Source organism: Gossypium hirsutum, chromosome D11 (assembly GCF_007990345.1).
Source record: "Gossypium hirsutum isolate 1008001.06 chromosome D11, Gossypium_hirsutum_v2.1, whole genome shotgun sequence".
NCBI classification, from domain to species: Eukaryota; Viridiplantae; Streptophyta; class Magnoliopsida; order Malvales; family Malvaceae; genus Gossypium; species Gossypium hirsutum.
The window spans coordinates 14,571,781-14,695,489 of NC_053447.1; the positions used below are offsets into that span (position 1 = coordinate 14,571,781).

Below are 123,709 nucleotides of genomic sequence, written 5' to 3' on the forward strand. Positions count from 1 at the left end.
GTTGTTCCGGCATGAAACCTCAGGGATTAAAATCCCGAAAACACGATTTTGTTGGTAACAGTTATCGAATCACGAGGTTTGAATGGGGTATGCAGTTCGTACCGTGGGGGCTCCGCCCCCGCACCCCTGGTCCATACCGCGAGGGCCCGCTCCCTCCACCGCCTCAGCCTCCATCTTCTTAAAGTATGTTTTTTTTTAATAAATAAAACTTGATGGGCCATAAAAGTTGAAAGGATATGTTTTAATACACCTTAACAAAAGTGTTTATTTATGTATGCTATTTTTTATATGCACGGTGTTCGAAATGCATAGTTATAGCCCGACAGCCCATTTGATAAAAGGTTGTAATTTTATAAATACGGCCTGCGTGTCGTGCCTTGCTACTATTCTCTTGTATTTCTCTTCTCATCTTACTCACTCGTATGTAAAACGAGTTTCTACATATTGTAATCTGCAAGAGTTGCTGTGGGCTAGCCGAGAAGGAAGATGGGACAACAAGTGTGGACTGATAGCTTGAAAACTGGCTTACACCTTTAGGTTTCCTTTTGGTTCACCCATTGGCTTGGGTTGTGCCACCTTAGTTTATGGGCTATAACTATGGCATTTATTTATTGCTTTATTCATGTATGAGATGCTATGGATGTCAAAAGTATGCCAAATTTTAAGCATGTTAAAATTTGATAATATTGAACCACATTAATTGATGAGATCAATTAAATGGCTAAATGGACTAAAGTAAACCATAATTGGAAAGATGGAATGATCTTAATAAAATCTCTCTATTAAAATATTAAGTCAACATAGCCTTCCAATTTTGTCCTCGTTAAGGCCTCGATCAATACTGTGTAGGTTCTGCTAAAGCGAAGTACTAGTATTTATCTTGGTTAAACGCGAAGAATAAACAAGTGATATTTGCTGGTTAAAATTGGTTAATGACTTAACTAGGTTATTCTAATAGGATTAGAAACCTAGAGGCGAGTAATTTGGATAAATCATAAAATGATTAGAACAAGAGTTGTTTACCAAATTTTAGGAATTACATATGATGTAATTAGCAAAGTGTTGCTTACCTAAATAACCGTAATCTTGAGAGTAAAGCCAAAGCTGACTTAAGAGGAGGTGAAATATGGATCCTTAACCCACTTGAAATACTTTTCGAGAAAGTCTTTCCGAAACTAATCTATGAGGGTATTAGTTTTGTAATAAAATAGTGGGAACATCATTTAATTAAGTCCTTTTAATGATTGATATAAATTTGATAATTTTTACACGCATAATTTCATTGTTGTAGATATATTATGGCTGCAAACACAAATACACTATCATTACGATCGGTCCTTGAGAAGGACAAGTTGAATGGTTTAAATTTTCTTGACTGGTTCCGTAACTTGAGGATTGTCCTCAAACAAGAACGAAAATTATATGTCATTGAACAACCAGTTCCTAAAGAACCACCCACTAATTCCTCGAGGGCTGATAGAGATGCTTACAGGAAGCATCTCGATGACATGGTAGACGTTGGATGTCTTATGCTTGCCACTATGAATCCTGAACTTCAGAAGCAACATGAGGACATGGTTGCTTATGAAATGATTGAGCACCTGAAAGAACTTTATCAGGGGCAAGCACGATAAGAGAGGTTCGATATCTCTAAGGCCCTATTCCAATGTAAGCTGGCTGAAGGAAGCCCAGTATGACCTCATGTCCTTAAGATGATTGGCTATATTGAAAGCCTGTCTAAGCTTGGGTTTCTATTGAGCCAAGAGTTGGCCACTGATGTTATTCTGCAATCGTTGCCGGATAGCTATAGCCAGTTTGTCCTCAATTTCAATATGAATGAAATTGATAAGACTCTGCCACTGTTGCTCAGTATGTTACGAACTGCTGAAGGCAACATGAAAAAGGTTGGACCCAAGCCTATACTGATGGTTCGTAATAATAAGGGCAAGGGAAAGGCCAAAGTTCAGACAAAGCCCAAGCGAAAAGGTAGGCCCAAGCCTGGAAAAGTTAAGGCTGCATTGAAACCTAAAGGAGGGGTGGCTAAGGAAGGAAACTGTTTTCATTGTGGTGTGACTGGACATTGGAAGCGGAACTGCCCTATCTATCTTGAGGAAGTCAAGAAGGCCAAAATAAGCGGAACGTCTGCTTCAGGTATTTATGTTATTGATATTAATTTATCAACTACTACTTCATGGGTATTAGATACTGGTTGTGGTTCTCACATTTGTACTTCTGTACAGGGACTGCAAAGGAGTAAGAATTTGGCTAGAGGAGATGTGGACCTACGAGTTGGAAATGGAGCAAAAGTTTATCTTTGCCTAGTGGACTTGGTTTATGTTTAGAGGATTGTTATTATATGCCCAGTTTGACTAAAAATATTATTTCAATTTCTTATTTAGACAAAATTGGTTTTAAGATAATTATTAAGAATAATTGTTGTTCCTTTTATCTCAATAATGTTTACTATGGTTCGGCACAATTGATTAATGGCCTCTATTTATCATTAGATGGTTTTAATAACATACTTGATTTATCATGTTTATTAATATAAGGCGTTACCATTATTATTTCAGTTTCTTTTCTGTGTGTATAAATAAACTGTTTTCTAATAATGTCCTAAGAATAATATGATTATTCTTAAAAGATCCTTAGTCAAGTATTATTGTTGGATAGGACAACAATAATGCATTAGGACTAACATGTAGTTGATTGATGATAAAGAGTTATCATTGATATGGAATATCAGAATCGATGTATGAATATGTGTGTTAGAGAACAACATATTGGACTGACCCATTATGAGTATGTTTCTCGGATTATTATGTAATTGTCACGACATTACTCATAGTGATTAATATGTATATGATCCTCAGACTTGAGATCATCATAATCACAACATCGTGAGTAGTATATTTTGATACAGTCAAACGTACACCGTAACTGGTTGTTCTATAAAGGCTAGTGTTGGATATACCACAATCGATGTAGAGGGATATGGTTGGTCGATATAGAATAAGTCCCTCCTACATAATGGGAGTAATATCTTAGGCCACTTGATTAAGTGAGACTAGAAATGCATGGCCATGCTCAAATAAGTTGATATGAGATGTCATACGTATTTGTATATCGTAGTCTGCTTAAAATATTAAGGAACATGGAATGGACTATACAAGTGTGACTATTCCATGACTTGTGTCCAATCCAAAGATAAAGGACTTAAGGATTATTGCATAAAAGGTTAATCATAAAAGGGTATGTCGAATCATGATCTCTTGTGACTTAGGTAGCAATGATGCATTGCTAGATGCCACTCATTGTTTGTAACATTGGAATCGTTCTAGTATTACTACTAACGTTACAAGAACCTACAGGGTCACACCCTATAGTTAAAATGAACGGAATAAACCATAGTTGGTATTGTTTTTAGGTGTCACTTGAATTAAATTAATTATAGAATTAATTTAATTCGATTTCCAACACATTATGTACAAGGTTGTTGTACACATAATGAGGTTAGCATATGAATTCAAATAAATATATGGTTTACCGAAATTATATTATAATTAATGTAATTATAATTTCGGTTTAAAATATTATTATATTTATTTTAATTCATAAATAAAAACCCTAAAAAATAAATAATAAGGATATAAGTATCCCGTTTTTCTTTGTTTTGGTCTAGCAGCCGTCAAAGAAAATTCACTCTCAAAATTGTTTTGGGGATTTCTTCCGTTCGTAGTCAACTAGGTGGATCACGTAAAGGTCGGAGTCTCGATAGATTGCGGCTTAGTTCGACTGTAGATCAGACTACACGTTGTTGAGAAGTTGCTGTCTACTCAGAACAGCATTAGGTAATTTCGTAACCCTTTTCACCCCGATTCGTTCCTCACACATGGATCCGTGGTTAGGGTCGCCGATTATTAAATTTTTCCGCTGCGCCGTAGGGGTGCCGGCGATCCAACATTTTATACACAAAAAAAGACATATTTTTTGCATTTTCATTCACCTAGTGAAAACTTTTAACAGAGGAAGGAGAATAACAAATAATTTCAATCTGAATAGGGTCAAAAATAAAAAGTCCGGAAATCCAGCCTTGGATAACAAATATCATCAGCAAATAAGTTATACAGGTTTCTTCTCACTGCAGTATGGTAGAAACAAACTTTTATTACCTACAAAGGATGGAAGATGCTAACTCAAGCCTTAAAATAGTTCATACATCAGAAGCTGCATGCGAGCCAATGGCACCTCAAGAGGCATGAAACTTTACACAGTTAGAATCTTCACATTTACCCCTAAAGTTCAGACTTCAAACAACAGAAAATGGTAGATGAACTAGCTTTTTATAGTGTCAAACATGCTGCATTGCAACAAAGTATTTCAATCAATATAATGTGATTCATTAATAAGATCATTTTGCTACAAAGATTTCGATCAATCCAAGTCTGAATTTTCCTTTTTCAAATGAACCAGCAAGCTACCTTCTAATCAAATCCTGGGGTATCAATGATGGTGAGGTTAGGACAGTGTGCAAATTCAGCTCTCATTACAATTGGCTTAGGAGAAACTGAAGTTTTAGTCTTCTTCAGAAGTGCTTCGGTTCTTGATTTTATGACATCCGCAATTGTTGATGCTGAAACAACTGGACTTCTATATTCTTTAGAATCTTCTTCCTGTTTTCAATTGTCAATTTTAAGTATCAACGAAAAAGAAGACAATGCAAACAAAGGAAGCTGCTCAAATGGAGCATTTACTCAATGAACACCCAGATGTTACAGAAAAAAACTTTTTTCTAGCAAACATTAACCCTATAGTTTAAGATTATTCAGATCTAAAACAAAATAAATCCTTGGTAAATAGATACATTACCAATATTTAACAAAATTGATCCATCTAATTTATTATAAAGAAAAAGCCTTAAATTTTTCGATCATAGATTCTAAATATTTCTTTTGATTATACAATTTGAAATTCTTCCATCCAAAATCTAGTTATTACTTCATATAAATTAAATAAACACAGATAAAAGCCCGATTCAGCATATAAAAAAATCAATAAAAAAACTTTAAATAGAAACATAAAAACAAACCCCCTAAAAATAAAGTTATTAAACCAAAAGCACCCAACTCTAAAAACAAAAACCTCCTGAAAGCGACAACGAGGCTCAAGTGTAGAACGGTAATGAACCATCTGCAGAATGAGAGGTTGACGAGTACCCATTTCAATTTCATGCACATTGAAACGCAATCCAAGCAAAGCTTCAATGAGAGAGCTTTTTCCATCAGATTGACTGTCGAGGGCTACAATTTTTGGGAATCGATAACTTCTCTCCGAAGGCCACTGCCATGGCTTGGAGGCGATTGTAGGCTTCGAAACAGGAAAGGGAAGAGGTGGGGGAAAGGGGTAGGGGAAAGGGAAAGAGAAGGGGAAAGGGGAGAAGAATGGGTCATTTTCCGGAAAATGTCTTACCGAATTCAAAACTGTAAGACATTTTCCTAAAACAAGAACTCCTTTTCTCGTGTTTTGTGAAATATTTTACAATAGAAAATCATTTACCGCCAATCAAATACTGGAAAACTTGAAATTGATTTTCCAGAAAATCAATTTCGCCAATCAAACAAACCCTTCTTTTCTAATAAAATACCAACAAGCGGACGTAGAAGGAAGGAACCTGCTCCTCCGCTTAGACTCCGACCATTATTTAGGACTTCTTGCACTGAATGCATGAAGGAGTTTTACTATCCTGTGGATTGGAAGAAAGCTGTTGTTCCATGCATTTACTGCAATGCCTACTTTTTGGCATCAGAGAAAGGATCAGATCCACAAATTTCACAACAGATACATTATCCACCTTTATTCAGCAATTCTCCGTGGCCAATTTCCTGAATGGGAGAATAGTTTAAAATGTGCAAAAACATTCCATTTATCTATTCCTCAACATCAACAACTTGCAATAAAAGATTGATGTTACTTTTATTTCATTCTGAAATTTCTATCTGCTTTCAGAAAACAACCTTTCTGATAAGCCATTGCTACTTGTTCTTTCATCCTTTTCGTTATTATTTTTACTATGTTCTTGAATTAATCAACTATTTAATATATCATGAACCCACTTTAAAGGGAGCCTAATTCAAGTTGACCACTACTAGATACCTCTTCATATGAAAGTTCCTTTTGATACCTTCTAGACGATCCTCAAGACTTTCCCCCTGCTGGTTTGTGCCAATATCCTTTTCTTTTGTTAATGTGGCACAAAAGTTGGTTCCCAAGTCTAACCCTATGGCTCCGATAATTATTCTCTCAGATGACCTGAGCCCGCAGGCTGGCTTAGACTTGGATTTTATAAGTCATCTGAATAGTTCATCTTCAGGACCATTTCCAATGTCGGGTGATAAGAGAACAACCATCAAAACATGGCCATACATCATTTTCAGATCTAAATCTAGTATCGGTCAATGATAAAATAATTTTAATCGATGATGGTCAGTTAAAAAATTTCTCTTCATCTTCTATTAAATGAAACTGTTATATCAAATATTTAATATATTATCTGAACGGGAGGCTGATTCAAGTCCACTTCCCACACCACATCTGAAACAAGGGTTTGTAGGAGGACAACCATCAGAAGGCCATACATCACTTTTAGATCAAAATTCATCCATTGCCAATGGACAAATAATTCCAATGGACAACGGTGAGTTGAGAAATCTCTCTTCCTCTGGTGTCTCTATTGTTTTTAGACATTTCTAAATCATAATTATTTCATTTATATGAACATCAATTATATAATGTTACATGTTTTACTATCTATGTTGATAAAAGTTGCCATTGATAACCTTTACGAAAATGAGGCGATACTAGTGGAAAGAAGAGAGTCAAAGGGAAGCATAGATGGGAGCAAAGAGAAAGGAGGCTCAATAAGGCAAAGAGTTTGAGATTACTTACAACTTGCAGTCAATAATAGAACAACAAGAAAAAGCATGTAGTTCTTAACTATTGAAAATGGCCAACCATGCTGCTGTTATTGTTAAGAAATGGCTTTCAGGCAACCCGTTTTGTCGAGTCATACATGTTGCAGCAGAACAAAATGTTGCTTATGTTTGCATTTTGTATTTTTCCACTTAGTTCCATTTTGTTGAAGTTGGCCTGCATGCAGCACAAGGAGCAAACCAAGCTGCCGAACCATGCAGTTGCAGATGAAACCAATGCTGCTGATTTTGTTACTTCAAGTTAATGTTTTGTTTCATAGTTAGTTTTGAACTAAGTTGGTAATATGTTTGATGTAATTAGGTGCTGATAGATTGATAGATCAGCTTACCTATGTGTGCAAGTTATGTTTAACTATTTTCAAGACTACTTAGTGGTAGTAGGTAGTTGTTTAGGTGACTTTGTTTTCTTTTCACCAGCTTATTGACTGGTATATGTAATGGCTTTATGCCTCAATTCATTTTGTAATGAAAAATCCATCAAACTTGTCATTCATTTTCTAGTTCTACTCAAGTAATTTGTTCAAAGTTTCTTGGCTGATTTTCTTGTTTGTTCATCAAGCCATCGAGGCTTCAAGCACAAGCTTCTGTCCTTTTTCATTCATCTTTGTTCTTAGTTCCAACACATTTGAACTAAGTTGATAATGTATTTGCTTTCATTAGGTGTTGATTGGGTTGATAAATCAGCTTAACTATGTGTACAAGTTATGTTTTATAAGTTTCAGGACAACTTAGTGGTGTTAGGTGTCTTTAGGTGATAGCCTTGAGCTTTAGTCAAGTTGTTTACTTGTTTAAATGGTTGTAAAAAAATTCAATTATGATTGATGAACATTTTCAACATTTCTTTCTCTTTATTTTTTATTCAGATTAAGTAATTCTTTTTAACTAAACAGCCTAAAATTTTGTTATTTTTTGTTGCAAGTCATTGAAGCTTGTTGCTCAAGACTTAGCTTTGTCTTTTAATTCTGTTCTTAACACCAACAATTAGTATCAAGAGCCAACATCTTAGAGGGCCTTTTCTCTTTTCTATTCTCAAAACCACATGTTTTCATCCAGTTTCTCTCCAGCTCCACCACCTATGTTTAATGGTGAAACCTACCGTATTTGGGTAGTAAAAATGAAGACTTACTTGCAACCATTTGACTTATAAGAGATTGTCAATGCTGATTTTTAACCACCACCCTTAACAGCTAACACCACGGTAGCTTAAATCAAGCAACACTTTGATGATAGAGCCAAGAGGTACAAGGCAATGTCCTGTCTTCAAAACAGTGTGTCAGACTTGATTTTCACAATGATTATAGCCTGTGAGACTCCAAAGCAGGCTTGGGACAAGCTTAAAGAAGAGTTTCAAAGCATTGAAAAAACAAGACAGCAACAACTCATCAATTTAAGAAGGGATTTTGAAAACTTGAAAATGAAGGAGACAGAGACAATTAAGTAATACTCAGATAGGATTATGGTTGTTGTGAACAATATAAGACTGAGTAGGAATCAATTCAGTGAAAGCAGAATAGTGGAAAAGGTTATTACAACTTTACCTGAAAGATATGAAGCCAAGATCTCTTCCCTAGAAGACTCAAGAGAATTGTCAACAATCTCTTTGACTGGGCTAACCAATGCTCTTTATGCTCAAGAACAAAGAAAAGCTGGCAGACAGGAGGAGCATCATGAAAGTGCATTTCAAGCCAAGAGCAGACCAACCTCGAGCTCTTTCAGTTACAAAGGGAAGAAGAACTGGTCAGACAAGTCCAAAAGAGGTGGAAGAAAGAGAAAATATCCACCATGCTCTCATTGTAAAAGGACTAGTCATCATGAAACATATTGATGGTACAGACCTGATATGCAATGAAAGGTTTGTAAGCAGTTAGGCCATGTTGAAAAATTTTTCGAGAATAGGGGCCAACAAAAACAACAACAATCACAGTAGTCTAACACTCAAGCTCAAGTAGCTGAAGAAAGCCATGCTTAGGAGGAGCAAATGTTTGATGTTTCTTGTTCAGCAATCAAGAGAAAAAACACAAAAGGATGATTGATTGACAGTGGCTGCACCAACCATATGACCCCTGATTCTACTATCTTCAAGTGCATAGACAGAAACTTTAACTCAAAAGTGAAGGTTGGTAATGGACAGTACATCAAAGCAGAAGGAAATGGAGATGTGTTAATTGACACTCCTTTAAGTACCAAAATTGTTTCAAATGTCCTTTTAGTACCTAAAATTGATAGAAATCTACTAAGTATTGCACAATTGCTTGAAGGGTATTTTTTTGTGTTCAAAGGCAAATAATGCATGATTAGTGATCCAAGTGGATCCAAACTTATCTCAGTAGCCATGACTGATAGAAGCTTTGTTTTTGACTGGAACAAAGAGTCTATTAGTGCCTATACAGCTGCCTTATATGAGTCAGAGCTATGGCATGGAAGAATGGGTCATGTCAACTATAAATCACTACTTCAGTTATCTAAGGGAGATTTAGTTGAAAATTTTACAAAAGTGGTTGAACAACAATGTGTTTGTGAAGTGTGTCAATTAGGAAAGCAAGCTAGGCACCTATTTCCAGCAAACAAATCTTGGAGAGCCTCTAAAAAATTACAACTGGTTCATACTAATATGTGTGGTCCTATGAAGTCTCAATCTTTGAATGGCAATAGGTACTTCATCCTTTTCATTGATGATTATTCTAGGTTCGGATGGGTATACTTTCTCAAGCTAACACAGAAGTTGCCTTGGTATTTTGGAAGTTCAAAGGAACAGTTGAGACTCAATCAGGTTGCAAGCTCGGAACAATAAGGTCAGAAAATAGGATAGAGTACACCTCTGATTTGTTTAAAAGGTTTTTTTTAAAAAATCAGGGATTGAACACCAGCTCACCAACACCTACACACCTCAGCAAAATGGTGTATGTAATACCCCTAACCCATATCCGTCACTAGAACATGGTTATGGCCAAACTATGGATTATGTCCGCCAATAGCCGGCTTAGAGAGAATGAGGCATTGGCCTCGCCAACTAAGTTGTGAATCCTCTTACGAAATCTAAGAAGTTTAATTTTGGGCCTAAAATCTCATTTTCTTAATATTTAAGCAATCTTCCATGAATTTTATGTATAGATCTCACTAAGTTCTTTTGAATTTATAAAATTATTGCTTGAGTGCAGGGTAGATGAAGATTTAAAAATCAAGAGGAGGGACAAAGCCAAGCTCCACCAGTGTTAGTGGTGGGCACGATAGTTGTTTCATGTATATAGAAGGGTTTCCTTGGAGGCCACGCCTTAGGGTTTAAGTGATTATGTCAGTAACTGGATTTTATTTTGAAACTTTTAAATAGATATGGGAATCAAAGTTGTAAGAATTATTGTCATTTCTATACGAATCTTAATAGTTTGGTTTTAAATGTTAAGTTGTTCAAGTATGCAATGAATGTAGAATTATAAATAATGTTAAGTTATTTGGGTCATTGTATCATCATGTACCCAAACTCGGCGATTGGATCAGGTATAAGGTGTTACACATAGCCCGAGACATGGGTAAATTATATCCTCTCAATAGCATTACATGATTGATGAAAAGTAAATGTGGTCATGAGTCATTCGTCTTTTGTGATGAATTATTTGATTACTATTTAATAGTAATTGAATTTTCATGAAGGAAGATGTAATGGTTACTATGAGATAAAATTGGATCATATTAGGAGAATGGATTTATCCCAAAAAGATTAAGGTATCCTATGAGGGTAACACGCTTATAATAAAGTCATTGGACAAGTACTGATCGAGTTACTTTCGTAATGGTATATTGTTGGGGAGAGCTCAGTCGCAATACTATAGTGGAATGACTTCGTGACTAAATGAGTTTATAATTAATAGGCGAAAAGCTGAAACTTAATTATAAACCATTTGAGCCCTAATCACATATGTCCAATCGGTCCCTCCACTAGCTCATTGAAACCAGAAATGAATTGCATGTTAAATTAAATGAACAAAAATGGATAGAAATTGTGAAAATGGATAAATGAAAAACATTTAAAAATGAATGTGATTTTCTCCAAAATAAAAATGAAAATGGAGAAATGGAATCATTTGAAAATGAATGTAATTTTCTCCAAAATGAAAATGAAAATGACCTGGAAATGAATTTATGTTTTCGAATTAAATAAAGTTCGAAAATAAAATAATTCATTTGATCATAGTAAATTCATTGAATGTAGAAATACTAAATACATTTTCTCATAGATTCTTTCACGATAAAATTGTCATGATTTTAACGAAATTAGAATTGAATTGAGAAAATTATTTAATTGGAAGATGTTTATTTTGGGAAATAGAAAAACAAATATCAAGTTAAATCAAATTAAAAAGTACTGAGCTAAAAGTTCAAGAATTACTTGTAATTGGACCCGATATTTAAGAAGCCCAAAACCCCTCATGTTTAAAAGAGTGACGACAAACCCTAATATGTTTAACCAGGGTTGTTACCCCCTATACTTCTAGTTAGACTAGGAGTTTGTTTTTCTATTTGAAATAGACTTCTACAATTCAACAAAGTTTTACTTCTCCCTATAAATAGATGGAAAAATACAAAACTTTAATATATTGTTACTCTTCCCGAAAATAATGAGAATTTATTCTTTTTAAGTATTAAATATATTTTTTGAAATAACAATTATGTCGATTTTTAGAAAAGGAAATTATTTCTAGTTTTATGTTTGATTCGAATCATTCGAGCACACATTCGAAACAATTTGTAGTACAAGAATAGTAGAGAAAGGCATTCGGTTGAAAGCCAGGAACGATAAAAGATCCATCTAACCGAAAACACGAGTAAAATTTCAATAAATAGTTTATTGCTATAAATATCACAAATCGACTCAATTTTCAAAATTTTTATTTTCAGCTGTGCAAAAAATTCGTTTTCAAATCTTTTTTTTTTCTAATAAAAAGTTGATCCCCAAGTCTAACCCCATAGCACCGGTATTTAACTCTCACAGACGAGTAAACTTCATATCCGAGCTCGGATTGGGATCCAAGAGAAAGGAGAGTTCAGCCTTTGCAACAAATGATAGACGTCCCGATATCTTTTCCACAGGCATCCATGGGAGCACCCCAAACATTGGTATGGCCAAACAATATATAGATGTGGAAACCAACTCGTTAGGAATTTCTAAATCACAATTATTACTTTTGTTTTACATTAATCATAGAATGTTGAATTTCACTATGTATGTCTTTTACTATGACAAAAATTGCTTCTGGCCACCTTTATGAAGATCCATCTCATAATCAGCCAACGATAGCAGGATCAACCGAAAGCAGGATGGCAACAATGAGAAAGTGGCTCCATCAAGTAATATCATCAGCATCAGGGATGAACAGCAGCCAAGTAGTTCCTCTCCGAGTTCGAAAAGCAAAAGGCAGAGTTAGCAAAGCAGAGTGAGATTACAACCTTCACCGATGAAGAGTAACAATCAAGAATAGTACATAAAGTTGAAAGAGTATAGATATTAACCAACTGTTTCCATACTGCATTCAACGGTTTGCCATAGGAGGGAACTTCAAAGTTGAAAGGGTTTCTTTTTTCTAACAAAAGGAAGGTCATGGAGTTGGGATAAAAAAAAAAAGAGTTACGACGTTGGGATGTTGAGATTTGAATTGAAGGATGTCACCTCCGGTTCAATGAATGTTTAATTTTCTTAACAATAACAGCACCCATAGAGCTATTAAATTACAAAGTTGAATTAAATGATGAAAACTTATACAGAAGTGGTGATCTGTATTTCATTTTACTCATGGTGCTGATGTACATTTACAACATAAGGGGGAAAAAATGAAAATATACATTAGATCTCAGGAATATGACCTGTAATATTCTGGTTGTCGGAAATCAGGCTTTGGCATCCCCAAAGATGACCCTGCCGCTGACTCAACAAGATTGCGAAGCTCCTTTGCATGGCTAGTCATACCACTGATAGAGTAAGCCTTAATCATGGTTCTATATGTGATCTTATCAGGTTTATATCCTTTTTGCTTCATCATTTCAAGCACCCCCTTCATCTCTGCAAAGCATCCCATCCTACCGTAAGCATCCACTAGACAGTTGAAGAACACAATGTCCAATGTTACATCCGAATTCTCAATGATCCGCAAAACACCAGCGATTTTTTCAGCTTTCCCAGCTTGACCATAAGCCCTTACTAGAGAGCAAAGTGTGACACAACTAGGCTTGATTCTTTCTGACCGCATTAGCCTAAACAAATACTCCATCTGTTTCAAACCACCAGCCCTTCCAAAGGCATCTATCACTACATTGTAGGTAACAATCGTCCACGAGTAATGGTATTTTTGCATATATTCCATTACAGCACTCATCTTCTCGTAGTTTCCAGTTTTTCCATAAGAATCTAGCAGAATGTTGAAGGTCTTAATATTGGGCTGGATACCAGCACTCTGAAACTTCTCGTAACACTTCTCCATGGTTTCAATTTGCCGACTGCTGCCAAAGGCTCTAATTGTGGAGTTCATGGTCCAAACATCTGGTTCGCAATCCTTCCCTCTAAGCATCTCCACGAGTGTCATTTCCATCTCTTGAAACCTTTCAGTAAACCAAAAGAATGAGTTACTTTCAAGTAAGTGGACTTGAAATTTTGTCATAGACTATAGTGCATATAATTTGGCAGCCAGACAGAGCATATTCCTGAAATCATAGAGAAGGATTAACAAGATACATTTTTGCTTTGCCATAGGCATCGATAAGGGTGTTGTATGTAACTGTGTTGGGCCTGATTCCCCAACTTGCCATGTCGGAAAGCAAGGCGCGTACTTTATCAAAGGCAAAAACCTGCAGGCATGATTTGATGAGGATGGAGTAGGTCTGCACATCAGGGTGACAAATAGGAGTGTCTTTCATCTCCTCTAAAAGGGAAAATGCTTTATCAAAGAGACCGCTCCGACTGTAGGCAGACAAGAGAGCAGTGTAGGCTTCATGGTTCATAACACAACCTTCATCGCTCATAGCCTGAAAGAGCTCATAGGCTTTATCAGGCTGCTTGCATTTCCCAAGCAAAACAATAAGCTTGATGTATATAGCAGCGTTGGGTCTATACCAAAGCTGCTCCCGTAGTAACTCAAAAACCTGAAAAAAGAAATGTGATGACCTTGGTATTATCATTAGAATATGTGCGTGATATAGGAAGCTAAACTTGTTTCTCAAGGCAACAATGAAAAGAAATAGAGAGCACTGTTTGATTTTTAAGATAAAAATTTCAGCTTCTCTTCCACTGTAACTTGTTTACAGAAGTGGTTAAGCAAAATTTGAAAAGCAAAAGGAAAACTCAAGATTTCAACCAGACCTTAAGAGCAGATTCCCAACGCAAAGCAGTGATTCTCTCGTGAAGGGATTCGAGAACAGTCCTCGGAAGCAACTTCTTGGAATTGTTGGGTCCTCTCTTTTTTTCGATAAAAGCCTTGGTGGCCTCTCTTCGCAGGATGACGGAAATAGCCTTCCTTGAAGCTATCTTCCTGCTCACTTCTTCTCTCCTCCCTCTCGTCTCTCTCTGCTTCAATTCCTCGGCAATTACAAGTCTTCCCTTTTCCCTTCCGCTCTCACTCACCGTTAAGCTCCTCGTTTCCTCTTCTTCGTCTTTGTTTGGAGCAGATGTTTCGGATTTGGAAGCGGATACGGGCGGAACCCGGAGGGGCTTAAGGCTAGGCGACGGTGGCCGATTGACAGCGGGTAGAAATGTGTGGGGGTGACTGCAGAGAGAGGCCATTTAGATTTGCAGAGAAATTGAGCACCAGAAATTGAAGTGGAGTTGGTAAGGTAAATTTTCAGATATTTTCACTGTTGGGCTTTGGTTATTGTATTCGATTTTGGATTTTTTGGGTTTCCCCTAATATTAACAGCGTGTTTGGTTCGCTGTAATAGGTATACCATTACTCCCCGATTACGCGCCTATTACATTACCGACCTATTCCGGCGTTTGGTTCGCTGTTTTCTCATTCCGCGCCGAATCAGTTACTCCCCCATTACATTGACTGCGAGTAATAGGCATTACGCTCCCTCAGCGCCGATTACCCATTCCGCGTCTTTCCCTTTTTTCTCTTCCGTTTTCTGCCCTCGTCCTCAACGCTCCGATTCTCCCACGCTTCCTTGCACAGGTAATTTCTTTTCCCTCATCCTCTTCCGACGTTTCTCAATTTTTTCCTTTCCAGATTTCTACTTCTTCTTCTGGTACGGTACGCTTCTTTTCTTCTCACATTTCTTTTCTTTTCTCCATTTTCTTTCTCCATATTTCTGCTTCTTCTTCCAAATTTTTCCCTGTTTTTCTTTTCTTTTCTTTTCTGTAGAATCGATTTTGATTTTGATTTTATTTATCTTTGTCGAATTTCGAAACACTTCTAATCGGGAATATCATATAAGTTGGATGCTTTTCATTCGTGTCTAGACACTCATCGTCTTCTCTGAGAATCGATTTCATTTGTCAGGTAAAATTCCCATATTTTGCCTATTATTTTTTCCCCTTTATTTGCATTCTTGCCTATTGATTTCTCTGTTCTATTTTTCTTTCTTTATAATTTTTTCTAATTCGAGTCTCTTTTTACTAGATCTATGTTTTTTCTGCTGTTATTTATAATCTCTTTGCATGCAAACTATTGTTTGGGGGGTGATTTTGGGTTCAAGTTATTGGGTTTGAAAATGTTGTTTTCTTTTTTCTTGGTCAATTTTAGAAGACCATTTATATGTATGCGGTTCAAATTTTCTGTTTTGATTTGATTTTTTTTCCTGTGATAGAATCTTTGAAATATTGTTTTCTTTTTCCTCATTATATGTTACATTAAGGATAGTTGATTAGAAGCGGGATTTTTGTTTGTTGTAGAATATAAATTTGTAGGTCGAAGTTGTAATTAGTGGGTTACATTGTGAATTTGTGTAGTTGAAATGCTAAGTTGTAGGAGGTGTTGAGTATTTGTGTAGTTGAAATGCTAAGTTGTAGGAGGTGTTGAGTATTTGTAGTAGGTCGAAGTTGTAATTAGTAGGTTACATTGTAATTAGTAGGTTACATTGTGAATTTGTGTAGTTGAAATGCTAAGTTGCGAGGAGTTTAGCAACTTAAAAAGCTAATTGTAAGCTATTGTGATTGGGGAGGTAGTAGTAGGGGCATCAGGTATGATTTTAATCCTTCTGTTTTTTTCCACTTGTTAACTTTTATATAAACCTCTTGAGTATTATCTTCTAAACTTTCTGGCTTATATTTTTTTTGGTATATTTGCTTGACACCTCTGGAGTAAAGTACTTTTTCGAAATCTCAATGTTTGTTTCATTTCTCCTTTCAATTCCAACATTGCAATGTGTTTTTCTCGTCTTTGTTTGCCTAATAAAGCAGGTACTTTTTTGTTAAATTTCTTGATCTGTTGGCCAAGAGTTTGTGCTAAGATTTGCATTTCAACTTTAGGTATTATTCTTGTTTATGCTGTGGAGACTCGTATCTATATAGAAACTAAACTATTGAACCACTTCTGAGTAATTTGCAAATAATGAATGAACCAGCTTCTCAAGCTAGTATTAAGCTGTGTCACTTTCATCTGCGCATAATGTGATGGTTTGATAGTTGAAATTATGGATGATCTGAATCTAGCTATAGGTGATTAAATATATGATCACCAAAGTAGTGGCATCCATCTAAAGTAGTTTTCTACCTTCCTGGGCTAAGTTCAGTTAAGTCTATATCATCATCCTCCCCTTGGCATATTGCATTCATTTTAGCTATAGAGTTATTTGCACAATTGGTGATTATCGTTTGACATTTCTCAATCTTCTATACTGGCCTAGTAGTCATTCTTCTCTCCTAACCTTTCTCATATGTGATCAACTGTACTGTTTTATTGCAAGCGCAGTCTCCTAACTACAATGCTACCCTGAAACAAATTTTCCCCAATATTCAGCAAATCGATTCTGAGGTATTGGCTTAGAAATTTTGGTAGGTTCTGGACTTTTGTAGTTGAATGTTCATAAATTTGCAATCACGCGTGTAGTATGCTAACGGTAACATCTCCAGTCCCTTGTTGTCTGGAGCTTGTGAGTTTGCAAATGTTGCTAGGGGAAAACGGGGTTCTGGAAGTGATCCCTAATACATGACAACCAGCAGGAAGCATGTGAGTGCTTGGTGGGATGATATTAGCAGCAGACCGTCCTAGCAGAAGGTTCTCCAGCTCTATGCTCCTCATTTCTAAGAATTGAAAATGATGCAATCTGGGGATGGGGTCTTTTTAATGATGTCTGCTTTGTTGTTTAGCAGTTTGGTTTGGTTTGGGGTCTGGTCTTTGACTGTTTTAAGAGGCCAACTAGTTATCCTGTGTTAGTTATACTTACAATAAAATGTTGGTAGGGGTAGGGGGTTACAATTATCGTTTTGTTTGCCTATGTTTGATATTATGAATAAAGATGAAGAAATCATGGAGATATCAAAGAGAACCAAGTGCACAATTGAATGTGCTTCAAAGGCAAATTTTTTCTTTTATTTTCTATGGTTTTATTACTTATTGATTTTCTTTTTGTTGGTTTAAATCTTCGAAATAATTGTCCAAAAGGTTTTGGTAGTGTTGGCATTGGCATCAATAAAAGTTTGAGCTTACTATGAGTATAATTTGAACCCAAATGTGGTAGTGTTGGCATTGGCATTATTTTAAATTGTATAAATTCATATAAGAAAATTTATTATCAAGAATTTTATGAAATTTTATATTATTATTAAATTATATGTAATAATTATTATTTTAAATTATACAAATTCATAAAATATAATTTATTAGTTATAATTATTTTAAATTTTATTAAATCATATATTTAAATTAAAATATATTTAATATTAATTATTTAAAATTTTATTTTATAGTATCATATATTATGATTTGAGTAAATTCATATAAGAATATTAATTATTAAGAATTTTATTAAATTATATATTTTAATTATATTATATTTAATAATAATTATGTTATTTTATATTTTACAGTATCATATATTATGGTTTGAGTAAATTCATATAAGAATATTAATTATTAAGAATTTTATTAAATTATATATTTTAATTAAAATATATTTAATAATAATTATGTTTAAATATGATTAAATTATTTATTATTAATATTAATAATCTTATTAAAATTTAAATAAAATAATTTACCAAAACAAATTTCTGCTAATTATTAAAAATTTTATTAAATTATATATTTTAATTAAAATATATTAAATAATAATTATGTTTAAATATGATTAAATTATTTATTTTTGATAATAAATAATCTTATTAAAATTTAAATAACAATAACAATAATCATTTACCAAAACAAATTTATGCTAAGGGTATTCTGGTCATTTTAGTTTTTTCCATTATGCTATTACACCTCTATTACATTCAACCAAACACATTTTTACTATTACGCCTCTATTCCATTACATTCAACCAAACAGTTGATTTGCTATTACACCTCTATTCCATTACACCTATAATCCAATACACCTCTAATCCAATACACCTCTAATCCAATACAGCGAACCAAACGTGCTCTAAGTGTTGTTGAAAGCCCCGCTTTAAAAGTAGTGTTAAAGACCCTTTAAATCCGTATTCAAACTATTTAATTATATATACCTATATCTTTACTACAGTTGTACATGGATCCAATCGTGCTTGGGTTGGGCCTTAACAAAATTTTAAACTCGATTAATAGATTTGGACTCATCTCAAAAAATAGGTTTAATTTTTGTCCAAGCCCAACCCAAATTATATATGTTAAACTTGATTTCAAATCGATCCGACCTGTATTAAAGCCTATATAATATTAATACTTGCTACGAGGTATCGATACATTGGGGAGGATATTGATACTCAGGAAATATTTTTTAAATTTTTAAAACATTGAATCTTAAAACAGTATTGATACTTTTGTAAAAGGTATCGATACTTTGTTAGGTATCTGGGCTGGGCTCGGGCTAATAAAAATTTATTCGAGGCCTTATCCATTTTCTAAATGTGTCTTCTTTTTTTGTTTAAACTTTTTTTTAGCCTATATTTTTCTCAAACTATCTCATTTTTTGGGCGAGTACTGACCTGGCTCATGAAGGATTTGGCAGTATTAATCTTACCAGCTTGTCCACTGTTGTTTGCAAAATTGTGACAAAATTTCCGCCTTACATCAAAAGCATGTTAGTTTAGTTTCAGGCTGCATTATTACTAAAAATATTGTTGTAGCGCAAGAAATTATTCATTTTATGTATAAAAAATTGATTTAAGAAAGGCTCACCACAAGTTAAATTAACATTGTGGAAACCATTTTTTTCAAAAATCAAAAATTTAGTTATCGAGTTATTAAAAATGAAAATTTGAGAGTCGTCACCGATCTTTTATTAAGGTGTGACCGGTTCACCATTAAAATGATTTTTGGTCTGCGAATTTTGAGAAAATCAGATTCGGGAGTCGGTTACGCACGAGGAAGGGTTAGCACCCTCGTAACGCCCAAAATTGGTACCGAATCGATTGTTTAATGTCTTAATGTCGAAATTTTGAATACAATCTTTTTGTTTTGAATAAAATGAATTAGACGATGAGATTTACTTATTTTAAAGGAATAAATCGTCACACTCAGTAAGTTAGAGTGCAACATTTTAAATCCTCAAAATTAAGTTCATCTTTTGATTTTTAAAACCTATGCATTTTGAGAAGTATATCTGATTATTTGGGTCAAGCGGCAAATTAAAACCCAATAAGTTAGGGTTCAATTTCTCGAAATTTCCAAACATCAGACATTGCCTTTATTTTAAAATCGAGATAACAAAATGTTGTATCCAGTAAGTTAGGATCCGACATCTTGAAATCTTAAAAATTTTATTTTGAAATTGTATGGTTTTAACAAAATAAGTACTCGGCCATCTAAATTCATGGAAAAGGATTGAAACCCAGTACGTTAGGGCATAATCCAATCGAAAACGATGAACACCAAGCCTTTCTTTTGAAGATTATGAAATAACATGATTGTAGTGCTTTAATAAAATACAATTTTTTACAAATGAATCCCGATTGAATAGCAAATACTTAATGTAAAAGATACAATTCATAACCTAGATACATATTGAGGCAAAAATAAACAAAGAATAAATTCGAACAAAAATGGCTACATCAATTTTTATCATATTATACAAATATCAATCCTAAGTGTCAAATATCAAATGAATTAAATACAACAACATTCATTAATAACATTATTAAGTTGAAATATTTACACATGAACTTAAAATAGACTTAAAACAAAAGAATAACATTATGGAATAATAATACGTAAAATAAATTTGAAACAAGCAATACATTTATTAATTACCTCAAATAACACATATAAAATAACTATGTAAAAGTTTAAATTTGAAAGAAGTAAATTATATAACTAAAATTGACCTAAAGTACATATCTAGATATAAAAATACTTGAAATTTATAATCATAATAATATCAAACATCAAATTAATAATATGTTTTTTTAATAATTTAATAGCACATATAGTAGCATTCAAACATTATATCAAAAGAAAATAAAGTTATATCAAAATGAGTTACTAAAATATGTTCAAAGTATGTCAAATTATTATAAAAAAAAACATTTTTTACATATAGATAATGAAACATATAAAGATATAAAGTTTAAAAATAAAAGGATAAATTTTAAAACAATGTTAATATTTAAAGCTTATTAAAAATAAACATATAAAAAATACTAAATTAATTTTTCATTATGTTGTATATAAAAACTAAATTTGAATGAAATTTTCTTTAATATATTCACTATAAGCCAATAATATTTATGAAAATTAACGAAACTTTATGATTAGTGAGAAATAAAAATAAAATAAAAAAGATTAAATAAAAAACAACACTTAGAAGACTAAATCTGCAATCAATCGAAAACATAAGGACTAATACCGCAATTAAACGCAAAAATTCCAGAATTCAAATTCAAGTAATGAAAACGTCGCCGTTTAACAATGAACCAAATTGAAACCGGAGTAAACTATACAGTATGAATCGAAAAATTGCAGAAAATCAAACTAGAACAATACAAAACAAAGGAGGACTAATTGCGCAAAAAGACCAACGAGCGAAAGGGCGCGGATCCTCCCCGGGTCGGGTCACCGCGTGGGTTGCTGGGGTTAGTCGGCCAATACGACACCATTTAAGGGCCACTGAAACAGGCCCTAAACGGTGCTGTTTTATGCGCTATAAAAGGCCCCTGTTGAAACCCTAAAAAAACAGTCTGTTGAAACAGACCCTAGCCTCTTCCCTCTGCGCCGCTTCAGGCCTCAATCCCCCATCCGACTTCGACTGCGACGGAGTAGATGGAGGATCGGCCACCAGGTAAGTTGGTTTCTTAACATCTTTCTGTTACTTTTTCATACGGTGAATAATAAAAACAAGAACAAAGAGAGAATCAAAAGAAAATAAAGAAGCGAAAAAAATGAATCACCTTCCAAAAAAAACTTTGTTCTTTGAATCTTTTTTATCAATATTTCCAGAATATTTTTTTTGTATACAATATCCCCTTTTTTTTAATACAAAATTAATGGCTTTTTATATAGCCGGATCCAAAAGAAAAATAAATCAAAAATCCCTTTTTTTACGTTTTTTTCTTATTTCTGCCAGTTCTTTTTTTTGATTTGCTGTCGATTTCTGCCCTCTTTTGTTGCGTTCTTTCTGCCTCTGTTTGTTGCAGGTACAGTGCTGGTGCTGCGATGTGCGTGGCAGATGTAGAGGGCACGGGAGCGATGGCAGTGCCGCGGCTCGGTGTAGCGCATGAGGCCGGCGTGGAACGGCTCGGAGGTGTGGCTCGTGGGGCCGAGGGAAAGCCCTGGCTGCGGCGCTGGAACTACATGGGAAGGCTGGTGGCGTGCTTGTGGGGAAACGGCGCTAGGGGCTTCTAGGGTTCCTTGCTCTGATTTTTGTTTTGGGCTGCATGGTGATTGGTGATTGGGCTGGAATCGGGTTTAGGTTTGGGCTAGGGTCTGGGAAAATTGGGTTGATTGGGTTGGGGCTAGGCTTAATGGGTTTAGGTTTGGGCATTAGGAAATTCGGGTTTGGGCTATTTTGTAGTTGAGTTTTGGGTTTAGTTGGGTCTGTAATCCGGGCTCAGTGTTTGTAAAAAAACTGGACTGTTTAATAATGGCATTTTAATTTCATTTGTTTTTATATTTGGTTTATTTATTTTTGTTTGTGCTTTTGGTCCCGGGCAAATTGGGCCTATTACCATCATTTTATTTGTAGGCATTGGCATTCTTGTGAAGCTGTGGGCGTCACTTTTGTATCTAAGCAACTCAATTAAAAGGGTAGCCTTTTCGAAAGCTTCAAATTGAAAAGAGGAATCCCCATGGTGATCCCTTTCATCACCCTATTTGTTCATTCTTTGTATAGAGTGTTCCCAGGCTTTTTCTTTTGAGGTAGACTTGTTATCTTTCGTGGATGATATGGTTCTTTTTACAAAAATTTCTATTAATTAAATGAGAGTATTGAACTGAGGTGTTGATCATTTTAATCAAAGCTCTGACCGGCAAAAGACTCAATGTACTAAAATATTTATTTAAGTATTTTTTTTCCTTTTTCTTTAAATTTTTAAAATTATAACTAAATTGAAAAAAGAATTAAAATTTTAGAGCTAAATTTATTGAATTTTTTTAGAATTAGAATTAAAATGACAAATTTTGTAAACATAGAGGGTTAAAATTATTATTAGGCCAATAAAAAAACGTATATCAGTTTTTCATCACTCATCTAATGACAACAAATAAGAAAGTGACTAAAATATTTAATTTCGAAAAGTTGAGTGATTAAATCGAAAAAAATAATTGTTTGGTGACCAGAATAGAACTAAAGGCACAGTTTAGTGATTTTTTATTTATTTACCCTGATAATAAATATAGATAAACTTAACAAGAAAAAATTTTAGGAAAAAAATACTTTCTAAACCGACTTCGCTTACAACATAAAAATTTTACCGATACCTTGTATCTCAAGCAAGATTATTTTATAAACTTACCTTCAATTAGGGCAACAATTGTTTTATATATCCCAAAGCCTCCGCTAAGAGAAGAAATCTTGCCAAACTCCATCAAGAGATAATACTTTGTAAAGTATTATACCACTTTAATAAGACTACCATCACATCACATTAAACCTACTTGATCATATGACAACATAAATTATAAATGTTCCTTTAAATATCCCCTAAACCTCGTAATAAAAGAAGAATCGATCGACTACCATTCAAATTCTTCATAATTTTTTCTCTTCCAACTCAATGACTTACCTTCTCTCTCTAATCACATTTTTCATAACAATATTACTTTATTATTATTTGTCCTCTAATTCTTGATTCCATCAACTGATTTAAAAAAGGAAAAGGAAAAATGGAAGCGAAAAAGCAAAAGAGAAAGATGATTTGGTTGGACAAACGACCTACTTTCAAGCGATTGTCCCCTCTTATCTTATTTTATCACTTTATTTAATAAATATTTTATTTTGGGATGAAAGAAAGGCAAAGCTGAGAAAAATAAGATTGCTGTCTCACATCAAGAAATATTTACTATTTTGTTTCCTTAAAATTTACAGTGTCAACAATTTAATTGTAATGGAAAAGCAGTAAAAGAAAATATTTTCACCACACTTGTTTCCGTTTTTGTGCTCTGAAGGAATCCGATGTTGATTTATTTTATTTGTAAAATAATGAGGATTTCTTCCTTTAATCACAGTTTTTTATTCAGATCTCCTATTCTTCGCGTTTTAAACCAAACAAACTCTCCCAATTTTCTCATTCGTCTTTCATTTCCAACATTTCTTTCTCCTAAAATTCTATTTTATTATATACTCTTTTTGTTTTATGTTACTCTAATCTAATGCCATGGAGAGTAGTAACCGGAGACTTACGCTTTTCGAGCAGATGTCAGCGGTCGACAACGGCCGCACCAGTCTGGCCGCTGCTTTCACTCTCGATGCCCTTTTGGGAAACACTAAGCCGCCTCAACAACCGCCGTCTCACAACCGTACGCTTCTGGAGATTATATTAGACGATGGGTCCAACAAAGACAAGAAGAGTTGGAAGGCGTTTCGGGACAAGATCCGGCTCAAGAGACCGGGCTCTGCCTTGACCTCCTCGGTTCATGTTCCGGTTTCCGATGTCAATGTTCAGACTGATAGATCTCAGTTACCGAGGCGCGGTCCGTTTCTTTCCGACCCGGATGACTCGGTTCGGGTTGAGGATGGTGGTGAACGTGCCCCGGTTTCTGACCCGCCGGTTCTGAATTCTCTGCTGCGATTGGAACGGACGGACTCGGACTCGGATCGGTTCGGGCACGATCCGATGCAGCCCTTTAACGATGATTCAGCTGATGTCAGCATGCCTAGTAACGCTCCGCCGTTGAGAAGAGTCAGGCCACAAACAGACCGCAATGATTCGAATCGTTTACCTTCCTCGAACACTGCCGTAAACAACATTGACAGCAGCGAGGACGATGACTCTCCTCTGGCGCGTCATGTAACGCGCCAACTGGGAGCGGTATTGGCAGAGGAGAGGGCGTTGTCTGCAAGAGAAGCAGCGGAAGCAGCCGCTGCGGCGGTGGAACAAGCTGCAGTGACAGTGAACAATGCTCCACCAGCGTCCGAGGAACCGGTGAGGATGTCATTAATGGAATTATTAGAAGAAACAAGCCAACAAATGGGGCTGATGGGATCCAGTTACATCATAAGCGACGCCGGTGAAGAGTATGAGAAAGAGGAAGTGACGGATGAAGACGAAGACGAAAAAGAGGTGGTGCAAAGCAGCGGTGGGATGGAGCACGCTTGTTGCGTTTGCATGGTTAGGCATAAAGGTGCTGCGTTTATTCCATGCGGGCATACATTTTGTCGTCTCTGTTCAAGAGAACTCTGGGTTCAGCGAGGGAATTGCCCACTTTGCAATGGCTCCATCTTGGAAATTCTTGATATATTTTAATCTATATTTAAATCCGCGTTATCGTTTGTTCTTCATAACAATTTTATCTATTCTTTTTCTTCATTATCAGCAAGGATAACAATAGTTCATGTCTTCTAGTTTCCAACTTTTGGTTGATTGTCTTGAGGTAGATAGTAAATTATCAAGTTTCAGCGATCCATTTAGAATTTGTCAGTTCAGGGAACGCAATAAATGTATATCATTGCTAGGTGGTTGACAACTTGATTACCATGATTATGACCAAGACCCATGGTTTTATCGTTTTCCATTTTGTTCTTTAGGCTAAAAAAACATTTGGAAATAGCTGGAAAGCGAATTGGATGATGCCATGATGATTATAATATCATGTTCTTGTCTCTATGCTTCAAAATGAATAGGGATGACCAGTGGCCCTGAATATGGGGGTTTCCTTTCTTTCTTTCTTTATTTATATATGAAAGAAACAAACTGATAGGCTTTGGAGACTGTAAAACAATGCTGATTTGATGAATTGTTTGGGTGAGAAGCAAAGCTGTCTCTGGCTTTGGAACTGTTAAAAAGGGATTGAATGATTTTTGCTCCTCAAAGTGAGAGATTCTGTCTTTGAATTTTTATTTAAACAGTAGGTAACAAATTTTAATAAATTAAAATTTGGTATAAATTTATTTATATTATTCTGTATTTTATAACTGTTTATCGAGAAGAGGCGTGTCGAATTGATCGCTAGTCACGTGCTGAGATGTGATTTATTTCATAAATTTTGTAAAATAAAAAGAATGTCAATAATTTATCATAATGCTCTAAAAAGACAAGAGGACGTCGATGGCAATTAATTTTGCATAGTCTCGGTTCAATCATTTTGTTTCTGCCACGTAATAAGCTTTCGATACATTTTGTCTAAAGTCATAACCGAAGTAATCAAGTAATCAGAACTAAAACATAATCGAAGGTAATTCGTGCAATCATTTTAGGTATCCAATAAGCTGGAAGCTTGAGCTTCAACGTCTTCAAACTCTTGTCTCTACTTATTTATCTATAATGCCAAAATCCACGAAAATAATGGACAGACACCATTAACCTATTCAAAGGTCAGGTTAGTGGTGGAAGATTTATCCGAAATATAGGAGAGAAAAGTTACTCATTTAGAACTTAAAAATCTGGCTCCAACTTAATCCATTTTCTACACTGTAATACATATTTTATTATTTTATTTATATCAAATAAAATTAAATATATAATAATTGTCTTAAAAAATATGTTATCTGATAATATAAGAATAAAACATATAAAATTAAGAAATCTTAAATTTAAAATAATATAAATTTTAAAAATAATAATATGAACTAATCTAAAATAGATTTAGATTAATTGTTTACTAATATTGACGGACTTAAGCAAAATTTAAGACTCATATTTCAGATCAAACCTAACTTAAATAAGTATAACTTGTACTAATATCATGCATAAATACAATCTAAACCCAACCTGATCTGACTCATGATCAACTCTCTAATCAAAGTTATAGAGAGAATACTTGTTGGGTACAATACGCTTAAACACACGACTGTTCAGGAAAAGCCATTTGGCTTATATTTATTGAGGTGTTGCAGACGCTCTACCAGCCTGTCTCAGAATCAATTTCAACCAACCACAAACCATATGAGGTTCAACTCTGTTGACCAACAAAGATTCTAAAATACTACCTACCATACTCCAAAGTTATACAGTTATTTTTGCAACCGAGAAAGCCATGAGTGCATTACTGAACCATGGTTTCTAATAATTCTGGAGGCTACTTTAGTTTCTACATGAGAGAAAGCTTAGATGACACAACAAACAGCTTCTGTTTTGACCTTAGTATCAAGCAATCACTTGGCTAGATTCTGATGATACAGTAAACAGTTTCTGTTTTTCCAAATTTTGGGTTTGTTTCATTCATGCTATAAAATAGAAAGTTACTTCATGATGAAAAGTTGTCCCCATTTGTGGACCAGCTGTTCAGAGAAGTTAGTTCTGCATGAGAAAACTGCAAGTTATATTATCATGATCTTATTTCTCTTATTTTACATTCCATCAGCTGTATCGCATATAACTATAGCTGTAGCATTATTCCCTCATTTCATATATGCTTGAAAATACCTGGATCTTCCTTAAAGCCCTACAAGGGAACATTAAATTCCTTTGTAGTGTCACTCAACTGTCTGCAAATGAACTTTTTGGGAGTTTGATACTGCCAAGACACAGCTCAGGTTGCCTCACTATGTAAACTTGATCGCCGACCTTACCACTTGAATCCTGGTTCCGATACCATGTCCATAGAGCCCAAGTCTCATTCTTCACCTGCAATTCACTTATAAGTTAGAAAAAGCCAATCAAGGGCTCGCCATTAAATCAAGAAAAAATAAAGTAGAAAAATAATTAAGTACTCCACGTCAGAATTTTTAAACATGTTGTGGAGCATTTCGAATCTAGTTGTCTAATATGACGCTATCGTTGAATGATAACAGGCTGAAATTGAACTCACAATCTGTTTGTTTTGCAAAATAATGTTTATTTTTTCAGCACGTTTATCTGGTGAAACATTGACTGATTAATGGATCTATCCAATAATGGATCTATCTAAATTTTCTCCCAATATTTCAGCTGACGTCAGCAAATTTTCCTTGCAACTTCACGAGATAACCATAGAAAAGCTATTCCTACAAGGTGCAGATGTGATGAAGGGCACCACGACAATGTTGTGGACAGTAGCACATACTAAATCAAAGTTCTCTCAGGTGCCTTTGGCAATATCATAAATAAAGCAAATTAGTACATGGCAAGTTAAAAATCCAAATTCAATATATATAGGAAATTTTTGACGGTTCTATGATGCTTAGGCTGTGGAACATGCAGAAACAGAGAGACAAAAATGCACAGAAAAAATACCTCCAAGATCCCATGACCAAAGCTACTCTCTCTGAAGGCACTGTAATCAGGTTGCTGGTCCCAACAGAACTTTCCTGCTGCTGGACCGCTAGTGAAGTTTGTTGCACAAAAGCCACCCATATCTTCGTCATGGGTAGATGATGGCTCTGGACAGTTAGCAGCTTCATCAGCATGTTCAATTGCCATTTTTTCACGGTTTCCCCCATCTCCTACTGTGATATGTACTGGTCCACATGGATCTAATGTATAATTGTAAACTCGATTGGACCTCTCATAGGCATGAACCTGTAAATTTTGGAGCGGAATAAGTTTGACATTTCTAAGAGATAACATATGTTTAGGAGGAAAGGATTTCCCCTCCAAACCCCCAAAGAAAAAAAACCCATAAATACATACATACATACATGTGTGTGTGCACGCTCGCGTGTGTGTGAATTCAATCTAATGGCTCTATCTGTGAATTCAGATGATTTGATTAAAAATTAAAAATTAGTCCATGACCATCAACCCTTCATGTTCTTTTACTGTTTCAACCTTGATACCATATTGCCTAAATACCAAAGTTGGTTTTCGTGACTTACATGTCCATTAAAGACTATATCAACACCATAACTATACAGTAATTCTTCCATTTCCATCCTCATACATTCTGCCTCTTTATAATGAGCAGTATATGTATTGTACCATGGTGGGTGCCAGGCAGCTACCAGCCATGGTGTCATGGTTCTATCAACATTAGTTAAGTCTCTCTCCAGCCACTTGTATTGCTTTGCTGCAGAAGAAATAAGTAAAGGTCTTAACAAGGTTTACACAATAATTTGAAATAAGGAGGGGGGACTCGAGAGTCAATATTATAATTTTTATTCTTCATATTAGCAAGAAAATGGTACATATTCCTAAGATATTGTTTACTCTCATAACATGGTAGAAAATCCCAACTGCTTGCCTCATTTCAAAGAGATTAAAATGCTTGAAACTCTACATTAGTAACAGATTATTATCCTTGATATCATTACGAAAAAGCTTTGTAGAATGATTATACAAGGAGTCAAGGACAGATACTACCTGATTTACTATAATCAACATATGCTCCAAGCATGATAAAATGTATCCCCCCTGAATTAAAGGAATAGTAAAATGGGGATGAAGATTTGCTTTCTTCAGAAGGGAATGCAAATCGCGATCTGTAAGCTACAAAGCTCTGTTTCCCAGCTTGCTCCTCTATTTCATGGTTCCCTTCTATCACCATTATTGGAGTTCTAGAAATTAAACTCTGCATAAACCTGCAGAGAACATTCAATTAACAGAAGTTCAGCCTTTTGGCACAGTTGATTTTAGGCTTAATAAGGTGACTCAACAAACTCCTCTCCTAGCCACAACCAAAAATAGACAAAAAGAAAGGCAATAAATACAAAAAAGAATGTAATAGTGAATTATCTGACCTGCCCCAGTAATCCCAACGAGGCTGATAGGTCTCATGTATTGGAGTCTCCGGAAATGAGCAATCATAGCAGTCAGAGCCAGTACCATTTGTGCGGTAAAGGTTTGCATAACTTACGTCACCAACTAATAGAACTAGATCAGGCTTGTTGCTTTTCAAATTATGGATAGTGTCAGTTGTATTATATGTTAGTCCAAGATCTCCCACAACTGCTATTCTGTTTGGATAGCTCCTGGGACCAGAAACTGGCATGGTCCTGAAATGGTAGATACCACTCATGGCTGGTATTGAGGGATCTCCACATCGATAATAATAGAGTGTGCTGGGTTTCAGTCCTACATTAAAAGGAAAAAAAACACACACACAAAACTCATCCAACGGCTCAAATCACAAGTCCTCACAGAGATTATAAAATACGTTACATAGAGAAGTATTCACCAAAATAGGGGAGAAAAATGTCTGGGAAGGGCATTTGAGAAATGATTTCTTTTTCAAGAGTAAAATACTTGGAAAAATATCATTTTCCATCATCTAATAACTGGCAACAATCATCAGGTAACGTTATCCTAGTTTCTTCGCAGAGTTCATGCATTATCTTCAGCTCAAACATTTGTGGATATTATAAAAATTGGTGGTAAAAATAACTATTTGATTTAAATCCTACCTGGTTGCTACTATTGCAAACTGCATGATAACTGTAAATTGAATCCAACATCTCCTCCATCAAAAGTAGAAACACTTTACCAATCCAATAAAACAAGAATAAGGCCAAAAGTTTTCATTAAGCTCGTCTCTATTGTTTCTTATTTAATTTTTAACTTTTTTCCAATCAGCAGACCTCTTCAAATACTATCATCACATTGTTGGAACAGAAAAAAATCCGGTGGAACCAGGCATAGCGGCATACTGGATTCCAAGTTAAAATCCATATGATACTGAGTTAAAGTAAGGTAACCACTATGTCTCAAACCTGTTAGACGAACATGGTGGATGATTCCAGAAGTGTAATTCTGGAGACCTTCAAAGGGATAAAGTTGGTTGTACACCAAAGAATAACCACTGGCTTCATCAGTTAATGGAACCCTTGACCTCCCATAACGAACCACACTTGCAACAGTATTGGGGTTCAGTGGCTTTATGTTATTACCAATTTGGAATTCCCCTGCCAAACTTTCCAAAAGCTAGCTCACATAAAACCAAGCAATAGACTAGTAACAACAGAAACAGAGACAGATAAAAGCAGATATGCAGCTAAATTTAAAATATCAAACGAAAATTTATGGCAGCTAAACAAATTTGTGTTGTAGCAACCAAAAAGAAAAAGGAAAAAAAGTTTTGCCTATAAATTAAACCAATTCCAAAATCAATAAGAAAGAAAATTCTCATGATTCTCCTTTTACTTCTAGCTTTTGGTATTTAAATTTCATTTTATTTACTTAGAATTTGTTAAAAAAACAAATGGCTAATAAACAGCGGAGTTCAAACATGGTAAAGCATTTCTTTCATGTAAGAAAATTATATAATATTGTACTTGAAGCTTAAGTCATTGAGTTCATTTCGTTCATGGCATGCAGATGCATTCCTACTCAAAACATACTTCCATTTTAACTCTGTTATTTATGAATTATGATTCTATACATTATACAGTCAGTAATCTAAGAAATGGTAATTTACTGGGAGCCAAGCAAGCCAGAAACACAATAATAATAAATAATATAGATAAGATTCGGAGGAGCAACCGGTGATCCATGAGATCCAAACAGAGTCATAATTGACGGAGAGAGAGACCGAAATCTGCTCGGGCTCGAATCCTTCGACGCAGCGGCGCACACGGGGATCGGTGTCGGGCAAATCGACAGCGTTACCGCGCAAGCTGACATCGTAGGGGACGGTTACGGGTTCGAAAGGCCCGTCGAGAGTGGAAGGAATCAGGTCGTCGTCGATAGCGGCGACGGCGATGGAGACTGAGAAAACGAAGAACCACCGAAACGTCATCGTTAAGAACATCTTCGACTTTCCAGCGAGAGAAATAGCGAGTATGTGAAGAAATGAATATATTTTCCTTTTTATCGGATGATCGGAAATATGATAAGCTGACGCGTGGATTTTGCTGGCAGTTACGACAGTCTAGTTTATGAAACTTGTCCAGTTGCCTGCACTGCGTGTATTAATATTTTTATTTTTTAGACCCCATTAATTTAATTTAATAATTAACTTAAGCATATTCCTTTTCTCATAACTTAATTTTTTTTCTTAAGTGATATTTAAATTATTATTTTAAAATTTATACTTTTATTAGTTCAACTATTTGTGAATGGCTATATTTTTTAAAAAGAATATATGAATAATTAAAATTTTTCATGTAACAAGAAAAACAAAAAGAATTATTTTTTTTCTTTTTATGTATAATCTTTTTACTTCAATTTTATTTCCTTTCTTTTCTTTCTCAATTTTTTGATTTCTTCTACAAATATGAGTATTTTAGATTTTAGAGTTTTCAAAATCGAACCGATAGTCGAACCAATCACGCCATTAGTTCTTGCTTTGATCTTTTTGTTAAATTCAATTAAATAAATTATTAGAAAAATCATAATATAAAAAATAAAACAATATTTAATTTAAGTAGAAAATAATTAAAAATATATTATTATAAGGATATTTTATCTTTTCTATTTTTCTATTAGATTATTATGGTACTTTTGCCTTTTTTATACAAAATTACTAAAAACCAATGTATAATGAGGTTTGAACCTATAGCATTAAAGATTTTAAACTTTCAATTTTATTATTTTAACTAAAATATCATTTTATTTTTACATAAATTTTTAATAAATATGTTTTTTTCATAATTCTTTCATCTGCATCATAGATCTGTCATAATTTAAACTAATTTAATTGTAAATATAAAAAATTATTTAATTGCACATATAAAAATTTCATCTTAATTTAATTGTACTCAATTACATTCATGTTGTAATAAATATATTTTAGAAAATAAAGTAGTATCTTTTAAGTAAATGGTTATTTTTAGGGGTTAGTATTTGGTACTATATTTTTTTTAACTCCACAAGCATGGTTAAAGAATTAATATATGTCTCATTCTTTTTAAAGTAAGTATTTGATACACTGACAATATTTTTTTTATTTTACAAGTAGTTTTAAAAAATTTGACATGTGTCACTTTTTTTTAATATTTTATTATACTTTTATGCTACACTTGTTAACCCTAACCCAACTTCTAGAATTTAAAAACTCGACTAATAATATACCAAATATTTTCCCTTCTTTATATACATGTATGTATATATAATTTATTATATTCTTAAAAAAAGAGTGCATGTTTGAAAAGAATATTATTAATAATCACAAATCTTTAATATAAACTTTAAAATCAACATAGAAAAACATATTTTAAAAATATTATACATAATTACACTAAATCTCAATTCAGATCATAATTATACTAAAATAGAATTCATACATAATATGGTATTAAAGGTTCCATTTTATTAAATTATTGAAGACAGTAAGTAAGAAATCTAAGGCTCAAAATAAATATATAAAATCATGGTGCTTAAGATTCGCTTTACCACCTTAACTTTTAGAAATGTGTGAAGCGACCATCTTTCTAGACTGCTTTTCCCTAGGCGTGAAAGATACGTAGCCCAAGAGTTTAGTAGTATACAACATTCACTTCACTTCTTATGTTCAGAAAATGGTTAATATATAATTTAATACAAGTATTTAGTTGGTATTTATTTTTTTATTTAGTTAATATTTGGGTTTGTATTCTACTATTTAGGTTGGTATTTTTGCAAGGGTAAATTATACCAACAGTCACTCAACTTTGATGCAACTGATAAAATTATCACTCTGATTTCAATTCAGTCACTTAACTTTTGAAAAATAACAAATTAGTCCTTTTAACCATTTTCCGTTACAGACATAACGAAACGATGACCTGTCATCCTACTGTGTAAACGGCCCCAATTTAAAACCCTAGCTGGGCTGGGTAGTAAAAGAAACAGAAGAAGAAGAGAAAAATTCTAGAATGATTCAGCAGCAGCATAAGGTTGTGGATCGTAGTGACAGCAGTGGGGAAAACTTCAACCTTATTTTCCAAAATCTACTTCGATTTTCCTCTCCATCATCTTCTTTATGACCCTCTGCTTTATTGATATGAAACGTTTCCTCATTTAACCAAGAGAACCCTTTACAAATGCCAATTTTGACTACCAGAGAATTCTTTTTAAGTTGAGAATGCTCATTTGGATGCAATACAAGCACATTTCAATGAATTGACATGGGAGGTTTTTTTTGTCTTTTTGGCCAAAGATGATGACAAATATTTGAATCCTTCTTATCAATAGTTTCAAATAATGTGGAAGTATCCAAATATGTTTAACCCCATGTCCGCATTTATAGAGCAATAATTAGCATAAAGCTTTTCAGAAACAATTCAAGAGATTTTATTAAAAGCTTATTCACTTACTTGTAGCAAGCTGGGATTAATTAGCCCAACATAGATAGCGGGAATTCTTTCTTGCTCAACAATCTTCAAACCAGTTGCCAGTGCGCCTATTTTGCTTGCTTGGACTTGCAATTGCAACTGTCTTCTCACAACCCCAATTGGGTAAGTAGCAACTTCGGCACTAGCAATAGCCCCATATAGTAATGTTCTCACTAGTCCCAACTCTACCTGGTCCAAAGCATTCAGGTCCTACCCCATCTGTCTCATGTTCTGAATTCTTTTCCTACCTTTCAAACTTAGATGGGGAGAGATTGGAAGGTAGAGAAGGAGACAAAAGAGGTTGATGGTAGAGTGAAGCAGATCACCATTTTTTTAAAACAAAGATTGCTGGGGTGAAAAAGAAGAAGTACAAACATATTGGGTCATTTGCGCAAAAAGTAAAAATATTGGGTCATTTATTTAAAAACGAAAAAGAAAGGACGAAAAAAAACAGACACTCAACTTTGCCTCGTCCAACATGGCATGTTAACTGGCCACATCAGCTAAGTGATTGGCCACGTCAGCTGTCCCATTAAGCTTGTGACAGAAAATGTTAATGGGTGATTGATTTGTCACTTTTCGATACGTTAGTGATTGATTTGTTATTTTTCGAAAGTTGAGTGACTAAATTGAAATCAGAGTGATTGTTTTGTCAACTGCATCAAAGTTGAGTGACTATTATTGTAATTTACTCTTTTTGTAATTGTACCGTTAGTTTGTGCTGACGTGACACTAATAATTAATCTAATGGTTACATGTGACAATCTCTCAATATACTATGCAGTGAACATAAATTAAAAAATATTTAAAAATATTTAAATTTATAAAAATATATTTCTTCACATCAAGAATGAACCTAGAGAAATGGTTGTTCAAATACATATATTTGTCCAAATTTATTCCAGATAGATTTTTTAGTAAGTTTATATATATATTATAAAATATTAGTTTTAGGTTACTATTATTTTTAAAAATATATAAAATATAAATATAGTAAGAATATATAAATTTCAAAGAAGAGTTTATAAGAGAACTAAAATGTATGTCTACAATGAATCTGGACAGATCTAGATGCATTTGAATTTAGACAACTATACGAGGAAATTCATTCTTCTATGTAAAAACTTTTTTTTATTTTATTATTTTAAAAAATTAATTTTGCTTAATTAGCACCAGGTATTTCTTTGAAGACACAAGATATTTACGCCATCATTTTTGGTAGCTATTACTTGGACATTTTCACTGATGAAGTTAATATTTTTGGTAAGCTCCTTTTCGATTGTTTGTACATGCGTTTCCATAAGATTGTTCATAAGTCTTATGATAAAGACCATGACACTTTCCGTCATTGCCTTGCCTATTGTTGGCCCTTCTCAATTCATGAGAAATTCACCTTCAAGGAGGTAATTGTTTTTCAACCTTTTTATTTTTCCAATTATGTTTTGATTTTGTGGAAACTGGGTTCCAGGTAATGTGGACTTTTTCCTTATGTATATCTAGAAGCTGTTACCACTTGCCATACTTCCTCAACTTATATATTCTTGACAAAGGACTATAAACATTGACAACCTGACTGGCAAATGCGTATTTTTTCTTGGGTATGCTTCAAAATTTTTCAATGTTTTTAAAGCAGTGTTTATTTAGTTTATTGGCAATATCTTAGATCTTTTGCTCTCTATGTTAGTACTTTTTTTTTCTTCGATTGGTCCAACTTATGTTTTAACTGTTACTCATATGGTAAGGACTATCTTTTCAATTAGCAAGTTGAAGTTCACACCATAGTCGTCTCTGTTGTGCGGAAGCGTGTAAAAGAGTAAAATTATTGTACTAAAAAATCACACTAAGTTCAATTCCCAGGAAAGAGAGGTGGATCGCAAGGATCGCTTAAGTACCAGGTATTTCCTAGCCAGAATATCCCTCAATCGTAATTTAATAGCACAATAAATCACTACAATCACACACACAATTCATGCAGAATAATACAATAAAGAACACAAGAATTTAACGAGGTTCAGCAAATTTTGCCTACGTCCTCAGGCACTACCAAATATATTTCACTCCAAAATACAAGTGAGAATTTACAAAGAGAGAGAGAGAAAACAATGCCTTAAGTAGAGAATGGCAAGTTTGAGATACAGAATGAGAGATGGTTATGCCTATTTATAGTTGAGGTTCAGGGATCAACTTGCAAAGTCACTTTACAATTAGGGACCATATATTGCAAATATCTCAGATTTTATTATGCCAATATCTCGATACCCATATCTTTGACTTTCCAATATTTGATACCCATATCTTTGATTTTCCATAAATATGGATAATTCCCAATAATCTCCACCTTGAAGATTTGATTCGAGTAATCTTATCTTCACACAATTCTCTCTGCCTTTGTCAACAACACTTGATAGTGCCTTCTTCAACTGTTAAACATGCAGAATATTGATCAAGTTCAAACAATGTTCGAACTTGATTGTTGTTACCACCTTGGTCATCATATCTGCGGGATTATCTGCAGTCTTAATCTTCTGAAGGTGAATTTTCCCCTCATCAATAATTTCCCGCACAAAGTGGAAACGTACATCGATATGCTTTGTACGTGCATGATAGACTTGATTCTTTGCTAAATGAATAGCACTTTGACTATCACAATACACATTAATATGCTCCTGGACCAATCCCAAGGTTTTAACCATACCTTGTAACCAAATAGCTTCCTTTACAGCCTCTGTTACAGCTATGTATTCAGCTTCTGTGGTTGACAACGCAACTGTAGACTGCAGTGTAGACTTCCAACTTATTGGTCCTCCAGCAAGAGTAAACACATAACCAGTGGTTGATCTTCGTTTTTCCAAATCACCGGCATAATCAGAATCAATGTACCCAACAACACCTTTACCAAGTGCAGTATCCTGCTTGAACAGTAATCCAATATCCATGGTCTTATGAATATACCGTAGAATCCATTTCACAGCTTGCCAATGTCCTTTTCCAGGATTATGCATATACCTGCTCACTATACTAACTGCCTGTGAAATGTCGGGTCTTGTACACACCATTGCATACATCAAGCTACCTACTGCATTAGAATACGAAACTTGTAACATGTATTCTTGTTCCGTATTTGTCGAAGGAGATAGTTGTGCAGAAAGCTTGAAATGAGAAGCCAACGGGGTACTTACAGCTTTAGTCTGCTCGTTCATGCCAAACTTCTGTAGTATCTTCTTTAAATATTGCTTCTGAGATAAACTAACTCTGCCATGAGCTCTATCCCTACATATTTCCATGCCAAGGATCTTCTTAGCTTCACCTAGATCTTTCATCTCAAACTCAATGTTGAGTTGAGTCTTCAATCTCTCAATTTCAACTTTACTCTTAGATGCTATCAACATATCATCAACATATAAGAGCAAGTATACGAAAAATCCTTCTTGTAGCTTCTGAAAATACACGCAATGATCAAATTTACTTCTTGTATACCTTTGCCCTTTCATGAACTGATCAAATCGCTTGTACCACTGCCTTGGAGATTGTTTCAATCCATAAAGCGACTTTGTCAGTTTGCAAACCCAATTTTCTTTATCAGCAACCTTGAATCCATCTGGCTGAGTCATATAGATTTCCTCTTCCAAATCACCGTGTAAAAATGCGGTCTTCACATCGAGCTGAACTAGTTCAAGATCATATTGCGCAACCAAGGCTAGCAAAATCCGAATAGACGAATGCTTCACAACTGGAGAAAATACTTCATTGTAGTCTATTCCTTCTTTCTGAGCGTAACCCTTTGCTACCAATCTAGCCTTGTATCGAACTTCATTTTTATCAGGAAATCCTTCCTTCTTTGCATATATCCATTTGCATCCAATTGCCTTCTTTCCTTTAGGTAGTGTCACCAACTCCCAAGTCCTATTTTTATGAAGAGACTGCATTTCTTCATTCATAGCTTGCTTCCACTTTACACTATCAGAGTTACTTCTTGCTTCTGTGTAAGTAGAAGGAACATCATCATCTGTAATTGGAAGTGCATAGGCCACCATATCATCAAAGCGAGCAGGCATACGAATCTCTCTTCTTGGCCTTCTATATGCAATTGAATCATGTTGTTGTAGAAGTTCTTGGGTCGAAACTTCTTCATCATTTGTTCCTTCAATATTAACTGGATCATCATTAACCTTTTTAAGCTCCACCTGCTGCAAAGTGCCACTGGTTGTGTTATCCTTTTGTGAATCATTGTTCTTCATCATGGTTGATTCATCAAAAGTCACATCTCTACTGAAAATTATTTTCCTTGTATCAGGACACCAGAGACGGTATCCTTTTACTCCACCAGTTATACCCATGAATAATGCTTTCTTTGCTCTTGGGTCTAACTTAGATTCTTTTACATGATAATATGCAGTGGAACTAAAAATATGTAAAGAATCATTATCAATAGCAGGTTTACCAGTCCACATCTCCATAGGAGTTTTTCCATTTATTGCAGCTGATGGCAAACGGTTAATTAGATGGCACGCATATGTAACTGCCTCAGCCCAAAATTCTTTGCCCAATCCAGCATTGGACAACATACATCGAACTTTCTCCAGTATAGTTCGATTCATTCGTTCTGCCACCCCATTTTGCTGTGGTGTATCCCGAACAGTGAAGTGTCGCACAATGCCCTCATCTTGGCATACTTGTAGAAATTGATCGCTTTTGTACTCAGTACCATTATCTGATCGAAGTCGTTTGACCTTTCGACCAGTCTAAGTCTCCACCATCTTCTTCCATTTCAGAAATGCATCCAAAACTTCACTTTTTCTTTTCATTAGATACACCCATACTTTTCTTGAATAATCATCAATAAAAGTAACAAAATAGTACATACCTCCCAAAGAAGCTACTTTGGTAGGTCCCCACACATCACTGTGAATGTAGTCCAGAATTCCTTTCGTATTGTGAATTGCTGGACCAAATTTTACCCTCTTCTGCTTGCCCAGAACACAATGTTCACAGAATTCCATTTTGCAAGAATTTGCACCTTTCAATAAGCCTTGCTTCACCAATGTCTGCAAAGCTTTTTCACCAGCATGTCCCAATCGCATATGCCATAATCTGGTAGCCTCTGAATCTACATCTTTTGTAGAAACTGTTGATGGTGATCCAATAACTGTACTTCCATTTAAAAAATACAAGTTATTTCTTCTTGTGCCTTTCATCACCGTCAGTTGCCCAGCTACTACTTTTAGTAATCCATCTCTCAAAGTGATTGTGAGCCCTTTAGATTCTAGGGCACTTAATGAGATGAGATTTTTCTTCAGGCTAGGTACGTAGCGAACATCTGTCAAGACTTGGATTGAGCCGTCGTGATTCTTCAATTGGACTGTACCCACTCCCATTGTCTTACAAGCACTATCATTTCCCATAAGAACAATTCCACCTTCTAGCTCTTTAAGACTAGAAAACCAGTCCTTATTAGGACACATATGGTAAGTACATCCTGAATCCAAAATCCACTCATCCGTTTGACATGCCATTGCCATGCCAACCAAGCTAAAGTCTGACTCCTCATCATGCTCTGCTACACATGCATTAGAAATAGCCTTGCCCTTTTGTAGCTTAGGACAATTCTTTTTCCAATGCCTTTTTTCACGGCAAAAGGCACATTCATCTTTGGCGGGTCTCCCTTTGGACTTTCCCCTTCTATCAGATTTGCTGCTGTGTGAACGACCTCTTACTGTTAAGACTTCTGCGGTTGTATCTCTGTGATCTCTTTTATCTTTCTTTCGAGTCTCAGATCTATACAACGCACTACAGACTGCATCAAATGTGATTGTATCCTTCCCATGAAGCAATGTGGTGGTAAGATGATCATATTCATCAGGAAGAGAATTCAACAACAGTAATGCCTTGTCTTCATCTTCAAATTTCTCATCCAAATTTAGCAAGTCTGCTAAAATTTTATTGAATGAGTTCACATGGTCATTCATCGACATACCGGGTGCATACGTGAATCGATAAAGTTTCTTCTTCATATAAAGCCTATTTTCAAGACTTTTTGTTAGAAACTTTTCTTCCAGTGTATCCCACAACTTCTTCGCTGATGTCTCCCTCATGACAGAGTACTTCTGCTCTTTGGCCAAACATAGGCGAATTGTTCCACATGCCTGTCTATTGATCTTGGCCCACTCCTTGTCATCCATCTTGTCAGGTTTTTCTTCAAGGGCTATATCCAGCTCTTGCTGACATAAGACATCCAGGATCTCACATTGCCACATACCAAAATTATTGGTACCATCAAATTTCTCTACTTCAAATTTCGCATTGGTCACAGTAGTCTTTGACGATGACTTTTCCATTTTTTTCTCCTCAATCCCAACTACAGTACGTGAACAGTGCCGTGAACGATCGTATTCCCCAAGTACGAATCTAGCTCTGATACCAATTGTTGTGTGGAAGCGTGTAAAAGAGTAAAATTATTGTACTAAAAAATCACACTAAGTTCAATTCCCAGGAAAGAGAGGTGGATCGCAAGGATCGCTTAAGTACCAGGTCTTTCCTAGCCAGAATATCCCTCAATCGTAATTTAATAGCACAATAAATCACTACAATCACACATACAATTCATGCAGAATAATACAATAAAGAACACAAGAATTTAACGAGGTTCAGCAAATTTTGCCTACATCCTCGGGCACTACCAAATATATTTCACTCCAAAATACAAGTGAGAATTTACAAAGAGAGAGAGAGAAAACAATGCCTTAAGTAGAGAATGGCAAGTTTGAGATACAGAATGAGAGATGATTATGCCTATTTATAGTTGAGGTTCAGGGATCAACTTGCAAAGTCACTTTACAATTAGGGACCATATATTGCAAATATCTCAGATTTTATTATGCCAATATCTCGATACCCATATCTTTGACTTTTCAATATTTGATACCCATATCTTTGACTTTCCAATATTTGATACCCATATCTTTGATTTTCCATAAATATGGATAATTCTCAATAGTCTCACTGCCAAAACTTGGGTTTTCCTTTACCTTTACATCATATTTTGGATGCTAAAGTAGCTTTTGTTGTTTAGGACTCAATGAAGTTTAGTATATTTTTGTGTTTCAAGCAATAATGAGTTCTGCTCGTAATATGAAATTGTTAGGTGCCTTTTATTTCCGAAGAAAAGAATAATAGGCCTGAATTAGAGATTTAAGGTTTACTTTATTTTGGCAAACTAAAGATTGAAATTGTAAGTTGTTCTACATATGATTCCAAATGCGATATGAAGTTTTGAATAAAACAAAATGAGTCCATTTGTCAAGTAGTTTTTAAATTTGTGATTGACAGATTTCCTTATGTCTTTCTTTTGTATTACAGTGCATATCGAGGATTGTACATTCTTAACTGCATTTATTGATGCTTCACTTAACCACACTATGTCCATTGGATACGCAAGTCTTTCTTTCCCTCCCAGAGCATGTATTGCTTTGAATGCTCTACTTTTTTTCATCACCTATGAATTGGGTTTTGATTTTAAGTTTTAATACTCTTGGCTTGAAAACGCTACAAAGGATATTTTTTCCTTTTTAATTCGTTTGTGTTATTTATGGTAATAAGTTTTTTTAGAAAAATGTGTTTTTGTGCAAAATAGATCTTAAACGTTTTTAGTTTTCAATTGAACAACATTCTTCGCTAATTTCGAATTACAAATTATTTCGTGTGTGGATTTGAATAATCACGAACCAAACACAAAACCATAAACGATTTATTATTTTCAGTAGGAGAGTAATTCTATCTTAGTAGAAATTGGTAGAATTGTAATTCCCAAAAAATAAAATATATTTTAAGAAAATAAATTCTCACTACAGAATAACAATTTTTTAAACTTGTTTGTAAAAAACTTATATGAATGGATGTACCAGTGTTATCTATTTATAGGGAAAAATAAGAAAATTCTGGTTGGATTAGTAAAACACAAATAATATTTATTTAATAAAAAACAATATTTTAATCTAAGTAGAATGGGGTGGGCGACACACTCTAGTAAATAATACTAGGAATGTCGCCCCTCTCTGTTATGATGAGGGGATTTGGACCTCTCATATATTGATTCTAATTATACGTGCTTTCTAAACTTTTAATCAAACTCTTTTAATTTAATCCAACTCAATACATCTATATTTCATATCTGATAATTATAATTATATTTCTAAACTTTCAAAGCTCATTTATATTTGATGATAATTAAAATTATATTTTATAACAATTAACAAGGAAGTAAAAAAAAGGAATGGAGAGTTGAACTTAAACTTGAAGTTATCTTGTGCTTCTGTATTTATATGTAGGGTTTGGAATTAAATTATATATTTTTACGATAATAAAAATATAATTTTGTTATTTTAATAGTTTATATTTTCATAATTTTTAAAAAATTAAATTAAATTATTACTATTGAAGGACTAAAGTGTAATTTTATTATTATTGTCAAAACCAACTTTTATTTTGGAAAAAAACAAAAATTAGTTATCGACTTTAAAAAAACAAAAATTGGGAGTCGCCACCAATCTTTTATTGAGGTGTGATTGGATCACCTAAAAAATAGCTTTGGTCTACGAGTTTTAGAAAAATGGATCCGGGAGTCGGTTACGTACGAGGAAGGATTAGCACACTCGTAACGTCCAAAATTGGTACCTAGTTAATTAATTAGTGTCTTAATGTCGAAAATTTAAAAATATGATCCTTAATAAAAAACTTAAAAAACGTTACTTATTAAGACTCTTATCATTTCGGAGAAAGAAAATGTCACACCCAATGCGTTAGGGCACGACATTCTAATTCCTCAAAAATGAATTAGTCCAAAATACTCGTGTACTTAAATTTAAAAGAATATTCATTTGTTTAAGATTTATAAAGAAATCGCGGCCCAATACGTTAGGGCACAATTTCTCAAAATCCTAAACTTGGAATATTTCCTTTGTTATTATTTTTTAAAAAAAAATCTTTGTCTCGAGAAATCAATACGTCACATCCAATACGTTAGGATACAACATATTAAATTCCCGACAACAAGCTTTTCATTCTATTTTTTGATTAATGAGCAATTCTCGATTGTTAGATTTGACAAATAAAATTGGAACCCAATACGTTAAGGCTCAATTTCCTTGAAAATCCTAAATACGAGTATTATCTCAATTTTGAAAATTTTAAAATCGAGTAAAAAATGATGTAATGCTACATTAAGTGTAAAATACAATAATAAATACAACAATGGCATAGAAATAAACAAAATTAATGTATATAAAAAACGACATGTAAAGTATCAAATGAACAAAATATAAATGAAAACATAAATCAATAAGCAAATGAAGGAAATAAACAAAAATATATAAAGAGAAAAAAATGTACAAAATATATACATGAAATTATAAAGAATAAAAGACATACACATGGGTTTACATATAAAATTTTGGACTATAGAATTTATAACAAAATATATATAATGCATTTATGAAAATAAAGAAAAATATATAAATATACATATATATATTATAACATATGTGTTGAAAATATAAGTTTGTATTTAAGCAAATAAAAAATATAGACATGTGCGTATATATATATATAAAAATATTCATTAGAAAAATATATAAATACATACATGTACATATATACAAAAGTAAAAAAAAATTGAAACTAAATATAAAAGTATATATATGTATATAAAAGTTAGGAAGTAAAATAAAAACAAAAACATATGTATAAAATATATATAAGCATACATATACTATATATAAAACAATATATATATTACATAAAAACGATGCATGCACATGAATATAATAATAATAATAATAATAATAATAATGATACAAGATTAATGATGTCACATAATAGTATTAATAATATTAAAATAATTAATTTAATAAAAAAAACCAAAATAACAAATAGAAGATTAAATAGCATCAATAATCAAAGACCAATGAATTTAAAACAAAGAGTATAAAATAAAAAAATATAAGGCCATATAAAATGTAAACAAATTTGAAAATAATGAATTTGAAAATTAATAATAAGGGAAAAAGAGATTTGAAATCAACAATATACAAATCAATAAATAAATTATACACAAATCAACAAAATAAGAACGCAAGAGAGAGAGAAATTTGAGTAAATACTCTTAAGGATTATTATTACTCCCCACTTCTGTCTGTTATAATGAAGGGAGAGGCATCTATTTATAGTTGAGCCTCCCCAAATCCAATGGTACAGATTAATTACATCAACGGCTAATATTAAAAGGTATCTACAAATTAAATCTCTAAGATTACAAAATCATATCTTCTAATATTACATATCATATCTAAGATTGCATATCATATCTAAGATTACATATCATATATAATATTGCATATCATTGAAGATTATGTTTCCATATGCATCAAGCTTGTAGATAGACCTTCAACCTTTTCAAGTAATGGCCATCCCGATCGGGCCAAATGATATAATTTTGGACTTTGTTTTATTATTTTGGGTTTATTATTTTTTATGAGTCCGGGCTAAATTGGCCTATTACAATTATTAATTTAAAATTTTATAAACTATAAAAGTACCTATAAGTCCAGAATTTGCCTTTATACTTCTAATGTCGAATCAGGATCAACTAGGACAGAAATAAAGGATTAGGTCGAACTCTTCTTTGGTATCAAGGTAATAGCTATGAATAGTCATTGATTCCCTGGAAAGGGTAGAAGAATGGGACCTATTATGGGACATACAATGCATTACAGGCGTATGATCATTACGCTTCAACCGGGTTATTCTATTCCACCTCTTAGAACAAAAAAACTTAAATCAAAATACTTAATAACATGGCGATACATTTATACAAAACTTCTACCCCGGCCACAAGCAATAGAGCCGTAGACAGTCAAGTGAAATCCAATCCACGAAATAATTTGATCTATGGACAGCATCGTTGTGGTAAAGGTCGCAATGCCAGAGGAATCATTACCGCAAGGCATAGAGGCGGAGGTCATAAGCGCCTATACCGTAAAATTGATTTTCGACGAAATGAAAAAGACATATATAGTAAAATCGTAACCATAGAATATGACCCTAATCGAAATGCATACATTTGTCTCATACACTATGGGGATGGTGAGAAGAGATATATTTTACATCCTAGTGGGCCTATAATTGGAAATACCATTGTTTCTGGTACAGAAATTCTTATAAAAATGAAAAATGCACTACCATTGATATGATGTCGTAAACATAACATGAATTAGTTTAATAAATGCATTATAATTTCTTACCTTACTATAAATGGTTAGCTGGAACTCCTTTTCATTATACTTTCAATATATTCATCAATATCATTCATAAAATTTACAGAAATCATGCTTATTAATGATAATTAAATGAATATTATTCAGGAATATAAAATGTATGAAAAGCATACTCATTAATGATAATTAAAATTATATTTTGTAATAAATTAACCGAAAAAGTAAGGGGAAGGAATTAAGAATTACCGTATCTTCGTTATAAATAAAATCTAAAAAGAATATATATTATTAAATAAGAGACTTGTCGTAATTTTCTATAAATACACAACTTTCTTTCTATATTAGGGAAGAATTTATGTTTAGGGTTCCATTCATTCAAGCAGAAACTTCAAAGATAATAGCCATGGCAAAGAGGTGCATTTTTCCCCTTGACTTGCAAGTCACTTTTTTTAAAAAAAAATGGGTTTCATGGTTTAATATATTCATGGTTTTATTCTCAAATGCAGGTTGTTGGTTGTTATGGTTGTTGCAGTTATAACATGTGGAAGCAAAGCTGATCATAATGTTAGTTTTGACAAGAATTATCACGTCACATGGGAAACTCTCGCTGTTTTACCCATATAACCCAAAAAAATATTATATTTATAAAAATAATTCAAGTTTAAAAACAATCACTAAAATAACCTAAAATGAACATTACTCACTCTTTTTTTGCATCAATGATTGGCTAATCATTGTGTCAGACTTAAAAAAATTATTTTTTTGGGTTCTGGCCTGTCAATGGCCGGAACCCATGTATTTTTTTAAAAAATTGTGTAATACTGAAATACGGATATACAAAAAAGAAAAAAAAAATTATTTTATTTTTTTCGTGTCAGAATCAGATAAAAAATACGAAAAAAAATTTTAAAAATTTTTTTTTGGGGTGCTGGCCTGTCAATGGCCGGCACCCAGTACGCAGTACAAAGAAAAAAAATTTCGTGTCAGAATCAGATAAAAAATACGAAAAAATAAAAAAAAAATTTGGGTGCTGGCCATTCCCAAAATTTTTTTTTATTTTTTTCGTATTTTTTATCTGATTCTGACACGAAATTTTTTTTCTTTGTACTGCGTACTGGGTGCCGGCCATTGACAGGCCAGCACCCAAAATTTTTTTTAAATTTTTTCGTATTTTTTATCTGATTCTGACACGAAAAAAATAATTTTTTTTTCTTTGTACTCTGTACTGGGTGCCGGCCATTGACAGGCCAGCACCCAAAATTTTTTTTTTCGTATTTTTTATCTGATTTTGACACGAAAAAAAATAAATTTTTTTTCTTTGTACTGCGTACTGGGTGTCGGCCATTGACAGGCCAGCATCCAAAATTTTTTTAATTTTTTTCGTATTTTTTTATCTGATTCTGACACGAAAAAAAATAATTTTTTTTTCTTTGTACTGTGTACTGGGTGCCGGCCATTGATAGGCCAACACCCAAAATTTTTTTTTTTTATTTTTTTCGTATTTTTATCTGATTCTGACACGAAAAACAAAAATAAAAAAAAAAATTGTACTGCGTACTGGGTGCCGGCCATTGACAGGCCAGCACCCAAAATTTTTTTTTTGTTTTTTCTTTTTCGTATATCCGTATTTCAGTATTACACAATTTAAAAAAAATACATGGGTTCCGGCCATTGACAGGCCAGAACCCAAAAAAATAATTTTTTTAAGTCTTGCACAATGACTAGCTAATCATTGGTGCAAAAAAAAAGTGGATACTGTTCATTTTAAGTTATTTTGTTGATTGTTTTTAAATTTAGGTTATTTTTATAAATATAATATTTTTTAGGTTATTTGGGTAAAACAGCCGGAAACTCTCATGTAACCTCTGTAAACCAGGGAACTGAAGTCCATCTCCGGATGGATAAAGCGTCAGGTCTTTTGAAAATCAATTAATCTTAATAGCAATCATATTTATGTGTGTATGTTTCGATGCATGCATGCATGCGTGCATTTTTTTTTCAATACACAATGCATGCATGCTATGCAAACATATTAGAGCTAGCTAATTCTATGCATGTATGCATATAATAATTACGAATATTAAAATACACATAACATAAATACAGGAATTTATTAAAATTTACATAGGCTGATATATTTAAAAAAACCTTTAAACTATTATACACTGTTTATATAAGCTCTTATATTATTTTTTAATTAAATAAGCTCCTAACATACCATTTTTACCCCTTTTGCTTTTAATATTAAAGTACAAAAAATTTAAAATTTAAAACTAATTTGCATTTTGTGCTGATTTAAATTTGATAAAAATAATTTATTAAATAATAATATTTTAAAATTTCTGTCATTGTATACGTAACTCATGTAATCATTCTTTTGTAATTTTTTATTATTCTTTTAAATTTTATATTGATGTTACAAATATATAGAATTTTTATTACATCAACAAAAAATTAAAATAAGAGTTTGAAATTCAAAATGATTTTATTTTAATATTAAAATTATTGGCTTTTATGGGTAGAAATCATAAAATAAGGGCTTGTTTAGCTATAAAAATAGTTTACGAGCTTGTTTAAACACAATGTAATAGTTTAAGGACTTTTTTAGTATATTAGCCATTTTTTATGGTATTTTCTAACATTAATCTCATCATAAGTTCTTATTATATATGCTATTTTTTATAGCATGCTTAAAACTATCCATATCCTTCCCAACCCTTAAATAGGAAGATAATGCGCTTTAACGCACTCGAACCCGCGCCCTCTTACACTGACAACAATGCCGGTGCCAATCAAGCTAAATTCAATCGGCAGTATTTTAAGATGCCGTATATAAGTGAATAACATGGTTTCTTTGTCCAACATAATGCAGGGGCTGGGTTTGAATCCAACGTGGGATATGCTTCAGGGTTTTTCCAGATAAAAATAAAGCTACCCAACAAGGATTTTTCTGGGGTTGTTGTAGCCTTTTACGTACGTTATCATTTACCTTTCAGGCTCTCTAACATAACATGTTTGAAAATTACTGTCTGCATGTGTGTTTTTAATGAAAAAAAAATGGGTGGGTTGATTGCATGCATGCATGCAGTTGATATCGGACCCAGATGGCAAAGGAGGAAACCATGACGAGCTGGATTTCGAGTTCTTGGGTAGCAATGGACCACCTTTTACATTGCAAACGAATGTGTTTGCCAACGATGAAGGAGGGAGAGAGCAAAGATTTCATCTCTGGTTTGACCCCACTTCTGATTTTCATACCTATGGAATTGTTTGGAACCAACACCAAGTAGTGTAAGTAACACCTAACCGTGTTTGTTTGTAGATTATCGAGATGTCCAATGAATTGGATCGGATACTAAAAACCCTTTTACTTTTGCTTTTTCTTTTGGGGTAGGTTTTATGTGGAGAAGACACCCATAAGGGTTTTCAAGAACAACACAAAAATTGGAGTGAGTTATCCATCGCAACAATTAGTGATTCAAGGAAGCATATGGAATGGAGAAACTTGGGCATCAGGTGGAAGGAAAATCGATTGGAGCCAAGCGCCATTTGTAGCTAGTTTTGTAGGGTTTGGTGTCACCGGCTGCCAATTCCAGAGCAGTGCTAGCAAAGATCAATGCTACATTTCCAGCCCCAAGCTGTGGTGGAATGGGGATAAGTATTTGGGACTTGACCCTGCTCAGCGTAAAGCTTTACAGGATGCTAGAACCAAATATTTGTATGATGACTACTGTTCTAAACATGCTGACATTCATCAAGAATGCCAGATTAATAAAAATACATCATATGGTGTAGGTGAATAAATATACGAGAAAGTATTGTATGAAATAGGATATTATCTTTTCTCAACATTGATAATTTTATCTTGAATTTCAAAATTTTTATTTGAATTTAATTTTTTAAAGATAAAAATACTAAAATTCAAGATGAAAATATTAATGTGATATTAAATTATTAGAAAAAGTTGCGTACATCTTTACCCTATAAATACTTACAATTAAGAAATACTAATATATATAAAAAAAATAGTTCTTCTGTGTTGGACTGTTTTACGCATAATTAGATAGAGCAAATAAATTATACTATATGTTTTCTTTACTATAATATTGTCTTTCTTTGTTTATAAAGGGATATTACCTATAATTAAATCTCTAATTGATGTTATTGGTTAAAAAAATATTATATTAGTAGCAGCATATAAGTAATTCAGTTTCTTTTTAAAAAATTTTGAAGGGCGAAATAAGTTATAGATTTAGTATTTGTATTTTAATTTGGTCATTTTCGATCTTTATATTTTTAAATTTTGAAAATTTTAGTCCTAACTAAATGATAATTATTAAATTCATTAAGTTAAGTTCTGTTATTTTTAAAATTTAGTGTGTCAAACATATTATCGCATACGTAATATTATGTCTTTTTATTATTTTCACATATTACTCACAAAAAGTTAATTAATAGATTTAACAATTATCATTTTCATTAAGATTAAAATTTTGAAATTCAAAAAATATAGTCACTAAAAATAATTCAGTAGGTAAACGTGGACTAAATCTATAACTTTATGCATAATACAAGACTAATGACATAATTTAACCAGACAGATTTAACTATTACTATTGAATTAGGACTAATATTTTAAAATTCGAAAATACAGAAACTAAAATTAATCCAACTAAAATACATGATCTAATAATTGAATTTGACAATTTTAGTCGCTCTCAGTCTCATAGAATTTTTCACCCTATCAATTTTTAGATAGTATTTTATTGAAATAATATTTATATTTTACTAACCGTTACTTGAATAGTTTTTTATCAAAAAAAAATTTTAGTATTTTTTTAAAAAATTGGTTTTTCACCCAAATTTTAAAAACTTATTCTATTTATTTATCCAAGCACATAATGAGTGTGCATATGACTAATCATATATGTTGGTAAAATAAGAATTATCATGCATAACTTTCCTCGGAAAAAATTTTAATAAACAAATTTTTTGGGTTTTCAATTAGTCAAACTGCCAAAAAAACAAATTTCAAATGTAAAGAACTAATTTGAATATACATTAAATTTTAAGATATAATTTTGGTGTAAATCAAAATTTTAAAATTGATTTACTGTAATAAAAAATAAAAATGCATGACTATCAATAATCAATTTTTTATTCAATATTAGGGGTAGGGAATAAAGGTGCGCACTGTTTTGGTATCAAAACGATCACTTCTCTTTTCCGTACTAATGTAAATTTCAATTTATATCGGTTGCACCGGCTCGTTTCAGCCAATTTCAATTGCACCAACCGAAACATTATGTAACGGCTGGTGCATAAATAATGTTAAAATTAGATAAAATTATTTTTTTACCGACTTTAATTTTTTTATTAATAGTTTTTATTAATCAAATTTGAAATTCAACATTAACCAAAGTAAAACAGCAATTCTAAATTTTAAAGTAAAAAATTAATAAAGAATAAAAAAATTTATAACAAACAAATTGAAGGGAAAAAAAACAATTTTAAATGCTTCACGAACACAACTTTTTGTTTATATTTTTATTAAACATTCATTTTATATATTTAGTGTGGGATGATCTTATTGTAGATTTTTTTAAAATATTGTTGTGATAATTTTGTTGTTTAATGTGTAAGATGTTTTTTTTTCTTTATTTACTTTAGATTTATTAAATGATAAATTTTATTTGTGAAGTTTATTGATAAGTATTTTATATAATCAATTAATATTTTTTATATTTGAAATTTCTTAATCTAATTCATTTGATATATTAAATGTTTTTAAAAAAATCGGTAAATTTGAAACATTATGCCAAAATAGGTCAGTACCAATACATACTAGTTCCAATAGAAAAACAATACATCCATTGGTGGTACCGGCTACCTTAGGTAACACAGTTAAAACTCATGCCAAACAAGTATTTAACAATATTTTTAATCACCACTCCATTCTAGAGGTGAGCTTTCGATCGAATCAAGTCGAATCGAGTGAAAAAATTTCAAATTGACAAGTCTTATTTTATTATTCTAACTCGATTTGAATTTTTTTGAATCGAGTCGAGTGAAATGAAATTTGAGTCGAGTTAAATCAAGTGAAATTGTTCGAGTTAAATTAAAAAATTAAACATGTTACAGTATAATTAATTTCATGTTAGAATACATAAATTTGAAACCATATATATTTTAAATCTTTTTCAAACCAAAATAATAATAAAAATAACATACTTTAGCTTGATAAACTTAAATCATTAATAAACTTATTTAGGTCCTAAAATTATTATTTTAGAAAACTTTAGTTTTTTTATATATTCTTTAGAAATTTTTTAAAAAATTTTATAATTTCTTTTAAAAAATTAAATCTTTGAATTTTAAAAAATTATTTTGATTTATTTTGTAATTTTTCTTAAGAGTGAGACCAATTTGTTCATTTTCAAAATTGATATTCTTAAATTATATTTAAAAAATAAATAATCATGACATGTAGTAGGTTTGTGTGAAGCTCTAAAAAAAGTATAATGTAAACTTTAACCTCCACGTTTATATTTTTTGTTACTTTGATTATTATTCTATTTTTTTAGTCAAATTTAATAATTAATCTTTCAAAAATAATCGAATTATTTTTTAACGAAAATAATAACTGAAATATTAAATTTTTAAACATGACAGTTTGAATGACAATTCACATATACTTTATACTATTTTTATTGAGTATTTATTAACTTTTTATATTTTTTGAATATTTGTATAAATTTTAAATTATTATTGATATGACATATAAAATAAATAATGTTATACCAATATGAAATAAAAGTGGATTGTAATGCAGATTTCGGCAACAATATTATTAAAAATTAAAATTTTATTCAATATTTTTGTTAAAAATTAATATAACTTTTTTTTTAAGATTATTAACCAACTTTAGTTTAAAAAGTGCAGCATAAAAGATCACCATGGTAAAAAAATAGAGATTTATTACTGGTTTTTTAAAGAAAATCCGCTTTTATTTTGTAAAAGTCAAACTCGTTCATTTTGCAATGTAAATGGGGTTTTTAAGCCCAATCATAAAACGAACATCTGAAATCGGCCTAAAAGAGAAAGAGCATTTAAGGTTTTTTTCATAACAAAACAAAAAGAATGCTCTTTAGTCTTCGATTCAGATATTATTTTTTAATAATTAATAATTTATTATTTGAAACCCCCGCGGACTGGGTGTCCCATGGCGAAATATGTGCACTCAATATTATAGTTTCAATTTGGTAAGAAAACCCAGTAATGGTCCTTCTTCAGAGACCACATATTTTGCTCCTCCTTATAGGCACTCATCAATTCTTGCAATGCTGGATTGCTTTTGGATCGGTCAATGAAGAAGGCCAAAAACAAGAAGAATTCAGTGAAGAACTTCTATTGAAGCCTTTGCCGGATCACAAACTGTTGGCTCATTTCCATTTTCAAAGCTCCGGCCCTCCTTCTACCTCTAATGGCTGCCACCACCACTTATTTCCCAAAGCCATTTCTCAGTTGGTACTTTTTCTTCTTTTAATTCCTTTGGGTCACTGCCAATTCTTGTTTATTATGTTCTTTCATGGTTCTTTTCGTTTAAATGAAGTTTTAGCCAACTGCATTCCTATAGTGTCTGAATTTATTATTAAGAAAAACCTAAGGATTTATGCATTTATTATTAGTTAATTATTGAATATTTCTCTTTTTCTATGTTGATACATTGATTGGCAATATATTGAACCATTTATTATTGTAGGAGGACCTTTTAGTAGCTTGGCTCGGGTCATTTAAGATAGTTCTTTAAGGTTCCTTTTTTGGAAAACTTTTTATTAGCCTATAAACTTTAAATTATCGTTCAACCTTTTTCTTCTATTTTCATGCTCAAGGTATGATTTCCAAATTCATAAACGTACATGAGAGTGAAATGTTTTTGAAATATCTAACTTTTTCGACAATGTTATGTTTGACATGAAGTACAAACTCGGTTACAAGTTTCCTTGAAAAATGTCCTGCACTAGTTGTGTATGTGTTGCAGTAATCTGCATCTCACTTTCTGCAAGGAAAAGATAATAGTTCTGATAAATAGCTTTGTTGTAGATTTCAATAAATTGACAATTAAGATAAGTAGCTTTCTTGTAAATATTAAAAGATTAATGATTAATCTAATTTCTTTTCTTTTTTTGGTGGGGGTTATAGGCCTACTGCCCTCCGCCTTACCAAACATTATAAATGATCAAGTCTTTGCAGTGTTCAAAACTGTGCACGTAAACATCATTGAACAGGTTCAGAAATTTCGAATCAAGGAAATGGAGTTGTCTTTCACAAAAGGTCGTTGGAACTATGAAAGCTGGGGTGGATTTGATCCCCTATCAAGCAGCAATGCAAAGCCCCCTGGAGTTGAGTTATGGGCTGTTTTTGATGTCCCACAACATCATATTGATGCTTCCTGGAAGAACTTAACACACACTCTCTCAGGTCTTTTCTGTGCCTCAATCAACTTCTTAGAGTCTACTGCTACTTATTCTACTCCAGAATGGAGTTTTCCACCAGCTTCAGGCAATGTGACGTATGGTACATTGCCCTGCGAAGCTGTTTGCACGGAGAATCTGACTCCATGGTTGAAGTTGCTTCCTTGTCGGGACAAAGCTGGGATTGCCTTGTTACTGGATAGGCCATCACTTTACAGAGGTTTTTATCATTCTCAGCAGTTGCATTTAACCTCAACTGGATCTAGTTCAGAGGGGATTGATTCGGGCATCATATTAGAACAGACCCTTACAGTTGTTCTCCAGCCTAATAGTGAAATGGCCATCGAGGTCCATGCTAGTGAAAAACATATTCAACCAAGCTGGTCTCTTAGTTCAATTTTTGGGAAACAAGTTAGTGGAAGATGTGTTCTTGCAAAGCCCAGCAGTGTGTATCTTCTCCTTGACAGGGGCTTAGTTGCCGAACTGTAGTTTCCAAATAAAGAAAATGGGAAGTCTGCAGCAAATGGTTTGACCTCTGAGAACTTTTGGTCTAATCCGAGCTTTGAGCTGTCTGCTAACCCAGACAGGATATTTTTAGAAGAAAGCAGTTCGCATAGCAAGAGCTTATCAATTTTGTACATGTTTCAAGTTGAGAAATACTGTGAATCTGAACCATTTGATATTGGTCTTATGTGGAAGGTTCCTGTAGCTTGGTTGTGTCAACAAACACCATTACATGCTAGTAGGTTTTTGATGGGAAGCGGAAATGAGAGGGCTGCCATTGCTATTTCATTAAAATCTACACAATTCACTGAGGGCTTCATGAGTGCTAATTCCAAGGATGGAAGTTGTGAACTGCGAGTTGATGTTTTCCAAGTTGTCCCTTGGTATGTTAAGGTCTATTTCCATTCATTGAGGGTGTTTGTTGATCAACAACCTAGGGCTGTTTCAGATATTATTGAGAAGATACACGTTTCACCTTCCAAAGATAAAATGTCTCCTGGTGTGATGGAGGTGGTTCTGAAACTTCCTTGCAGAGTGAACACTGCTGCTTTAACCATAGAGTTTGATAAGGTGTGCTTTTTATTATATTTATTCAGCTAATAGTCATTCTAGCTTTACAAGTTCTATTAATTCAACACAATTTATTTTCTTTTACCTCTGAAGTGAATTTGTTAAAACTGTTAATTTGGTTCATAGCGGTAAGGTGTTAGGCATAGTGATATCAGCTCAAAATATTGGTGTGTATTTTTGCCGCAATGGAGTCCAATTATTTAGCTTAAAACAGAAAACCTGTTTCTGTAAAAGCTATTTCTGATAAAGCAGTCATATAAAATGGCAAATTGAATCCCTCGAGCATATATAATATTGATGATGCAATACTTGGTTGGCATTGGCATTGTTGCCAGTGCAAGAGGATGTGGGGTTGAGCGCACTGAAGCGTGTTGATCCTCCTATTTAAGGGTTGGGAGGGGTTATGAGTAGTTCTAGGCATTATATCAAAAAAATATTGGTGATGCAATGTATCTGAATTCGGACCTTGACTATAAATGTTTTAAAATTTGAACAAAAACCAGTTAACCAATGCCATTTGTTATGTGTAATGCTGAAACATAGACCTATCCCAATTTCTAGATTCTCAACCCATTGGTCACTCCTTAAGCTGGATGGATATGATAAAACCTACCAATACTTCAAATTATATAACCTTTGCTTATGTCTGAAAAAGAAAAACGGATAAGTTAGCAGTAGCTGTTTCCATCATCCTCAAAAGACTGATGTATCTTATTTTTAGATATTTCATAATTTTTTATTTCACTTACAATGTTAGAAATCCTTTCATTGCATACACTGCTGCTTCAGCAGAAAATAGAAAATTAGTTGCTATCCTAATATACTGCTATCAGTCTAGGACATTCCCTGCTTTTAGATGATATGTATTTTGATGAGATTAATAATATTGAACTGAAAAAATACATAGTGGTTCTTGCTCGAAGGACCAAACTTTACTATGATTTATGTGTCTTGGTATATTATCGATTAGTTGATCCTCTGTTCTGAATTGTCTGAATGGGGTTTTTTGCGCATTGATGAATATCTCCCAGATGCTAATCAAGGATTTGACATACCATCTGCTATTATTAGCTTTCCCAACTTCCATGCAAGCATGGTTTTTCTCGAAGATGACTCTTTGAACAAGTCACCTCTGTTGTCAAAGTTTCAGGTATTAACCTCTTGATATTTTCTGCTCCTAAACATGACCAATTTCTCTTCTACTCTCATTTGATATTAGTTTGATTTGTCATGCAGGAAAAATGTCCTGTAATGTCTTACACAGAAGTCTTACTTGTACCTTTGACAACTCCTGATTTTAGCATGCCTTACAATGTCATCACAATCACATGCACGGTGTTTGCACTATACTTTGGATCATTGCTCAATGTGCTGCAAAGGCGTGTTGCTGAGGAGGAGAGATTTCTTAAAGCCAAGGGTAAATTTATATCATTGAATAAGACATTATCAGTTATCTTGAGAATGTGATTAACGTCATTCTCCTAAATTTTTTGGCAATAGCCCTTCTATGTGTAGTTTGTCAATACCAGACAAGTCTATTTGTCATGTTCAATGCAAACTTTTGTAACATCTGTAACAGTTGTTTCTATCAGTATATATCTAAGTACTTTAGCCCCACATGGTCAGTTGAGCAGCTTTGGAGATGAACCCAAAATTAAAGGTGGTAGACTTAAGTCGTAATGAATGATTCTTAAATTGAGCCCCTGTCAAGTTGCTTAACAACTTGATAATATAGTTCCTATTTTCTTGTTTTCTAATCCAAGATCTCTCTCTATGTTTCTGGTCTGGTTGGTATTTGGGGTTATGTTAATTCAACTCTTCATTTTTTTTGAAGTACCTATATTCATGTTGTGGTTGCAGCTTTTGATGTCTGACTGATATTTTACTTTTTTATTTTTTTTATTTTTTCTGCTTGCAGCTGCCAAGAAAACTGGCCGGCTACCTCTGCTGCTATCGAAGTTGTCTGCCAAGCTTAGAGGTAGACGACTGGAACCTCTTCATTCACCTCCATCTTCATCATCTTTCATAAATTCTAAATTAGTATTAAAAGTCATACTAGTAGCTGGACTTGCTGTAGGTTGGCAATACTTTTTCTCTTAAAAGTAAAAATATGGAATTTTTCAGCATAGAATATGAGAGCAAAATGAAAGAATACTTTGACCTCCGAGTTAGTGAAAATGATTATGTTCCTCCACAATCCCATGAGACTCTACTTTGCATCATTCTCAGCTATTGATCATTTTCTTTTACTCCCTGAAATTTTTAATCCTTTTTCATGAAACTCCGAAACTAACTTTGTTTCACATGGTTATTGTCATATGCATCAAAGTCATTAACTTTCAAGCTGTTGTGGTGTGAGGGTTTGTGTAAATCTCCTAGTCCGACAAAGAAAATTGATCAAAGTTTCAACTTTGGTATATCTGCCATTTTCTTAAGGGTGTTCCTCATGTTGCTGAAGTCTATGATAATTTAGCCTTCACTAATTTCTTGTCTCATTATTCTTAAAAACCAGTCATGGCATCCCATTAGAGCTACTTTAATAAGCTCCATCAATAAAAGACATGACTAACATGCACGAATAACATAACAAAATCATCGGCTATCAAGGAAGAGATCCAACTTTTCTTTGGCACTCTTTATTTTCATTGCAGCAAGTACTTTTCCAGTATAGATTATACATGTTTGTTGTGGAAATAAACTAAGCTGTGCATGTAACCTGTAAATGCAAACTAGGGTTATAGCAAGCTCTCTTCTTTTTATTTTCTATTTTTACTTTTTGTGTGTGTCTTCACTACAATAAACATGAATTCAGTCGAACCACTATTTACATCCTTAAAACTTAAAAAACTCTCATCTACAATGTTTGCCATTTGGTGCATTAGGCTCGGGAATCAACCAGAACTGATCCTCTTGCAAGGTACACCTACAATCACTTCATCTTCCCTCCTCCTCTTCATAGGGCCCCTCAAATAACTGCACTTAAAAGGTGTGCTCGAAACATTGCTAGCTTTACTGTTGCCTTTAATATCTACAATATGAAGCACCGAATGCATCAGTGGAAATGGTAAACGAACAAGGAATTAAACAATGAATTAGAACCATTCAGCTGTAATGATGATGGGATGATTGTTGAATGGTAAATGGTTTTAACAAACCTGAGTTTGTGTCATTAATCTTTAATTTCTTGAGCAAGCTTGCATGGTCTATCGAACACTGTCTTTTGAGGCCAACCCCAATATTGATTTCGGAAACTGAACGATCACCTCCATCATGGGATCCTGTATGCCAAGGCGAATAAGCTGCTTTAGCCAAGCCAATTCCCCGTTATTTTTAAACAATGTTTGTATTTTACCTGTTAAGCTGCTTTCCCTTAACTTTTTGTTCTCAAACAAGTAAATATCTTTAAGTTGTAGCTTTGCAGTAAGTCCGACATCGTTTATTCCAGGCTTTCCAGCTGAATCTCGACTCCAGCTAACACCATCTTGAGGCTCATGTGCTCCTACAAAAAAAAAAAAAAAGAGGATAAAATAGCAACAATTCTAAAAGAACAAACCAGTGGCCACCTTCCTGATTTTCCCAAACTTTCCCAAGAACCAAACAGAAATCCAAAAAGAAGACTATATTCATCCGAGAAACCCCATAAAAAGACAACAATAGTGTGCGTACTCTTGCTCCCAACTTTGCAAAGCTTGCCATCGACTATGAGAGCGCCCTTATGACCATCAGTCCCAGTACACAAGCCTTTAGAAGAGAAGAAAGAAAGCAAAGACCTCCACGTAACAGAAGAAGAAACAAGATCAACCCCTCGGCTTATAAAGTGGCCATTGAGCTTAACCGTTAATGGGTCTAGCCCGAACATTCGAGATATGGACCCAATTTCCAGTTTCTGGCTATCCCATGCCACGAACCGGATTAGCTTGGATACCGAAGGGCAGAAAAGCTGGATTGTCTTTGGTTTCTCTTTGTTATCACTTGACATTGATTCTCAATCTCTGTTCTCAGCCTTGAGCTATGGAAGCTTTGCTTTGCTGAGATGGGTAGAGTTGATTTCTAGTTTGCGTTGCTTTCAACTTCCAACGGCTTCTGGAAGTATCTTTCAAAAAAGTTGGAGACCCATTGATTTTGGATGGGGCTTAAAGACCATGGGCTGATGGGATTTTAGAGGCCATTGTTGAAGCTTTTGAAAGACCATGGGCTGATGGGAAAAGTGGGTGTAGCGGTGTCTGTTGAATCTCAAATCGATCTGTATTATTGGCAAGGAATCCGTTATTACTTCTTTAATTTGTGCTCTGAGTGTAGCTTTACTGACAAAAAATGGGTTTATGAGTTTGGTGTTTGAAATAAAAGGATGAAGGACCAGTTTTTTATTGCTTAAAAAAGTACTTTTGACTTTAAAAATATTTTTGAAAGAAAAGCTGTGAAGAACAAGTTGCTTTTGATTAAAATTTTTAGCTTCTCAGGAGTGCTAGTACTTTTGAAAAGGAGAAGCTAAAAATTTTAGTTTAATTACTTTTGGTACTTAATTACTTTTTCACCCCTCAAATAACATAGTAGTTTTTTTTTTCTTTGGTGCTTAATTATAATTGTGTTAAAATCCTTAATTAAAAAAAAAATATTTTTTAAAATATTAATTACAAATATTTAATAGTTATATTTAAATATTTAAAATATAATTTATATATTCTAATTAAAATTTATAAATAATTAATATTTATTGCTTAAAAATATATTAAAATATTAACAACAAGTTATAATAATTTTTTTATATTCTTACTAAAATATAATAATATTAACTAATTTAAATATTATTTAAATGTATATTTGTTACTTGATAATAACATGTTTAAAATGGACATTTTATTTCTCAAAAGCATTTTTTGACAGCAATGTTGAACACTCAAATTTTAAACCAAACTTTTAAAAAACATTTCTAAAAAGCATTTTTTTCACAGCATTTTTCAAAAGCAATGAAGAACTGGGCTGAAGTATGAGGCGGCTGTCAGCAAAATTTAAGAGCAACTCCTTCATTTTGGCCTCCATAGACAACACATCTGCCTACCAAAATTTCAGTTCCAATCGACCCTTCTCCGCTGTTACACCACCATCAGCGGCCATCCTCGGCTGCCTTTATGGAGGATTCGGTTCTATAATTTTCTAGTTTCCTTGATAAAGAACTTAAGCAAGTAAGAAACAATTGCCGTCTTAGCTCAGCCGGTAGAGCGCATGGCTTTTAACCATGTGGTCGTGGGTTCGATTCCCACAGACGGCGATTTTATGCTTTTTTTTTTCGGCTTCAAATTTCTGAGACATGGGAGATTTGTGCCTTGTGGGACAAAAGTAGCCTGCTTTTTCTTGATGGAGACAACAAATAACCCACCAAGAATATGAAGCTATGGCATCTCCATTCGACTGTAAGTTGACAAGTCTGCCTATCAAATTTCAATTCCAACTTCCAAATTGAACTCCTTTGAGATGGACCCTTCTCCTATCACTACCGTCAGCGCCATCCATCCATGCATGCCGGAATAACTCTGCCTCTCACCCCGTTTTGGTGGGATTCAGGTTTCCATTTGGTTTGAGGGTTAACTAAAATTGTTTTCTAGGCCTGAGGATCAACTTAAGCACAATTAAACTTCAAAGCCGTCTTAGCTCAGACGGCAGAGAGCATGGCTTTTAACCATGTGGTCGTGGGTTCGATTCCCACAGACGGCGGCTTTTTCTTATTCTTTTTCTTTTTCTCTCCCTGGCTCCAGCCACTGAGATATGAAGGTATTGCATCATCAAAGAAATTAAGAGCTCCCTTTTGCCTTTTCCATCATATGCTTTTATAGTTTATATCATGTCTCCTGAGGTGCTCTTTTTGGTTACTGTTCATAGGCTAGTCAGTTATGAACCCAATACACAATGTAAAACCTGCAATACCAAGTTCAGACTGTCAAACATGACCAATACCAGAAAGAAAGAGAGAGCTAGCAATAGAAACAGAACAACCATTCAGCCAATTCACTTCCCTTTGAGATCACCCAATGGCATAATTCGCATCAGAAAGATTCAACTTTTAAAAATTCTCTATCTTTTCTGTCTTGTAAAATCACTTAAACACAGAAATATGTACCATTCTGCAATTGGGTTTCCGATTAAATTCAAGATCAAGTTAGATCAGATTTCTTGACGAGAGGCAAAGCTCTAACTTGAATGTAATTTTTGTAATTTTCATCTTATTTGAAAATTTGTTGCAATATTGTGAGTGAGAATGAGGAAAAAAAATTAAGAGCCAAAGTGAAAAAACTCACAAACCTTAGGGTAAATTTTGGTCAAAATAATTTTTCTTGCAACACTATGGGGGGAGAATTAGAATGAGAAAAAAGATTAAGGGCCAAAATGAAAAAATATACAAACATTAGGGTAAATTTTGAAATTCTGCCAAAAGAATACTACTAACAGCAATCCAACGGCGTGAGTGAAAACACAAGAGCGCCAAACTTTTCGCGGTTGCTTCAAAACAATTCAAATTCCAAAATCCAAATTAACGTCTTAGCTAAATCAAAACAGAATTCCCTCCCTCCTTCTCTCTCTCATTTGCTCTCACCACTGAGACCTGTGATTTTAAAAAATAAGGTGAAAAAGAAAGAGATCGGCACAAAGGAATTTCACCCTTGTTTTTTCTTTTCTTCATTCTCAGGTACTTATACTGTTCTTCATTTCCAGTTTTCGAACTGTTCCTCTTCTTGGATCCTTCTTCTGTATTTTTATTATATCACCAATTTTTAATTTGTTGTTTTTGGTTAACATTTTCTTGTATGTGGAATTGTCTCAATCTTTTTTTTTAATTGTAGCTAATTGAAATTAATATGTATAAATTTTTATTATGAGCTGTTTCTTCTAGGTTATCGATGTTGGGTGCAATCTAGTGAAATGATGGAAAATCGAAGGAAAGAGGGGTATTTTCTTTCTGGGTATTGATCTATCTCTTAAGATCCCCGATTCTGTTTTTTTTTTCACGTCAAGAAAAGTTTCCAATTTTGCATCGAATTTAAGTGTTGGTTTGAGGGAAAAGAAATAACATGGTGAGGGAGGAAAGAGTAGAGTCGTTTTACGCAAGGCTTAGAGAATCGGCTAGGGCATCATCTTTCTCTCCTTTACTCATATTCCCTTCAACCTCTGATGTGGACTCTCTTTGTACTCTCAAAATCATTTTCCACATTCTTGAATCTGATTCAGTCCGGTACTCGTGTTATCCGGTGTCTTCATTTCAACAAATCCGTGAATACGTTGGTTCTGATTTGAGTTCTTCCTCTGAGCCTGTTACCATACTTTTGATAAACTGGGGATGCCACCGTGACCTCCAAAAGGATCTTAAATTAGGACGTGGCGTGCGGGTTTTTGTTGTTGATAGTCATAGGCCGATTCACTTGCATAACTTGAGTGAACAGAATGATCAGGTGGGTTGTTATTTATACAAATGACGATGAGCGGTTGGCTGATCTGGCGTATGATTTTGAGGTCATGGAGTTGGCTAATGCCAGCTATTGTTTACATAATTCGGAGTTGGATAGTGAAGAAGATGAATATAGTGAAAGTGAAGATGAGGATGAAGCCAATGGTGATGAGGAGGAAGGTGGAAGTCGGGATGGGTCTAGCAAAAGAAGAAGAATGTCTTCAGAAGGTGAAGAAGAGCCCGCGGCGCGGCGTTTTAAGAAGTTCAGAAGGGATTATTATCGGATGGGAACTTTTCATGGTAAGCCATCAGGGTGTTTGATGTATGACTTGTCACATTCTTTGAGGAAAAACACAAATGAGTTGCTTTGGCTGGCCTGTGTTTCGATTGCTGATCAGTTTGTTCACGAGAGGCTGACAGATGAGAGGTATGAAGCTGGGGTCATGGAGCTTCAGCAGCATATCAACAGTTTAGGGAATTTGGATGTAGTTACTTCAGTGACTCTTAAAGATGGAACCAAGGTTCGAGCACCTGATTCCTCAAGAATTGCCTATGAAGAAGAACCAAGACTTATGCTGTTAAGAGAATGGAACTTGTTTGATTCAATGCTGTGTTCCTCGTACATTGCCCCTAAGCTGAAGACATGGAGCGATAATGGTATGAAAAAGCTTAAGCTTCTTCTTGCAAGGATGGGGTTTGCGCTGGTGGATTGCCAGCAGAAGTTTCAGTACATGAATTATGAGGTGAAACAGAAGATGAAAGATCAATTCGAACAAATTTTGCCTGAATATGGACTCAATGATTTTTACTACAAAAGTTTCTTGCGTCATCATGGTTATACTTCAAGGGTTTCAGCTGCAGACATGGTATATGGAGTCACTGCACTGCTTGAATCATTTGTGCAATCTGATGGCTTTTGTGCTTTGAAGCAATTCGGGATGGCATACGATGCATTGTCCTTAAGTAATCTTGATAAGTTGAAGGCTGGAATGGAACAAGCAATCAAGATACAAAGGGCTATTCTCAGACAAGGAAGTGCTGCAATAACAAAGAGTGGGTGCATCAGGAGTGGAAGAAAGTTTAGGTGGGTGAAGGTTGAAGATTCAGTGGACACAAAGCTGTTGGGTCACCCGCAGGCTCTGACCAAGTTCTGCTACTTTCTAATGGATGCCTTGAAGGAGAAAGGAGCTAGGTTGAAGCCTTTGCTTTGTGCCTGCACGTCAGAAGAGGCAGCTAAGGTGTTGATTGTTGGGGTGTGTGGAAAGCCTCGCCTTGGAGCACTTCAAGGGAATGCATTTGGTCTTGCATTCAGGAATGCTGCCGAGGAAACTGGAGCTGAATACTTCCATGAGCTTTTTGAATCTTCATGGATTGGGTTGGATGCAGGTGCTGTCAATTCCTTCATGGTTAGATTAACTGAGAAGCTTTGATGTCAATCTTTCAATGTGTGGTGAACCGAAAACTTTGCATGTTCTCAATAGAAAAACATTTGCTCCTTGCTCCAAGTGACTAAAATTTTTAGCTAAAATGCAAATCGATTATTTTCCTCAATCCCTTTTTGTTGATACAGAGATTTAGCCGAGCCTAATAATTATCTACTTTATTTGTAAGTTTCCTTCACTTAAAAAGTAGTGATAAATTAATTTAAATGACAATTAAAAATTAAATACTTTTGAATAATTAATATAACTTGTTAAATTTTAAATTAAATATAAACTAGTTGTTAAAATTAATAAATTTGTGGCTTAATTGAACGAAAACTTTTTAAAACTATGATATTTCGCTAAAAAAGTCATCTCAACCAATCAAAAAAATCATGTTATCACCCATTAAGATATAATTAAAAAATTATGTAAAAAATATAATTAAAAATTATTTTATATTAATATTAAATAAAAGTAATTATATTAATATTAAAAAAAATACGCCACCACGTCCCTCTCCCTCTTTCCATCTTGAAAACTATTATCAGGTTAGGCATAATACAAAAATGCTGTAAAAGTGATTTGAAGTGTATTAAAAGAGGGAAAAATAAGGAAGCATGAGTAGTGGATGGTGCAATTGTAAGGCAAAAATTGGCATAAGTTATGCAGCTCTTTCTAGTTGTGATCGATAGTAAGACAAGGTGGAAAAGAAGGAATAAGGATTAAGATGAATGTGCAGGTGACATGGGGGAGACACGGGCCGCCATCACTTAGGGTCGTGACCCGACCGTTTCCCCTTTAGAAGTGAAGTTTCTCGCACCATTAGGATTGTGCCGAGCAGAACAGGGTCAAAGACGTAACTAGGCAAGAACCGAGTCATGCAGCCAATACAATCGAGCAGCAGGGACGAGAATCGAGCAGAAGGGTCTGGAAGGGTAAATTCATAAATAATCCTTACAACGTTAATCAATATCTTTCCATAAATCACGCCACATTCCATTAGAATTATAACATGAAAAAACACCAATCAACACTTAATAATTGATACTTAATAGTTGAGTGATTAATTATATAATAACCCTAATAATTATATAAAAGAATTTCCCACTGGCGAAGCAAATTATAAGACCTTATCAGTACGTCATAGTAGCGATACTAAGAAATCGGTTGGATTTAGGTTTATGTACCCCATCTGAACATCTTCCATTAAAGCCATAGCAAGAAGTGAAATTATTCTTTTTCTCAATGGAATTAATTAATTAATAAAAAAAGTTTTGTTCGAATTTTATATATAGACCGTGAAGCAATCATGCTCAATAATTAGACTAACCAGGAAAAGGCGGTACAAGAGCGAAATACAGGCCTTGAAACCTCAATTTTTCTTAATGAAACAATCAGTTAGACCAAGTCTGAAAGTCAGGTCTTATACATAATCCATCTGATGCCAAAATAATTTGGAAAAATTAACCATACTCCCTCTGTAGTTACTAAACTCAACAACAGCAACTTCTGGAAGGGTCAGGACATCCAATATTTTGGAGCAGCAATTAATTCTCCATCTGCAGCATTACCCTGGGCTGCAAGCTTCCGAATACGACCAGAGAATTCCTCAGCCTGACATTAACACGAGTCAGTGCCTCCTCAAAACTATCTACAGATCTATTTTGGGTACTCTAACATGATGTTCGTTACTCGGGGGTATGATTTTTTTATTCAGGTAAACAGGGCATATTCCCAGTTTTCTACCAAAAAGTTCCTTCTCACAAATTACAAACCTAACAATTGCATCACACAACATATACAATTGAGGAGACCAAGGGATGCCAAAGTGAAGATTACTAACCTTCTCATCGATCCACATTAAAGAAGTTAGTTGATTATTCAAGATCTTGACCACCACATCTAGGGGAGTCATTCCGTCAAGTGCCTCGAGTTCCCCACCCTAAACATATTGCAGGGCAGTTGTCATTTCTGCTTTTGTTGTAAAATCACAAATTGATCATAAGACCAAGGACAATTACCTGACTAGAGTTTACTGTCTCAATAATCGACTTGATCTGTTCCGTCATATGCTCCAGTTCCCTCTCCACATTTTCTGCCTGCTCATACCTGGAAAGAAAATGAAAGAATAAACTCCTACACTTTGCAAATTACAATATATCAATGTACATAGAGATGAAGGCCACAGTTTGATTGCACTCCAGATTTGACAAAGATAAGGTTCTTCAAATGTTCATATGTAAAAGCAAAGCTGACTAGAGCACAACTAGACCAAGCTTGGAATAAGAATGCAGAGTGGACTTCAGTAAAAACTTCAAACAAGCATGTTCTCACATTGCATCTCTTGTTGACGCAGCTTCATCATCAAGAAGCAATCCACGCTCATCTTTATAAATTCGTTCTGCTTCTTCTTCCATACTTTGCAAAGCCTTATCAACCTAATATTCAAGCACATTTTCAAATAGTTAAGACTATATCGCATCACATTTAAGTTCATAGGTTTGATGAAAAATCCACTAATCTTCTTAAGGTTTATTTATTAAATGAATTTTAAATGAAAAGACAACTTTACCCTTAATTAATTATTCTATTTGTTTTTGTTATTTTTAATCTTTATATTCCATCATTTTCAATTAAAAACAATAAAAATCTAATTGGTTATAAAATATTTTAATTATTATTAAATTATAAATTGCATTATATTCCAATATATCATATGTTAAATATAATATATATTTTCAATAAATATATGTAAATTTATTTTAAGTTACAAATACAGTCACAATTACAAAGAAAGTATCTAAATAACTATCATTAGAATTAATCATTATAAAGCAGAACTGAAAGAGACCTCACTAATGAAAAGTTTTAAGCATATTGGACAATACACACAAAGAGATACACGGAATAGTTGGTCAATTCAGAGATGCTACAGTCACATGCAAGGTTAAGCATAAACAAGCTTCAGCGGGTTTTAAAAACTAGCTGGCTTATTGTTGAAAACCTAAAAGTAGCATAAGGAAGCAACAATCTAGATGGCAAAGTCATTAATAGTAAAGACAAATGAATCCTCTTAGAACTAGGACAGCATTGCTAACCAAAGCAAGCAAACATTTTCCTCCAGAGTTTAAGTAATACAAATCTCGGTAGTTATATATAGAGATTCCTCCAACAAAACAACATTAATAGCGGTCAAATGTCATCTAAACTAAAGTCTGTTAAGTTTAAAAGTTAGCAAAATGTATACCAGCAAAAACCACTGAAATACCTCTTGTTGGTGAGTCTCAATTAACTCCAGTTGTCGCTCCAAGCTAGCTTGGGTCTCAACCACTTTTGCCACTTCAATCTGAATTGGTGTTTAGAATTAATAGAGAAATATATGTAGACAACTTGCAAAAATTCAGTAAATAAGAGAATAAAAACCTTATTAGATGTCAATATAAATTCTTTGTCAACAAGGCATATAAATAAACTAATAGGAAAGTTGCCTCACAGTAAAAATATAATACCTCAAGCCTAAGAAGAACATCACGATTCTGCAAGATTCGCCTATCCCACTCAGCAATTGCACTAGCCTGCTTTCGAAATTTTCCAGTGCGTTCTTGCAGTTCAGCATTCCATTCCTTGATGATCTGTAGGCCCCAAAAGGAAGAAGCTTATTAGCTCAATGACAACCATAAATTAGAATGCAGGGGCTGAAGAGATGAAACATGCATCTTGGATCCACTAAAAAGATACTGTTACTATTCTTCCTGCTAAGTGAAGTTTGAGAAACACTCAAGAAAGGAGACTGAATGGTTTGAAAGAGGCAGATCAATCAGACTTGTTTGCTTTGAACATGCTTGAGATATGTATCCCTCACATCCACTGTTCCACCTGTTGACTTCTTTATTCTTCCAGATACCCTATTAATATTGCCTTTTTCTCTTAGATTTATTTTGGAATGACCTAAAATCTTATTGGATGTTGCTATGGAAAGATAACCTGCCCTTTCTACTAGCATGATTACAATAATTGCTCATAGCATACGAAATACTGGGGAAGCATTAAGAAGACACATGAAAAAAGAAGTTTACATCAAAAAAACTAAAACGAAGTTACCTCCTCCACTGTCTTTCCGGTTATCTCCGAAGGTAATTTTGGGGTGGTAGATACTGCAGCAGTAGCACTTGAACTTGTCCTATAAGAAAAATAACCAAAAGTGGAAACATTATAAAGAAGTTAAACCAAAAACTATTTCATACATTCAATAAGAAATTTAACAACATTTTTATTGAAGACTTCTTAAAGAATATAGAAGAAATAATAACATTTTTAGTAAAGAAATACAGAGACGATAATAACATGCACAAGGGTGCTACCCTGTAAACAGTAAAGAGGTACAAAGGAATAGTTCCTATAGTCTAAAACATCAAAAGGCTCTAAAAATGTTTCAAGCACTTGAACTCGTCCTATAAGAAAAACAAACAAAAGTGGAGACATTATACAGAAGTTATGCCAAAAACTATTTTATACATTCAATAAGAAATTTCACAACATTTTTATTGAAGACTGCTTAAAGAATTTAGAAGAAACAATACCATTTTTAGTAAAGAAATACAGAGACGATACTAACAAGCACAAGGATGCTACCCTGTAAACAGTAAAGAGGTACAAAGGAATAGTTCCTATAGTCTAAAACATCAAAAGGCTCTAAAAATGTTTCAAGCACTAGAACCTCCAAAAATCAGACCAGTTTTATTTAGCACCCTGCAATCTTGTACACATCACAATCGTCTCTCACAAGTTCCACCAATCGCAAGTTCAGGTGTCCAATATGACAGGGTTCCAGACCTATCTATACTCCTGACTTAGGCACCCCAAATTCATTTCCAATGCCCTAATCTTGTTTCCATTAAACAGTTTGACACAAAAAAAATTAAAACAAGAAGTAATGCCAAGGAAATATTAGAGAAGCCAGGAAAGTGAGAAATGATGGGTTTAATCTCCCTTCCGGTATTTTTCTATATAAAGTTTCAAAGACAAAAATAATACTTGTTATAAAAGAATTAGAATATAATATTGACAGAAAAGCAGATAAAGTTAAACAAATACGGCAAAGGGATAAAACATAAAGCCACCAAAAATAAAACCTAAACGTACCCACTACTTGAAGCTACAACAAGTGCCGATGATGTTTGGGCAGAAGTACTAATGGAAGTTGAAGTTGTTGAAGCAGAAGAACCAGAAGCAGTGAGACCTGCAGGATCAGAATTCACAATTGCATGAAGACTTCAATATATTATCACCATTACTTAATCTAGGCACTTTAGAATTCTATGAAGTGACTGATTACAGGATGAAAGCAATTTGGAGTAAGAACTTCATAATTATTAGAACTTAATGTAATATATATAAACACAAAATAAGCATTAAACAAACAAACCCAGAATATTGTAGTATATAATAAAACTCACTGAATACAGGAGCAGTGGCAATGGCTTGTGCTTGTGAGGACGAAGCAGGAGTGGATGGTTTTGTTGATAAAGAAAAGCCAGAGAAAGAACCAGAACTCCCAGATGTAGCGGCTACATTTGTCACACCAAATCCAGTCAAAGAACTCACAGCAGCTGATGTAGCAGCTGAACTAGCAGGTGCAGCTGATGAAGCTGTAGCAGAAGAAGACGAAGAACTTAAGTTAAAGGCCGGGAATGCTGGAGTTGAAGCAGTGGTAGTACTAGCTGCAGGGGTAGAAGCAGTTGTGGTAGTAACAGTCGAAAACAATGGCGCTGATGATGTTCCAAAAGACAAGGAAGTGGGTTTTGACACAGCAGAGCCAGACAATGTGGGTGCAGGTGTTGATGATGAAGCTGCATTGCCAAATCCATATGCAGGTTGAGAAGCTGAAGGCGAGGCAAATGAGAAGCTTGAAGAGCTTGATGAAGCAGCAGCTGCTAAAGAAGGTGCTGTAGTATAGGTGGATGTTGGTGTTGAACTAGCAGTGCTCTTCAAAAATGGTGAACTACCCCCAAAAGAGAATCCCGTAGAAGAAGCTGTGCTCGATGATGATAAGCTTGGAAAAGATGGAGTAGTAGCTGTAGCAGTAGAAGGTGAACATAAAGAACCAAAAGAGCTCATAGCAGCAGTAGTGGTAGTAGTGGTAGCCGGTGCTTGTGAAGATGAAAATAGAGGGGAACCACTACTGGCTCCAAATGGGGATGAAGATGTCCCAAATGTCCCTGATAATTAAAAATTAAGAAAAAAAAAAGAGGGGAAAAATGAAAATCTTGGTTAGCTTTACCAGATTAGAGAACAAAAGCAGATGAGACAACAACTAAGCAGGTTTTGACAGGGCAGAACCAGGGACTGTGGGTGCTGATGATGATGACGAAGATGAAGCTGCATTGCCATAACCAAAGGTAGGTTGAGAGGCTGAAGAAGGGAGGGAAAAAGAGAAGCCTGAAGAACTTGATGAAGAAGAAGCAGCTGTTAAGGAAGGTGCTGTAGTAAAGGTTGCTGTTGTAGTCGAACTTTCAGTGCTCTTTCCAAAAGATGAACCACCCAGGAAGGAGAACCCTGTAGAAGATGAGAAAGGTGAAGTGGTGGTAGAATTTGAAGCTGAGCTCGAAGATATGAAGCTTGAAAAAGATGGGGCTGGGGCTGCTGCTGAAGATGAAGACGAAGAACCAAAAGAGCTTGAAGTAGCCGGTGCAGGTGAAGATGAAAATAAAGTTGAACCACTGCTGGCACCGAACGGGGAAGATGATGCCCCGACCTTTTCTGAGAAACAAAAATTGAAAAAAGGAAATGTTAGTATAAAGAGATTGAAGCAGATACAATAAAGAAGTAGATTTGACAATGCTACACCAGAGAATACGGATGCCGGAGATGATGATGAAGCTGGATTGCCAAATCCAAAGGAAGAAGATGGAGCAAAAGAGAAGCCTGAAGTGCTAGAAGAAGTAGAAGCTGCTGCAGTAGAGGCTGCTGTTGTATTCGAACTAGCGCTACTTGAAGAAAATGGCGAACCAACTGAGAAAGAGAACCCAGCAGCACCGAAAGGCGATGTAGTGGCTGAATTTGAAGCTGAACTTGACGAAAACAAGCCTGAAAACGATGGAGTTGTAACAGTAGTAGCAGTAGAAGCTGATGAAGACGAAGATGCAAAACTAAAAGGGCCAGTAGCAGATGAAGATGAAAATGGAGAAGAACCACTGCTGGCTCCAAATAGGGATGAGGATGTCCCAAACCCTCCTGAGAAATATAAATTTAACCCAAAAACAATATGTAACAATTTGTTAGTTTAATCAGATCAAAAAACAAGAGAATCAGTTACAATAGCGAAAATAATGAAGATACAAACATCACAGTCACACCAAAAGATGGAAAAGAAAATGATATTATTCTTTGCTAAGCAATGTTGACTGTTATAGTGTTAAGTAAAATACTAAATGAATTCCAAAATGTCCAGACAGATCTCATTGATATAAACTAAAAAAGAAATTAAAAAGTAAGAAATTAAAGAAACAAACCCGAAGGATTGAAGGGATTATCGGCCATCTTCGTTTCCCGGACTCAGCACTTTGGGCTGCAAAAACCAGCGGACACGGCGGTGGGTGAGAACTGAGAGGAGAAGAGAAAACTGATTTGCAGGGACGAGAGAGAAGACTATTCAAATAAATGAACCGGTTAAACCCTATATTTCTATGCGTAAACTACTCAGTTGGTCACCCAACTTTACGGTGCTTTCATTTTGGTCACTTAAAAAGGAAATTTTTACAATTTTATCATCCAACTTTTAGGGTACTTTTATTTTAGTCTCTAAGTGTAAAATCTCTAACAATAATTGACTATACATTACACACTCTATCATGTTTACACTTTTATTTTTTATTACCCATCTTCTAAGTCCCTTCCATTTTGGTCTCACAAAAAATACTTTTTTTAAGTATTGATCAAGGTAAAAAAGTTTTAGACATCAAAAAAATTGTCAAATTGTAATTGTTTACCAGTATTGAGTATGTCTCATAATTTAGTCAAATTTGAGAGATAATATTCTAGTTAAACTTTGTTTATTTGTTTTCAAGTTTTGAAGTTTAGTTTTTATCTCTATCTTTTATATTATTTGCTCTTCTGCTATTATAGTAAAATTATATTTGCTCGTGGTTTTTTATAGTGTTTAGGGAGATTTTTTTCCACGTTAAATATCAAAATTAATAAAATAAATTGTTGAAAATTGTTTAGTCCTTACCGGCGTCAATCGGTTTGTTAATATAATATTAAATTTTATTTATTTTATTTATTTTATCTCCTTCTGAATTTTAAAATTTTATTTTATGTTTTCAAATTAAAATCAACTCAAATAAATAATTTTTAATAATTGTATATGAAACCTTTTTTTTATTATATAATCTTGAATCTTCCATACTAACTTAAAAGCAAAGGGAAAAATTATTGTAATTAATTTAATTAATTAATTTTATTTTTCATGCCAAACAAGACCTCTAATATTTTTCATTACTTCTTTACTCAAACGAAAAATAAGCACTTAATTTAGTTAATTGTAAATATTTTTCTTTACTTTTGGCTTAGCATGTAAGATTTAAATTATTATAATAAAAAGAAAATTAAGTTTCTTAGACAATTATTAAATACAAACTATATGAGTTGATTTCATTAACAATATGGAAACATAAAACAATATTTTAAATTTTATAAGGAGATTGGATTAATTAATTTTATTGATTTCAATATTATACTAACAAATTAATTGACTTATCGAGGAATAAAAAATTTTCTAACAATATATTTAATTGATTTTGATGTTTTAAATTTTAAAATGTCTAGATTAATAAAAAAAATTATCAATTTTTTGGTAATGGGATGAGCAAATACAGTTTAACAAATTTTTAATGCATCATTATAGTTTCTACTATTTTTTTCATTTTAATCCTTAAATTTTTTTACTTGGATAAAGACTTAAAAAATTTTAGAGACCAAAATGAAAACGACTTAAAAATTAGCTGATCAAAATAAAAATATAAACATGATATGGACATGATCTTAGGAGTTAATGTTTGAGTGAATAAAATGAAATTACCCTATAACTTTAGTAATGAAGTTGTAAGAATTTTTTGAAATAAAGTTTGATGACTAACTGGATAGTTTGCGTCATTTATATTTACATGGATAGTTTTAGGAAGGAGAGAATAATATATATTAGGTTTAAATATGCCAATGCTCCCTATATTGTTCTGAAATTCAAAATTCAATGACCCTATTTTTTTTAACTTAAAAATCTGGGTCCTTCCATTAATTTTGCTGTTAAAGAAGTTGACGTGGTTGTTATAAAAAAGGTCAAATAATTTGTTAGCCTTTAAAATTTACAAATTTTTTTGTTACTTTGGTAGTTATTTTTAAAAGTACCTAAACATTTACTAAAAAGTGTTTTTAAAAATAAAAATTGTTTTATATTTTAATAAAAATTAAAAATTAAAAGAATATTTAAAATTAAAAATAAAATTATTTTTTAAATAATTTAAAATTTAGAAAATATAAAAATTTCAAAAAAAATTCATAAATTATGTTATTTACCACATAAATGGTAGTAATCTCTCTCCAAAGTTTAAGTTACTTGTTCGGTTAATATTAAATCAATTTTAAATAAAATTTTTGTTTTAAATTAGATTAATTATATATCAAAAATGTAAAATTAATTATAAAAGATCATGCGAAGGTTCAAAATGGGGGTTCACCTTTCAACAATCTATAAAATATACTAAATTTTATCACACCCATAATGTGGATGGGTGAAAATATTTTATGTTAAAAAATATATCATTTTAACAAATTATTATTGATTAAGTGATAAGAGATTTTCATATAAATTTGTTGGCATTGTGTTTGATTCCTAATAATGTTTTTTAATTATTCTATTTGAATATTATATAAAAAGTATGAAAAGACAAAAAATATTATTATAACAATATCAATTACCCTTTAAAATAAGGATATTTTGGTAATTTTATAATTGAGTTTGTGTCAAGTTAACTTGTGACATTAATTTAGTCAACCAAATTATATATACTAGTATTCTTATCACATGCGTATGCGTGTGGACATGATGTATTTGGAATACACGAGTGCATAACAATTATGAAAGGGCATTTTTGTAATATATATAATATTAAAATGAAGAAAATTAAATTAAATTATTTATTATGGTGTTATCATCAATTTTGAGTTGATTTCCGGTTAACTTGTGACACTAACTCATCAAATACATTATTAATATATATACATTTGACGGATGTAAAAAAGCGTGGATAATAAAATTAAAATGTATAAAAATGTTGTGATAAAGTTTTAGTTGAGTTGAATTTCATCACGTGCGTATTTTTATTGTTTTTTTAATCAAAAGATATTCTACAATAAAATGTTTTATTTTTAATATAATTTAATTTTTGCATTTGCATGTAGGGAAGTGTTGATACAATAAATTAATAAGGAGAAGAAAATGATACTGACTGGAGGGTCAATTTACCTATGAGGCTAAGGGAGAATGAGAATAGAGAGAGAAGAAAGTAGAAGGTTGGATGCTTAGGGTTTTTTTGAGAGGAAGAATGATCGATCCCATGTTCCTCATGCTTCAATATATATATAGGGGAGGGTTCTTATCGGGTAATGTTATGTCACTGGCAATACAAATGGTAGGTTTGTCTAGGTGGTCGGCTAGGTGGTAGATTCGTTGCATGTTAGTTATCGTCATGCATAGCATTATGTGGTCATACTCTGACATTCTCCTTACTGAGGTTGTCCAAGGTTGTTATGCCTTAGTGGTCCCTCGGTGGTCACTGTGGAAGGTACGTAGCAAGTGGCTAAAAGCAAGTTGTTTATAACGGATTGTTGGAAAAAATTCGGTTCGAAAATAGTTTTCTTACACAACGTAAAATTAAAAATTTTAAAAATCGAGTCGGTTTTGTAATATTTATAGCAATAATTTTTTTTCCAAAACCGTACCTATTTTTTGGACTAGACGAATCCTAAATATTATTTGCTTTCAATCGAACAACCTTCTCCGTTATTTTTGTACCAAGAACTGCTTTGAGTGTAGGCTCGAACAAATTCAAATCAAATACAGAATCATAAATAATTTTCTTACTTTCAGTAGAAAAGTAAATCTCACTCTTATAGAAACCGATAGAATTGTTATTATTGAAAAATACAACTTATTCTTAAAAATAAATGCTCACTATTTTTTGGCAAAATAACAAAATCTCAAAAGTTGTTTATAACTTATTCTTTTGTTAGTCCTACTGGTACCATCTATTTGTAGGGAGAGAGTGAAACCCTAGTTAAATTAGTTTAATGCATTTAATGCTTATTTAATAGAAAGACAATGCCCTAATTGAATTAGGATAGAGATGGACTAATAGGGTGTTCTCTCTCATATGTGTTATGATGACGATTTAGGTCACTTCTGTATTGAGTCTAATTATATGTACTTCTTGGACTTTTAACCCAGTATTTTATAATTTAATCCAACCCAATACATGTTTTTTTATATTTATCAAAATAGACATTATTTATTAAATTAATTTTTCCAATTAAATAATTTTCTCAACCCGATTCTATTTCCGTTAAAATCAGGACAATTTTTCCGTAAAAAAATCTATGAGAAAATATATTTAATTTCTACATTCAACGGATCCATAATGACCAATTAATTGAATTCTATTTTCGAACTTCAATTAATTAAATAATAATTTAAAAAACTTAAACTAATTCTCAGATATTTCCATATTTAGTAAGAAACTATAGGGGTGTTCATTCGGTTAACCGACCGGTTAACTAACCCGAAATAACATTAACCGAATTAACCGACCTTTCAAAATTTTTAACCGTTAACCGAACCGAAATTTTTTCGGTTAATTCGGTTGGTTAACCGAATTAACCGAAAATTATATTTTTTTTTTTGGTTAAAAATTAACCGAATTACCCGAATTAACTGAATTACCTGAATTACCCGAATTAACCAAATTGAATCATACATAATTAAATTATTTTTAGACTTTTATACTTTAGTTTTAGTTTTAGTTTTAGAATTTTATTTTTATTTATTAAATTATTTGTAATTTTTATGATTGGGTTAGATTGGGTAATTGGGTTGGGTTGAATACTTGGGTTTGGATTGGGTTTAGGTGAATAGCGGGCCTATTTATATATTATAATTTTATTTATTAATTTTTTGGTTAAACCGAAAAAATTCGGTTAACCGACCGGTTTGGAAACCGAATTAACTTTTAACCTAAAAATTAAAAAATAATTAACAGACCCTCGACCGAAAAAATTCGGTTAACCGACCGATTAACCGAATTCGGTTGGTTAACCGAATTTTTTCGGTTTTACCCGAATTTTGCACATCCCTAAGAAACTACATTCATTTTCGAATGTAACTCAGTTCTCTAATTTTGTCATTTCTACTCATTTCTGTTCATTTGATTTTTTATGTAATTCATTTCTAGTTTTAACAAGCTAGCGAAGGAACCAATTGGATATATGTTATAACAACCCAATTTTCAGTGGCATCGAAAATATCATTTTCGGAATATTGTTTTCGTAAACTGAGTCCATAAATATTAAGTGGTGATATTTATGAAGTTAATGTGTAAATGATATAACAACTCGATTTTCAGTGTGCCAAAAATGATGATCTCGGAACCCTGTTCTCCGATGGTCGAATCCGTAAATATTATTAAATAATGTTTACAAGTTTATTATAATGTTTAACTGGATTTTGACCAAATATATTAGTAATTGGATAGTTAGTTAAAGTACAAGTGGTTCGACCCTAAAGTTAGTAGTTTTGGAAAATAATGTATCGGGACCTCGTTTCTACAAACTGAACCCGTAAGTATTTTTATTAAATATTTACAGAGTTTCTATATAGGTGATTTAAATTTTAGTTTGAAAATTTTAGTGATTGGATGGTTAATTAAGGTATAAGGACTAAATAGTAAAATCTGTAAAAATTGATTTCTATTGGTTTTATTTGATAATAGGGTTAAATAATATTTAGATAAGGCCTAAAATGAAAATTAGACGATCTTATTTTGATAACGAGTTGAGAGATTATTTAAAATAATATTAAAAATTTTATTTTTATAATAATTAAATATTTAATAAGTTAAGAAACATAAAGATGAATATTTTTCACTTCTTCTGTTCTCCATATCTGAACCTTAGAGGAGGAAAGAAGCTTGAGTTTCAAAATTTTCATTTCTTTGCATGGTAAGTAAAATTAAGCTAATTTTTCATAAATTTTATATTTTTGATATCGTGGTAGTTTAACTTAGTTAATCTGTGTGTTGATTTTCAAAACTGTTAAATTTTGAGATGTCATTGTTGAATATTAAAAATTTTAGTGTTAAATTGATAAATTTGGTGTTTAGAGATGACTAGAGACTAATTTATAATGTAAAATCTGTTAGTTATGAGTACAGGGACTAAAGTGTAATTATTTCAAAATTAGTATTAAATTTATATAATTATAGATAATAAAGAGTTATAATAGAATGAAATAAAGTAATTGAAATTGATAAATTTTAATGAATTATTATAGATTGGAGGCTAATCGAGAAAAAAGAGAAATTGCGGATTAATTTATATGTATGTGAAATTTTAATGATTTATGGCATCAAAAAGGACTAAATCAGAAAATATGAGATTTGTGATAAATACGAATAGATACACAATATCGAATGGATGTAAAATTTGTTATACAAATGGATGATAAATACATGGTGATGTTATATGGTTTAAAGATGTATATGAATTGCTATTTGGAATATGTAAATGTATGTATGAACTTAGTAAACAATTGAGATAAGAATGTCATGTTATTAAGATTCCAGAAAAGGACGTGGGTTTTTTATCAAAGGTTAATTCGATGTCTTAAGATCCGACATATATTGTGGAATCTATGAAGCTAGTGTTAGTAGCATCGAACTAAACTGGTGTTAGCAATCCTGATCAGAAACTAGTGTTAGTAGCCCAAATACGTCAGCTTGTATAAACAAATGGGTGTTGCAACCAAGGATTAATTCGATGGCTTGAGATCCAATATTTGTTGTGGATCCTCTGAAGCTAGTGATAGTAGTGTCAGACCAAGCTAGTGTTAGCAACTATGATCCAAAGCTAGTGTTAACAGCCTGATAATGTCAGTATATGTGATCAAACTAGTTTTGTATATCTGTATAATAGCCCGATTTTCAGTGGCATCAGAAATAGTGGTTTGAGACCACCAAATCCGACGAGTAAGCTCGTGAATTTTATTATGAGTCAAATATGATTTTAGAAAGATTTTTGAATTAGTGATTCGTGTTTTAGAAGAATTTACTAGGTTAAGTGATTTTGAAAACGAGGTATCGAGACCTCAATTTCATAAACCAAGTCGTAAATATTTTTTTCAATATTTACAGAGTGCTATTAAGGTAGTATTAAAGTTTCATTAGAAAATTTTAACGTTTCGATAGTTAATTAATTGAAAATGACTAAATTGAAAAAGGTGCAAAACTTGCTAATTAAAGAAATAGTGATTAAATAGCTTAAGTGGTGAATAATAGAGGACTAAAAAGGCAATTAGACACACTTAAAAAGGCTAAGGCGGCATAAATAGAAAAGAACAAAGAAATTAGGTGATTAAGGGGCAAAATGGGAAATAAAATAAAATTTAATGAGATAAAAATGAGATTTAAAAGAAATCTAGACAATTATTCATGAATTTTCAGCCAAACACGCCATAGGAGAGTCCCCTTAAGCTGGTTTTTCACATTTTGCTACAAGTGAGTTCAATTCTTGTCTTTTTCTTAAATTTTTTGTGTTTTTAAACCTTTTACAATTAGTTCCAACTATCTAATTCATTAGTTTTTGATTTTATTGGTAATTTTGAAAGTTACCATGGATGAATACTAGATATTTTTGATGAAATAACGTGGGTTTAGAGTTTTAATTTTGTTATATGATGATTTTATTAAGTGATTTTAATAGATATTGATTTTAGGACCAAATTGTGAAAAGATTAAATTTTAGGGTTTGGTATTAAATTTTGTTGATCAAGGGTTGTATTATAGCTTAGAACATTTAGATAAATTGTTAATTGAGAAAAATTAGTTCATTTGATGGACTAATTAGTAATGGACTAAATTATAAAAATTGTAAAAATTAGGGTAATTGTGTAATTTTAAAAATTAAGGGGTATTAATTGTGAAGTGAATTGAAGCTGAAATATGTGCTAATGAATGGATAATTTTATATTTTAGAACAAGAGCCCATAGACAATCGTGAAAAAGGAAAATTAGTAGAATAGTCCCTAAACTACTACAAATTTTACAATTTAACCTAGGTAAGTTCGTATGGGTAAACTTTAATATTTATTTATTAAATTGATGAATGGTATTATGTATTTAGTCATAGTTATTATTGAAAATAAAATTATTGTTAAATTATGAAATTGAATTGATTGTTCAAAACGAGTGGAACACGGGATTGAGTACAATCGTTCTGTGACAAATGATGAATTGACGGCAAATTACCCAAGTAAACCGAGGTTCAACATCTGTTGCGAACATTTGTATTTACTTTCCGTTTAGCTCTCACAAGCTTCTATTAACTCATATGAGTTTCCATTCAACCCTAATGGGTTTCCGTTCAGCTCTTTTGAGCTTATTTTTAACCCTTATGGGTTTTCGTTCTTTTTAACCCTTATGGGTTTTCGTTCAGCTCCTACGAGCTTCTGTTCAACCTTTACGGGTTTCTATTTAGCACTTATGTGCTTCTGTTTAACTTTTGGGCTTATAAAAATGATGTACTCATATTCGTAAGTCGTTCTCCGATTCGGTAAGATTTGGTAAGTGATATAAGAAATTGGTTTGGAAGACTTATTGTTGTTATTGGTATTGATATGAAATAAGTGTATTCATCGATTGAAATTGTGATTGACAGAGAAATTACTTTGAAGGAATTTATTTAATTTGATTTGTTGTGTTAGGTTCGGTAAGGTTTATGTTTTAAGCCATCGAACTTACTAAGCTTCATTAAGCTTGAAGCTTACTTGTTTTATTTAATGTCATTGTAGATTAACATGAGGTCGGGAGATCGAATCAACATAACAAGCCACACTATCCAATTTAATTCATTAGCTTTTGTAACGTATACTTTGGTTTATATGGCATGTATAGGGTTAGATTGGTTTGTGTAAATGTTAAGAATTACATTTTGTTATGTTCCCAACCAACTTATATATGTGTGGTTTAATCATGTTTGATATATGTGTTTGGAGTAGTTAGGTGATGGATGGGTTATAAGTATATAGATGAATTGACTAATGTAATGAATTAGAATGTTAAGATATATGTGATAATATGACAGTATTAGAACTAGGAATTGGTTGTTTTGGGGGCATTATTATGGCCTATGTGTATGAAATTTGAGATGTTTAGGTTGAAATCAAGAATGGGTGAGAAAAGTGGCATTGAAATGGCCTATTTCCGTCCACATGGGTAGAGGCATGGATGTGTTCTCACACACGGCCTAGCATATGGACATGTGGTCTAGCCATGTGTCCCTTGCATCTATAAAATTTAGAAACAGAATGCCCAGGTTTTTGCACATGGCCTAGCATACAGGCATGTGACTTGGTCGTGTGACCTCTACACCCTACGTACGGCCTAGCGCACGGGCGTGTGGCTTGGCCGTATGACCCAAGTCAGAGAGTTACACGAGCATGGATACGGGCTGGGACATGGCCGTGTGCCTCATATCGAATGCCCACATGGCTTAAGATACGGGTGTGTCTCTTAGCCGTGTGAGTCACACAGGCGTGTGACCCCTGCTCCTAAGAAATTTTTTGAAAATTTGGGAAAAATTCTCTGAGCTTTCGGTTTAGTCCCAATTCATTTCCAATGCGTATTTAGGGCCTCGAGGGCTCATACAAGGGACAATATGTGTGATTTATGATTGATTTTTTATATGTATATTAAATGTTATGAAATGATCATATTTGACCTGAAAAGTCTGATAATGCTTCGTAACCCTGTTCCGGTGACGGATAAGAGTTAAGGGTGTTACAATTTGAGCTTAAATTGCGTCAAACCTCCGAGAGGGAAATAGGAAGTGAATACGACGATTTAATGCAAAATGAAACGATTGAGATATGTGATCATATTATATATTAATATGTTGCAAAGTGAATATGAATTGTATGTAACATGGATCAGAATTTAATATAATTGCTATGAATTGAATATGAATGTGATGACATATCTCATGCTATATGAAGTGTTGGATATGTGTAACACCCCAATACTCGACCCGATTACTGAGTCAAAGCATCAGGATGTCACATTCGTTGCTGAAGCAACTACTGAAAATTTCAGATCAATTTATCTTATTATTTAATTAATGTAGATCATTAACTAATTTTAGTAATAATTGAATTTACGATAAAACTAATTATAAGTTAAAAAAGCTCATTAAAACATCCACAATTGATTAAAGGCCAAATTGTAAAGTCTATAAAAAAATTTGAACTATCATCATGACGTTGGGGGTTTCCACTTCGAGACATGGCGAACTTGTTATCGTAACGTCGTCTCCATTTCCTACAAGTTCCACACTTTATTTTTATTTATTTATTTATTTTATATCATTACCTGAACCGTATTCAGATGTTATAGCCACCACTTCATTTTACATATCACCCACTTACATCTATTTCTAATCTTAAGTCCTCATAAAAATATGATATTCAATTAAATATAACAAAGTTTATAAAATTAACACAAATATTAAAATTTTACAAATAAGACCATTAGAGGACTTGCACTTGCAAAATTAGTTTACCCACTTTATATATATTTCACATTTATTTCTAAATTGTGCCAATCAATTTAATTCTTCATAAAATTTTAACAAAGAATTCACATCAATTAACAATTATTCACTTATTATGTTATCAATTCGTTTAAACATACTCATATGTATCAATCATTCCATCACCTATAACCATTTCAAAACATTTCAAATTCATCTACTATATATATTCATATATTTTTCCTCCTCCTCCTCTCTACTCCACATCCTTTATGTATATATTTGTTAGAATCTTTGGCTTTTAGTATATAACATGCTTATATGTAACATTATCTATAATTCCACTATTTACTTATGTGTTCATATCAAAGTTGTCCACTTGAGTCAGAGTCACTAAATTATTTATATCTTGAGCTATAGAATTATAAATTAAGATCCGCTTGATGCTTTTGAAACTAGACTCAAATATATTTTTACTATAAAAATTTCAGAATTTATAATTTAGCTAATAAGTACAATAAAATCTTCAAATTTATCCTTGTTCTGCTGTTTGACAGCTTCGACATTTCTTTATTAAAAATTAATTATCTCTTAGTACGAGGTTTGGATGATGTTTTTGTTTGTTTCTCTTGAAGATAGACTCATTAAGAATTTAAAGATATAAATTTACACCTCTAATTATTTTTTTTACAATTTTCGATGATTTTCCAAAGTCAGAACAAGGGAACCCAAAATCAATCTGACATTGTCTCACAAAAAATTATATATCTCAAAATATGAAATTCTTTTGCTTGCACCGTAGACCTATCCATGGGCCGGGCGGCCCGGCCTGGCCCGGCCCAACGGCCCGCCCAAAATATGGGAGGGTTCGGGTAAAAATATAGGCTCGAAATATGGCCTTGGGAAAAAAAATGAGGCCCGTTTAAAAAACGGGCCGAGCCTCGGGCACCACTTTTTTGGCCCGGCTCAGCCCGGCCCAAATATAATAAATATATATTTTTTATTTTTATTTTTTAATTTTAAAATACTTTTAAAATAATTTTTTTATTTTTTATTTTTAAAATAATTTTTTAATGTTTATTTTAAAAATGGGCCGAGCCGGGCCGGGCTCGGGCTTATGATATTTTTCCTGGGCTGGGCCTGGGCAAAATTTCAGGCCCATATTTCGGGCTGGGCCGGGCCCGGGCCTAGAAGGTAGGCCGAAAAAATTTTCTGAGCCTGACCCGGCCCGGCCCATGGACAGGTCTATTACACCGTTTCTTCTATGTAAAACTAGACTCAATAGGATTTAATTTCATACTTTAATTAACCTCTAATTCAACTTCTACAATTTTTGGTGAATTTTCAAAGTCAGACTACTACTGCTGTCCAAAATTGTTTTAGTGCAAAATGTTGATAACCAAGTTTATAACACCCTCCTTTCCTTTCTCTACAATATTTCTCATCACTTCCTCTTATTTCCCTTCACTAACATATCAATAACATTAAAACTTTATATAAGAAAACTCTACTTTAACATCATTTTCATGCTTTTTCAATAATATCAAACTTAAAAATATATTGAAATCTTGATGTTCTTACCTTGTCCTATTAATTTCAATCTTTAACTTGATTTTCTCTCTCCTCCAACTTCCATTTTATTGAATCCAAGGTGATTTTCTTGTTTTCCATAGTCTCCTTATCACTTTTCTCTCTTGGTGATTATGAAAATTTCTTGAAATTCTTGGTGAAAATGGTGGATTTTTGGTGGAAGGACCAAATTGTAAAAACAACAAAGTTTTCTTCTTCTCTCCCCCTCACTCATGTTGGAAAGATGGAAGGATCCTCTCTCTCTCTCTTTTTTTTTCATCTTCCTCTGTTTTTATACTAGCTATTTATAATAAAATATTAGTAAAATATCTCATTAAATATTAATAAAGTAATATTTATCTAATTAAATAATTATAAAATGTCTTCAAAATATCCCCAATATCATCATTGCCTTCTAGAGTTCTCTCTCTTTCTAAATGACCATTTTTCCCTTCATGATCTTTTAAAATTCCATCATTGAATCATCACATAATTTAGTAAAATTACGATTTAGTCCCTCACAATTCTTTATCTATTCAATTTGGTCTCTGCATGCCAATTCCATATCATAGTAAATTGGATTATTTTCACTTTTGGTCATTCAACTTTCTTATTTTTACACTTTGATCCCTTCAATTTTAAATATTTACACTTGAGCCAAAAACTTTTCACATATTTATGATTTAGTCCTTACTTTAAATCAATATACTAAAACCTACTTCTTAATTATTGTTATTATTAGTATTTTAATACTCCTCAATATTCTCTTTTATCATCTTTATATCATTTTCTCATTTTATCGAGAAATCAATTATACATCATGTCATGCTTCTTGATTTAACTCTCTTTTGATATCTTGCAACTTTCATTTTCTTTGATCTTATACCTTATTTCACTAAAATTTTATCTCATATTATTTACGACCAAGGGGGTTTTGAGGATGTTACAATGTATATGTGACATGTTTTATAAGTGCTTGATGTATAATCAAATTAACCTATTGATTGTTTTATTGAAATGTAAATGAAAGATGAGGATGCCAAAGGATGACATAATCATGCTAATGTGTTTTTAATTGATTCGTTGTTATATTATCAATGTAAGTTGTGTAATTTTCATATGAATTTATTAAGCATATTTTTATAACCAGTGAGTTAATATTTGTTTTCATTTTGCTTTGCATGCAAAAAATAATTGAGGATAATATACAAAGGGTATTAATGTAATTCATGAATAATGTTATTAAATTATTCTATTCGAATAAATACAAATGTATATAGACGAAAATACTCTATTTAGGGCACCTGAGCCAACACAGATGCCCTCTCAATTAAGTTGAGTGGGGTTCGCGAGTGGCAGGTCATGAATGATCAGACAAAAGGGCACCATGAAATGTGTGGCACGAAGGGCCACCCAAGAGGACTTGAATAGGCTTTTGCCAAGTCATTCTTCATTCTACCACGTGTCATTGCTGAGATAGGGGTATAACGGGAAGCTAACCTACTATAAGTAGGACAAAAATAATAATAAAGGGTGTTGAAAAAGGATTTTATATAGTTGGCAAGCAAATTGTAAAACATATTTTTTTAGTATTATGTTATGATTTTATATTATTTACCAAAAAAAAAAGCTTTTTTCAAACATTCGTTCAACATGAACTCAAACTATGTGATTTTATCTCTAACACTTAATATTGTATCAGAAAATAAAAACTCTATTAATAGAGTCTAATTATAATATTTCCTACTACCTTGCAAGGGTATTTATCATCAATTACTTATATTTTTAAAATATAATTATGTTGAAAATCATTGCATAAACATACAACTTCTATTTTTTATTGTAAAAATGATTAAAAGGTGGAGTAAAAGACAGATAAAAGATAACCATTGAAAATAAGTATAGATGGAATGCAATATCAATGGGTCATTGTTGGACATAATTAGGCGACAAACACAAATAGAAAGTATTATTGAAAGTAATTTATTTTTTCATGCCACTTAAATGTCGTATTGGAAATCAATTGCAAACATAAAAATATATGTCAAGTAGGGAAAAGTTTATAAGCTGAAAATTTTCGAAATTACTTTAAAATATTGCTAGTAATGCATGTGTTTGATTGTATGTATTTACTAAAATATAATATATATTTATTAAAAAAATATTATAATATAAATGTATAATTTGTAAAATATTTATAGTTTGTATTATAATTCATATAAATTAAGAACAAAAAATAAATGTTTAAGGGTAAAAAAAAAACCATGATAAAAACAAAAACAAAAAAGCAACCAAGTTATTAAAAAATTCACCCTATTGAGTCATTAATGATAAAAAAATCAATTAAACTTTTTCGTTAATTAAAATTGTTAGTTGATTGATTTAACCGTTAAATGTGCTGACATGGTTACATTGATTATTCGTGTCAAATAATTGTTACATACTTGCAAAAAAAAAGTGATTACATTGGTTAAATACATTTTTAGTAATATTTATATTAAAATATATTTGAAGTTGATAAATATAATAATCAACATGAAACAAAAAAAAAATTAAAAATTAAAAATTTCACATATAAGATGTAACATTCACAAATAACATCATCTAATCATAATCAAGCACAATGTAAGAAGGATAATAGATATAACAATTTTTAGCAATTATACACATTGATATGGTAATATTTATTTCTTCATCTATCTATATTTTTATTTTTTGTGAATTATTCATTTATCTGTTTAACACATTAGTATTATATATTATATCACTATTTCTTTTACCTCTGTTGTATTGAAAGAGGTTTAAATTTTTTAAAAATTAATTTTGAGTCATAAATAATGTTAAACAGATAGCTTTTGAAGTTAAACGTGTTTTTGAACAAAAAGCAAAAACAATAGCAAGTTTTTTTAACTTTTATTTTTAGAAAAGTAGTTTTAGATCTAGATGATATTTTTAACCCTAATCTATAATCTAATATGTTTTAGGTAATATTTATATTAGATATATAATTATTTTATTATTGAAATTTATTTCAAATATATAATATCATGTATTTAAATTTATAATGGTTATATTTTAATATTATTTCAAATATAAATTATATATTCAAATTAAATTTTATAAATAATTAATATTAATTATTTACAAATATTTAAAAATTATATTATACATATTAAAATATTAATAATAAGTTATAATAAAATATTTTTATATTATTACTAAAATATCATAATATTAATAAATTTTAAAATTGTTTACAACATCATACCTAAAATGAAAATATATTTTTCCGAAAACATTTTTCAAAATCAACCAACAACTCAATCAACTATTTCTTTTGAACAAAACTCAATCAAACTACTATATATAAAAGAAAGATATACTTATACGGTGTGAAATTAAAGTGGTTTTATATTTTTTCATAATTTATTGATATAATTATACATACTATACATGTAAACTTTTGAATCTATCGGATATCTCTATAATAAAATAAATAAAATATTTTAATTTACATTAAATTTGATATGTATAATATATATTAATTGAACCTAAAATATGAGACTTGAATTATTAAAATATTAGTGGTATAAAAAATTACAATTTTAATATTACAGCGTGTAACCGAATTATTCCCAAATAAAAACAAAACTTTCAGTCAAAAAGGATAGCCAAGCGAACGCGGTTAGCAAAAGACTTGTGAGAGCGAGCTCTGCATATGTAAGCGAATACGTACCGGGGTCCAGGAATATAAAGAGATATTGCCACGTGGAGTCTCACACCGACCGCGCAGCTTCTTTCCAATTGGGAAAATTTTCCCTTGTTTAAAAACCCTAGAGGCAATAAATCACCTCGATTCTCCCTTTTGCTTAAATTGATCCAAAAGATTTTTCCAATTCCTTATTGGTAGAATTTTTTATTTCTCGATTCGATTTCGTCTGTGTTTCTTGGTATGGTATGGTATTTGATTTCATATACTCTCACTTATCAATCTGGTATTTTTTTCCGATTCGATGTGTTGGTGTAGTGGTTCAAGTTTGAATTTTTAATTAAGTTTACGTTCTTTTTATAACAATGATTTTATGTTTTTACTGGAAAACTTAATATACAAACGTGAACTGGAATATGATGATCAATTTGTTGCTAGGTGGACTCTTTGTTAGAAAGATTTTATTTTTTATGTTAAAAGTATTATTTTAATTACTCGTCCCATATCAAAAAATTTCAAAGAATGGATTCTGGATTTTTTTTTTTGTTTTCAAGTTCTAAATCACGAGGTTTGTTTGCTTTGGAGGTGTTGCTTTTCAGATTGAACTCTAGTGCGTAAATGTAATTAGCAAGTATATTAGACTATAAGTTGTCAGTTTAATTGTTTTTCTTAAGCACTGAAATCAAGTAATTGTTTGCTTTTAGTGAAAACATGAAAAGTATTTATCGTAAATTTACTGATGTGACTTTAGCCTCTTTTAGGTTTATTGAGACTGCAGTCCTTGGATGGTACATTGAGAAATCATAAGCAGAGCATGAGCACTCTTGAGATTAGGGGGCCTTCTCTTAGGGGATATCGAAGGAGAAAGGCAGTGCTTGATCTGAATGTTCCACCCAGTGAAATCAGGGAGCAGGAGGGTACATCTCAACAGGCTGGGTATGAGGATCAAACGAATCAATCCGTACAGACTGGTCCACCTGCAACCATTGATGTTGAGGCTATTGATGATGATGTAATTGAATCTTCTGCTAGAGCTTTTGCAGAGGTATGCTTCTCTTGTTTTGTTATGTTGTGTTTTCACCTTAAATTTACATGAAATCTGTTTTTATGGATAATTGGCATCATGCTGATTGTTATTAATTTACCTGGATTATATATCAGGCTCAGAACAATTCTAGGAGGAGCCGTGGAAGGACTGTGGTTGATGTTGATTCAGGTAGTTAACTTATGAGGAATTGGGTTTTAGAATTTCTGTTTACATCAGTATTATGTGCATTGTCATACTCGTGTTGCATGGCAGAAACCTTTTTGATTTACTACCTTTGTAAATTCATGCCATCAACATCTGAATGTTAAGGTTGATGTCCTGTGGGTTTCAATTCCTGTCTTGATTTAGGTGCTTCATTGTTCTTGTTGGTTTAGGGTCCTAGAGAAAAGTTAGTTCACCCCCATAATTTTCGGACATAAGCAATTGCAATTCCTTTTTCATGTTTGAAATAAGACAAGTTAGAGACACATCAGTCACACTCCACTTAGCCTAACATGGCATAGTCGAAGTGAAAATGCAGGTGATATATTATGTCCCTTGCAATTGACTAAAAGAAGCTGATGAATAAAAACACTTCTTTATCTAACTCAGAGAATTGTAGTAAAATGGAAATAAAAGAGGAGATACTATTAGTAATTTTACTTTGCTTTTTGCTGTCTGTATTTTATCAGTTTCCTGCTTTTGCTGTATATAAAGAATTAGTGAGCATTGGGCAACCAACTCTTATAGGGTCTGTGATTAATAAAATAAAAGAGATTTTGTTAATTAATATACAATTCTCTGGTTTTTAATCAAGCTGTTTACCCTTATTCGGTGTTTGTGGCCTGTGAGTGGGATTTACTGAGGTAGACATTATTGCTTTTCAGTTTTGTAGCTAATCCAATCTTATGTTTTATTTGTGTGATTCCATAGGTCAACCAATTCATAGACTTTTGATTCTTTATCCACTTAATTTATTTTTTGAAGTTAAGACCTTATATTACTGTGTTTCTAATTGTTGTAGCTCACATTTCTGCCCTTCCAGGCTGGTCAGCTAGGTCAAGTAATAACAATCAGAATAGGCACAGAAGACTTCCTCCGAGCTCAAGCATTATCAATTTGGAAATCTCGCCACAGTCAATTGTAAGAACTCTATCTCTCAGTGCTTTGTTCAAAATATATAAAGTATTTTGGAGGAAAACTGTACATATTTGGCTGGTCATCATATCCAATACATTGTGACTGGAGTCTGGACATCTCTTTATTTTTTTACATGCTCTTGGGTTCATAAGGGTGCATCACTCGATTTCATTAAATTTCTTAATGTTTACACTTGCTAACCATTATATTAGCAGGTTCAGGAAATCACAAAGCCACAGCCACCTCCAAAGGAACCAACCTTCAATTGTCCAATTTGCATGGGTCCATTAACAGAGGAGATGTCAACAAGATGTGGGCATATTTTCTGCAAGGCATGCATTAAAGCTGCAATAGCTACACAGGCAAAATGCCCAACTTGCAGGAAAAGAGTCACTGTGAAGGAACTAATTAGGGTCTTCCTGCCATCGGCCAGTTGAATAAAAATTTCATGCTCAACTAGTAACGTACGTTTACTATTCTATTATCCTTTTTTAGGTTAAATTTTCATTAGCGAAAGAAAATAGAAACATAGGTTGTGAAATAGAATTATACATTGTGGAAGATGTGCATATCTGCCTCATGTGCTTGGATGCCCTTTTTTTTTTCATGGATGCGGGTTTTATTGAAATCGATGTCTGATATGCGACTCTGCTATTTTTCTTCTAAAGCATTTTGTTTGCGTTGATGTTTTTTCCCCATCTTGATGCTATTCTTTAGTCTTTAAGGAGTGTGTTCTAATGGTGATTGTTATTTTATTTCAGGGATAATACAAACTGCCCTTGCAAAGATCAAAAAACAAAAGTCAATTCATCTGGTGGTGTCAGTGGAGCTAGTTTTTGGAATTTCTGACATGTGCAGTTCTAAAACCATGTTTTAGTGGACAATCTTTTTGATTTACTTGTTCAGGCTGGCTGAGCTTCATTGTTACTAAAATTTGTTATTAAGATTTTGCTGACTAGTATTCTAAGAACATTCTTTAAGGTGATTATATATGATTAGAATATTTTCACTAAATGTGCTGGAAATGTCAATTGTTATATTTAACATAATAGTATTATTATAAATGGTTTACTAATTAATCTTAAAAGAGTGGTCCCGATTAAGTTCTAGTCCTACTGTGACCTTGTTCCAGCAACAGACGGGCTTGGGTTAAGCCGAATTGTCTTTGTTGACTTTATTATTAACGATCAAGAAAGGGTAGTGGATCACCCTTTTCCTCTTTCCTTCTCTTTTCGTTTTTCTTCGGAAAAGTAGGACTCTCTCGTTATAATTAGGTGGTTTAGTGGTTTTAAGGGTGGCTTTAGTGGTGGTAATGTTGGACGATTTCTCTGCCTCCCTCTTGCAGAGAGGCTTGATGAAGCTCGTTTTGTGGCTTTTCTCTCTTCTCCTGCGACAGGGTGGTGGTTGCCGTGGAAGGTTTGGTCATTGCATGGCTTTAGAACTACTGCAAGGCACCGTGGGCTTTTGCTTCAGTGCTACCTTGGATTTCCTGTTTTTCCTCTGCTCATTGTCCCTGACCTATTGTCACAAAACGTGAGCCTGTGAGAGAAAGGGGTCGGCGCCTATTTATTGAGTTTGGCTCCCCTTTGCTGTTGTTGATGTCGTTATGACGCAATGCTTTGTGTGTCCTTGTCATTGAGCGTGTCCTGTTCTGAGGTTTTTTTCGGTTGGTCTTTCTATTGAGGAGGAAGAAGAAGGTTTATGTATGGCTCCAGACAGTAAGAAGAGGAAGAGGCCAAACATTTTGGTGACAGGCAAAAAGCATTGGGGATTTGGTCAAGGAGAAAAACTTGCACAACGGCTCGGACGTCCAACTCCACTGCCACATCATCATCAACGAAGACCTCGTAACTCCACTGCTTCCATTACTCTCTAACCATAAATGTGTACGTGTGTGTATATATATATATATATATGTTCCTTGAAAAGTTGGTGCATAAGTAAATTGGACTGAGTCTCGAAGTTGTTTGTGTGGTGTGACTTTGATTCAGCGTCTCATTTACTATGTTCCATCACACGCCTTTTGTATTAATTAATGGGATCTGTTTGTTGCGTTTTCATTAATGTTTAGTTTCTAGTCTTTAAGCTTGTAATTTGTTGTATTGTTTATTAGCGATCTTTATTTTAGTTTCTAGTCTTCAATTAATGGCCTGGGTTTTGCTTGTTTTTAGACGATAATAATTTGAGTGTCCATTAAATAATTTCTTTAGCAGCAGCAGGCAAGCAAGCATTTGATTCTAATGTGTTGAATTGGGAAAGGTCTGTGATGGAAGAAGGGGGAAACATTGTAGATTATCCCAAGTGCTCCAAACCTACAACAATGTGTTATTTGATGGATTAAGAACCAATGTGTTGTCCTGCATGTGATTTGAGTTTCCAGTTCATTTACTTGACTGTTGTCTCAAAAACTCATGATCGAGGAGGCTATAGAAAGCTACCCAGAGCAGAGGACAATGTTATAGCTCTAAAGAGTGAAGATATCACTCGAAATATCACGACTATAGCAGATTGGATAGGGTTTGGCCCTAACGACATCTGCCCTCCCTATATGCTGCCTTCAATGAGGCTGGTTGGCTTTATTTGTATGTTCTCTATTGTGTTAAGCCGAGCTAGCTTCATAAGTTTTTATTTCTAACATGAGATCGATTTGACTTTGGTTGTGTTCATCGATTTATCTCATGGGATTGTACCAATATTAAATTATTGGTTGAACAGAAGACTGCTGCTTATGTTCAAAATGTCTGTTTTGATTTTCACTAATAAACATAATGCTCGCCACTTCCAATTTGAAACTCTAAACCAGCAGCTATGCAAACATCTCTTCCACAGTTAATCGATCGCAACAGTTGGATGGATTGATTATTAAGGAACTGCCACAGTTAATTAGAGCCTTTATTCATCAGAAGGCCTATATGTATTCCTTATTCCCAGTCCTTGAGATTGCATATTTTAGCTGCAAAAATTAAATTTTATTTCTTTTTTCTCATGTCCCCACCACAATTACGTATTTCGGTGCTTTGACTCAAAAGAGTCACACTAATAATCCTAGGTGATAGCCACCTGAGCATGAACCTCCCCATTAATGGCTGATGAAACCATAGACATGGGCTTAAACTAAACTAAACAAGGATTAATGCTTCTTGGAGCCTAACCATTCTGCAATTTTGCACTACACTTTGACAGCAACCATGACCTCTGAACAAATTAGGCACTATATAGCTTCATATTTGCAATACCTTCCATCTGTCTAACAACCGGGAATCGTGATCAGGTGAAGATGCAACTAATATTTACTACTAATTATTTGAATTCAAACTTAAAACACTGTAGATTATATATTATTACCAGAAGATAACGAGATCAAAATATCATTACTTGGCTGGCTCTAGTAGGGGCCCTTCGTACACCCAAAAAATGGAGATCCCGCAACTAGAATTTAATTATTCGAACCAGATTATTCAGCCTCACTCTCAACACCTTTGTTTTTCATGAGGCTGAAGAGTCTGGTCCCATCTCTTCTGAAGCTGAGAAGCTATTCCTGACAACTTGTTTGGTGTCCCACTCATCGTTCGCTGTTGCGGACACAGGCCTCTTCTGTGCTTCAACCTCGAGCCTTCGCTTGTATTCTGTAATCATTGTTGAAAATAAACCCATTGAATATTTAAATGTTAACAGTTTGGATAATAAGGATAGAACCTTAAAGAAAAGGGTTTACTTTTATTGGTAATTGAACGTCGAGTATATGCCAAAAACTCGTCCCACTTGAATTTCCTAAGCTCTTGCTTTTCCTCCTCGGGAAGCTCAATGTTCGGCTCCCTTCCACACATGAATGCAGCTCTACAGATAAAAAAATTCTACCAATGAGTTTCAAAATCCATTAGTCTATCCATCAAAATATATACTCCGTAAGTTGCATTGCCATTAAAAGGGTCGATCTAGAAATACATCTTAGCACATAAAGAAATGATAGAGTCCAGCTTTTTTTTACTTATAGTAGTTGACATAATAGAAAATAAAACCAATGAATATAAGGGGAATAATTGAGATATAAAACTGCCGGACAAATGCAGCACTTTACCATCCCTTTATTTCAGGAGGCTAGGAATCACATATACCTTCATAACTTTTTCACGCTTACCATCTGATATTCTTTTCTAATTTGCATATGAATATCACTTTTGTTGTATATATCACCAATATACGTTAAGACTTTCAAAGAAATTTCTTAATAAAATGAGCAGCAACTTTAATGAACAGGACTTGTTCTTTATAGCAAATCAATGTTCTTATCAGACTCAGGCTTAAAGATTTTTTGCAGTTCTATTGAACTATTGAATCAACCTTAATCCAAAATAGTAGAATTTGCATTACAAATAGTGATAAGATATTCTAAAAATTGTAGTAGCAATCATTACAAGCAAGATAAAAGCCAGCTTATTACCTGTCATATAAACGAGCAGCTTCTTCTTGCGAACCAACTGTCCCTAAGTGAATCTGTTTCTTGTCAACTTTTATTGCTGCCTGCCATTTCATATTTTTGAAGTATACACCCCTCATCAGACATTGTTCTTGGTTTTGAAGATGCTTCCTCCTGTGTCGCTTTCTGCGTTTGATTGGTTGCCCTACAAATAATAACATTGTTCATGGACATCATACAAGAATGTAGGAACTAAATTGGCTCCAGGTATCTGATTTTGATGCCAATGAGTAATGATATGTTTTATCAGGAAGCACCATGGCATGAACTCAGTTCAGAGATATAACATTTTCCTCTTTATTTTTAAGATACAAAAAGTGATAAAAACCATCTCTTCCTCAAATTGCTTCCATATTCATCTCAAGCATGGCATTCATCACAAGCAGGACTCTAAGATAGCCCCGAGAGGAGAATAAACAAAAACAGGATTCAAAAGAGAAAACAGACTTAATTTTCCACATTAAATATCAGCAGATCGGATCATATCATTTTCATAACTTCACATTGTTGATTCTCTAGGCAGTAGTGCCATGCTTCAACTGATGATGGCAAAACTATTGAACTTTAATGAACCAATTGTGCAATAATTTTTATTTTTCTTATTTTGCACAGAGATAAATTTATAAGATGGCCCCAAATTTGGGATACATGAACCAATTAGTGAGAGGCATATTGATGCAAGGATTGTTGGAAATGCTCCTGCCATGAGTCATTGCCTGTTCTGTGGGCCTGAGGGTTCACCCTCACAGTTTTGTCCTCGGAGGAAAGGCACATTGATAGGGGAATGGTGGCCTTGCTTTATAAGGCCACAATCCTAACTTTGACTGGTAGATGAGGGACCATTTTCTCCCTCGACACTGGTCCCATTAGTCAAGGGTGCCAATCCATTCCATCGCAATGGTGCCATCTGAAAGAATCTGTAGTGACCCCTCAACAAGGCAAGAACAATATACAAGAGAACAGAGGTGTCATTTTAATCTAGGCTCCACCATCATAAATGCAAATAAGGCCATTTAAGTCTGAATAGACAACCACAACATAAACCCATTAGTGAGTATAAGCTAGTATTTCCAAATACTCAGGTTCCATTAATCCCAAAAGGGCACGAATAGCCAGCTGATGTATTCTTTCTGATCAGATGCAAATAGAGTTTGATAAGCTGGAAACCTATTAATATCATCTTAATACACGTACAATTTCAAAGAAAGAAAGAAAGACCAACACAAAACTATAAACAAGTAACAAGCTTTCCAGCTTTATTGATATTAACAAACATTTGGAACACGTTTCTTAAGATACAAACCTGGAAAAGGTTGACTATGATGCTCTTTTGATGAACCAGAGCCAGAAACATTTGGTGATGCAAAGTCAACCTTAGCAATGCTTTTCTGAGAAGCAGCACCAAAGAGTTACATGCAAGTGTTAATTCTACTTCCAAAATAATAAAAATAGTAATAATAATTTGTCTATCACGACATTAAGAACCTTAATCATTTAACATATTCATAAAGTAATTCCAATTGGATGGCTGTGAGTTAAAATAACTTAAAAATAGCACAATTATATGAACTAAAAATTCAGAACAGAGAAGGGTTTGCACAAACAATACAACAGATTTGGAAATACAGACAGCTTTTTTACCTTACAAGTGAAAGCAACTCTGAATCAAGAGTACAGTAGACTAGTAAGCCAAATATGGATGTGCTTAATGAGCATTTTAATTGACACTATTTACCCTGTGATTCTAGCTCAAAAGCAACCGCAATATACTGAACAAATTTTTAAAAAGAAAGGGTGCCTTAGAATGCAACGGCTTACCAAGCATCAACTATTTCTCCATATTGGCAAGGAACCGAGGAATCCTTAGGATCATATACTTGGAAGACGCAAAATAAAATATATTATCGTTTCCTATTGCATCTGTTCTGGTAAGGAGTGTTTTCCTAAATCTATTAAATCTTGTATTTCCTCTAGTCATTATATTCAAGTTCAGGCATCCACTTTTACCGTTAGGTTTTAGATTGGAAGCTTAACATGTTCTGTAAACTATGAGTGAAAAAAAATAATTCTTTCTATTCACTGATTCATAATTACACTGATCCACCTTCTGAATCACTTCTTATAAACTATACATGCCTCCAACAGATGGTGGATATTCATTCAACTATAACTTCTACACCAACCATGAAAATTCGCCAACCACATGAAAGTATGCAGTTGACTGGGTACCATGAAAATACAGTTAGCAAAACAATGATGAAGATAGAATGCAATCTCTGCCAGTAATTGTCAACTAAGGAGACACTCTATCATGTTTGCATTATTGCATGTTACAAATCTTTCATAGAATATGGAAATAGAGAGGATCCACTATAAAGGGGGAATAGTTCTTTCAAACTAACCATGGTCTTTCTTTTTTTCCCCTTTTTGTGGACAAAGGTGGATGAAATGACTCACTTCTAGAATTATTATATTGTGAAAAATACACCAGTAAATATATAATTATGGACAAAACTAAGTTACAACACCGATTTAAGATTAGCAGAGATTTAAGAGGTGAGAAATGAACTATGATGGAAGATTCACAATGGTAATACTCTTTTTTATTCCCCTCTTCATGAACATGTACTAAACCTCACACCCCCCAAGCCCACCCTTGTGTGTACCAGGCATGCTGGTCATTTAAAATAGTGGACACTGATAAATATGTAAAATTGGCCAATAGTTTGACATAAGATAGTGAGAAATTACTAAGGCAAGCATCCATGAACCAAGGGGAAAAGATAAAATCAATCTTTGCAAGCTGACAAGTAGATACAAAAAAGGTAAAAGAATAGTGATACAAAACCGATTCATATCAACACAACCAAGATGTCAAATTAAAACCGTTAGACCATTTAATACTATATCCGGTAGCTTGCTAACAAAGCATTCTTACCCCATGCACGTGATTGATGAAATCTGAGGGCAAGGGATGCGCACTGACTGATTTCGCATTATGACTAGAATTCTCAGGTATATTTCCACTAGCAAAAGCTCTAGGAAGTGGAGTCAAAAAGGAACTCCTCCCTGCAAAAGGTCATCAAATTCAGTGAGTGGAATTGTTCAAGCATAACATAGAACCTGTTTATTTACATTCTATCTAACTCGTAATTTAATCAAACAAACTTACGTAGAAAATATAAAAGAAAATAATTGAAGGACATATATGGTGAATTTCCCTACTCATTGCAATCAATAGAAGCAATTAATTTGCAATTTAAAGTACACCACAACCAAAGTTTACCAGAGCAGAGTCCCAGGAGCTTGCGTCTGCGTAAGCTCACCATGTCGGGAAATGCTTTAACCAGCAAACGATGGTTTAATTGGTAGCCCTTTGCATTTATCCCTATGTCTGCTTGTAAGATTACAAAAGATGGGCGTGTATCAGTAGAATAAACAATTTGAAAATGACAAGCATCATATATTGCAAAATGAACAAGATGGCCGATGAAAACAGATGGCCGACAGAGATAGGAAACATCATCATAAGTAAACAAAGATATCACATATCGTAAAGCAAAAGGATAGAAGGTCAACACATAAACTGAAGGCCATTAATAAGTTAATACAAGTATTGTAATCCGGACAAAGAATTCTGATGGCTGAAAACCAGCCTCTCTCTCGTCATTACGTACGTCTCAGTTCAATAATGCCACACAGAAACTAAAATCTAAGCTCACCATGTACGAACTAAAATCCAGTCTTTTCTCACTTCAGGGGAAATTTTATTCACTTCTAAAAGTTAACCAGGCTCCGGAAAGGGGGCCAGGTGACAATAAGCTTTTTATGTATAAATAAATAAATTAATTCATCATAATTTGCATAAAGTAAAGCCAAAACTTTAATCATGTGAAACTAACAAAGTCGCCCAATGACTTTGCCTAAAAAAGATCCCAATTATCTCTCCCAAATAAGTCAACCCACCAACCTACCACCTCTCATGGAAGCAAATGCGGTGAAAAGAAAAACAAATATAACACAGAACCCAAACCCCAAAATACACAAAAATCAAAGAGAAGAAAGAAACCCACAAACAAACCCAAAGCCTTTAAACCCATCAAAGCGAAAAATGGCGATAACCCCATGACCAGGAAAGGCAAAAGCCACCCATTACAAGAAGATAAACAACAAAAAAACACAAGGCATTGTTTTTATCATTTGTTTGGTACCTGAGACAGAAAAAAAAAAGAAAAAACAAGGTGACGATGGAGTCAGCGTAGAAACCGAGAGAAAAAGACAGGTTTTGTAAAGTTGACACTAAAATCTGGTGAAAAGAATATATGGATATATATAAACTGTGTTGTCTTGTGAAGGGACGAAAGGAAGATGGTGCTTGAAGAGAAGAGTGAAGGGAGAAAGAAAAGAGGGAGTGTTTTGTTTATGAGAAGTTGGTAGTGGCTCTCATGAGTCATGCATCTACCACCACCTTTTTTTTCTGCATTTATGCTAATTTTTTAGTGGAAAAAAGGCTCCATTTTTATGGAAGGGTGGCGGAGCTGCTGCTGATTGCGTAAACAAGGGAAATGGAAATAATCAAAGAAGCAAAGGGCCAAATCCAAAGGCAAAAGTCTTTGTAATCTGTAGATAAGAGAAGAACGTATATGCTTGTATTTGTGTACTTTTTAATCACCTATGATTCCTCTATTGCCCCCTTTCCTTCTTTCTATGTTGTAAACACTAAAATTCCACATCTCTGAGGTCTCTTTCCCTGCTTCCACATTTACTTTAATACCCTTTTACATAGACTATTATTGGTTTTTTAGGCAAAAATAAGAAATGCTTCCAATTTAGGTGAAAAGTGATTTTTTCCTTTCCTTTTTAATTTGAACCAGGTTGAATGTGTGTATTTTTAGTGTGAAAACAGGATCGAATTAAATTAGAAATTAACACTTGCCACAAAATATTCTCATACATATCAGCCATCAAAAGAGGGGATGAGTACAAATCGACAACAGTTCTTGCTCATAAGATAAATCTGAAACACCTATTATTCTCTCTCAAAATATGCTTGCCTTCCAATCTTTATATGCAATCGGAAGCTAGAGCATTATGAATCAAGCTTATTACAACTAAGTTTTTGCAAATCAAGTATCTCAGCTAGCTCTATACCCTTTTTGAGCCCCCATAGCTCTGCTTTTAAACTATTTTGTTGAAATATTTGAAGTTGTTAAAATATGTTAAGAGTCCTTTTCCTTCACCATTGGAATAAAACAGTAACTTGCCATATTTGGAATATTTGAAATTTATTAAATCATATTTTTGGGGTGAATTGAGATTATAGAATAAATTAAGCCCATCAATGAATATTAATTTATTTTTAAAAATTTATTTAGAAATTAGATCATGTATATCAACTGGATTAAAATTTTGAAAGCTTATCTGTCAACAATCTATTTCACCTTAGTTGTTAATATTATATTGTATTTAGTTATTTAATTGTTGTTTAAAAGCGATCATGATTGATTTTCATTATATTAGTAAGTCTCAAAAACCTTATATAATTGAGAGACTTGTATAGGTTGATGTACTAAGACTCGGGAATTATTAGTGAAAGTGCATTTGTAATTGTAAAACATTTGGGTTATAGTTTTACATGCTAAGTTCTCAAGGGGGAAATTTAGAGGTGAAAGATCTAATATTTGGGATATAAGAGTGATGTTCTTTACCGGTTGTATTTGATTCAAGGGTAATAGATTCTTCTCATGAACTAGGCTCTACAAATATAGGAAATCAAACGGGATAAATAAACTTTGTTATCCCCTATTTACATTGTGTTTGTCGTAGTTTTTGTAGAAGTGTCTACTTTTACAGTCACTTCTGCTCATATTTTGTTATTTGTATATTTCATATCTTATAGACTTAGCAACTATTATAAGTCAATGAAGTCAATAAAATCCTATGACCTATCCTACCATTCTCATCTCGAATGAGTATACCGAACACTCCCTTTCTTCGGATTCGTTACGGCTGAGCCATTTGAAATTGATTTGGCTCATCCTCTATTCGAAACTTGTCATCGTAGTTCCACCACTGTTGGCATGGTGCACTTCTTTGCCTTAGTGGTGAGTGCATGGAAGAAACCTACATTCTTGAGGTAGTGCTAGATAACATTGGTGTTGACCGAGGTAGAATAGAAAACAATATTGTTTCCTGAAATCCATAATTCCCGAAGGAAAGAAAAAAGGTAGAGACTAGGTAGCGAAGGCCTAGACAACCAAGCATTAGATTGAAGGTTTCTAATAACCAATTCACCCAATCTTTGTTGTTCGAGCCTTCATTACATAGCTTATTCCATTAGTGATCACTATGTGGGCAGCAGAGAATGTTCTCAATGTCTTCTTGATGGTTATCATAAGTCCGATCAGTGCCATAACTCGCTTATGTAAAAGTGGCATTTGAGAATTAAATTTTATGTAAAGTTTAGAAATTTTATTAAAATCTAAGATTTATAATTTTTATTCATTTAAGATTTAAATTAATTTCACTAAAATTTGAGATAAACATTATTATATAGAACTAATTTAATAAAAAGTGTGCTTCATAGTTTATACTTGTTATAAAGGAAAAACGGTTGTGGAAAGGAAGAAGAAAATATAAAAAATTGGCTCTAATAAACTTTAAGTGTTATGATGAAATACTATTATAGAATAGGGTGAGTATTTGATATATATTGGCAGTGCGTGTTTTTTAACTCCACAAGCAAAGTTATTAAATTCTCACGTGTCTCAATTTTTTAAAAGTTATTACTATATCCTACATATATTTGTCATCAACCTAACTTTACTTGTGGAACTTATAAATTCCACGGACAACTTACTATATGTTTTCTTTAAGATTAACAATAACATAATTAACAACTTTACTAAAAAAATCAATGAATAAATTAATAAACCAACATAAAATTAAACAATTTACATTTAATAAAACACATAATATTTTTGTTATTAGGGGAAGAAAATATTCATAAATTTTTGGGTCAAAATATTATTGTTAAAAGTGGTTCAAATCAAAACTTTATTGTATACAACATGGTATATGCCATACTGAAAAAAAGGATGATATAGCTTAATCATGAAAACGTCGGAAAGCTACTACACGTCTAACATAATGATTTTGAATATATTAGACTTGGACCAACCTTAAAATTGTAACATCGAAAACTACCTTCCGTCATTAAAACATTTCCACATCTAGTATATTATTTTACCATTTTAAAAAATTATTACAGTGTTTAAAATATTATTGAAATTATTGGGGGTGTTTGAAGCCTAATTTACATTATTATTTAAGAATATGATTAAATTTCACAAATCAATTTTACATTAATTTAGTTATTAAAATATTAAAAATCAAATTTAAACAATCAATAAATATTATTATTAGGTATTTTTAATTTTTTATACTTTTATAATAAAAATCTATAAAAAAATCCAAAATAAACATAAAAATAATGGAATTTAAACATATAAAATTATTAATCTTTTAATATATAAACTTTTTTTTCATTAAATTTATTTTTTTGGATGTTTACCTTATCCAAAATTTTCACGTTTGTTTGCATTTGGTACTATTTTGGATAGTTGGGAATGCGGAATCATGATATTGGGTTTATTATTTCACAAATTTCTAATTCAATTTTATTGTTGATTATGATTAAATATTATAATATTAAAATGGATGAATGGTTTAATACAGGTCGTAAATTTATTGTTTATTTTTAAAGTATGGTGGTGAAAGTTGAAGATATATTAGATGATGTGTCTATTAAGTATTCAACATAAGTAGTATTCTAAAGTAATTTTTAATTTCATGTCTATTTACGTGATATATAATGTTTTTAGTGATCAAATTTTTTTAAAAAATATTATAGATTAAAACTTCATAATTATTTATTCTATAAAAATAAAATTATGAAAACAAATAATATTTTCGTTGGATCCAGAAAAGAAAATGGAGGAGAATGATGTCATATCACATGGTAGAGAAGAGGGGAGGAAAAGGGCAAAAAGGGGAAAGCATGGAAGCTAAGAGAAATTATGATTGGTGAGGAGTGTGGGTTGGTTGGTTGGTACTTGGTAGCACCGACGATGCCTTCATTGGATGGGCCGCCTGCCATTTCACCCGCCTAGATAAATGTCCCCCCAACCTCTCTCTTATTCCATTTCCATTTTTCTTCTCTAAACTGCACCCTTACTCATTGTAAGATTTCGTTTAAAAATATATAATTCGGTTATTAATATTTTTGAAATAATTTTTTATCTTAACTGATTCCCTGTGACACATTTTTAATCCATATAATAATAATTCTCATCTTCTATACTTTATATTTTTTCAACTTGATTCTATATAAAAATATATAAAAAAATTTAGATTCTTTTAAATTTAAAAAAATTCTAAAAATACAGAAAATTCATAAAAAAATTCAAACATAGATAAAGTGAGAGGAAACTAGGGGAATTTGGTTTTTGATTATAAGAAAAGAAAAAGGAAAGGATTTAGAATATAATTTGGCTTTATGATTCAAGTATCGAAAAATAATTTATATGAATTGAAATTTTGAATTATGTTTGAAAAAAAAAATTGTGGTATATTTTGTATATTTGTGGTTTAAAAAATGACATCAGATCCAATCTCACAAGTTTTTGTAAGATTAATTATGGAAAAAAGTCATTTAATAGCATGAAATTCAACTTGATGATATTATTAGTTTGATTTTGTTCTATTATTAATCTGTTATTGGATTTTATTGACTGATTAGTTTCATTTTTATATCTCAATATTGAACAATTTTAAGCTTTATTGCAACAGAATATTTAATTTTCTTGTATGAACATTAGTTTTTAATCAAATTTAAGAATGTATATTATGTTAAAAGATTGAATTTGATTTGTTTTTACCCGTTTTCATGATTTTATGGCAATGCTAAAGATTTCTTGTTGCAACTAACTTGGCAATAACTTTAATTTTTGTATAGAATTTTCTATTTTTTTTTCTATATAATTGTGAGTTGTTTAATATTTTTATATGGAACTAGAAAGTATAATAATTGAGGACAAAAATTGTTATTGCACCAATTAAAAAAGAGCCATCGTTGGTCACTTGGATGACTAAAAAAATAATTTCAAAAATATTAGTAATCAAATTATAACTTTTTTAGTTAAAAAATCAAAACGAACACTTATTTATAATTAAGTGAGTAATAATATAGTTTACTCTTTTTTTCATATTCTCTTTCTATGTATACAGCGGTGAAGCCAGAACAATTTTTTTTGGGGCCGAATAAAATTTTAGTTTTTTTATAGTCTATTATTATTAAACTAAATTATTATTATTAAAGAGACTTTTAGACAATTTTACGATTTAATCAAGGAGTCTATGGTCCTTTATATCCACTTGACTACTTAGCTTCTAATCTATATATATATATATATATGTTTATTAGCTTCTAATGTTTTACGTATTTAATATATAATATTTATTATTTAAAAATATTTTATTTTTAATTGTAGTAGTTAACATAAAATAATATTTATTATTTGAATTATTGAATATAATTAAAATATATTAACTTATAAATTCAAATATTATAATAGAAATTTTTTAAATAATAAATAAAGCATTTTAACATATTCAACATATTAATATAAAATTTAAATTTATTATTATATTTTTTAAAAATTTTAATTTTAATATTATTAATTTAATTTAATATTAATATTAATGTAAAATTCAAATATATTATTATATATATATTTGAAAATATTTATGTATTTTTATATTTTTATTTATTTTTTTAAAAATTAGGATCAAATTGTGACCATTTGTAAATTTTGATGGTTAATTTTTTAAAATTATGACTAAATTGATATAATATATACAAGTTTAAGGCTAAATTTATTATTATACCGATTTTTTAACTACCATGTTACCCTCCAATTAGTACAATTAACAGAAAACATACTATTTACTAACAAATAAATAAAAAAAATTATTTGAGAATCGAATACAAAATCAATAAGTTTATATAAAAAATCCTTACCACTCTACTAATAATCATATCTATTTTGTGAGTTTAGTAGACTCAAAATACCCTCCACCTAATCGCATAATGAATTATTTTTTTGAATGGAAACATCAAAGTTTTCATTAGAGATTGACAGTATCAGACAAAATAGCTTGGTGGATACAAGTAGGATAGTCGTCAATCCAATACAAATCGTTGTCAAGAGTACTGCTAAATTTTGCAAGCTGATGGGCAGCCTTGTTGCCTTCCCGTCGCATATGGTTGATACGAAATTCAGCAAACTATTGCAGCAAGAATTTGGCCTTGTCAAGAATTGGTCTAATCTCAGAGAAGTGTTCTTTACTATTCAATCCTTTCATAATCACTCTTGCATCACCTCCAATAATAACATAGGATAATCCCATGTTAATAGCTGTTTCAATGGCTTTAACAGCTGCAATAGCTTTCACAGTAGTAGCAGCGTTTGCCGCAATTGGCAATCGACCACAATTCCTTCAAAGTCTCTTAACACAACTCCCTCCCCTCCATTGTTGTTTGATGCCTTAAAACTAGCATCAAAGTTGACCTTAATAAAATTGGAGGTTTGACTTCTCCATTGGCAGCAAGGTGAAGAACCATAACTTCTTTTGCTTCTCACATTTGCTTCAGTGAAATCCTTGTAGCAATTATTATTACTTTCAACAATTCTCACATCGGTATCATTGGAAATGCGAAAAATGAAGCATTTCTCCAGTTTCATAATGTCCAAAAAAAAAAAAAAGGAACCTGTCAAAATAATCTTCAATTCACGAGCTGCAATTTCAATCCATTCCACTCCATTGTTAACGTCCCCATTGCAAATCTGATTCGAAAATCCACTTAAGGCCAATGCACTCTTTGCAATAGGACATTCACGTAGGGCATGCATAATATCTTCTGACTTATTTCTACTTCTTAAACAAGCAAAACTTGCGCCTTATATTCGTGCATTCAAAGCACAACCCGAGGGGAGAATATTATTGCACACTCTCCAACAAAAGATCTTGATTTTATTGCTCACCTTCGCTTTCCATATGCATTTTCCATGCAATTCTATGAGGTCCCAAGTCCCAACTCGTTAACCGATTGAAGCAAACATCTGTACCAACTTCAAACTGAGTAACACCCGTCAGCATTCCAATTCCAAATAAGTATATCTTCAGCATTCTGGTTCACCAACGAAATCTTGCAAATTGCCTCTGCTTCCTCTTTAGAGAACTCCCTCTTAATAAGGTTCTCCCTCCAAACCATTCGGCTTGCATCAATGAGTTCACAAACCTTAGACTCTTCGTTGAAGTTGGTACAAGGGGATAGAGCCAAGGAATTTAATTGGGTTGGAATCCAAACATCTTCTTTAACTCTTGTGGTGAGACCATTTCTAAACCACCATCTAGCACCTTTATGAAGAATAGCTTTGCTGCTCCAAATGTTTCTCCAAAGGAAAGAGGGGTTGCAACCAACACTTGCTTCCATAAAGGAACAATTCAGAAAGTATCTAGCTTTAAAGACTTTATGGCAAAGTGAGTTCTTGTTGCGAAGGAGACGCCATCCTTGTTTCACTAAAAGAGAAAGGTTGAATAAATGCAAATCCCGAAACCCCATGTCCCCTATACTCTTTGGTTGACAAACATTGTTCCATTTGAGCCAAGATATTTCTTGGAAGTGCTTGATGAGTAGCCTTTTCTCCTCAGCTGAAACATGCAAGAATTTGACCAATATTTGGTAATGTAAACCCATCTGTGAATTGGAAGTTGATTTGGAAGTGTAAGTGATACGAGTCACAAAAGCCCAAATTCTTGAGGGCAAGGCCCAATAAGAAGATTCCAAGCCCAATCAAGAAATCCACCCATACTTAGTTGAAAATCAGGCCAAATTGTCAAAGTGGCCCAAGTTGTAAAGTTTTATTTTTATTTATTTATTTATTTTACTTAGTTTAAATGTTTATCCAAGAGTCCCAAATAAAAGACCCTTGGCCGAATTTCCATATTAAAATAATTAGGAGTTTTTTTTTTAGTTTTAGTTTTAGTGTTCTAATTAAATTAGGAAAACATTTGAAAGGCCTATTTATATGGCTTGGCCAACCACCCTACATTACATTACAATTACATTGAAAATTTCAGATTTGATTTGAGTGAAAATTCTCTTTGAGTTCTTCAAGGATTTTCTCTTGAGTTTTCTTTAGAAGTTGTTTTAACAATCTTTTTGATTGTCGGAGCCATCTTCAACCTTCTTCTTGCCATTGATATTCCTTGGAGGGGAGATTAGAGCCGTTTGAAGGGAGTTGTGAGATCTTTCGAGATTTCAAGGCTTCTTAGGACTTATCTTTTAATTTCTTACTGTCAATTCTTTCTTTATTTCTACTTGTGTTGAATCATTATCTAATCTATTTTCTGTTCTTATTGTGTTTTCAGCCTTTTTCTATCTTAAGGAATCAGCCCAAAAATCCCTAATTTCTAGGGTTTTTCCATGCTATTTTTGGGTGAAATTAGATTGTCGAAATTTGGGGAAAACTATCTTGGTGTTCAATTGGGCAGAATCACAATCTCCTTGAGGGTTTCAAGAACCCTAACACTTATTTCTATTCTCAATTTGATTCTTTGCTGATTTGGGGATTTTATTTCAGATCTGAAAATTAAAAAATCTAATCTTTTAATTTTCTGTTTCGTTTCAGATCTAATTGTTTAGGGTTTTCGTAGGAGTTTCCCGTGACTTGGCAACTCGATCTTGGTCCGCGCGCAACCCCGTATCATTTGGTATCAGATTTTGGGCGTTTTGGGTGTTCTTGGTTGATTTCTAAACTGATCTCTATTTTTTAAAGCATAAACGACAGTTTTACCCAGAAAAATTGTTTAAAAAAAATTCATTTGAGTGGGTAAACGTTGTCCGATTGATCTGAAATTTTACATACATATTTTTGGCACTGTGATTGAATATAAAAAAATTATTCCCGCAAAAAAATCAGTCAAAAAAGTCAAAAAAATCAAAAAAATACGAAATTCAATAAAAATTTAAAAAAAGATTTAGCGGGTTGAATTTGGTGCCCAAAATTTCCAGATCAAAAATTAAATATATAAGGACACTCCAGATTTAATTTCGTGATTTTTGGAGATCGGGAACACCTCGAACGAAGTTGTCAAGTTACTCCGCAGTTTTTCGAGTTTTCTGTTTTCAGCAATTTTTATTGATTCTTAGCTGTAGGTTTTCATTTGTTTCCCTTTATTCTTCCTTTACGTTATCTAACACCTTCTTGTTTCTTGTGTTAGTAGGATTTAAACGTGTGCACAACTTCTTCCTCGGTGCAACACGAATCAATTGGTGTCTCGTCAGTTTTTAGCATCCTAGTGCAAATTAGGATTCTTTGGTAGTTTGGTTCACACTCTCTAATTGGTTGATATAAACTCTGATAAAGAACTCACAAGATTGAATTCGACCTCATTGAGAATTTGATTTTTTTCTTTTTGAGTGATTAACGGTGAGGTTTGATAACTTTTATTTTTGAGTGTTGAGTGTTTTGCAGGTTTTAAAAAAAATGTCTACAGGTGATAATACTAGTGACATAGTTAAAAAATTCCAACAACAGTTGGACGAACAGGCTGTTGCACTTCGAGCGTTGACTGCTACTATCAATGAGGTGCGGTTGAATCAAGAGCCTCAATATCGAGATCAAATTAAAGACGATGTGGATAACCAGCCTCCTGCTCATAGGCGCGCTCCTCGGCGTGTCCCTAGAACTGATTATGATCTTCATGATCGTGGACAACCCTCTTTGGCAAAACCAAAGAGCGAGCAGCAACGAGAACATCTCTTTCATACTCGCTGCCATGTCCAAGGTAAGCTTTGTAGAGTTATTATTGATGGTGAAAGTTGCTCGAACGTAGCCAGCACGACGATGGTGGAAAAGCTTTGCTTAACCACTACCAAGCATCCACGACCTTATCAACTACAAGGGCTTAGCAACGAAAGCCAATTTAAGGTCACTCAACAAGTGCGCATCGCCTTTTCTATCGGTAAATATCAAGACGAAGTCGTGTGCGACGTAGTACCTATTCAAGCCTGCCATTTATTGCTAGGAGAACCATGGCAACTGGATCGAAAAGTCACTCACGATGGTCGTACCAATAGGTATTCTTTCAAGCATCAAGGAAAGAAACTTACCTTAGTGCCGCTCACTCCGGAACAAGTCCATGAGGACCAAATCAAACTGAGAAATTCTGTTAAAACAAGTGAGGAAAAAGAAAAAGAGAATGAAAAAGAGCAAAAAGAGATTGAGAGTGAAAAGGAATGTAAAACAGAAAAGAAATTTGAAAAAGAAGTTGAAGAAAGAAGAGAAAATGAGTTAGAAAAAGAAACAAAAGAAAAAGACGAGGAAAGGCTAGTGAGGAATGTTTCCACTAACCAAGATATGAATTTTTCTTGTGTTGCTACTTTTCAGGTTCCTGAAAGATCGAAAGATAACTTTCAACTTCAATACCTCTCAAATGAAAGACGCTTTCATACGATCAACTTAGGCAAAGATGAAATCACACTACATGATCCCGAAGGTAAGCGAGGTAAGGAAATTTTAGAAACCGAGTCCATTGCAGATTTGAAAATTATTGATAAAACTTTTGGTGACTTAGTTCTTAAAAGATCCCCTCATTTTGATCCGATTAATTGTTACTCTTCGATTGTGGATGATAAAGTCATTACGAAAAGAAGCGTGATTTGTTATTCTCTTGATTTACCTTGTGTAAAATCCTCGAATTTGTCCAAATCTGTTTTGGAGAATAAGGTAACGAAATTTTCCAAATTTGTTTTCAATTTATATTCGTGCCTTAAACAGTTTATGTGGTTGTACATGAAGTTTGAGTTCCATTTGACAAAGGTTAACTCAACAACGGAGATTCAACTACACTATGCCCCCGATGAGCGAAGGTTTGTTTTAAATGAAAAAGGTAAAAATCGACCCTTATTCTTCTGCTTATCGAGGTAAGATGCTTGAAACCTTTGAAACACTTTTGTACTCCTCGGATAGTGATAAAGATCGTGTTGATGAACACTTAGATCGAAACGTGCTTGACTGTCCTATTTTATTTATTGATGATCTATCTGTTTTGATGGTTGATAAAAAGATTCTTGTTTTTGATAATGCATGTGTGAGTGAATCTATAGACCGTCGATTTATGCATGGTATGATTATGCAACTCTGTGAACCATGTGAATCTTTTCAAATACCTACTTGTGACGATTATGTTTACCATTTGATTTATTACTCGCAATTTATTCATGGTTTGTGGGAACAATGTGAGACGACTAAATGCCTTAAAACATGTCCATCTTTGTTTCAAATATTTGACGAGGCAGTGGTGAGTAAATTAGATTGTTTGCATGGTAATCTGAATCTGTCCATTCACATGCGTTATACCTGTTCTGTTATGCTTATGATTGGACTACAAGCTTGTTTCCGTTGCTATTTACTATCTCATGGCTATTCTTTTCAGTGGACTCAATTGCCATTAGTCCCGTTCGATAGAGGAAAGTCGAGTTCATTTGATTTTTCAGATTCGAGGACGAATCTTTTTGAGGAAGGGGGGAATGATACGAGTCACAAAAGCCCAAATTCTTGAGGGCAAGGCCCAATAAGAAGATTCCAAGCCCAATCAAGAAATCCACCCATACTTAGTTGAAAATCAGGCCAAATTGTCAAAGTGGCCCAAGTTGTAAAGTTTTATTTTTATTTATTTATTTATTTTACTTAGTTTAAATGTTTATCCAAGAGTCCCAAATAAAAGACCCTTGGCCGAATTTCCATATTAAAATAATTAGGAGTTTTTTTTTTAGTTTTAGTTTTAGTGTTCTAATTAAATTAGGAAAACATTTGAAAGGCCTATTTATATGGCTTGGCCAACCACCCTACATTACATTACAATTACATTGAAAATTTCAGATTTGATTTGAGTGAAAATTCTCTTTGAGTTCTTCAAGGATTTTCTCTTGAGTTTTCTTTAGAAGTTGTTTTAACAATCTTTTTGATTGTCGGAGCCATCTTCAACCTTCTTCTTGCCATTGATATTCCTTGGAGGGGAGATTAGAGCCGTTTGAAGGGAGTTGTGAGATCTTTCGAGATTTCAAGGCTTCTTAGGACTTATCTTTTAATTTCTTACTGTCAATTCTTTCTTTATTTCTACTTGTGTTGAATCATTATCTAATCTATTTTCTGTTCTTATTGTGTTTTCAGCCTTTTTCTATCTTAAGGAATCAGCCCAAAAATCCCTAATTTCTAGGGTTTTTCCATGCTATTTTTGGGTGAAATTAGATTGTCGAAATTTGGGGAAAACTATCTTGGTGTTCAATTGGGCAGAATCACAATCTCCTTGAGGGTTTCAAGAACCCTAACACTTATTTCTATTCTCAATTTGATTCTTTGCTGATTTGGGGATTTTATTTCAGATCTGAAAATTAAAAAATCTAATCTTTTAATTTTCTGTTTCGTTTCAGATCTAATTGTTTAGGGTTTTCGTAGGAGTTTCCCGTGACTTGGCAACTCGATCTTGGTCCGCGCGCAACCCCGTATCAGTAAGGCTCCTCAAAGAGTTCGTGTATTTCTACGGTTGTTGTGGCAAAATAAGATTCTGATTAATGGGGAGCAGGCTCGACGACATATGACTAATGAAGACCATTGTGTTTGTTGTGGAAATCCCATTGAGACAAGCTTACATGCCATAAGAGATTGTGAGTTCTCAAAAGTGATTTGGAAGACGATGATTCTTAATTTAGTTAGGAATATGTTCTTTTCAACGAATCTGAATATACGGTTAACCAATAACTTGTTAGCTCAAGAGGAATTGACTATGAAGGAGGAAAATTGGCCAATTTTGCTTGCAAAATTGTGTTGGCTATTATGAAAAAGCCGAAATAATTTCACTTTCAATAATAGCCATGGTAATGTTGATGTTGTTGTAGGTACAAGTTTAGCCTGGGCTGAGAGCTTTGTAAACTCAAAATCTTGTGAACTCTATTGCATTTAGATGGTGTTGGGTGATCATTGGAGACCGCCGGAGAAAGGGTGAGTTAAATTGAATGTAGATAGTGCATTGTTGGAAAGCAATAATACTGTTGCAATTAGAGGAGTATTTAGAGACCATGATGCTAATTGGATGTGCGATTTTGCTATATGGATTGAAAAGGATTTAGTTTTCAAAACTGAGGTAAGAGTTATATTAGAAGGCCTCAATTTAGCATGGGCGTTTGGTTTTAGGCAATTGGAGTTGGAGTGTGATTATACTTTAGTTGTGGAAGCTAGCTTAGTTGGTGGTGCGAGTACTAGTATGTTTTCAGAGTTGCGTTTGATTAGTCAACTTTTATGTCAAAATTGGAAGGTTCAGTTTTGGCACATCCCTAGGGAACTTAACAAAGTAGATGATTGGATGGCTAAATCGGGAAGCGAGAATTATGATGAGATGCAAGTATTTGAAGAGGCCTTAACCCTTATTATGAGAGCTTTTCGAGGTTGATCTTGATTCTATGGTTGTTACTTCTAGTTAACTTGTTGTCTTTGCATTCGCTTTCTAGTTGTTTCTTGTTACCAAAAAAAAAATTAATGGGCAAGTGATTGAAATGTTACAACCTAAAAACGTTATTCACCAAAATATAACATTTTATAGTTGAGAGGTAAAAAAACAAATTTAACCCAATTTAAACAAATTTTTAACATTTCTTTTGATAGAAAATATTAAATTTTTAATTGTATGTTTCGCATTTGAAAAATAAAAATAATAAACGATCATAGTTTTTTATGGTATATTAAAATGTAAAATAAAAACATGGGACATTTTAACAATGTTGCTGACATTCAAATATTTCATTTTTAAAAGAACCAAAAAATTGATGGCGTCCATGAGAAAGCCCAAAGAGGGCCCGAATCTTTAACAGATATATAGGCAGCGGCCCAACCATAATAAAACGTGGTACCAGAAGACCCAAATCTAAATATAAAGGCGGTTTTCAAGACCCAAAACTAAAACGGCGAAGGCTAATAGATAAGCAGCGTGAGCAGAGAAAGCTAGCTAGGGTTTCTTTCCTTACAGAATGATTTACGACGTCAATTCTCCACTCTTCCGCTCATTCCTCAGCCAGAAGGGCGGCTCCTCCGACAAAAGGTTCCTCTCTCTCTCTCTCTATATATATATGCATCTTTATCCTTTTCCATCCTAATTTATGCGTAAACTTGCTACCGTCTTAGTTTAGTTTCAATGTTATTAACGTAAATGATTATAGTCACTGGGAGTTGATGAAATGTTGACGTATTCTCTTTTCAAGATTTGTGTTTGCTATTTTAATGGGAATGTTGGTCAAAGGGAAATTTTATCAAGTGCTTACTTTGATTCCGGCGGAAACTTGGCCAGAAAAATGTTCACGAATTGTTTTTTTCAATTATTTAGCATGTATTTTTCAACTATTCGATGAAAGCTAATTATTTTTTTGGGAAGATTGTGATTGCGAACAATGAGGATGATGTTTAGAATTAGATTCTTTGTGTTTATGTTGTTTGAACATATATAGAGAGGGCTTTATTTGCACTGGGCTTAGCTTGCTGGTTTATTTTGTGATTGATTCTTATGAAATTAGGAGGATATGGTTGCTAATTGCTTTAGATGTCTCTAGCAGTTATGGTTACTGAAACTGCATCCACTGGACTCTATTCAATAACCTGCAACTTGCGACTTAGGAAGCTTTTATCAATCTCTCTGACACTCAGTGAAGCCTGTTTTATGGCCAGCTCTTTCTAGATACAACATTGAATTGTTTCTTTTATGGTTTATGTTCTCAATTTGGGGAAAGATTTGTTTGTATTTCTAGTTTAGCTTGTTATGCTGTTTAAACAACTTGTTTTCTTTCCCTTGCTTTGTCTTGTGCTACAAATGATGATTATGTGAGGTTTTCCAATGCGTCATTTGCAATCTGCGTCGCTGAAATCTTATTGTAAGAAAAGGTTTTGTTCCGGTGAGATGCTTCTAATCTGTGGGTGTAACTTTTGCTTGGCTTTTCAGGAAAATGGAGGAGCAGAAGCCAAAGGAACAGAGACCCAAAGCAAGTGAGAACAAACCTGTTATGACAGAGTAACTGATGCTTTTTTTTAGTCTGCTTTAAGATGGGACAGGTTGGTTGTTGTTTTAGAATGGAAATTACTGTGGATGTTTCTAATTTCTATATTATAACAGTTTTTCTTGTTTGATTTGGAATGAACATGTTCTTATCTGGCATTCAAGCTTCTATTTTCCTGATGTTATTTTAGTTCGTGCTGGAATATTCATAGATTTTTCTCTTTGCTGGGGGCATGATGACATTGCTGGCAGTTTGGTCCCCTATTGCTTCATTGTAATTTATGGAGCCATTATGAGTTTTATGACCATGTTGGCCCTTATTTTACTTGTTAATTTATAGGGGAAGTATTGCTAATGTAGAGCCAAATCTTAGTTAATATTTCTGCATTAAGCCGATTCTCGAGATTGGAATTAAATTAAAACTTACAAGGATTTCTAGTAAACTATACTTGCAAAGTATGATCAAGTGTATAATGTTGATGATTGAAATGAACTATCCGATTTAAGACAGACATTTATGGTGGAGCGAAGATAGCCTTATCCGTTACTACTTCTGTTACAAAGATGGGCTTTCAGTTGGTTTTATTCAAAAAAGGTGATAACCAGTAAATTTGAGGTTCCGAGTTCAGTATGTGTGATATGTTTTAATCCCCAAGGACGTATGGTTGATGATATATGCCAAAGAATTGCCATGTTTGTCAAAAAGCCCTCTCCGACAAAATGAGAAAATTCATTTCTTTTTGGCGATGGACAATGAATTTGATATTTATGGTAAAACATGGAAAAATAGAAAGCGCGTAAAAAGAATTACAATAATATTAGAGTGAGACAGAGTCACAGAGAGTGGAAGGACAACAACAGACATATGGGTCCCAATCAAGATGTGGAAAGAAGAGAAGTAAAGGTAGTATTGCATGCATGGCATGCAGTTGAGTGCCGGTGCCTACCCATGTGCACGCCCAATTCCACCCTCTTATTTTCAAAGAGTCAGTTATGGATGATATAAGATAGACGAAATCACTTGGAAGGATTATTATTATTATTACCTTATACACAATCTTGACTTGTTACATTTCATAGTCATATGAGCTATAATTACATTTTAGAAGTTATCAAAGTTAATTTAATATTTCAAAAACAAAATGAAATGGAGTAAAAAATGCATACATTAGCAAATGTTCATGAACTTCTTGAGCGGTACATAAAATGAGAATTCCTCCTAAATTTCGAATTATCCAGCTCATGAATAAGAAAAAAATATTATATAGTTGATCTGAAATAAATCAATAATTTGAAATGTTTTTTTTCTTTTTTTTAGAAATCATTTGATACATTTTTTCAACTCTAAAAAAAGGGTAAAAAATAATGTATTTTTTGTTTATATTTTAAAAATTAAAAACTAAAAAAAAGGAAACACAAGGATTTATTAACCTGGCCTGACTCCACCATAACAATAATTTTTGTTATTAATTTTAGACAAGTGCTCCACAACACTAGTAAGTTGTTAACTCACATCTCAGATGTGTATAATTGAAGTGGGCCGTTTTAATCTTAAACTCAAAGCTACCATAGTTTGAATCTACCATCTGTTAGTGTTAGGTATAATTACTGAAAATGAAAATTATTGGTGAGATGAAACCAACTATAGAAATTGTAGTCCCCTCCCCCAATTTGTAATGTACCCAAAAAGATGTCTTATATTAGGTTTGTTAACCATCTTTAACATTTATAGGGGCTGGGTTGGTTTCTCCTGTGTTTTTCTTCTTTTAATTGTTGTTGTTGACAATAGATAGTTTTAATTTGGCTTGTTAAGGTTTTGAGTGGACGAAGGATGTAGTATCATTTCAGACAGGCATATAAGTTACCCATAATTTCTCATTTAAAGTAATGTACTCTCAAGTCTTCTTAAATAAAATCATTATTCAACTTCTTTATCTGTTTTAACTGTAAGTTTGTTCAATCAATTATACTTATTATTTCATAGAGAAAAAGCCTAACATTACTGTGAGAGAATGTAAACAGTGGTGTAGCTAGGTTCAGCTGGCAGAGTCTCAATCTCCCTAAAATATAAAATTTTTTATTTAAATCCTTTAAAATTTTAAATTAATAAAGGTAGAATTACTTTGCATCCCTTAAAAATGATAAAAAAATTGATTTAATCCTTTAAAAAATATAAAACTATATGCTATTAAAATGATAAAATTATATTTTTACTATCGTCAAAATTATAATTTAATTTTTGTCCCCCTAAAAAATTTTCAAGCTTCACTCCTGGATGTAAAATTAAAATAGTGTTATACATTTTCATAATTTATTGTACAAATATTAATATAATTGTATTTATTATACATATAAATTTTCAAATCGATCCAATATTTCAATCATATTGATATATATTTAACGATTACAAATTTTTTTACTTAGAACAAATAATTATGAATTTTTAATTTATTATAAACTTGATATTTAGAATCTACATAAATAAAACATAGAATATGATAATTGGGTTGTTAAATATTAATAATAAAAAATATATAAATTTATTTTCATTTTACAATGTACTCCATCTCTCTCTATATAATATGTGAAACAGTTTGTGGAGCTCAACTCATAAATAGGAAGATACTGCTTTAACACAGTCAAATCCATGTCTTTCTATATTGACAACAATGCCCATACCAATTAAGTTAAGACTCAATCTTTAAATATATATTTTTAAATTTAGTTAAATAAATATATTCTTAAGATATTAATATTTTTATCAATAGGTTTGTTAATTATTAATCATTTTATTAGAAAATATTGATGCGGTATTTCTTTTACCTTTTATTTGATGATATCTATAAATCTATTGCTTAAAAACATTTACTTTAATCCAAAATTATTTTTATCCTCATAATTATAATTTTTATTATCTAATTTTGTACTATAGTTGCCATCTTATAATATTAAACTTTAATACATTAATATTTTAAATTATATTTGTATTTAACGGAAAGAAAAAGTTAAACATATGTAATTATGCATGAATTGCTAGTTATCAAAGTTGAAATTGTCCACCAATAAGTGTTAGGTGCAATGATAAGGCATATTGCACTCTAAAGAAAAGGAGAACAAAATTTGAATGTTGGAGACGACATTTTTAAAAAAAGACAGCTATGAACCCTGAACATAAACCGTAAAATAAACTCGCCTTTATTAAGAAAATAGACTAAAATTACTCGAAAAATAGATTAGAATTATTTTCTTTAAGGTATCTTGTAATCTAATAAAAATGACTTGCTATAGTATAGAAGTGATTAACTTCGAAGGAAACCTAATTTCGGATCTTTGAAATAAGTTGTCTATTGATTACTGAATAAGTAAGGAGAAATTGGTTGTCCGACATTGAGTCAACAATTAGAACTGATTTACTAAAGGCATTCAAGTTATCCTTGCGTCGATGATCGAATTTATAAATCAGACGAAGATTTAACTTTGACTAGAGTTCCTTCTTGTTGATTTTATTTTATGATCTCTTTTTACTTTTGCTTAATTTTATTTTAGTTTTTAATTCTAAACCCTTTTTTATTTTATTTTTGTTTTACTTGTTTATTAAAGAAATAAAATTATCACCCGTCCGTCTCTGTGAATACAACCCTACTTGTTGCTATCTACTAACTTTTATATTTTTCAAGTAGGTTTTTATTTTGTAGGTCTCGACAACCTTACATAAATTAACCATTAACTGTTGATGCGACAATCATAGAATGTGCCACTTGTGATAAAGATAACTCATTAACAACTAATATTTCCTTAAATAGTTTCAAATTTACTAATTAAGCCTTAACATAATTGACATTGTTACTATTATAGCACAATTAAGATTACATTAGTTTGAGCGCGTTTAAACCCAATTTTTACTCCAATTTAAAAATGGGAGAAAGATTATGGATAGAAATAAACTTTGTATTAAAAAAATTTAAAAATCTTATTTTGGATAATATATATTTTTATACTCACATCATATACAATAAAAAAATGACATATGACTTGTTATAAACGTTGGATATATCTTCCGTTTTTAAGAAGTGCTAAAATAGAAAAGAAAAATCAATGTTATATTTATATTATTTATAAAGTTTATTAAGTTAGTGTTATGAGTTAATTAGACATTAATTTAATTGTAAAATGATTGAAAATTTAAAAAATTAAAAGTTTTAAATGCTGGTTAATCTTTTATATTGATTTTATATATAATTTTTTCTTAAACGTCCAGTTAGTATAAGTGTTATATTTTCTAATACAAACCCATAAAATAAGTTTTTAGAATAAGCACCAGTGTCACTAAGCAAATAGCTGCATTCAATATATATATATTAAAGTGCTACAAATATATATGGCCGAGTAATTACAAGTATTAAATTATTATAATATAGATTGTTCATATAATTAGAAAGTAAAACCAAATAATTAAAAATATAATTAAATTAAAAATTAAGGGCAAATTACAAATGAAAGCTTTTTTTTTTCAAAATTTACCGAAATGGGCCCTTTATGTAATTATTTACCGGAATGGTTCGTTTTTCACGAAATCGCGTCCACGTCAGCGCGATGTCAAGGTACGCGCCAAGAAATCGCGTCCACGTAAGCATGATTTGCTGATGTGGACACAAATCGCGCCCCCTAGGACGCGATTTGCTGACGTGGCATTAACAGTTTATGTTTTTTAGCTTGAAAAACTTTGAAAGGCCATAACTTTTCGCTCGGTTGTCTGATTGAGACGAATTTTTTTTTATTTTGAATAGCTTTTCGAGATCTACGCATTGACAAACAGCCGAAGGCGGTTTGCCGCAGTTTTCATCGAAAAAGATCCTTTTTTGCCCCTAAATTTTGATTTTTTCGGTTTAAAATTGAATTTTGAAACATTCAAATCATTATTTTCCTTATTTATTTGAAGCAAACACCGAATTTTTTTTACAGAATTGTTGTATTATTTTTTTTGATTTGACACGTGTATGGAATAGGTCCGATAAATCGTTAGAACGTAAGTACTATAATTAAGATAATAACAGTATTTTTATAATATGCCAATTAATTAATTTAGATTAGTTGGTTAAGATGCTTGCTCTTTTCTCTTAGAACCTTGGTTCAAATCTTAACAAGTACATTTTTTTTGAATCAATTAACTCTTCAATATTACATCAATAGCAACAAGTACAAAAAAGATTCAAAATTATTACCAACAAGATTTGAACCAAGGTTCTAAGGGAAAAGAGCAAGCATCTTAACCAGCTAAGCTAAACTAATTAATTACCATATTATAAAAATACTGTTATTATCTTAATTATATTACTTACGTTCTAACGATTTATCGGACCTATTCCATACACGTGTCAAATCAAAAAAATAATACAACAATTCTGTAAAAAAAATTCGGTGTTTACTTCAAATAAATAAGGAAAATAATGATTTGAATGTTTCAAACTTCAATTTTAAACCGAAAAAATCAAAATTTAGGGGCAAAAAAGGATCTTTTTCGACGAAAACTATGCAAACTGCCTTTGGCTGTTTGTCAGCGCGTAGATTTTGAAAAGTTATTCGAAATAAAAAAAAATTCGTCTCAATCGGATAACCGAGCGAAAAGTTATGGCCTTTCAAAGTTTTCCAAGCTAAAAAATATAAACTGTTCATGCCACGTCAGCAAATCGCGTCCTAGGGGGCGCGATTTGTGTCCACGTCAGCAAATCGCGCTTACGTGGACGCGATTTCCTGGCGCGTACCCTGACATCGCGCTGACATGGACGCGATTTCGCGAAAAACGGACCATTCCGATAAATAATTACATAAAAAGTCCATTTCGATAAATTTAAAAAAAAAACTTTTTTTAGTAATTTGCCCAAAAATTAATACAATTCAAATTAAAATCAATGAACTAAATCAATTGACACAAAACTAAAAAATTTAGGTATACAATCACGCATAATGAATTTTGATCTCAAGTATTCAATACCCAACTCGTTGGATAGCTGGTTTCATTATTAAGCGTTATAAGAAAGAGATAATCACATCAATCAGTGATCCGAAGTGGAGAGGGGACAAGACAGGGAAAGTTTCTAAAGCGACTTTTGTTTTTCATATCAATGGCTACGGTGGTTAATCTCTCACTCTTTTTTATTTCTCTATCAATCTCTTCCCTTCATTCACGCCGCTCCCTCGCCCTCTCTTTCTAAAATTCTTCTCCAAGTCTTGGTTTCGTGTTAGAATGTTGTCATCCATCGCCATCTTCAATCTCTTATTTTGATACTCTCTCTCGTTTTCTTCACCAAAAATGTCTTTGGCTGCCCAGAAGCAACCTAAGGACTTGCCAAGTCTTCTCTTTTCTGACTTTATGCTCTTTTGTTCTTTCCTTCTCTCTCACCCTCTGTATTTCTCTTACTTCATCTTCTTCTCCCCTTACCTCTTCAAGGTTTTCTCTTTCCTTTCCCCTCTCTTCGTCACCACCGCCCTTTTGCTTCTTGCCTTTCTTACTCTCACTCCCACATTTTTCAACCATGGTGGGGCTTTCCACCTCGACAGCTCACCGGATTCCAAGGCAAGTTTCCTGCTTACTGCCTACCGAACGCTTGTTGAAACGTTGAGGTCTAAAGTTGACGATGCTGATGGCTTTGGATGCTTCGAAGAGCTTGAAGCATTTAAGATCATGTTTGAAACGTCGACTACTGTCGTCGAAACTAGTGAAAATCCAGATGATGTTTTGGCGGTGGAGTCCCAAGGAGAGTGCTTTCGAGCTGTTGAAGCTTCCATCGACCAAGGTCCGAGCTTTGAAAACGATTGTAGCCTAGGTATGGCTGAAACGTCGACGAGAAGTACTGCTTTAGATGAAAAACCAGCAGAGATTAGGCGACCGGAAACGAATCAGGTAAAGGCGGTAGTGAAGATCTTTGAAGACTTTTTGCAGGAAAAAGATGGGGTTGAAAATTTGTCGTCCAAAAAGACAGACAAAGAGGTCAAGTCATTAAGCGTGGAGTCCAATAAAGGTGATGAACAAAAAGAAGAATTCATGAGAAGGGGATCCGAGGCCAATAAAGTAAGTGATCCTCCTAAAGTGATCAGTGCTGATAATGGATTTGAGCATGCTGCCAAAGCAATGGTGAATGATTCCCCGAGAGTGAGAGGTGAATGGGGTAGTAAAAATGGAGACAGTTATAACTACCAAACAATGGGATCAAATCTTGGCAACTTTGGGTCGATGAGGAAACAAAAGGAGTGGAAGAGGACATTGGCATGCAAGCTTTTCGAAGAGAGACACTCACACAACGTTGCTGATGGTACTGAAGGGATGGATTTGCTTTGGGAGGCATATGAAACCGACTCCCATTCCCATAATAAAGTAGAAATGAGAAGCAGCTCAAAGAAAGGAAAGAAAGGTGGCAACAACAAAGATTACTGCTACGATAATGATAATTATGATGAGGATGAGTATGAGGAAGAGTCCAATGGGCAATTGTGCTGTTTACAGGCTCTCAAGTTCTCAGCTGGGAAGATGAATTTGGGAATGGGAAGGCCTAACCTTGTCAAGATCTCAAAGGCCCTCAAAGGGATTGGATGGTTGCACCATGTTAGCAGCAGGCATGGCAAGAAAGGGTACCATTGAATTTTAGATTCCACTTTTTTCTTTTTTGTTAATTTAAGCTTGATGAGAATAGCGGATATATCATATATATATATCTATATATTTCCCCAACGATCACAAAGTAAATATGGTCTTTTGATTTCACATGAAATGTAACTTTTTTTCTTTTCTTTTTCTTGTTCCCTATTTGTATGTGGTGGAACATCAAACAAGATGCGGAAATCCAACTTTGAACATTTGATCATTTCCTATTGTTATGGCAAGCAAATGATCATTTCCCATTTTCCTGCTTTGTTGGTGATTCTTTTATGCATGCTTTGGTCGAGTAGATGTTTAGGCTTTTTTTTACAAGCTTTTGCAATAATGGAGAATTAAATCAGAAGGCCTAGATTGATGCTTTATCATAACCCATACAATCATTGATTCCTTAAAGGAAACCTTTATTTATTTATTCTCTCTAAATAATGGTTTAAGGGCCCTTCAGTTTATGTCACATGCAGCATATGCAATTCTATATATGATCAGAGACAGCCTAATGGAAGTTTCACCTAATATCCATCAAGTGATCTTTGACATTGTTCATAAATTCTCGGGTTGGCATCTAAATTGAACAGTTTGTAGTTATGAATCTTATTGAAAATTTTACATTTTTTTTGAGGAAAGGTCAGATATTTTTAGAGAAAAATCCAAGAATCCTTTAATAAGTCGATATTTTTAGATATTTTTACTAGGTTGAACTGAGGTTTTGTCTTTTTACTCTATAGAAACCCTAATTGCTTTAAAAGACTACCTTAGGAGGCAATAAATTTACAAGGTGAATGCTTCTCACATGACCACCTACCAATAGAAATGATGGCCATTTGCATAAAATAATTAAATCCTTATACCTGAAACCTTGAACATAATAAGATTAAGGAAAAGGTTTTTTTACCAAAATATTACAAAAAAAACCAAAATATTATAATTTTTTTTATTTATCAAAATAATACAAAAAAAAAAGAGGCTGATGGAGAGGAATAAAAAGGCGGCACCAATAGTGCCTTTCCTATAGGCGGCACAAGATTAAAATGTAATGATCTAAAGTTTTAAGGACTTGGTATGCAAATTTACCATTTTAAATTTTGAAAGTGAATTGGTGCCGGTGGGTGTGGCGGCACTAAAGTTGAAATGTGGCTAATTGTCTTCTAAGCCCTTCTTATTTATTATTTTCTTTTTATTCCCCTTCAACTCACTTTTTAATTTAATAAACAAGTCCTCAACCTATTTTTGTAGTTAAATAAGCTCTTAATCTATAATTTTTACTCATAAAAGCCCTTTATATTATTATTAAAGTAAATATATTTTACCTAAAGTAAAGCTATTTAAAAAAGTATAAATTAATTTGCATTTTATGTTTATGTGAATTTGATGAGAATAGTTTATTAAATAAAAAAATTATGTTTATCAAAGGCTTATAGCTATAATAGTCCCTTAAGAAAAAACCAAAAAAAGTTACTAAGCCCCTTGACTTAATTTGAACTCAGTTGAGCCCTTATCATTAACCTGAAAAATTAATTAAGCTCTTACATTAATAATTTTCACATTTCGTTACATTAACCATTAAAATCAATTAACGGACCAATTAGATGATGAAATATGACAGGTTTTGATTTAATCTTTCATATCTCGGATAAAAATCATAAAAATATCTATCTATAATATATATAAAAGCAAGAGTCTTGAAAAAACTTTTGAACTGACAAAAATATCCTTTATTGTTAATTATATTACTAAACTACATAAGAATAATAATTTATTAATATTATTATATAATAATAAAAAGTAAGATTAATTAAAATAATAATATATTAATGTGAAATTAATTAATTTGGTCATATATTATAAAGGCTCTACTTAAAAAAAACATAATATATTATTAATTAATAAAACTATAAATCTATAAAATCATTGAATATAATTAGATGAATTTAAAATAATAAGAATTCAAGTTTTTTAATTAAATAATTTTTATATATAAATACTCTTTATAAATTTAAAAATAATTATAATTTAATAGAAGTTGTGAGAATTATATATTTCAAAATAATTATAATTTAAACTGCAATTATTATTAAAAATATTGTGCTAATTTTAAAATAGAATTGTTATTTAAATAGAACTCTAAGCATAAAATATAGGAAAAAGGCAAAAAAAAATGTGATTATTATAATTTATTGTTATTAGTTAAAAAATTTGACGATGCTACTTTTATTAAAGTAAAGTAGAGTTATTACTTAATTAGAATTCTAAGTATCTTAATTATCACTTAACTAATATTAGATTTAATTAAAAAAATTAATAGAAATACTAGGCATGCTTTATTGAAAAACCAAAAGTAATAATAAAACTGATCACCCATAAATGTAACCCAAATAGAAAAAATAAATTATAATTAGAAACTATTCTCATCAAATTTAGTAATTTTTTTATTTAATAAATTATTCTCATCAAATTCACATAAATATAAAATATACTTACTTTAATAATAAAATAAAGGGCTTTTATGAGTAAAAATCATAGATTAAGAGCTTATTTAACTACAAAAATAGGTTGAGGGCTTGTTTATTAAATAAAAAAGTGAGTTGAAGGGGAATAAAAAGAAAATAATAAATAAGGAGGGCTTAGAAGACAATTAGCCACATTTCAACTTTAGTGCCGCCACACACACAGGCGGCACCAATTCACTTTCAAAATTTAAAATAGTAAATTTGCATATCAGATCCTTGAAACTTTAGATCATTACATTTTAATCCTCTGCCGCCTATGGGAAAGGCACCATTGGTGCCGCCTTTTTATTCTCCTCCATCAGTCTTTTTTTTTTGGTATTATTTTGGTAAATAAAAAAAAGTTTATAATATTTTGATATTTTTTTATTTTTATTTTTGTAATATTTTGGTAAAAAAACCCTTAAAGAAAGGTATGTAAAACTGAAAGAATTATGAAATAGATTTTCAGGCTTTCAGCTACAGTTTATCAGATTCACTTGTTTGGACATGCTTGTGTCTTCATAGACCAAAGATATTGTTTCAGTTCGACAAAGATATGGCAGTACGTAACATCTTCCTGTGGAGTTCTATTCCTCGTTTGACATAAAAAAAAGAGTAAATTGTAAAAATAGTCACATAATTATTAACGTGTTTTTATTTTGGTCATTTAGGTTTAAAAATTTCTATTTTAATCACTAATGTTGCCGGATTTGGTCACTACTTCGTTAAATCACTAACGATGATTTTTTTAATTGGCATAATAACAAATTTAACCTTTCAATATTTACAAATTCTATCAATTTAGTCCTAATTCTAAAAAAATCAACAAATTTAACCCTCAACTTTGCACATTATATCAATTTAATTTTGCTTCTTAAAAGTTTAAAAAATTTTAAAAATAAAAAATTTAAAAGTTTATTTTTCGATAAAAATCATAAAATTTTATGAAAATACATATAAAATTACAAATAAATGAATACTCATTTTTCTCTTTTCTTGACATGATTTATTTATTAAAATAATACTTTTATAAATAAAATATTTTTCATAAAAAAACCCAAAAGCAAGACTTAAATCAAATTCAAAAATT

General features: G+C 32.7%; 10 protein-coding genes, 1 long non-coding RNA gene, 2 other non-coding genes and 2 pseudogenes across 38 annotated transcripts; 10 read left to right on the forward strand and 5 right to left on the reverse strand.

Annotated features, from left to right (window-relative positions):
• Positions 1 to 12,139: 12,139 nt before the first annotated feature.
• LOC107912561 (pentatricopeptide repeat-containing protein At5g48730, chloroplastic) lies at positions 12,140 to 14,850 on the reverse strand. 2 transcript variants are annotated; one of them, XM_016840794.2, is made up of 4 exons: positions 14,335 to 14,812; positions 13,711 to 14,117; positions 12,846 to 13,577; positions 12,140 to 12,431 (listed from the first exon to the last, which is right to left on the reverse strand). In XM_016840794.2, exons 1-4 carry the CDS (start codon positions 14,752 to 14,754, stop codon positions 12,425 to 12,427), a joined length of 1,566 nt encoding a protein of 521 aa, XP_016696283.1. In that variant the 5' UTR covers positions 14,755 to 14,812; the 3' UTR covers positions 12,140 to 12,424. The 2 variants fall into 2 exon arrangements, with proteins under 2 accessions (XP_016696283.1, XP_016696282.1); XM_016840793.2 differs by lacking the exon at positions 12,140 to 12,431 and having other exon boundaries at positions 12,626 to 13,577; positions 14,335 to 14,850.
• LOC107929480 (uncharacterized) lies at positions 14,670 to 17,502 on the forward strand. 2 transcript variants are annotated; one of them, XR_005921129.1, is made up of 5 exons: positions 14,670 to 14,804; positions 14,910 to 15,142; positions 15,405 to 15,469; positions 16,880 to 16,962; positions 17,041 to 17,502. It is a non-coding gene; the product is annotated as an uncharacterized lncRNA (long non-coding RNA). The 2 variants fall into 2 exon arrangements; XR_005921130.1 differs by lacking the exons at positions 14,670 to 14,804; positions 14,910 to 15,142 and having other exon boundaries at positions 15,258 to 15,469.
• A 5,527-nt stretch (positions 17,503 to 23,029) lies between these two features.
• LOC107910970 (uncharacterized) lies at positions 23,030 to 25,236 on the forward strand. Its single transcript, XM_041106209.1, has one exon. It carries the CDS (start codon positions 23,917 to 23,919, stop codon positions 25,003 to 25,005), a length of 1,089 nt encoding a protein of 362 aa, XP_040962143.1. The 5' UTR covers positions 23,030 to 23,916; the 3' UTR covers positions 25,006 to 25,236.
• Positions 25,237 to 26,892: 1,656 nt separating this feature from the next.
• On the reverse strand, positions 26,893 to 31,491 carry LOC107912560 (purple acid phosphatase 15). The gene is made up of 7 exons (XM_016840792.2): positions 31,093 to 31,491; positions 30,324 to 30,515; positions 29,355 to 29,688; positions 28,978 to 29,195; positions 28,494 to 28,684; positions 27,913 to 28,197; positions 26,893 to 27,324 (listed from the first exon to the last, which is right to left on the reverse strand). Exons 1-7 carry the CDS (start codon positions 31,358 to 31,360, stop codon positions 27,178 to 27,180), a joined length of 1,635 nt encoding a protein of 544 aa, XP_016696281.2. The 5' UTR covers positions 31,361 to 31,491; the 3' UTR covers positions 26,893 to 27,177.
• On the forward strand, positions 45,534 to 48,933 carry LOC107911472 (xyloglucan endotransglucosylase pseudogene; annotated as a pseudogene).
• On the forward strand, positions 52,285 to 57,698 carry LOC107912559 (GPI transamidase component PIG-T homolog). The gene is given in 6 exon segments (XM_041106211.1): positions 52,285 to 52,657; positions 53,419 to 54,678; positions 55,679 to 55,828; positions 55,915 to 56,095; positions 56,597 to 56,656; positions 57,561 to 57,698. Coding segments are annotated over 6 exon segments (1,923 nt in total). The 5' UTR covers positions 52,285 to 52,408; the 3' UTR covers positions 57,584 to 57,698.
• LOC121223783 (uncharacterized) lies at positions 57,290 to 59,045 on the reverse strand. Of its 2 annotated transcripts, none has more exons than XM_041106213.1 (4): positions 58,345 to 59,045; positions 58,031 to 58,177; positions 57,834 to 57,956; positions 57,290 to 57,706 (listed from the first exon to the last, which is right to left on the reverse strand). In XM_041106213.1, exons 1-4 carry the CDS (start codon positions 58,655 to 58,657, stop codon positions 57,570 to 57,572), a joined length of 720 nt encoding a protein of 239 aa, XP_040962147.1. In that variant the 5' UTR covers positions 58,658 to 59,045; the 3' UTR covers positions 57,290 to 57,569. The 2 variants fall into 2 exon arrangements, with proteins under 2 accessions (XP_040962147.1, XP_040962146.1); XM_041106212.1 differs by having other exon boundaries at positions 57,834 to 57,977.
• An 829-nt stretch (positions 59,046 to 59,874) lies between these two features.
• TRNAK-UUU (transfer RNA lysine (anticodon UUU)) lies at positions 59,875 to 59,947 on the forward strand. The gene has a single exon. It is a non-coding gene; the product is annotated as a tRNA-Lys (tRNA).
• Positions 59,948 to 60,317: 370 nt separating this feature from the next.
• TRNAK-UUU (transfer RNA lysine (anticodon UUU)) lies at positions 60,318 to 60,390 on the forward strand. Its single transcript has one exon. It is a non-coding gene; the product is annotated as a tRNA-Lys (tRNA).
• Positions 60,391 to 61,184: 794 nt separating this feature from the next.
• LOC107912557 (cell division control protein 45 homolog) lies at positions 61,185 to 63,667 on the forward strand (annotated as a pseudogene).
• Positions 63,668 to 64,896: 1,229 nt separating this feature from the next.
• Positions 64,897 to 71,204, reverse strand: LOC107912556 (nuclear pore complex protein NUP62). Its single transcript, XM_016840788.2, has 12 exons — positions 71,052 to 71,204; positions 70,387 to 70,773; positions 69,880 to 70,299; positions 68,997 to 69,758; positions 68,683 to 68,779; positions 67,642 to 67,720; positions 67,050 to 67,172; positions 66,809 to 66,886; positions 65,875 to 65,978; positions 65,562 to 65,649; positions 65,384 to 65,482; positions 64,897 to 65,154 (listed from the first exon to the last, which is right to left on the reverse strand). The coding sequence occupies exons 1-12, from the start codon at positions 71,077 to 71,079 to the stop codon at positions 65,059 to 65,061; spliced, it is 2,361 nt and encodes a 786-aa protein (XP_016696277.1). The 5' UTR covers positions 71,080 to 71,204; the 3' UTR covers positions 64,897 to 65,058.
• A 15,424-nt stretch (positions 71,205 to 86,628) lies between these two features.
• LOC107912555 (E3 ubiquitin-protein ligase RNF4) lies at positions 86,629 to 89,624 on the forward strand. 19 transcript variants are annotated; one of them, XM_041106221.1, is made up of 6 exons: positions 86,629 to 86,798; positions 87,430 to 87,713; positions 87,830 to 87,884; positions 88,741 to 88,838; positions 89,048 to 89,299; positions 89,597 to 89,624. In XM_041106221.1, the coding sequence occupies exons 2-5, from the start codon at positions 87,483 to 87,485 to the stop codon at positions 89,270 to 89,272; spliced, it is 609 nt and encodes a 202-aa protein (XP_040962155.1). In that variant the 5' UTR covers positions 86,629 to 86,798; positions 87,430 to 87,482; the 3' UTR covers positions 89,273 to 89,299; positions 89,597 to 89,624. The 19 variants fall into 19 exon arrangements, with proteins under 19 accessions (XP_040962155.1, XP_040962160.1, XP_040962151.1 ...); XM_041106226.1 differs by having other exon boundaries at positions 89,051 to 89,299; XM_041106217.1 differs by having other exon boundaries at positions 86,655 to 86,798; positions 88,720 to 88,838.
• A 2,407-nt stretch (positions 89,625 to 92,031) lies between these two features.
• Positions 92,032 to 98,006, reverse strand: LOC107912553 (ethylene-responsive transcription factor-like protein At4g13040). 5 transcript variants are annotated; one of them, XR_001688206.2, is made up of 8 exons: positions 97,524 to 98,001; positions 96,599 to 96,706; positions 96,251 to 96,381; positions 94,616 to 94,700; positions 93,277 to 93,457; positions 92,551 to 92,672; positions 92,181 to 92,461; positions 92,032 to 92,078 (listed from the first exon to the last, which is right to left on the reverse strand). XR_001688206.2 is itself a non-coding variant. In XM_016840773.2 (7 exons), the coding sequence occupies exons 2-7, from the start codon at positions 96,639 to 96,641 to the stop codon at positions 92,322 to 92,324; spliced, it is 702 nt and encodes a 233-aa protein (XP_016696262.1). In that variant the 5' UTR covers positions 96,642 to 96,706; positions 97,524 to 98,006; the 3' UTR covers positions 92,032 to 92,321. The 5 variants fall into 5 exon arrangements, 3 of the variants coding, with proteins under 3 accessions (XP_016696262.1, XP_016696263.1, XP_040962148.1); XR_001688205.2 differs by having other exon boundaries at positions 92,032 to 92,082; XM_016840773.2 differs by having other exon boundaries at positions 92,032 to 92,461; positions 97,524 to 98,006.
• Positions 98,007 to 111,384: 13,378 nt separating this feature from the next.
• On the forward strand, positions 111,385 to 112,638 carry LOC107912552 (wound-induced basic protein). The gene is made up of 2 exons (XM_016840772.2): positions 111,385 to 111,534; positions 112,426 to 112,638. The coding sequence occupies exons 1-2, from the start codon at positions 111,464 to 111,466 to the stop codon at positions 112,496 to 112,498; spliced, it is 144 nt and encodes a 47-aa protein (XP_016696261.1). The 5' UTR covers positions 111,385 to 111,463; the 3' UTR covers positions 112,499 to 112,638.
• A 5,892-nt stretch (positions 112,639 to 118,530) lies between these two features.
• On the forward strand, positions 118,531 to 120,495 carry LOC107912551 (uncharacterized). Its single transcript, XM_016840771.2, has one exon. It carries the CDS (start codon positions 118,790 to 118,792, stop codon positions 120,113 to 120,115), a length of 1,326 nt encoding a protein of 441 aa, XP_016696260.1. The 5' UTR covers positions 118,531 to 118,789; the 3' UTR covers positions 120,116 to 120,495.
• Positions 120,496 to 123,709: the final 3,214 nt, after the last annotated feature.

Coding starts and splice junctions, on each gene's coding strand:
- LOC107912561 (XM_016840793.2), bottom strand. CDS start 14,754: ATGGCCTCTCTCTGCAGTCACCCCCACACATTTCTACCCGCTGTCAAT. Junction 14,118..14,334: donor GTTGGGAATCTGCTCTTAAG/GTCTGGTTGAAA, acceptor TTCTTTTTTCAG/GTTTTTGAGTTACTACGGGA. Junction 13,578..13,710: donor GCCTATGGCAAAGCAAAAAT/GTATCTTGTTAA, acceptor GTTTACTGAAAG/GTTTCAAGAGATGGAAATGA.
- LOC107910970 (XM_041106209.1), top strand. CDS start 23,917: ATGGAGAGTAGTAACCGGAGACTTACGCTTTTCGAGCAGATGTCAGCG.
- LOC107912560 (XM_016840792.2), bottom strand. CDS start 31,360: ATGTTCTTAACGATGACGTTTCGGTGGTTCTTCGTTTTCTCAGTCTCC. Junction 29,689..30,323: donor CCACCATGTTCGTCTAACAG/GTTTGAGACATA, acceptor CTTTTAATGTAG/GACTGAAACCCAGCACACTC. Junction 28,685..28,977: donor TGTTGATTATAGTAAATCAG/GTAGTATCTGTC, acceptor TTTCTTCTGCAG/CAAAGCAATACAAGTGGCTG.
- LOC121223783 (XM_041106212.1), bottom strand. CDS start 58,657: ATGTCAAGTGATAACAAAGAGAAACCAAAGACAATCCAGCTTTTCTGC. Junction 58,178..58,344: donor TTGCAAAGTTGGGAGCAAGA/GTACGCACACTA, acceptor TTTTTTTTGTAG/GAGCACATGAGCCTCAAGAT. Junction 57,707..57,833: donor GATTAATGACACAAACTCAG/GTTTGTTAAAAC, acceptor TTCATATTGTAG/ATATTAAAGGCAACAGTAAA.
- LOC107912556 (XM_016840788.2), bottom strand. CDS start 71,079: ATGGCCGATAATCCCTTCAATCCTTCGG. Junction 69,759..69,879: donor ATCAGCACCCACAGTCCCTG/GTTCTGCCCTGT, acceptor TTTAATTATCAG/GGACATTTGGGACATCTTCA. Junction 66,887..67,049: donor ATGTTCTTCTTAGGCTTGAG/GTATTATATTTT, acceptor ACACCAATTCAG/ATTGAAGTGGCAAAAGTGGT.
- LOC107912555 (XM_041106215.1), top strand. Junction 87,714..87,829: donor CTGCTAGAGCTTTTGCAGAG/GTATGCTTCTCT, acceptor ATTATATATCAG/GCTCAGAACAATTCTAGGAG. Junction 88,839..89,047: donor AAATCTCGCCACAGTCAATT/GTAAGAACTCTA, acceptor CCATTATATTAG/CAGGTTCAGGAAATCACAAA.
- LOC107912553 (XM_016840773.2), bottom strand. CDS start 96,641: ATGGTGAGCTTACGCAGACGCAAGCTCCTGGGACTCTGCTCTG. Junction 94,701..96,250: donor TCATCAATCACGTGCATGGG/GTAAGAATGCTT, acceptor GCTGCTTCTCAG/AAAAGCATTGCTAAGGTTGA. Junction 92,462..92,550: donor ACGTTCAATTACCAATAAAA/GTAAACCCTTTT, acceptor CAATGATTACAG/AATACAAGCGAAGGCTCGAG.
- LOC107912552 (XM_016840772.2), top strand. CDS start 111,464: ATGATTTACGACGTCAATTCTCCACTCTTCCGCTCATTCCTCAGCCAG. Junction 111,535..112,425: donor GGCGGCTCCTCCGACAAAAG/GTTCCTCTCTCT, acceptor TTGGCTTTTCAG/GAAAATGGAGGAGCAGAAGC.
- LOC107912551 (XM_016840771.2), top strand. CDS start 118,790: ATGTCTTTGGCTGCCCAGAAGCAACCTAAGGACTTGCCAAGTCTTCTC.